Here is a 129,962-nt window from a genome sequence, read left to right as displayed (position 1 = left end):
TTTCTCTCTCTTGTTTCTTGTCGATTGTCTATAATGTGACGAACCACAAGAAATTTTTATTTTGATTGATCTTAACATGGAAAAGAACATATAACTTTTAAAAGGTTTTTGTTTGTCTAATTTTTTTCCTGATATATTTGCAGTTCCAATCAGGGGCGGCATTTCAGCATCTCATTTGGGGGGTCGAGTTTCTTAAATATGTATTACTACAGTGCGGTACAAAACACACATTAGCTAACAGGGAGTGGTCATAAAATCGGTTTACTATGAATAAAAAGTTGTGTTTGGAAACAATTAAAATTTTGATTCATTTTCTAATAAGTTATCATACAAAACATCTCGATACTAAAGTTTTTATACCCCTTGGAAAAATTTTAATGCATGATTTTTGGAATTCGGAAGAGCAGGGAATCGTGTTACTAATCTGTCAGTGCCCAGTGTCTTGCTGTCTTGCCAATACAACTAAAATAGAATTTTTTTTTTTCCATTGTGTTACGGAAATAATTCTCTAACCTCCTGAGACAAAAAATATCTTTCTCTACTAGCTAAGCTGATTGGAATATTTAAAAAATAATTGAAGTAAGTAATAAAGTTATGTATGAAACACTTTTTATATCTTGCTCTTCAAAATCACCCAGGCAACTTCAAAAATTGTGAGGGGCTTAAGTTTTCTTTATTGAATAATCTAGTCTCGTCAGCGCTCTCAGCTTCAATGAGATGTCATCTGCATCCAGCTCTGTTATTCACTATTCCAGACTGATGAGTCCATAACAAGGACGAAACTGCAGTCTCTAGATGAGATAAACGGTCTGTCGGTATATTGCTTTTAATTTTTCTTGCCTAATGCTAAAAAATTTTACTCATAATTGAAACACTTTATTTTTCGTTTTCAACATCCAATCCAGATAACATAGAGCCAACCACACAGAAAAATAATTATCATCAAATCTTGTGTTATTCATTCGAAACTGAATCGATTACTTCATACAAAACATTGAAAAAACAATGTTTGACTTTACATCATGTGGGTTTTCGTCACTTTTTTTTTTTTTCGCTTTTTTAAAATTGGCTTGGAGGAAGAATTTTTTTGAAAAGTTTCACGATTGCCTGAAATATGCATCTATATAAAATCTAGTTTCAGTTTCAATTGTAGATTGAATATTGTAGTATGCTGCACAGATCAATTGTAGACTGAACTGTGGTTTGAATAGTGAATTCTTATGTAAAATGACAATCTGAATCCAAATATGACCACGTTTCCACCCCCCTCACCTCCCACTTTTTGGAAATTGCAACCCCGTTTTTTTTTTTTTTTTTTCTTTTCCAGTTTTTGACAGTTTTATAGATATTTTCATTTGGAGAGGAAAAAAGCATTATATTAACTATTAACGTTCTTTTGAGGGGCAAGAAAGGTGCAAAGCTCACAACTGGGCAAGTTGGGAGACTTATGGGTGTCTACCCCTCCCTGAAGTATTAAAGAAATGATCAAATCGATTTTTTTTCCCATGAAATTTATTCACAATATTTTAAGTTAATTTTTTTTTAGCATAAAACCTGTGTATAGGAATTACTGTTATAAGCCCAATGTCGGAAATATATTTCTCGTTGTAAAAAAACTTGGGGGAAAAATACATATATATACATATATTGTCGGCCCCGCTTAGTCGAATATCGTCGGTTCCAAGAAATATTATTCGATTAAGCGAGGTATTTGATTAAGCGGGGAAATTTTATTTACCTCTCTAAATTGACAACATTTGTCTTAAAACGAATTAATAAGAAATCAATAGCTACACATGTATAAAGGAAATAATTAATGTTATTTCTGAAAAGTTTTTGAAACAAGCTAAATAAACAACAAAATATTTTAATAATTAGTATATATGTATTACAAGTAGGTATGAATATTGTTACAAATTCTGTAAATAGTAATTATTGTAGTAACGTAACCTGTAAATAGTTTCCCGTAATGAATATACAACCCCTTTTTCATTCGGCTAAAGTATACGACCCCTATTTTCTTTCTTTTCATCGATAACGGTCTACTACTTTACAGAAGCGTGTGGAATATTTGAGAAAGTTCTTTTCGGTGTATTTAAGCCGTTAGCGATGGATAAACAGTTTAGTTTCGATTGAGAATTTGTGCTGAGTGTGTATTAGCTCTGTTTATAGCGAGGCATTTCGCTGTGTTGTTTTCGTATTTGGAAGTAAATACGTGTGTAAACGTTGAGTTTACGGTGTTGTGTGATAATTGCTTAATTGCTGATGAATAATTCAGCAGTTGTTGACGATCTTTCCTGTACATAGTGTAAATAAATTTCCTGTGTTTTTATCAAGAACTGTGTTTTCATTACAAGAAAGTGGAAGTCGCACCGAATCCGTTACAATTTGGCGCCCAACGTGGGGCTACTTCAGGACTTTCTTGCAGTAAGTGTGACTTTGGACATTTTTTTCATAAAGACTTTTTACATTTTGACTTTATTTTTATGGTGATTACTCGCGCAATGGATGAACAATTAAAACAACTGCTTGATGCAATCAACTCTGTGAAGAGTGATATGGCGGCTAATCAAGACCAATTAAAAAGTGATTTGACTGCAAGTTTTACTGCAAATCAAGAACAATTAAAAAATGAATTAACGACTAACCAAGAACTGTTAAATAGTGATTTAACTGCTAAAATTACTACAAGTCACGATGAAATGAAAAGTGACCTAACGTCGATGAAAACCATGATGGAGAATCAACTAACCGCCATGGGAGATAAAGTCGATGCTCTGGAAGAAAAATTTGATACTGTGGAAGAGCGCATCGCCAATATGGAAAATAAGTTGGAAGAAGAAGACAAGAAATTGACTTCATTTAAGGAAGAAATAATTAAGGACGTGGAAAGGAGATTGGCGACCGCGGAAAGCAGCTCTGTACAGTTTGGCGCTCCCACATCTGTTGCTCGACCGTCCATTAAACTGGCCACATTTGATGGGAAAAGTTCGTGGCAGGTGTACAAGACCCAATTCATGATAGTGGCGGAAGCGAACGGATGGGACTCTGCTACCAAGGCCTGCCATCTTGCAGCATCCCTGAGAGGTGACGCAGCGGACATTCTCCAGACCCTTCCGGACAGCCAGCGCCTGGATTTCGCCGCCCTCACAGCTGCGTTGGAGCTTCGCTTCGGTGAGAAGTGCCAGAAAGATTTCAGCCGACTCCAGTTGAAGTCCCGTTTCCAGAAAACTGGGGAAACCCTGCAAGAGCTTGCGGCGGACATCGAGAGACTGTCTCATCTTGCTTTTTACGACTGCCCTGCGGATGTTCGAGACAACCTGGCACTCAACTACTACATCGACGGGGTTCGAGATCCGGAAATCCAGAAAGCTCTACGGATGGCGGATGTCAAAGACCTGAATTCTGCCGTTGTGTATGCGATGAGATACGAGGCCGCCCAAGAAGCAACCCGTGTGGATCGCCATCTAATCCGGACTCAGGAAGCTGATGAGTCTGATTCCAGGTCGTCCCACCTCGCTGAACTTGAGAGACAACTCGGTGACTTGACAAGACATTTGAGCAGCATAACAGCCCAAAAGAAACGAGAGCAGAAGTGCTGGAAATGCGGTAGTGAAGGACACCTGCGAAGGAGTTGTCCGGCTCGCCAAGCTACGCGAGGGCAGGAAATCATCACCACTAAAGCTCTGCAGATTTCCTCTTCTAGTAGTGGCAGTGATGGACTTTTCATTTACGCACATGTAAATGGGAACCCCTGCAGACTGATTGTTGACACTGGAGCCAATGTGACAATCATTAGGACAGATGTGGCTCGTGAATTGGGATTGAAACTGCTGTGGACATCGCCACGCGTAAGTCTCCAGACTGTGACAGGTGACAAAATTGAGATTGACGGTAAAGTGGACTTGGAAATAGTGTTTGGGAATGCCACCTACCATCATACGGCATTCGTCGCTAATATCACGGACCCCTTCATTCTCGGATTGGACTTTTTGAAGAAATATGACTTCACTCTCGACTTCAAGACTAATGAGCTGCACTCGATGAGAGAAGACATAGCCGTTTTCCCTGCAGAAAGTGATGTAAAATCCGCTCATCAAATAATAGCTCAAACAGATTTATCGATTCCCTCAAGGTCAGAATCATTAATACCTGGCTCCCTTGAAGAAAGCAATAGTTTTCGATTTGGACTCATTGAATACCCTAACCCAGAGGTTCCCAACCGGTGGTTCGCGAACCCCCAGGGGTTCGCAAGGTGCAGGAAGGGGGTTCGCGAAAATTTCGGTGCAATGGCGGATTTTTCCTAGTTTGGTAAAAAATTATAAAATATTCAATTTGCACACATAGTTACTAATTTTTTTTTAATTTGAAAACGCGCCAGACTCTTGTATTAAGCTCAAAAAAAAAAAAAAAAAAATCTTTCAGCGGTTTTATAATCTTGGTTAAAAAGAAATTTTCTCATTTTTTTTTTCGATAGACAACAAAAAGAGATATCCTTCCTTCTTTATTGCGAGGCGCCATGCAGAAACGTTGTATTAAGCTGCGGCGGGGATCACGATGACCTTAAAAAGGCGCCATCGCGTGGAGTCAATCAAACAATATACATAATATACATATGTCGAAAAAAATAAAGAATTCTCAAACAATGCATCATAGGGGTATTATTTCTAATCTGGTTGAAATATAACTCGGGAATTTCCGTCGAATTCAGTCATCGAATACAGCAAAAGGCTCCAAACTTAAAATTTATTACTGGATTTTACCCATCTGTTCGTTTTCAAAAATATATAATATCAGCATGCTCATAGTTCTGGGGAAATGGTTGTTAACAGACGTATTTAGAGATACTTTAGAGATGCTTGAAAACAAGTGATTTTGTTTGCAATTGGTTTTGCTACGTGAACTTGCTACTCTGTGAAGTTATAATCGTGTTGGTAATTTTTATGATTTAATAACTTTCTGCTGTTATGGATCGAAGGTTGAAAACTGGTAGTTTGATTGAGCGACAAATGGACAAGCAGTCAATCGATCAACCCTCAACATCAGCAGTAACTTTCGAATCAACACAGGATATTGAAATAGAATGAACTGCCGCATCCCCCGACTAAACAGAAAAGTGAACTAGGGGAGAAAAAAGGAAAAAAGGGAAAAATATGACAGTGACTATTTACAAATGGGCTTTTATTTTACTGGAGAAGAGTCTGAACATAGACCGCTTTGTCTTCTCTGCAACGAAGTTCTAGCTAACAGCAGTTTGAAACCGTCACTTCTGAGAAGACACCTCGAAACAAAGCATCCGACACACAAGGACAAACCTATCGAATATTTTAAAAGAAAATTGGAATATAATAAAAAGTGTAGCGTCTCTACGTTCCTGTTAGAATCCAACGAAGATAGTAAAATGGCCCTTGAAGCTTCATATCGAGTCAGTTATAGAATTGCAAGATCTGGACAGCCACATACAATTGCAGAAAATTTAATTGGACCGTGTGCTAAAGATATTGCTAAGTGTATGCTGGGAGAAAAGTCAGCAAAAAAAATTGACCTGGTTCCGCTATCAAACAACACAGTATCACGCAGAATTACTGATTTGGCAAGTAATGTGGAGAAAGAACTTGTGAATAGAATAAAAGAGAATAATTTTGCGATCCAGCTTGATGAGTCGACTGATGTAAGCAAACGCTGCAATATTACTTGTCTATGTTAGGTATATTTTTAACGATACAATTAAAGAAGATGTACTATTTGCAAAACCTTTGAAAACCAACACAACTGGAGAAGCAATTTTCGAACTGGTCAGCAGTTACTTTGAAGAAAATGGAATAGATTGGTCTTTGTGTGAGGGTGTGTGCACGGATGGTGCAAAATCAATGACAGAAAAATTTGTTGGCTTTGTGGTGCGAGTAAAGAAGATCAACGAGAAAATTGAATGGACTCATTGCTACATTCATAGACAAGCATTAGCATGTAAGCGTATTCCCGCAGAATTATCCGCTACTTTGAATGATGCGGTAAAAATTGTAAATTTCATAAAATCACGTGCTACAAACTGCCGTCTATTTCACGCGCTTTGTGAGGAATTGGGAAGCCTTCATGTTACTTTACTTCTTCACACAGAAGTTAGATGGCTTTCCCGTGGCAAAATTTTGACACGCTTATTTGAATTGAAGTCAGAAGTCCAAGCATTTTTTGTTGATCATCCATTTCACTTGTCCACTTGCATATTCGATCCTCTTTGGATGTAAAGGCTTGCATATTTAGCTGACATCTTTTCAAAATTAAATGAATTAAATCTATCCTTGCAAGGTGCAGTTGTTAATATTTTCGTAGTATGTGATAAAATTGAAGTTATGGTAAAAAAATTGAATTTCTGGATCCAATGCCTGGAAATGGGTGAGTTTTCTTGTTTCACTTCTCTTAGTAGTTTTTTATCAGAAAACTCAATGAAACTTGATGAAAGCGTTAAAAGAAATGTATGTGAACATCTGCAACATCTTGAACTAACTTTTGACGAGTATTTTCCTAATAGGCGTAACGTCCCTCTCTCAAACAACTGGATACGCAATCCTTTTGAAGGAAATCCATACTTAGAGAACACCCTGACATTACCTGAAAAGGAAATGCTCATCGAGTTATCCTGTGATAATTCATTGAAAGCTACCTTTAAAGAGCTCTCGTTAATTGACTTCTGGCTCACTGTAAGAAATGACTATACCGTTTTGTCCAAAAAAGCAATTCGAATTTTATTACCATTTTGTATAACATATCTGTGCGAGAAAGGATTTTCCTCCTATACTTATCTCAAAGATAAATACCGAAGCAGATTGAATGCAGAGCCTGATTTAAGACTCAAACTGTCAGACATTGAACCAAACTTTCAGTTTCTTTGTTCCGTCAAACAGCCACAAATATCGCATTAAGGATTTTTTCCCCAATTTAAAGTATGCTTAAAAAAATAGTTGGTTTATAAAACTTCTTGTTTATAATTTTTCTTGTAGATGTAGTTTTAACTTTTTATTAATGTTTGCACTTAATGATATTTTACAATTATATTTTTGTTTATTGCAATCAAATGCTGCAAAAAATGGAAAGCAAACATGCTGTTTTTTTTATTGTTTCTTACATGTTACTAATTTCAACATCAGGGGGTTCGCGAACTTTTTTGCCTGTTCCAAGGGGTTCGCAAAGAGAAAAAGGTTGGGAACCGCTGCCCTAACCTAAGCAATAACCTAAAAGGAGTGCTGGTAGCATCTACGCTTGTGGACCTTTCTAAGGATGTAATTCCTGTGAGAGTCGCCAACGTGAGTGAAAGGCCAAGGAATATCCGGAAAGGTGAAGTGTTAGCAACTTGTACTACAGTAAACTGCATCATTAGAAGAATCAATTCCCCCGAGACTGTGTCTTCTGAGTCCTTGACATCGAAGTTAATTGGGAGTGCACCATTAACGAAAGACCAAAGAACTGCTGCGGAACAATTGGTGGATGACTTCAAGCATCTGTTTTCATCTACATCGGAGGATGTTGGCCGTACGAATTTAACGCAGCATAGGATCTACACTGGAGAACACCCCCCTATTAAACAGCATCCAAGACGACTACCGTTCGCCAAGAAGGAAGAGGTTGAGACCCTCCTGAAAGAGATGAAGGATAATGATGTAATCGAACCCTCATCCAGTCCTTGGGCCTCTCCCATCGTCTTGGTCCGAAAGAAAGATGGCTCCACCAGATTTTGTGTCGATTACCGACGACTGAATGAAATCACCAAGAAAGACAGTTACCCTCTTCCACGGATAGACGACACCTTAGACACTCTTTCCGGACACAAGTGGTTTTCGACCCTGGACTTGAAGAGCGGCTACTGGCAGGTTGAGATACACCCTGATGACCGAGAGAAGACAGCGTTTACAACTGGACAAGGCTTATGGCAGTTTAAAGTGATGCCCTTCGGCCTCTGCAATGCACCTGCTACTTTCGAGCGTCTTATGGAGACAGTGTTAAGAGGACTTTCCTACGAATCCTGTCTGGTCTACTTAGACGATATCATCATCGTGGGACGCAGTTTCGAAGAACATCTGGCAAATCTTAGGAAGGTGCTGCAAAAGCTTAAGGAAGCCAATCTGAAGTTAAGCCCGTCCAAATGTAATTTGTTCCGCCGGGAAGTGAACTACCTTGGTCACATCATCTCTTCTGAAGGTGTACAAACCGATCCAGAAAAGGTGTCTGCTGTCAAGAGTTGGAGTCGTCCCGAAAACATCCATCAGCTGCGAAGTTTCCTGGGGCTCTGCACGTACTACAGGAAGTTTGTGAGGGGTTTTTCCAACATTGCACGACCTTTGCATAAGCTGACGGAGAGCAAGCAAAAGTTTGAATGGTCCAAAGAATGCGAAGGTGCATTTCTACGACTGAAGGAGGCTTTAACATCAACGCCTATCCTCGCCTATCCTCAGCCTGAAAAATCCTTCATCCTGGACACTGATGCGAGCAACGAGGGCATCGGAGCTGTTTTATCCCAAGAAATTGACGGAAATGAACATGTCATCGCTTATTGGAGCAAATGCTTATCAAAGTCGGAGCGAAATTACTGCGTCACCAGAAAGGAGTTACTGGCCATATTGAAAGCTGTAGAACACTTCCATCATTACCTCTACGGCCGAAAATTTCTGCTTCGGACAGATCATGCCTCATTAACTTGGCTTTTGAACTTCAAGAATCCAGAAGGCCAGATAGCCAGATGGATACAGCGGCTCCAGGAATATGACATGGAGATCAAGCATCGAAAAGGGTTATCTCACGGTAATGCTGACGCTTTATCAAGGAGACCCTGTCCTGAGAACTGCCACTATTGTTCCCGAATCGAGAAACAGTATGGAACGACTAGCCCTACCGCCTATCAGGTGACAGTGACTCCAACATCATCAGAACCTGATCCATGGAGTGATGACCAAGTTCGAAAAGATCAACTTGAAGACTCCGACATAAAACCAATTTTGGAATTTATGGAAAGGGACAGTCGGCGACCTAGCTGGCAGGACGTTTCCATCTTCAGTCCTGCAACAAAAAGATACTGGGCTTTATGGAACTCGCTCCATTTACGGAACGGCGTGCTACACCGAAAATGGGAATCTGACGACGGCAAAACATCTAGGTGGCAGTTACTACTTCCCCGATCAAGGATTTCAGATGTTCTGAAAGAAATACATAGTAGTGCGACTGGAGGACATTTTGGTGTCTTGAAAACCCTCAATAAAGTTCGGGAACGCTTCTTCTGGAGCAAGGCGAAGGATGACGTAGAGAAGTGGTGCCATTCTTGTGACGCCTGTGCTGCTCGTAAAGGACCGAAGAAAAGAAGCAGAGGGAAGCTACATCTGTACAACGTTGGAGCTCCTTTCGAACGAATTGGGATCGACATCCTGGGTCTTCTACCAAGAACTGCTGATGGGAACAAATACATTCTTGTTTCCATCGACTACTTCACCAAATGGCCGGAAGTATATCCCATTCCAGATCAAGAGGCTACCACCGTAGCAGAGACTCTAGTCCAACATTGGATCTCGAGATACGGAACACCTTTGCAGATTCATTCCGATCAAGGGAGGAATTTTATCTCTGCTGTGTTTAAGGGCCTATGTCAAATTTTCGGAATTGAGAAAACTAGGACAACACCACTACACCCACAATCGGACGGCATGGTGGAGAGATTTAACCGCACAATCCTGAATAATCTCTCGCTTATGGTATCCAGAAATCAACAGGATTGGGACAAGAAGCTACCTTTGTTCCTGCTGGCCTACCGCAGTGCTGTCCACGAGACTACCGGATACGCCCCATCTCAGATGCTCTTCGGACGAGAGCTTCGGCTACCTTGTGATCTCGTCTTCGGTCGTCCTCCGGATGCGCCTTCATCGCCTGAGGAGTACATCCAGGATCTCCAGGCCCGGTTGGAAGGCGTTCATAACTTCGCACGAGAGCGAATCAACATCGCGGCGGAGAAGATGAAGACCCGATACGACACAAGGTCTACTGGACATGAATTCAACGAAGGCGACAAGGTTTGGTTATGGAATCCCATCCGACGGAAAGATCTTTCACCCAAGTTGCAATCGCATTGGGATGGACCCTACAAAGTCCTTAACCGACTAAATGACGTCGTAGTGAGGATCCAAAAATCACCTAATGCAAAACCTAGGGTTGTACATTATGATCGGTTAGCCCCATACTATGGCCATAGTTCATGAGTATTACGTAAACAACCATGGTTGATAACATAAAAGTTGTAGATAATTTTTTTGCTCTTAATGTTTGGTAATATTTCTTGTTATTATTGTGTTTCCTATGCATTATTGGTTATTATTTAATGTGTGTATTTGTGAACTTGTGATAGAAGTTTGGCACTCTTTCTGGGGATTGTACTGCCCGGGACGTGCAGTCCTTAGGAAGGGGGCAATGTTACAAATTCTGTAAATAGTAATTATTGTAGTAACGTAACCTGTAAATAGTTTCCCGTAATGAATATACAACCCCTTTTTCATTCGGCTAAAGTATACGACCCCTATTTTCTTTCTTTTCATCGATAACGGTCTACTACTTTACAGAAGCGTGTGGAATATTTGAGAAAGTTCTTTTCGGTGTATTTAAGCCGTTAGCGATGGATAAACAGTTTAGTTTCGATTGAGAATTTGTGCTGAGTGTGTATTAGCTCTGTTTATAGCGAGGCATTTCGCTGTGTTGTTTTCGTATTTGGAAGTAAATACGTGTGTAAACGTTGAGTTTACGGTGTTGTGTGATAATTGCTTAATTGCTGATGAATAATTTAGCAGTTGTTGACGATCTTTCCTGTACATAGTGTAAATAAATTTCCTGTGTTTTTATCAAGAACTGTGTTTTCATTACAAGAAAGTGGAAGTCGCACCGAATCCGTTACAATATTATAAAAAGTAACTTATGACTTGAGCTATAAAATCTTTGTTTTAGCACCTTTTTTAAATTTTTTTTGAAAAATTCCACATTATGGGATTGCTTGCTCAAGATCTTTTGCGAATACTTTTCTGACTCTCTTTTTCCACTTCTCGTCTACCGTATCATACATTTAACATTTGTCAATTTATCCTCGTCTAAAATGTGTACATTTATTTGTGTATTGTAATTTAATTATCGACTACACATTTTTTTTTTTTTTTTGTAATGACGAAATAAAAGGAGTTTGATAGAATAGTGGTAACTACGTTTTGATGGATTATGAATGTTGTTTTTCTCGCCCATTGTCGGCGATAAATATTACTTTATATTTTAGCATCACAATTTCTTACTTTTTTCTTTCTAATTTAGTCAAAATTTTTCCTCAGCAAAGATATTTGAGAAAGCTGATTAATATTATTCGATTATTCGGGGAAATTATTCGATTAAGCGGGGATATTAACATTGCGTCTATGAGGAAATATTTGGTTCCGGATGATTTTATTCGTATAAGCGGGATATTCGTTTATCCGTTACCCGATTAAGCGGGGCTGACAGTATATATTGGAAATATTGCGTGTTGCACAGTTAAAATCGCATCACAAAGGTCTTTTTTGTTGCATAGTATCATTAGTGAAAAAAAAATTTTTTTTTTTTTCAACCTACAGAATGATATTGGGATCCCAAATCAGCTTCCAAAAAGTCATAATAGCATTTAATTATAATTATTATTTTACCTCTTTGTTTTCTCTCAAGACAAGCAGTTAAGATTTAAAAGAAAAAAGAAAAAAAGTTGAAGCTCTGAAATATGTTTTACATTTTAAAATGTAAATTTACAAAATTAGTAATTACTGTTTAAATCGATTGAACGCCAGAATAGTATGGTATCCCGATATATAGCTTTCATTTTATTGAAATAAATAAATAATTACATGATTTAAACATGATGCAACATTTAAAATAGTACTGAAAATTTGCCATAGAATATTCATAACACATATAAATGCGCCGTTTCAAGAGAGAGCGCGGTCGCCGTTTGATGTTGCCGCTTAAATCGCCAGAGAAGTTCACACTGGAACTTGTCTGATGATTTGGGTACCTCCGCATCTAATGAGGTTTAATGAAGTGGGTGCTAATCGGTCGCGTCGTGTGTTTACGCCAAGTGTACAAAGACCCAACGATCTTTGATGACTTTTTTTGTATAAGTTACTGCCCTAAAGCCAGGGCTAAGGCAGAAATACTTAAAATACACCACCAGCTCAGTTATTCCATACCGAGGATTACCGATGGAATAACTGAGCTGGTGGTGTATTTTAAGGATCTTTGATGACGTTAGAGAAAGAAGAGATTAGAGGGCCCATCTAAAGAAATTTTTGTAATCTTAGAAATGCATTTTAACTGTCTTTTGCAATATTAAGGGCTCGGGTGCGACCCCGGTCATTATTCGAAATTGAAACCTTAAAAACGCAAACATTATCTCCAATAATGTTAAGAAGAGGGAGATTCCGGGTTTCTCCGGCGGATTTTTTTGCCATTGTAGAGACAAAAACACAGTTTAATACGATATTTTTGTGTTGATATGTGGAGGAGAAATTTGAGGGCCCACACGAAGAATTTTTTCTAATTTGCAGTCTTAAAGATGCATTCTAATTATCTTTGGTAATGGCAGGGGAGAAGAGGTTTGGAACGTTCCCCCTGAAATTGTAGCTCTAAAAAGGCTGTTTTAGACGATTTTTGGTGGTGTTAAGGGGAGGAGATATCAAAAGGAAATTTTACTAATTTCTAGACTTAAAAACGCATTCTAGACTACCTTAGGTAAGGTTAGAGGTTGAAGAGATTCTGAGGTCCACTCCCAAAATTTTTTCAAAATTGAACTCTTTAAATTGCAAATGTAGGCAATCCATGATTCAAATGAGTAACTTTTTGAGGACCAGCGATTTTTCGAAATTGAAGCTCCAGAAACTTAATTCTTGAAGACTCTCAATGATGTTAGGGAGAGAGGAGTTCTCCCCCGGAAACATTTTGAAACTTAAGCGCTAAAATAAAATGTAGGCCGATCTTGAACGATGTTGATGAAAATGAAAGGTGGGAAACCCTCCCCTGGAAACTTTTACAAGTTATTTTTTAAAACATGGTTTGTAGACAATCTTTGGTAATATTAACAAGAGGAGTGGTTTGGAGGGTCCCATACTGAAAAGGGAATGACGAATAATTACATAGCACTGCATAAAGTCTGGTTAAAATTTAAATCTAACTTTAACTTAATGCACGACCATTAAACGTATAACTTTTTATCGGACACTTACTAACACCCCTTTTCTTTCTTCCATGGGGGAAGTAAACACATCTAACAAGACGAGCCCATTATGCTAAATGAACCCAAATATTTGGTATACACTTGATATTTTTTTAATTTCCGTGGGGTGGTCATACCCTACCTCTGGCATTGTTTCCATTATTCTTGTTAGACTTCACATGAATTACAATGTTTTTTTTTTTTTTTTTCCAATTTAAGCAAGGAAAGAGGGTTTAAAAAATTATACTTGAAACTTCCTCAGTGTGTTTTTATGCTCCCCGGCGTTGTTTTTATATTCTTCTTAGACTTCGAGGAATAAAAGGATTTTCTTATATTTAGCTCTAAAAAAGGTTTTTAACTATTTTTAAAACTTTATCAGTGTAGCCATGGCCCCCTTCTCATTGTTTTCCTTATTGTTAGAGTTAGTATATTATAAGGGAATTTTTTTGCATTTTTGCTCAAAAAAGGGAATTTTAACTATTCTTGAAATTTTCTTCCAGGGAATCTGGCGATGTGAGATAAAGCCAGGCCCGGCTCCTAGGGTAGGCGAGCTAGGCGGCCGCCTAGAGCGGCAAACACTATTATTATTATTATTATTATTTTTTTTTTTTGCAGTATGAATATCTTTCAGCGCCATAAGATTCACTGCTTCAATGCTGGGAAAAAAAAAAAAAAAAAAAGAGTATGTACCAGTGCTTCGCGGCAAATTGCGTGATTTAAAAGTCTTTTGAAAATATCAATATCTGTTTCTCTGCCAAGAGATCGATGTACTACTTTAATAGTTAAAAAGATAATTTAATGCACCATAGTGCTTGGATATGCAAAACCCAGTTTGGAATTTAACTAGAAACTCACTTTAATTTAAAGCAATTTATTATTATTTTTATTTTATTAATATATTATATTATATTATTATTTTTATTATTATTCGATGGGGGGGGGGGAGGGCGGCACTCTTAATATCGCCTAGGGCGGCAGAACTACTAGAACCGGCCCTGATGGATAAAGCAGAAAAGTATCGGAATGAAATTCGCTAATTTATCATGGATTTTATTAACATCATTCTGGGAACTGTAAAAAAATAATGTACGCTTTCAGTGAGGTGGGTAGACGCTGGTCAAAATAAGAACACTGCAGGAAACTTTTTCTAGGTATAACATTGAAGAAATTTAACAAGATTGCTCTGAGACGACATTCGTTTGTCCTTTGCAACCGGGAATTTAAGACAGAAAAACGAATGTTAAACAGATATGACAGATTATTACTATGTGAAATCCAATCTCTTATACGGTGTGGAATTCTGAAATTACATCAAGATTCACCGTCATTTCTGTTGAAAACAATGAAATCTGTAACTGCTAAAACAGGTCCTCTTCATTTTTTTTAGAAGACTTATCCCTCAAATTGAGATTTTGGAAAAGGATTCTACTGGGCGACAAATGTTTTCAATGATCAACATTCCTGATGCTTAAATATTCGATAGAACATCAAGAGAATGGTTTCAGGCCAGCTATTTTATAGACGGTTTTCATGAGCATACTGCAAAGTAACACTTGTCGGCCTACATTGGCCAATTGAGTACATTCGTGCAACATAAAGGTATATTCGGGCATTTAAAAATCTCATTGAAATTTGCCAAATTGTCAGATAAAATTTGCCGAAAAAAGAAATTTTTGGGGAGGTCATAGTGACTAAACATCGGGGCGCCCCTGACTGTTATGCGTCATGTAGAATAACCGACAAAATAAATTTCTTTCTGCTCTCACTGTTTCTGCTAAAACGAAAGCGAATTTGTAAACATAAGCTGCGTTACGGTTAAAGTTTTAGCTATCGCAATGCAATTAATTTGCAACTAAAATTCTTTTTTAAAAATTACACTAAAAAAAAGTCTAAACCAAAACATTCTGGGAAACAAAATTGAATTATTTATACCTCTTATGTAAAATTTGACAAAAATATATGTGTAATAAAATATTAATTTGTGTTAGGACAATGCAAACGTAAAAATGTTGTTTCTGTTACTGATTACTTCCATTTCAAATTGCATTTTCTCTTTCATTGTGCGAAAATTAGTGGTAAAAATAGATGTGCGACTTCTTTATGTAAATAATGTTAAAAGTTGTAACTTAACAATATGGCAACAAAAGATTTTAGTTATTGAAATTATTGATAGGAGGTCAGCAGGGCTCTGAGGATTGTGTGAGTGTGTGTGTGATATGTTGCTTTCTTCTTTGATTTTATGATTCATCCTTTTTATACTTTTCTCAACCCCTTCGAGTTTCTCTGTGACTCGAATGCACCCGATAAATTTCGGACGTTCGAATCGATGTACGGAAGCACTGAGTTAAAGTCGTCTGTGTCACTCCCTGCAGGAAACAATCCATTATCTGTACGGACTGTGAAAAACACTATCTGAGGTATTTATGGCTTAGTGAAGAATTATTTACTCCAATGCTTGCATAATTATTGTATGCATTCGAGTAATTTGTTTACATTATTTAGTGAAAGTGTCTTTACGAGAAATTCATTTAGGGGAGTGGTCACCCCCTTGTTCATTGTTCCCGTTATCTAAAGAGGGTCTTTCTCACGTGTTCTTCGTTAGTGACTCATTTCACAGCTAAAACTTTGACCCTGAACTAAAACTTGTGAAAATTACATTGGATTGCCTTTTATTTACCACGATATTTTCATGATGGCGATGTTTTTAGCATATCTAATAGGTTCAAGTTGAGTATAATGTGGTCAGAAATAATTTGAAGATGCATCTTTTAGTATAGGACGTGAAATAATCGACATCAATGCAAAATTTTCTTCAAACTAAACTGTAACGAAGTGTAAAAATTTCTATATTTATTTGGAAATCATTTTCTAATGTTTTTTTTTTTTTTTTGCATGAACAGTATTAACAATTTAAGATGTAATATTTTAGTTTAATTTTCAAGTCTTGTTTCTAATCATTTCTTTCTGCTGATTTAAACAGGTTTTTAGACAATATTAGCCCAAATTAGTGGAAAAATGGTGCATTTAGCATATATGAATTCTAATCTATCAATATTTAAATAATAGTAAATCAATTAGTTTTCAGCGTCAAACAGTTAATATTTTTCCTTCTCTGTGGGTCCTTTCCACTTTTTTATGTACATATGCAAAAATAAAGATTCCAAAATTTCGGCCAGCAACTAATGCTGTCGGGAAATTTGAATGTTTAAACAAGACTTGATCATACATACTTTATTTTCCCTGATCGTTTGATGCCTTTTGAGAGGCATGAAAAAACTCAAGAAAATTCGAAGAAAAATTTACAAAATTCCAAAGGGAATTTCTTTTGCAGTTTAGAAACCTGTCAAATAGTATACAATAAATGGTGCTTGCTCTCTGAGCAAGCACCCTTCTGTTCTGTGAAAATTTGGCTGCTCTTAAGGGTTTTGATTATTGAACTCAAACTGTGCTAATGATATGTAATGCAACACTTTAAAATGATTTAAGAACATGAAGACAAGAAAATGTCCTATTCTATAATTTCTACTTTTCTAGGGAAAAAGATACAATTTGTGTATTTTTTTTCAGATTTTCAGTTTAACAGAACCTCTGTCTTTTTTTTTGATTAATCACGATTGCTTATTGTTCTCACTTTACTGTTTTTGACGTTCCTTTGATTTTTCATACCGCCACCCTCCTCACCATCACCGTCGATGGGCTACTCAGGATGCTGCTCCTATAGCGAAAGCAGTCTCCAGGTTGCATCCATGTCCTACACATACGTGCATACATACACAACTACACACACATACACCCACATACACAAACACTAGGGTGTCCCAAAAAAATGAAAGTCGTTTTTTTTAAACGCATACCCTCTTATTTTTTTCCTTTTACATCAAAACCGTTGTAAAAAAAGTTTCATGCAATTTGAAGCACGGTAACCCGTGCCGACTTGCGCCTAAAGGCCTAAACGTGCAAATAGCACATGTATTCATAAGCAAGCGAACGCTGCGGCGACGCGATACTTTGCGAAGCTTAAAACAGCTGTAATTAGTACATAGAAAACAAATGAAAACAGAAAAAAACATATGTTGGGGAGGGGGGGGGGAGGGCTTATCCGTGGCAATTTTCAGCAATTTTCAAACCGTCAAACGTGTCAGTACGAATACATTCCGGTCAGCGAGCGCAATATAGTCGTTCCATAGGGAACGAAACATGGCACTGGAGTTGCAAAGTTAAAAAAAAAGAGATTTTTAATAGGAGTCGTAAAACACCAAATTACGGGCTTGAAACTTCCCTCTAACGGACAAGTTCTGTCAGTTTTGTTTTATAGCATCCGAGAAGTAAATTTAACCATCAGTGAAAGCGCAAACCTCACTATTCGGGAATGCATCATCTTTTGGGAAAATGCACGCATTCCCACCAAATCTTTGCCAAATTGTGTGAATAAGCTTAAAAACCTGTATCAAACTTGGAGAGACTTACGAAAAAAATGCAAACAAACTGCAAGAAGTATTCAGGCAGCGCCAACAAGAATTTGAGAGTAATTTAAACAATTTATTCAATATTGCACATGCTGATGCACTTCGGTTAATCAAAATGGCAGAAGATGGGATTTTCTTGCAATTCCAAAGAGAGAACGGCCGATGTGATCACTTTTAATAAGGTGGATAAAAAACTGGCCGACAAAGAGGAAAGGGTTCGACTTTGAGCTGTCAAAGAAGAAAACAGGCGCATTAAATACGATTCCGCTTCAACATCCTCGGAATTGTATGAACCTGTACAAGAAAATGCCTCTTCGAGCTGTAGTGAAAATATTAATTTGGAAGATTTCCCTGAAACATATAAAGGAGTACCTGGAACAAGTTTATCAGAACCTGGAACAAGTTTATCAGAACCTGGAACAAGTTTATCAGAACCTGGAACAAGTATTCCAGAACCTGGAACAAGTATATCAGAACCTGGAACAAGTATTCCAGAACCTGGAACAAGTATATCAGAACCTGGAACAAGTATTCCAGAACCTGGAACAAGAATTATCAGAACCTGGAACAAGTAAATATGTAATGAGGAGCGATTTTATTACTCCGAAGTCAGTTGATGCATTGGACAGGTGTCCAAGTATACGAGATTATGTGTTTATTCTTGAAGCTACTATTGACGCACTTGGGTGTAACATTGATGAATTTCCCATAGGTATCTTCAATTCAAAGAATTCGAACCGAAAAGCGGAAGGAGCTCGAGGAAAGAATAAAATTGGTTTTCAGTACGAGGTACCACATGTAGTGAATTTACCTTGGGATATGAAAATGTTGCCTGCTTTGAGCGCTCAAATATCAAAAGAATATCGCTTATCTATAGTTATTTCATAAGGATGTGACAAACAACTCATTGCTGAGTCTAAACTGGATAATTCTACAGGAAAAGAACAAAAACAGGCTGTTTGAAAGGCAGTTTTAGATTAAAATCTCGAAGACAAAGTTCAAAACTCTTTTGTTGTGATACTACAGTTTCCAAAACAGGTCCTTTAAGTGGTTCTTGCGCTATTCTTGAGCAAATATTTGATAGAGAAATGCTTTCCTTTGCTTGCCGCCATCATATATATGAACTGATCTATCCCAATAAAATACAGTGCTATGGAGGAGCTGCGAAGTTGTTCCGAATTGTACCCTAACTTGGAAAATTTACTTGACTTTTACCGTGCTGAACTTGCTAATATTACGGTCAGGGATGACTATAAAGAGTTGATAGAACTGCCTCTCATACTTTTAGGTGGAGATACCGAAAATGAATTTAAAATAAGACCACCGGGAGCCATGCACCAAGCTCGATGGACGGCTCGAGCGATTTACTTCCTAAAACTATTACTATTTAGTTCACAACTAAAATTAGATATGAAGGAAAATTAAACATTATTTGATGTCTGCTTGTTTGTAGTAACAATATACGTGAAACCATGGCTTCAATGCATTTTGGCAGTCAAAGCACCCAACAAACATTTGTGCTTTTTGAAAAAGTGTACGAAAATGTGGACGCAATTATCTCAAAAGCTGCTCTACGAAAACTCATCCAGCTTTTATGGTATGGTCAATAATATTTCATTCTTTGATGTGAAAAAGACTGTCTCAATGTTTAGAGCAGTAAACGATGCAGCTGAAAAAAAGGTAGAAAGGATACAGGCATTGAGCTGTATAGTAACCCTGGAGAGCGGATGGGGTCAAATCGGATTGGGGTAGAGTGTAACCTTCGAATCTCGCCAATGTTCCCCTCGTTAGGCTTAGGAGATGGTCTTAGCATTGGAGTCTACGAGGAAGCTCGCAAGCTTTAAAAAATATTTAAAAATAACCCATTTGCTTTTTGTTATCAAATGACCGGTTTTTAACCACATCACGCTGTCGGTCTGATGAATATATACATCATTAAACAAAACAATTCTTTACTTTTATTTAGAAAAAGAATAAAAATTTGGCTCCTTTTCGGCAACCATTATTGCCAAGACTCTGGGTGACGTGAGATGACGTAGAAGGAGAGGGAGGGAACTTCCATCGCTCGGAGATATGTTTTTCTTTTCCTTCGTTTATTGTTTGTTTCGCTTAATAAGAGTAAGAATTAACAGATAATTTGTTAATTCAAATTTTAATTGTACAATTAAAAATTTTAGTATTTTTCATCGAGAATGTAGGATTATTTAACACAGTACTTTTTAAACAAATGCAGATTTATTTCAATTTATTAACCATTTACCTTCTGTAAAAACAGTTACACGAGTCGTAATTTTTGCGAAAATGAATGTATCGGTGACTTTGCGAGATAAAAAATTTAGTGAATTGTATGTGAATAGAACAGAAAGTTTAAATATTTCGCGTGGCTTAAATTTTCGCGATAATGATGAGCTAGCGGAAATTAAAGTAAAACGAAAACAAGGGTTTTCACATTCACAATATTGTTTTTGTATGTTTATCTCTTTTCTGCAGGGAAGTTTTAGGTTTTCTTTCTCAAATATTCAGCAGATATTTTGTAAGTATTGTGTTGTCTTCATAATATTTATTAAAAAAAATTTTTTTTTTCAAAAACATTAAAAAAAAAACCCTCTTAATTTGGCTTTTAGCTATAATTATGAGGTACATACTAACATACTAATTTTTGAATCACAGATTTTTTTTTTTTTTTTTTTTTTTTTTTTTGATCGTTAGAAAAGAATTTATTGAAGAAAAGAACTTATCAATTTTCCTTTTACACAATTCCCAGTTTTTTTTACAGATCTGTGACGTATCGCATTATATTTTCATCCTTTTGAGAACTATTTCTTTTGAAAATGTAAAGAAATAGTTGGAAAAAAAAATATGTCTAAATTCCCAACTTTATTATTAATTATTTTAAATCGTTTATTCATTCATTCTTCGTTGATAGAAAAAAGTACAAATTATGTATTAATATCCTCTTGGTTTAATCATTATGAAAATGTTTCTAAGTAATACCGTGTATTTTTATACAATTATGGTGAAATTATATAAGGTTAAACAGTTTATAGGTATAAAATTTCAAAAAAAAAAAAAGAAAGAAAAAGAAAAGATTTTGCGACCACATTGGAAGAAATTAATATTGACTTTCTCTTTGAACACTCCGTAATGTGAACACCCCCGATATTCTGAACACGTTTTGATGGCGAATCCATATAGTAAGATATCCTGCTGTTGCTTTTGTGGCGACAATGTTTTATCCAATCCCCCTTTATGGTGCACCCCCCCCCCCCAATCAGAATATTTTTGTTCCATTCCATAAGTGTCCAGGTTAGAAATAATTTACTGTACAATATTTCTGCTCTTTAAAGAAGATTTATTGGCTTAAGGGCTTTTTGAAAACATTATTAAAAAAACCCATGATATTGTTTATTTTATTTTTTAATTGTATCGGGGGGGGGGGGGGGTTACCTTTCGGTGCCCCTCCCAAAAATTATTTCTGTGTCCGCCCTTGCACGTATGGGGGATTTTTGTTTGTGAAATATTTTTTTATATTTCTAAAATAGGTTTGTGACTGAATTGAAACTTATTATTTCAATCAAGTCCATGTTCTTGTATGCTATGTATAATAGTACAATTACTTCCAATTGTTCCTAAAAATGAAGATGAAAAAAAGAATAAAATTTCAACTCAATACACTTGTAAAAAAAAAATATGTATTTCAGTTCCTGTTCGTACTATAAATAAAACAAGTGTAATAAATCAACAAATTCAAAAATCGAAATATAAAATTCATGAAACCATTTCTTGTATACACAAAACAATACAAATGATAATAATGAAATGATACAAGTTTTCTATAGTAAGTCAAATATACACTTCTTGTTGACTTTGATTGCATGAGAAAATATGTAGAAAGATAAATTTTTGAATTTTTAAAAACTGCGGAAAATGAAACAAAGAAGATATGATTTTAAAGCAAAGAAATGTATTTTGTAGGGCAGAAAATAATGTTTGAGTAGTAAAATTTCCGCATTGGAGTAACAAGAAATTATTTTGGAGTGAGAAATGCTAAATTTAGGAGTGAAGGGAAGGAAAAAAAAGCAGTTATAATTCAGTTTCGCGTTATTTTGGTTTTACTAAAAAATTTCAAAGTGTTTGGGAGCCACTGTAAGTAGGAAACAGAGTGATTTCAGTTACTTTTAAATTTTCATTTTGAAGTTTAAACGACCATTTAATAGGTATTTAAACTATAGCTAAGCTTTTAAGTTAAAAAGAATATACAGATAATTATTTGACAGTTTCTGGTTCAAATGTTCATTACACACAAACTTTTCAATTAAATCTAATTTTCCGCAATGCTTACATGGTGCAATTGTGCATAGCTTAAAAGAAAACATTTTATGTAATTATAACTGAAAAATGAATAGTAACAACACAAATTATTACAGGCAAAAAAAAGCGGAATCGCACTTAATGATTCAGCCAGAATTAAGATTCGGCTTGGCCACTTCGTCTTCTCTCTAATTTAAAAGTATTTTCATTGCATTTGTTTACTTCTGATAAATTATCTGAAGGAGGTAATAGCTAATAATTAATATTATTAATAATAAGCGGTTTGTTGATGGTACCTGAGCCATAATAATCAAATAGTTGTTGGAATAGACTGGATATGGATATGTTGTGAGAAAGTGGAAGCTTTGAATCAATCGTGAGAAAGTGTTTTTCTGCGATGACCAATGCTTGTTTTTCTTCTGCTTTTTATCGAAAGCATCACTTTGCTGAGGGTGTGTGTTCTTCGAATGAAACCCCCCTCCCCCGCTTGAAGATAGTAGTACAAAGAAGACAACACTTAAAAGGTCCTCTTTTCCCCTAAAACCGTAATAAAACTGTCCTCTTCCTCCTTGCGTTGACGAATTGTTTTCCGCCCATTTCCGTGGGAAAAGTACGAAAATGGTTAAAATTAAAGGCACATTTTTGAGCCTATATCCCAATCCTTTATTTTATTATATAAAGTTGAAGGAATAAGTTAATGAAAATGTGTACGCAAACGTAAAATGAAAAATACAAAATGAAATAAAAAATGCACTTTTGTAGCTGTATGAACTAAGAAGTAAAAAATAAATATCAGTAGCGAGATCCTCAGTAAGGAACCTTCTTGTATTATAATTAATGTATTGTTATATTTCTGGGGTAATGCATCGCCCTCATAGTTTATCAAATTTTGCTGTAGTACCCCCCATGAGTGAGTACGGAATGGGGGAAGGGGGTACTCCCCCATGGGGGGAGGGATAAAGAGGGGTCCTTGCCACAAATGTTCATGCTTTTGAACGTTTACCTCTCCTGCACCTCAGATGAATGTTCTCTTCCCCTCCAAATAAAATAATGAATATTTAACTGTCTAAATACTGGAAACTAATTATGGGGGATGCGACTTCGAAAAAGTTTTAAGTGAGGGGAGGGGGACAGTGGTCATATTTAGATTCAGGGGCTCATTTTGCCACAAAAAAATAGTTACTGCAAATCAGCAAGTTGTGGCAATCGTAAAATAATTATGAACATAAAAATAATTCGCTTAGAATTAGAAAATACGTGATAAAAGAAATGTATTTGAAATTCAGAGTGATGTTTCAGAATTAATATTTCAGAATCATTCCCCCATTGTATACATTAGTGAAGGGATGACAATGAGGGACTTGCTGCAATTTGATTTCAATAGCCAGGACCCAGGCGTAATAAATTTCTGACTTTAAGCACACAAATAATCTTAAACAAGGAAGTAACGATGATTATTCACTTTTCATGCATTGTTTTATTATACTTTTTTTATGAAAACAGCGTGGGGGAATGACAAATGTTAAAAAAACGTTACCTGATTTGGTGAACTCGGATCTCTACTTTTTTCAGCTGTTAACTACACTAAAGGTGAATTCCAAGAAAAAGGAAACATGACACTTGAGTTTTAAAAATTAATAATCTGCCACTTGCCATATACCATTCTCTTCAGCAATAATTGAAATTCTTGAATCTTAACCTGTTTTCCCCAAATAGTTTGATGACTTTCAGAAAATCAAGTGCAAAATCAATTATTCTGTTTAGGTTTTTACGCAGCAAAAAATCTCTGCTTTGTTACATACTGTAATTTAAATAAACTTATTATCAGCATATAATATTTAGAGTAACTTTTATCCTTTGAAGTCTAGTTAAACTTTTTGTAGCTGCAAAACAGGGGTGTACAATTTTTTTTCTTTCTTTTCAAATGTGCACTTTAATAAAATTCCTGTTACATCTTTGGAGTGCAAAATTGAACATTTCATACGCAATCAATCGTTTGTCCCCTCCAACTGGAAAAATTTGAAATGACGGGCCTGATAATCGTTTTTTTTTTTTTTAAATTTTCTTACACATTCTTTTTTAGAAAGAAAACATGCCAATATCATTTATGTGAGTCAACACATTATCTAAAAGTGCCTTTGAAACCATTTTTTTAAAACATAGTAAAAGGTGACTTATTATAGCACGAAAATATACCACATTGATAAATCTAACAGTTTTTCAAAACCATGACATAAGATAAATGAATGTCTTTGTGCTGAAAGGTAAAGTAAGAAGTAAGAACGTCAGAAAGCACAAATTGCAGATTATTGCAGGCACGTGTTTCAGCGTTACAAAGAAAACCTTCATCAATGCAAAAGAAATGAGCTTGTGGATGAAAAGACATCCGACAAAAGCTTTTGTTGGATATCTTTTCATCCATAAGCATTATCATCCATTTTAATCCTAAGCTTTTATTCATGCATGCGATTAGTGACGAGGGAAAGATCACTGATTTAAAAATTTTATCAGTTGCCAGTTTCTGTTAAATAAACAAAATACTTCTAATTTCAGCAAGAAAAGCTTTGAAAAAGATTTAAATTTTTCCCTTGATCCTACTTTTGGGGGTAGTAACACGTGAAACTTTAGTTACGTTTTCTTTTCCGTGCTGTCCTCTGTTATTTAGAGAGAAAAAAATCATTTAAATTTTGATATCTTGACGTTTCCGCAAACACGAATTGCGATAGGACCCTACTCGTTGAAGTTCATATTTCTACAGATGGAATGGAAATGGTAAAGAAATCTGCACCCGTCCTATTATGACTCATGATTTTCCAGAATAGATAATACGAGGCATATCCATGAAAAATAAAATAGTGATATGGATGCAGTAATTAAGATTGTGATTTTATGGCCGATATTCACCAGTATTATTAGCAGCGTATTATTTACAGCGTATTACATTATGTATTTTTATTTCTTATCAGTGTTAACTGATGGGAATGAGTAATCGGGAAATTTTGAATTTAGATAAAGTTTTATTGTTTAAATTCATCCATACAGGTGTTTTCGCCTGAAAAAACGCAATTTTACCCAAAAAACCTTCTTTTTTAAATGTTAAGTCTGCTTGAGTTAGGCCCTGAAAAAAAAAAAATAATAATTATAATAATAAAACCAATCCGCCGACGATTTGTAACTATGATGACGAAAATTTCGCTCTCTAAATAAATACTAAAAACAACCATCGTCATGGTAGTCTGTTAAAGGAGAGTAACATCCTTTTTGGTGAAGCGAGGATCGTATATAATTCGTTATTACTAAAAAAAACAGCCTTGAAAAAAATATAAATAAAATCAAACCGCACATGGTTTGTAAGTATGAAGGCGAAATTTTCCCTCCTAAATAAGTACTAAAAACAACCATTGTCATGGAAATCTGAAAAATCAGAGCAACATCAATCTTGGGAAAGTGAGAATAGTACGCAATTCGTGATTGCTCAAAAAAAAAAAAAAAAACTATTTTATTTTATGTGTTTGGACTGACCCGTTGATAGCAATCGAAAGAACACATTTTTCCCGCTTATGAAAGCATTCGTTTGGGACTTTAGATTCATATTGAACTGAAGTTATAAATAACCTTTCTCAAGTAAGTTTCAAGAACAATTCTAAAACCTTTATTTACGCAATTGGTAACGATTTCATTATTGGCACACAATAGTAGAAAGCTTAATCATTTAAAATTCTTATCTACTGTCAATTCTTATGAGTTAACAAACAAAACACTTGTAATTGGTTTTAGTAAGGGATTTTCAATTTTCTCTCATGATTCTGCTTTTACGACTAGCAAAACTCAGTAGTTGTGATTATCTTTCTTTTTTGCTTGTTTTTTCATTTCTTATAAAAAAAATTTTGAATTTAATGCGCGCTTTTTCCCGCGAGATTCACCTGAAAATGAGCTAAGGCAATCGAGGTCGCGATTATTTTAATTTTTTAATTTAATATAAGTTCTTGTACTACTAACTACTGTAATATATTTCACGTAAAATATAAGTGTCAAGTCCACCCTTTATGGTTTTACAACAGGATACGGTACACAACACAACAATACTTCATTTAAGTTTCATTTGCATCAATTATTTCCTTTCAAGAGAAAAGCAAAACTGCCAGTCTTCCCAAAAAGCGCAGCTATTACATAACTGGTTGCATCCAATGAGATCAGCGATCGCATCCTCGTTAACACGCCCTGCAGTGCATCAGCAAAAATCGTAACGCCAGCGAAACAGCGATAATCTTACAAATCTAGTCTTCCACTCTACCCCGTTCTCCCGCCAAGCGAGCTCAAGTTTCCACTATTGTAGGTTTTCTCCATTTTATAGAGCTCACTGGATACAGGACTTTCATGGTTTGCTTACAGCTGATGAGGAACAAAAACAATTTGTGTTACGTTGCGTTCAAGAGCACCAGAAGCTCTATCCTGACTGCAAAAAGCAAACATTGAAATAAAAATATGTACAGTAATGTTTCTTGTAGTCTAAAATTGTTGTAAATATCTGCTTTAAATAAATTGATGTCACGTTTAGTAAAGAATTATACAGTTAGCAATATTTTCACTGTAGTCGCCGTACAGGATTTCAGGTCCAACTTTGACCTCAAGTCGGCACGGGTTCCCGTTATTTTATTGCAATAAAACTTTTTTCTCATGTTTCTGAGGTGAAATGGAAAAAATTTGGAGGGTATGCGTATTCGATTTCACAATTTTTTTTTTCGCCATTATATCTTGGGACACCCTAACAAACACATACTCCCACACATACATACAACTACCCACACATTCATGCCTGCACACAGACACAAACACATATGCCTACACACACATACACATACCCCCTACAGCCTACACACAAATACATACCCCCACACACAAACACATACGCCTACATACACACATTCGTGATTGCAAAAAACATAGTTTGAATTCAAGATGTTAAAATTCAAATTAATTTTTTTTTTCAAGTTTGTTTTTACCTTGTACAAGCATATCTCTAATTTAGTCATCAGTTATGCCTTCAGAGTTAGCAATGATGTCATCAATTTTTTCCAGAAAAAAAGTTTGCTGTGTTAAACTTCACTGTTTGTTTATCACAAATAACATTAGACTTCGACCATCCATTAAGGAGCCATTCATTAATTATGTAAGGATGATTTTGGCTATTTTGGATCCCCTCCCCCTACCCTCATGTAAGGGTACGTAAGATTTTTCAAACCCTTTTCTCCCTATTCTTACGTAACATTCCTAAGAGCTCTCTGTGACATAAATATAAATCTCCTTGCTGAACCAGCAAGGAAAAATAATCACGAGTTTCAGAAATTCATTACAACCTCCTTTTATGTTTAGATTTTTTTTTCAAGGTTTTTGTTTGCACCATTTATTTTCTTTATCCTTATTTACCTTCTAATAGCTTTGCAATAAGCTTCAATGAAGTTCTTGGTCCACTATTTCAATAAAAGTCCTAACATTCTTGAAAACTTTTAAAAAACGCCATTTTCGGAAGAGGATGTAATTCCCATGCATTTTTCAAAATCTGAATTAATTATCTAAGTCTATTATTTACAGGGTTGGCAAAAACCCGGGTTTTTTAAAAAAAGCCCATGGACCCAGGGTTTTTTGGGTTTTTTTAAATAAAACCCAAAAAAACCCAACTAAAGTTGGGTTTTTAAAAGAAATGTGGGTTTTTTTGTCTTTTTTTAGGGAAAATGTGGGATACTTATAGCATATTGTAGCGCAAGTATATGGACAAAGTGTAAAAACTGTCTTCGGGTAAAAAAAGCTGGGAAACTAGTTTAAATTAAGCGTTTTCACAAGAAAAGTATAAAAGACGAAAAAACCCACGAATGGTGAAGTTTCTGATTTTTTAATTTTCATTATTACCAACAGTTAGGGCAAAGTTACTTCTCGAGTGATAAAATCTATTGTTCGTTTTTAATTACTACATTTTTTTTTTTTTTTTTTTTGCATTTTACTTTATTGTATTTCATTTTGTTATGCAAAACTACTGTAGAACCTCAAGTAGTTTAAATCCCTTTTTACTGAATTCCAGCTTAATCAAAACATTTCTTTGAATTTTATGTTGGTTGTTTTTCTATTTTTGTGTACAGAGTGAGAAATATTAAACTTTTTTGGTAAGATAATGAAAATACTGTACATGTTCTGTTTTCTATCAACCATTTGAAAAATCTGTTTATTTCTAAAAGATATACCTTGTGTTTATTCGCGATTTGTGACTTGTTGGTTAGCAGAAAATAATTCAAATGAAAGCCTTTTAACTAGATTAGTTTCCTCTGTACAATCTACATATATTGAGAAAATCAGACGTGACGGGACTTGGTCAAGATAATTTGAGTTATTTTTTGACCAGTTAAAGAAAAAAAGTTAAATACATTTATTTAAAATCTTTGATGTATTTTTTTAATTCCGTTAAGAGTTAAGAAATACTATTAAAGTTCAAAATTCATTTTTTATATTCATTGTCTGTGGTGAAGAACAAATAAAAAAGAAGTTTAAATTGTAAAAGTATTTAAATTAATTTTTTAAAAAACTTCTCAGAAAATTTAAAAAACCCAAAAGTGGGCTAAATAATGGGTTTTTTTAAATGGGTTTTTTCAAAAAAACCCATTGGGTCCAACCCAATTGGGTCCAATTCGGCCAACCCTGATTATTTATTGTTTTCTTGCATATGGTAGAAGTTTATTTAGTATGCTGGGACTAGTATTTGGACTGGTGTTATCAAAACTGATTGCACAAATACTGCCATGTCTGCATTGTCAGTCTTGGAATAGCTTCAACCTGAACTCTTTCTGTAGGAACTGTCTAAAATTAAGAAATTCCTTTTCCAGCAACTTGGTAAATGTTCAAGTTTACCTTTTTCAGTAAGATTATTCACCACAATTACAATTTATTAAATTTGCAATATTTTTTACTCAATTAAGTGCTAGAATCTAATAATTATATTATCTGAAACCAGTAAGAACTAAGTCCAGCCTTAATTAATGAAAAAAAAAAAGCAAAAAACCGTTAAAAAGTATTCCAAAATATGCATAATTTCTAAAAACTAAATTTAAAGAAATATATATTTCGAAAATTTTATTAAAATACAGTTGATTTTGACACAAATTGGCCGATTTGTATTTTTTAAATTGTAGGTACTATTTATGGTTTTACATAGTCTAGTAATGCTTTATGACTTAAAATGAGAAACTAAAGTAATAGTAAATGTATATTTATAATGTTGTGATGTAATTAAATTCTCATGTGCCACATACATAAATATGTGCCACATTAAAAACTTCCCCATCGTTAGGCTACCTCTAAATATTGTTAGATCATGCTAAAATTTTGCCTAAATTTTATTTTTCATAAAAGGGAACCAAATTAGGGGGTGAAAGGATTTTCATACTTCAAAAATAAGCTCCATCCTAATATGTATGATTGACTGACAGATTGAGCTTGAGGGCCCAAAAGCCAAATTGTGTTAGCTAGTATAGTTTTTAAAATAATCTAAAAATTCAGTTGTTTATTTTCTTAGTTCAATTCAGTATTGCAGACAAAATTCACTTTCTGAATGGGTTTTTATTGTCTTTGCCTGTCCTTATATGTATATAAATAACCCATTAGGATTGGCAACAGGGGTGCCCCCCCCCAAGTTCAGTGGCACAAATTCCCCCCCCCCTCCAAATTTTTCTCAACCCTCTTTCCTCCCTTTTTTATTTTCTAGCTCCCTTTTTTTATTTTCTAGAGGTTTTTTTGTAAAAAACCACGTACACTCACTTTAATTATCACGAAAACATCAATATATTTAACTTTTGAAACAGCTCATTTTCCTGGAGGTAAGGGCGGAGTAGTTACAATAATATTGATATCTTATTTTGACTTCTATAGCAGGTAATTCAAATTAAATGCAACAAACTATTTTAAGTGATATTTAGAAAAAAAACCTAATTATTATTCTTTCATCCTTCAAATAGAACTCATTTTGGTGTCATTTAAAATGGCCTCTTATCAGACCTTGCAATTATTTTGGTCTGAAGTATTTTTTTTTGTCACCTTGCATGTTCTGAATTATGTGTTGACTAAGTTCATGTTTACTTCTAGGTGCCATGAGAGAGCTGAAGGTGGTGGTGCTAGGTAGTGGAGGTGTTGGCAAAAGTGCACTCACAGTACAGTTTGTTTCGGGTGCCTTCATGGAAAAATACGACCCTACTATAGAAGACTTTTACCGTAAAGAAATTGAAGTGAGTGCCACATGACGCTTTAATCTCTTCATTTCGACATTTTGCAGAGGCAAAGGGAGTGAGTGTACTCTGTGCAAATTTTGTCGGAAAACAATAAAACTGCTCCTACTTTTAGTAAAAACATATATATTTTGCAATTTTTGAAGTGGGGAGAGGGGGGTCAATTGACAACCCTTTATCCGCTTAAATGATGGGCCCACTTGCAATAACGTCATTTGTTAATATATATTTCATACCGCAGGGTTTTCCCCTCAGACAGAAAATATGGTAGGCAAGGGCACTTTTTCAAAATAATTTTGTTGTAAAAATGGTTCTTTTTTTTTTGTAAAATATCTTCCCGCACCATGTTAGTAAATATTAAGGGAAATTAAGCTTAGAGGCCAGGCTTCCATGAATTTTCAACTTTCAAGAAAGATTAGCTTTTGTTATCAAGTATTGATGAACTTTAAAGGAAAAGAAAGGTTCATTGAGAGATGCAAAAAAGAGTTTAGGGTGTATCAAATCAAAGGTGGCCTTAAATGCTGCAAGGAGCAGCATTCTCTTCAAAATGCTCGAGGAAAGCATTTACACAGTAACGTTCAGACTTCAAACTTAACTATATGCCGTTAAAACGATATATTGTTGAAAATACCTACGGTTACTCAGTTTTTGCGCGCGTATGCAAAATTTTAAGGGGTACAGGGCCTCGGATATTTTTCCCATGGAAGCCCATTTCAGTACAAATTAGAGCTATTAAAATGTAACCTTTTAAAATAACTTATTCATTAATGGTTGGAAAATAAATGTTTTAACATTTTTTGTGAAGAAAAAAGTACTAAAAGCAAGAAAGTTCTAATTTCTAGAGGAGGGGGGGGGGTTGACTGGAGCCCCACATGCTGCCCCATATGGGCCACCCTTGGTTACTCACAAACTAGATGTTCTAATTGGAGACTTACTCGGTAACTACTCGGTTCTCGGCCAATTCCGAGTAGTTGTAAAAAATTTAATATTTCTCAAGACAGATTTTCCAATTGATAAAAAGTGCAAACATATAATATACTGCAATAATTTGCAATTGCTATATTCAAAAAATAAGACTGTATTATATGTATAATGTGGCGGCACAAAATGCCATGTAAATGAGCAAACCTGTGAGTCGTGAAATCAAGTGAAGTGAATAGTCTTTCCACAGGAAGTCAAGGTGAAGGGGACAAAGTGGAGATCCTCACTTTTAACTGAAGCAATGGATGTGTGAGCATCTTGTATCGGTTTTTTACTTTTTTATGTTCTTTACAAAGTTTTAACCTTTTTAGTGTGCTGACAAATAAATGTTTGAATGTGTATGATTGTACTGTAATGCAATGTAGAACAAGTATCGGCACTATTGCTACAGAGTTATTGCTACAGCGTGGCAAAAGAACGTACACGACATATAAGGTTAAAAAAAAAAAAAAAAAAACTTATAAAATCTAATCAGAGTAAAAGTTAAGTATGGATATGTATTTGGGTGCAACTACTTTTTTGTATCACATATTACTGTAGGACAACTTACTTTTGGTGAGGAACATTCTAAGTGATCCTTAAGATGAATATTCATAGACTCATAACAAAAAACGCTTTCAATCATATCGCAATGTATTCCTAATCATTTGAAAACTTAGATTGCAAATTTTTAAAACCTTGGTTTTGAAAATTCAAATTTTTGGCATAATGATAACAATACAGAGAAGTAAAATTAAGTCATTTTTTAAGAGTAAGAAAAAGGTTGTGACTTTGGGTAAAGAAATACTTATAGGAAGAAATGCTATTAAAATATTTTAGTAATCGAAATTATTGCACATAATGCAAGATTAAGGATTTAAAGACATCCAACAAAAGTCGAATTTTTTTGTTGGATGTCTTTACATTAATGAGCTCAGATTTTATGCACTGAAAAAGACGGTTCCTTGTAATGCAGAAATGCTGACCGGCAGTGTTCCCGCACATTCAGGGCCGGATTTGGAAGTGTGGAGGCCCCGGGGCAACGAAGGAGTGGAGGCCCCTAATCAGTGTTCAAAAAGATAATCATATTTCCGAAAATATCCAATACTTTGATATATATCCGAATATTTTGATATATATGTATATATCTGATATTTTCGACGCCTGAAAGTTAGAATATTTTGTAAAAATTTTATTGTGTTAGGGACCCTTTGTTGTGGAGGCCCCGGGGCAGTTGCCCCGCCTTGCTCTCCCCTAAATCCGACCGTGCGCACATTTGTGCTTTTAATGTTTTATTTGCTTTAAAAATTATTTACGTTTATCGGACTAGAACTATAATAGATTGATATAATTTGTTTTAATTCTAACCTGATTAATCATACCTTTTATTTATTTGTTTATTGTTAATTTTTAAAATAACTTTTTGTAAAAATTTTGACACATTAAATTTTTAAATAATGCGCAATAAAATTTCACCTGGAATTTTCTTTGAAATCTATATGGCCATGGAGGTCTATGCTACTACTCCAATGAGTTCAAACTCGGCCAAAGTGCTACTCGGTACGTCTCTAGTTGTAATGACACAAAAATGTGTAACCTTCCATAGTTCTGTATGCGTAATGGGCATATGATGATTCAAAATGTTATTTAAGTGCATTGGTTAAATGTTGGGGGGTCTGCACTGTTGGGGGTCTCTGTTAATGGTTGGAGAGTCTGCAATCAAAAGCCTGCAAGCTTTAATTTTGTTGGCAAATGTTTCTCATTTTTTGTGTTGGTATTATTTTCAGTGGAGATTATTTCCCTAAATGCATTGTAGGGGCCAATGTGTGTGTTATTAAATAATACCGTGTTGAAAAAAGCACATACAGTAATCCCTTCTTTCTATTACGCTTTTCGGGGGACAAAGATAAAGCGTGATATATCTGAAAGCGCAATGTAACCAAGGTCATTAAAAATAGTTATCCATCCAACACATACAAGTAATTAGCATTCACTCTTTTTGGCATGATTTTCAAATCGTTTCAATATAATTCACGAATTTACTATCACACGTATCCTGTACAAGATTTAAATTTAAGTAAATTTCAGTATCAATATGAAATGCATAGCTGCGAACTTGTAAGATTTAGCCTTACATTGTAAGATTTTTAGAGGTATTGTAAGTTTGTAAGATCTTATGACATAATTGTAAGATAATTAGGTTTTAGATCGCTAGTATTGCTTTTTTTTAAATGAGTTTCCTGTTATGTTGCTTCAGAAGAATAGAGAAACTGCAGATGAAGAGCCTAAGATAAGCTCCAAAAGTGAATTTCACTCTGTACAAATAGACGATTTGCCCAATGTTGTGCTAAAATGGGAGAGGATGGATAAAAAAATAGACTGCTTTGAAGAAATTAGTCAATGGTTCATTGAAGTATGAAAGGCTCTCCTTTTCTATGCTTTCCACTCTAGCCATACCTCGCAGCAATGCAGAGTGCAAAAGGATATTCAGTAGTGTCAGAAAGGCGAGGACAGAGCTGTGCCGTTCTGTCTGATAAACCTGGATAACATTTTAGTCATTTAGAACTTACAAAAAAAAAAAAAAAACTTGTTTTGAATAAGTTATGGAAATTGAATTTTTGAATATGGCTAAGTCAGCAACTTAGCTTAAGTTCCAGTTAAAGTAATTTCAGCAAAAGCAGCTGACTGCATTGATTTACAAAAGAAAAAGTAAGATAATACAGCAAGTTATTAGTTTTTTCCAAAAGAATATTTTAAAAGTGCACACTTGTATTCTTAAATTTTTAAATGCACATGCCTGCCTTTTTGAAACTAACTGCTTGTTATAATCTCGTGTTTCTCTTTTGTGAATCCAGTTTTTTTTTTCTGTGTTGATTAATTACAAGTAAAGATTTGAAAATATAATGCTTTTAGTTTTAACGGTTTGTTGTGTGTTGGTTAAAGTGTAAATACACTCACGGCATGCATTGTAAGATTTTTAAAGTTGATATGTTGGCAACTATGGAAATGGAGAATAAATATGATCTTCATTAGCTACAGCGTGATAAGAGTGAGCGCTTATATATAATATTAAAAAATAGGCTAAACATGTTCAATCTTTCTTAAATAAATTTATAAATTTATATTTGAACAATAAACTTAAATTTTACTTTAAATTTTACTTTTTTTTTTGTGGATGGTTTTTTTCTAGGTAGATTTTACTCATTTTTACGGAAGTGGAATAATTTAAAAAAGGGGGAGAAAACTTTTACGGATAACTAAAAATGGAAAAAATACAAACGCAACGCAAAATTTTGGATATAAATGAATGCAATGAAAGGATTTTAGCATGTGTAAAAATATACAAGCAAATATAATTTCGAAAATAGTTCGTTTGTACAACTGCGCGCGCTGGGTGCAAGCATCGACCACGTCATTAGTTACTACATATTGGTTTCTTGATGGTTCTTCATCCTTTTAGTATCACTGAAAGCAGAAGTTTCCACACCGTACTACTCAAAACATTGCTTTGTTTCAGTGCAACTATTCCGCATTTTTCATTAATTTCTTTCATTCTTCGTTTTAATGTTCATGAGATATAATGGCACCAAAGCATGCATTATTAAATTATTAATACACTAACTATATTATTGTTTTATTTACATGTCTCTCTCCCATTGACCATTAATTTTATACATCGTAACAGAGTTTTATGTTAAATAATACAGCTTTTTTATACAAGAAACGGTAATATAGTTAAGAAATGGTTCAAAATAGTGTGAGAGGTGTTTACAAATGCCTAAAATTTTTTAGTGTGTTTTTAAAAATCCGAATTCATACATTTTTCTACTACTCTAAATTTCAACTTACGCGAGAGGAGTAGTGGAATGCATTCCTCCCGCAAGTCGGAACTTGACTGTATTTTAATTTTCAACATGGCCGCTCCTCCAACTTCAAGGGCTTTGATATGAACCATTTCAAGGTCGACTTTTCACTTCAGCGTGATAAAGCAGAGAGAGTGAGAGAGGGAGGGAGAAATTATTGGCAACATACCGTCAGCAGATTCGCGAAGGAGATGGGGGGGGGGACGCGGGGGAATGCCAGAAGCTAGATTTGAAGAGGAATGGTCGTTTTTGAAGCAGCAATTAAAAGAGAAAGCATAATCGAAAAGTTTATGAAACAGTGAAAGCTTTAACTGGAATTTTGCAAAAGTAAATTCAAAATTAAACCCTCATTTCGTACCGGATAATCCCACATCAACCCCCAATATCTCTCACATTTTTACCGGATAACTGCCCGGATATCCTGCAAAAACTGTCGGATATCCGGATTCGAGTGGCTTGTCGGATCTGATACCTCATAGTTCCGGATAGTTAAAAAAATCAGCCGGATAGGCCGGATACCGGATAGTTACCAGATATCCGGTGCATCCCTACTTTTTTTAAATGAATAATATCATCAAAGAGTTAGGTTCACACATACAGAGTATAATTTAATAAAAAATATTCACACAAATTTTTCAGAACAATTGGTCGAAAATTCTTTGAGCTAGAATGCACACCAGTTGAAAAAAAGTTGTTTTGAGAAAAACGCAATTGGGGGAAAAAATTGCAATGAACGTTTTTGAATCTCCATTGTCACTTTAAGTGCTCATAGCATTGGAACTAATTGTAATTTTTCACTGAAATTTTAGCAACATATTATTGAATAGTTTTACTAACATTTTATAACATTAAAAAAGATTTGACTGGTCTAAACTGGTTTCCCCTTTAAGGGGCCCCTCTGGATCTGCGCCTGTTTACACCACATTATGAAAACTGTTTGTTTAAGTAATATTTGAAATATAATAATTTATGTTTTTAAAATTATCAATTTCAAGCTTAGTTATATTTAGAAGTAAGTTAATGAAAAAAAATGTTTTTATTCAATATTTTTACTTTTTTTCTCAAAAAGATAACGATTTTTTTTACACCCTCGAAATATGCATCAAAGACAAACTGTTGCAAAAATAGAGGTTAGACGGGAACACGCTGCATGCTTCAATGTTAAAAAAATGCAAAATTAGAAACGAATTGCAGATGAGATTCAAGGTTACAAGGAATCCTTTTTTCAATTCAACAAAAAGTTATAAAATCCAACGAAAGGTCTAAAATACTTATGCAAATTTGTGCTGCGTTCATTTTGTTGTATATATTTTTGCTTTTTAGCACAAAGGTATTTCTTATGCATGAGGTTATTAAAAAGTTCAATTGTTGAAATATTTCGCACATGTGTTATAATTGTCAGGTTGAGATATTTTATGCTTTCGTGTGAATTGCAGGTTATAATTGCAACAAGTTGAGAAAGAAAACTATGCAATCTGAAATTTTAGTTTTTTTTTTTTTGCTCACAGGTTTTGAAAATCTGAACATAAAAACTAGCATTTCCTAATACCATGTTATTTCCAACAATTTTACTGATTTGTTTTTTATACAGGTATTATAATCAACATTTTTTTGATATAGGTCGACTGTGCACCCTGTGTTTTGGAAATTCTAGATACTGCAGGAACAGAACAGTTTGCTTCAATGAGAGACCTTTATATAAAAAATGGGCAGGGATTTGTCGTTGTATACAGGTAATGATACTCCTTTTTGAACAGCATCTGTAATTTCATGTCATATCTGCTGCACAATGCCTGCTTAATATGCAGATAAACATTTTGAATTGTCAAATTTGTGTTCTCAGTCTTCATTATTACACAAAGTATTTTTTCTCAAAAAAAAAAAAAAAAAAAAGTAGCGACTGTTTCCTCAGAGTTATTCCTATGAAAGGAGAATGTAATTTGGTGAAACTTATAAGCAATTTAGAATTTTTTCTATTTTTACCTTTTAACTCAAGCTATTTTGATGATTTGGGTTTTAAACTCTTTTTTAAATTACAAAAATTAAATGTTTAACAATATAAAATACACTTAGTAGTTAAAAATTGTTATTTTAAAATACATGCATGGAAATTTTAAGATTTTGTAGCACTACATATTTACTTGAGGCGGCTGCGCACTTAAAATAAAACGCTGTGCACTTCAAATATAAAATTCTATCTTTTGAAACTTTCAATATCACCTTTTTGCAGCTCTTTCTAATAGACGCGTAACATGCCTGAAAGATTCTTCGCATGTTCGTACTATTAATTAACATATCAATGTTTTAGTCATTTTGAAATCCAAATACGTCTGTTGCTGTCTTATTCTCTTTTTAAGTGCTGCATAGTAATGCTGTAAAAATTGAAAGCTTACTTTTCAATGGGTCTATCCTTCTGCATCCTGCCAAAGAATCAGATTTTTTTGTTTCAATGATTTTTAAAGTTTTGTTACAAAGTAAACAGTTTAAAGTACTTTTCAATTTTCTTAAATTTTCTATTTGAGAAAAGAAGATGCCCTATGTGTTTCATTAAAAACTAGTAAATTATTTATACAGCCAGTAGTAAAAATAAACCAAGAGGAAACAGTTCCTTAAAAGTAATCTTGTGATAAAAAAACTGACTTTCTCTTAAGATTTATGTATTTCTAAAGAGTTGAAAAATTAATAAAATAGAAACATTTTCTGGTAATTTGCATAATTTCACAATTTTCAATAAAAAGACACTTTTTTTTTTTTTGAGCTATCACAGGTATAATAGTGTAAATTGATCTATAAATCCTAAATTTTGCCCACATCTGAGACCCTTGGGGTCATGCCCTTTGCTAGTTAGTTTGAATATTGCAAAATGAGATTCAGCAATACATAAATAAACAAATGTGCATTATGTTGTAGCGTTACCAGTCATCAGACGTTCCAAGACATCAAAGGCATGCGGGAGCAGATTTCTCGTGTCAAGGGCCAGGATAGAGTGCCTCTGCTGTTGGTGGGCAACAAAAGAGACCTAGACCACCAGAGGGAGGTGGCCAGAGCCGAAGGAGAAGGACTCGCCAGGCTCTGGGGGTGTCCTTTCTTGGAGTCCTCGGCCCGCTCCCGGCAAGATGTCGACGAGCTCTTTGCAGAGATTGTGCGAGAGATGGACCTCTCGGCTGTCACACAGGGAAAGGGAAATGTCTGCTGTTGTTGCTGCATTCTCTGATGATGGCATTTGGGGGTGAGTAACATTAATATACTTCTGTGGATGGTAAAGGGCAGGCAGTATCTGCAGAAATGAGTTTTTGAGATATTTGGCAAAGCAAGTTTTGGATTCTGTACTAACAATTGTGAAATGTTGGAATTTGACGGTTCTTTTAGGCCTTATCTTCAGTGGAAATCAAATAATTAAGATAGTGCAATATTTGAGAAAAATGAAAAAAAAAAAAAAGTGTACAGATACTGCCCTTTACCTTTCGAAGGCAGCATAGCTGTCAACTCTCCAAATTTTGATGCCTTCTCCAAAGTCCGTGATAAAGTAAATATCTTCCAAATTTTCACTGAAGCTACGAAATTCCCTATAAAAGGGATTTTTTTGGCGATTAGAATTTCAGGGAGCTCCCAACAGTTAAACCCGTAATCAAAACTTATTATACATGAGTATAGAAAGGTTAGTTTTGATACATTCGTTTCATTTTCCACCTTTATAAATTTTTATTCCCTAAAGAAAGCTCTAAAACAATCCTGAGTTTTTTTTTTTTCTGATTTTCCTAAAAGCTTTATCTGCTGCAAGGGATGAAAATTGTCACTGATAAGAGAACCAAATAAGCAAGCTTGTACAATAAAGCTCAAGTACAATGACAAAACTGCAAAATGAAAAATTTGCAGGTACTGCGCATTATCTTTCCATATCGGTAATGTCTGGCATATCCTCAAATTTCTCCACATCTAATTATTGAAAATCAACAATTTTGCAAGAACTGGCTGTCAAATTTTTTAAATAAAATATAGAACATTTGATGCCATTACAAACATAATAGAGTAAATCATGAGTATTAATTCCTCATACAAAATTATAAATTTTCCCTGAGATTCTTTCATTTTTTATAAAACTTGGAAATTGTCATCTTGAGTATATCAAGCTCACTATAAAATGTCTTTTCCTATGAAAGGAAAAAAAAGACAAATTATTATTTTTTTTCATTTCTAGCACTGTGTGAAGAATGAACAGTTCTGCCTTAAAGTACTGACCTCCCAAAGAAACTGACATTGTGCCCCCGTCTCTTTATGAGAGGCACTGGATACGCCAGCACAGTGTGTATGTAAGAACTGGTTCTGCTAATGTTTCCATACAAGGCTTGTTACATGAAAACATTTACTATTTGGATTGGAGATTTTATTTTTCCGTTTTGTACCCCACCTTCATATTTCCTTATTTGTTAGAAAAATTCCAATCTGTAAACTTTCATGTAGTCAAATACTTGTAAGATCATGTTTGTATCTTGTATATATCTACGTTTATATATGTATAATTTATGTGTGCGTATGTGTGTTTGTGACATAGATATATATATATCATTTAACTTAACACGGACTATTAACCCTTTCAGAGACTCACCGTTGCCTTATAATTCAATAGTTTCTATTTTTACAATGTTTGTCTGACTAAGGATTTTTTTTTTCTCTCAGAGAACGGTTTGGTTTGTTTTTTGAAGAATACACTGGAAAAAAATTAGGAATTATCTTCAAAATTAAATTTATACAATTCTGTTTGTACTATTTATTATAATAAGATGGATTTTGTGTGAGTGCATGGTATATTTTTTTTGTAAAATCAACTGCTTTTTTTTGTGCGAATTAACCTTCGAAGCTACTACTTCATGAGGATTGTTGCAAATAAAACTCATAATTTGTGATTAGTGTGGGGGAAAAAATGTCCTTAACCTGCTCATGTGTGCCAACCAAGAGAAAAAGAATTATTGCTCAAATATGTGTTAATCAAACTGTAATAATTTACATATATGCCCATCAGGAGAAAAGCAATAATTTATGCAGATTTGTATGGCAATGAGAGAGAGAGAGAAAAAAATGAATTACATGTATCTATGCCCATATGAAAGGGTTAATAGCAAGAATTGAATATTGTTAGCATCTGAAACATAATGAATTCTGAAATAGCTCCTATGAAGAGGGACCATTATCAATCTCAAATAGATTATTATGCTTATTTATATTTTATGTGTACCCTGCTAATATGAGCCTTGTATGCATTGGCATATCCATTTATATGTATATAAATAATAATTATGTGCATAAATTTCATGCAATATGCTTATATGCAATGAACTGTGCTGGTGAGTGAGGACTTTACTTTCTAGATTTCCAAACGGTTTAGATTTGATGGAAGATATGGACACATGTACAAATATACATATAAATGTGCAAGTTTATGCACTTACTCCAAAGAGCAGATCTGAATATGCAGAAAATATTTTTTGTTGAACTTCAGTAGACAAACTTAACAACATTATGGCATTCATTTCAAAGTGCAATGTGTGGAAAATGTTTTATATAAGATAAACATTTTTAAATTTTAAATGGAATCAAGATAATGCATCAAAATATATATATTGTATAAAATATTTTAAAGCAATGACCATAATGTATTTTTAAATTTCTGTTTATAACTTTGGAATTTGTGATGTGCTTAAAAGCCAGGGGGCAATATTGAAAGAAATTAACTCGCATGTGTATTTTAAGCTGTAATAGCAGCAACCATTGTATTTTTACAAATTAATTTTCTGCATATATAGTATACTGTCATGGATAGGTGGATGGCAAAGTAATTGCAAAAATGAGTTTTTGAAGTATTTGAAGAAACTAATTTTGGATTCAGTACTAACTATAGGGAAATGTTGGAATTAGAGGTTTTTCCATGCTTTTATTTGGCAGAGAAAACCAAATAAGCAAGCTTCTACAGTAAAGCTAACATACAATCAGTAACAAAAATGGGGAGGGGGGGGGGGAAGAACTTGCGAACTGCCCTTTACCCACCTATGGCAGTATCAAATAATTGAAATGTTGATTTAGATTTTAATTTTAACATTTCTTGTGCAGATAAGATTATATTTTACAAAATCAATTATTTAATTACTTTGCTGTGAGTGTAATAAAATGATTCTGTAATGTGAAACTTCCCAGAAAGGTATGCACTGAAAATTTTACTTTTTATTCTACAAAATCATTCATAAGTTTGAGATCAGTTATATAACGTTCTAAAATTAAAAACTATATACTACTTGTATTCAATTTTGCTACAAAAGTAATTTTTAACTTCACCATTCAGAATAAAACATCAAATTTTAATCAAGCATTCTTGTGCAAAGGTTATTTACAGAATTGATTTTTCTCGTGCAATATCTTGAACAATCATCATTGCCTTTTACTTACATTTTTAAAACAAATTCTCCATTTTTTTTCTTGAAAAGAAAAAGTAACTTCATAGACATAGCTTTTATGCAAATTTTTTTTAAATAACATCTAAGTATGTCATTTAAAAAAGTAAAGTCATCTTTCAAATATACTTTTTGGAATTCTATCTGCAATACCCTTCTAAGATTAAGTATTAGTTTTTTTTGGTTGATGCAAATGGATGCACAAAAAAAAAAAAAAAAAAGCTGCATTTACATGCTGAGATATGACTGGTGTATTATATTTCATACAGCAAAAATTTAACTACATATAACATAAGAAAAAAGCATAAAACTTTTCCTTTGTGGTATGCTCAACTATCATTTTCAAAATAAGTTACTTGGTGCTGTTCTTGCTTCATATTGTATGTCAAACCGTATATCAAACAAGGTATGCGTACATGAAGCACTTGCTGATCAAAATTTGACACGTGTGCATAAAATCGTTCCATGCTCAATGGCTATATTTCAATAGTTGTATGTCAACAATGGTTTTATGTATATCAGTGTGTATATGTACATAACCAACTTCCATAGAAAAAGTTGGTAAAGAAGGGAAGAGAGCGGAATCTAAAATTTGGAAAGATGTACTCAGCTGCAATGTATCTTCAATTTTGTATCTGTACAGTCAAGATGAATAAATTTTTAAGAATATTTCATCAATGTCAAGTTTTTCTTTCAAAACTGCTATGAAACTAGAAAAAGTTTTAAATATTTTTTAAATCGAGGAAAATTTAATCATTTCAGTGATGAAGTAAGCAAAAACAATCCTCACTAGTTGATCACATACTACAGAGGTATCCATTCTTCCGAAAGGATAGAAATCCCTCCTTCCATCGCAGTGAAAAAAATAAAGTTTTAAATAACATAGATCAAAACATGAATTAATAAGAAATATATTTTTAAAAAATTAACAAAAAGAAGTCTGCATTTTTAAAAAGTTGTATATTAACCTCATTTTCAGACTAGTATTTGTTTAATACCGAAGTGCATACAAAGAATCTTTAAAACCTTTCAATCTTTTGTAATGCTGTCGATCCCCTACTCAAAAAGTAATATCCCTTAACAAGAATAAAAACTCGCTGTATTTAATAAGAATAAGTTCCCCCATATACACATGTTAAAAGTTTCTCTGCATAATAGAATCAAGTTTAGTGTACATTTTTTTAAAAATTTTGAGCAAAGCAGATTAAAAAGAATTTGGAAATAAAATCTTGGGGGTCTAGTGCTTAAAATAAATCAGTCAATGTATAGTTGGGGCAAACCTAACCTGGCAGCATTGTAATGCTGCATTTAGGATCTGTGTGGCCTTCACAATGCTGCCAGGTTAGGTTTAACTGAACTATAGTCTATTGTGGTTCACCAAAATGGATGAATTTCTTGTAATGTGCAATTTATTTTATTGCTCATTCAAGTTCAGAGAAATTACATTTTTTTACAACCAACAATTTTTACTTATGATTGCTATTATGTGAAATTATGCATTGTTTCTCAGCATAATCTAATGTTAGAAATTGGAATCTCTCATATTTAAGTGGGCTCACAATATTTGAATGGGTCCCTAGAATAAGGTAAGGGCAGATCTAGAATTAAGGAGAGGGCGATTGTATATTTTACCTTACCTTTTACTATGTAACTGATATACTTACTGGGGGGGATTCCATATCATTTTTATTTAAAACTAAAGTATAGGGAATTAGCCCTGGAGGTCCCTGAACCTTTCTTTTTTTCCCCCGTAGAGTTATTCTAAAATTCTGTTTTAGAAATTTGATTTCGTAACATTTCTGGAGGAATGATTCGATACCCCTCTCTTTTTAACATCATTAAAAAGTCGTCTAAAATTGAGTTTCAAAAAAGTACTGAGTCACTAAACCCATTCTTTTCCTAAACTACCTGAGGTGTCTTCAATAGCATCTCTAAGACTTTTTTGAAAAAGGTCCGGGAGAGACCTCCAAACTCCCTCTGCTAACATCACCAAAGATTGTCTAAAATTGCCTTAACTTTCCAAAAAGTTTCCGGGAGAGAGATTTAAACACCATTCAGTTCCTTAATGTTGTATCAAGGATGGCCTACACTTTCATTTTAGAGCCTCAATTCGGAAGGGGGGGGGGGGGCATTACGCCAGCTGACACCCGAAACGCATTACGGAGTTTCTGAAAAATATATAAATGGTACTGAAATTCTGATGTATTAAGTATATTAAAGGCAAGAAAAGGGTTAAAATATAGCCAATGCTAGGGCACAAGCTTGAGAAAGCTTGATACAGGATTCGTACGCCTCCTGAAAATTAATTTTTCTTCTAAGGGCCCTTAAAACTCCTAAATTTTTGTTTTAACCTCCTGAAAATAATTTTCAACTACAATCGCTAATTTTAGTTCCATGTCATCTCTGTTTAGGCAGCCATATTGAATCGCTGGGAACCAATGAAAATTCTATTATACAGATCACCTAATGCTTTTCGCAAAGACATGGGGTGTGTTCAAACATGCCCATTACGGTTACCGATTGTAACTGCCACTAGAGAACGAACCAAGAGCATGTGCTAGTTTTTGTGTTAACAGCTATTAAGCATATTTTATATATTGCTAATTAGTAGTGCTATTGCTATTTTGTAGTATATTTAGTACTGATAAAATGCCGATAGATCTAATATTTTGTTTTCCTGTTATTTTCAAAGATTTTGAATCCAATTTTTAATTTTTTTTTTTTGATTTGAATAGTGTGTGAAAAGAAAAAATTACTAATCTATTAAAAATTTGACAGCAAAGTAGATTTAATGTTACTGAAACTAATTTTCTTGTAAAAATTGCTCGTGTTATTACTCCTGAAAATTTTGCTTTTGACTCCTGAAATTCATTTTGTCTGGAAGAGTATGAACTTGTTGATATTAAAGAAATCAACTATTTATGAAGTTAGTGATGAAATTTGTGGGAAAATATTGAAGTTATGTAACTTACATTTCTGATTCAGTTATTGAGCAATGGCTTTAAAACTAGATTCAGATTAGTCGTTATTTGTTAAATAATTTTTTTGTAATGGCTTTCTAAGAAGTAGTTTTAATAGCATTTTTAGAGCTTCTATTTTCAGAAATTGTTGGTCAAAAAATGGCCTACATAGGTGTTTTCAAGAGTGCAATATCGAAAATTTCCAGCGGTTGGGCTCCCGAACCTCTTCAACCCCTAACATTTTCTAAACCACAGATAGTCTGGAATGCCTTTTTAAGACTAGAAAAATTTCCCGAGAGTGAACCCTGTAACATCAAAGTTTGTCTAAAACTGCGTTTAAAGATCTGCAATTTCGGAAACCTTCCTATCTTAACATACTTGGAAATGACATTTACGTCTTTTAACGTTTCAATTTCGAAAAATCAACGTGGGAGCGCTCTTAAACCTCTTCTCCCCAGACATTATCAAAGCTCATTTGAAATCTATTTTAAAACTACAAATTTAAAAAATTTCCGCCGCAATCCCCCCCCTCCCATCATACTGTACTCAAGATCAGTTTCATATTGTCAATACTTAGACCTAGTAGTGACTTACTCTTAAACCAAGAAACTAAACCTCATTCCCTGGTTTGAAATAACTAATGGGCCATCAATTTCGTACACCTCACATTTTTGACCTCGCGACGACCCTGCACATGAGCTTTGTGCAAGTTACATAAAAAGCGTTCATAGTTTTTTTTTTCTCTTGTACACTATATAGCCAACTTAAATTTAATTGTAACACAAATGCAGCTGTTCCCGAATATTGTATGATGTCATGTTTACATAGAACATTCTTTTTTTGTGTTTGTAAAGGGGGGGGGGGGTGTGACAGTACAAATTACTGCCCCGGATGTCACCCATGCTAGGTACACCACTGATTATATTTTCTTCAATTTCTATAAATAAATGATAAAATTTCGAAGTTCGCCCCCCCTTGCTTTCAAAGACACATGACTGGAAGAAAACAGCATTAAAAATTATCTACCCACTACATACTGGTTTTCATACCTATAAAGCAAAATTTATAAAAAAAAAAAATCTTGTTTTGAGGGTACAAAGAAACCACTTTTCAATACCAAAGGATGTGAACTTATGCATGCAAAGACAGACCAAAGAAATTTAAAACAAAGCTCACAGATATCACCATCTTTTCACACTGAAAAAGAGGCTCTTTGTAACCCAGAAAGACATGTCTATAATTATTTGTACCACATATACTAGCATGTAAGTAGAGTCCAAACTAGCTGATATGTGCATCACTACTTCCTTTTATGCCACTTTAATGATAATAGTGCCTTGGAGTAAGCAAAGAAACCACTTTAATTATTTTCACCCCAAGTTTGTTGGGAACCTAACCAAAGCAAAAAAAAAAAAATTAGATTAATTTTCCCAATATTGGCAATTTTAATGTGATTCAATGGTTATCTAAAAATCGTCAACAGTGACCAAAATAAAACCAGAAAAAACCCCAGCCAAATTTGTTGCCAAGTTGGTGCTAAACTTAGGCGACTTGCCAATATATCACCATGTGTTTGCTAAATTATAACACCACTAGAGTTTGTATTGAAATTTACAATGACTTTGATCCAAGAAGGTGCAAAAGACCCCTTTTGGAACATCCGAATGCAACCAAAAGGGGAGGTGCACAACTAGACCCCACTAGGAGTCTACGTACCAAATTTCAACTCTCTTGGACACACCGTTTGAGTTATGCGAGATACATACGCGCGCACACTAATACATACGTAAATCATGAAAAAACTTTGTAATTAACTCGGGTGGCTCTACGTTCTTAGGCCCTTATCCACATGTCGTGTTGAAGAAAAACTATGTATTCATCGGGGAAGAGCAAAATGGAAATTATGGCAGATTTGAGTATTTTTTTTGCGAATACAGTACTTCCTTTACTACATCAAAAGTAAAAATTAGGGTAAAAGTTTATGCAATCTTATACGCGGGGCAGAATTTCCAAAACTTTGTGTTGGAGCTGAATGTAGAAATCTTTAATGCAATGATATTCTGTATAAGAATTTATATTAATAGCATTTCAAATTATAGGGAGGAAGACTGTCTTTAAAAAGTTCGCCAACCAAATTAAAGAGGGAACAACTCTAAGGAGCTTTACAACATTTCAAATTAGGAACACTTATAGAATGTTATTTTAGAAATAGATTTTTTGAAAAAGTATTAAATGAAATAACAAAACTCCGACTACACTTGCTCAAAAATAAATTTTATTTAACAAATATATAAATATCACATTTTTTGTAAAGAGATATCAAATATAAGGAGTTCAACTGCCAATCAATACCTACTCTTGCTTCTCAGCATTGATTAACTTAGACTAGAGATGGAACTTTGGTAAAGAAATAAATGCATACAGTTCAGGAATTTAACCATGTAACATTAGGTATTTTATACATTTTAAAATCGGTTTGAAATATCCGATATTGCCAAGTCAATATCTTAACAGGACTCCGGCCCGGAGTCCCGGAAAAGGACCTCTGTACAATTTTGCTGGTACAGGACGGAACAACCGAAATCCACTCCAAAATACGGAGTACCAAATAGAATTTTAAAACAAAACATTTACACATAAATAGTTCTATACAGGTAAAACAAAGCATAGCTCAATGATACAAATAATGCACAAAACCAGTAAAATAATGGCAAGTTATAAATTAAAACACCAGACAACCCAACTTAGGTATCATCTGTTTAGGATTGAAGGCATCAATTCCAAGCTTCTGTTTTTTCCTCAGATACAGGCCAATCTTTCTCTTTTTCTACAACAACCTCAATGATGGGTGGCATATCTGCAGGCTCTGAACTTTGTGTTTCAAGGACATCTACTTCCTTTATCGATGGAGTTTCATCGAAAGTCACTACAGACAAGGGGGTAGAGAAAATGCTTTAAATTCTGAAACATTACAGTTCTACTAATTAACTTTAGGTTTTTGCTTTTTCGCGTAAGATATGTTAAGCGAAAAGATGAATAATGAAAAATTATAGAAAACTTTCATATTAGAGTTACTGGAAACAGTTTTATTCTCAATAATTTGTTTCAAGCTTTTAGATCTTGCTTAAAACCAAATTTATGTTTAGTACTAGCTTTTACATGCGGCTTCGCTCACGTTAATATTGATTATTTTAATGATTCAGGTTAATGTTCAACACAGGCAGATGTAAAATCGTTATCAAAAAATGGTTTGTCCCGTTTCTCCGACATTTCGAATTTCCTTCCCCTTTAATATATCAAAAAGGATGATTAAAACTGAAAACTGGGAGGGGGGGGGGAAGAAATGTTGGCAAATTCAGGCAGACACCCAAAAAATCACAGTATAAATCGGGAGAACATTTAAGAGTATTAAGGAATTTAGTACAGGTAACTTTTAAAAACTTCAATTCGAGTGAGATCAACAATTCTTAAAGTCAAACATTTCCCTCATCTCCTGATCCCCGTCAAATGGTGTCCAGCGCTACGCCGTCCACGGTCCTGTTTAAAATATCAGAAAGCTCAGAGTAAGCACAACAGTTTTTAAAGTTACCATTTAAATGAGGACAATAGTACAATAAATCTAATTTGAATTCTGAAACTTTGAATTCAAATTACGTTTTTCGCAATCACGAGTTGCGACAAGACCCTACTCATTAGAGTTATTGGTTCTAGAAATGGCTCCCCCCCCAAGCATGTCCCTCCTCCTGGGTGGTTATGTGTGTATAGTTGTGTGTGTGCAGGCTTAAGTGTGTGCACTTAGGCCTGTGTATGTGTGTAAAGGCGCTCACGCGTTGGCGAGTGTGTATGAGCATGCGTGTGAAGGACATGGACGCCACCACCCAGCAGAAGTGGATTCCGGGGGACAGTGCTCAGGAATAGAGCAGCCGCGCCGCCGCCGCGCCAGTGGTGCTGCTGGTCCAAGCTGAAAAATAATCCCAACGTCAAGGACTGTCAAAATGAGAACAATAAGCAATCGTGATTGCTCAAAAAACTTCACATTTCGGAAAGAAAAATGTTCCCTAAAGTCTATTAGAATGGTGATATCAGCGCTTTCAAATAACATCAACACTCCCTCTGAACATCTCTGTGATGATCAATTCCGAAAATCTTCATGAGTATAGGTCCGATAATATAAAAAACAAAGCAAAAAAAAAAAAATCTCCATTGTCTTCATTAAATAAGGACATTAATTCCACAAAATCTAATTAGCATCAATTCATAAAAACACAAAAAGAAATTTAACGTTTCATAAAAATTTAAAATAGTTCCCCAATGCTCTTCCATAGTCGCCTGGCGAGACTGGAGATAAAAATGGATTTGGCGGGTGAATTTACATTTTAAAATGTTTAATTATAAAACAATACTTATAAAAGTACCACTAAAATGTAAAATGATAAATCCAAATCTATTGTTTATTGCCAAAGGACTATACAAGGGCATGCTTATAATGCGTACATCTAAAAGGGGGAGGTTTTATCAGTCTTTCTTTTAGGACTTTCTTATTACACTGCGATGCAAAAGTTTAGACAATGACGTTATTCAGCTGTAGAATTTAGAATTGCAATAGTAGAAATACAAGTCTGCAAACATATTCAAAAACTCTTTTGAAATACTACAACCAAAATACAATTGTTTGATACGCTTTAACAATACTGTTTTGGATAAAAATAGAAATTTGCTTGTTGCAAAAGTTTAGACACTATTACGAGTTTCTGGGAATTTTTTTATATATGCAAATTTAAAAGAGATGACATCACAGACCTCTTGTACATAAGGTCTGCCAACGATAACACTTGGTAGTCGAGATGCCGCGAGCTGAGCAGATTAAAGCGGATGAGGTAACTAAGATTTGGCAGTTGAAAGTTGAAGGTAAGCTTGTTCCTGAAATTTCGGCTAATTAATAGATTAAAGAAATCTATTTATCGAGTTGTATCAAGTCACTGCAATTATAAAGCAAAACACAGATCTGGGAGACCGCATGTGACGAATAAACGGGATGATCGTTAGATCCAAAGATTAGCAAGTACCGAACAAATGACTGTTCGTGAAGTTCAAAGCTCCTTGGGGCTTTCGGTATCAAGGGTTACGATTTGTAGACCAATTTTGGAAACAGGGACAATGGTTCACTGCAAAATAAAAAAGAAACCAGCTCTAAAGCCACATCATAAATCACAACGAATGTTGTGGGCTCGAAATCATATGGATCGAAATGGATATCAGTAATATTTAGCAACTAAAAAAAGTGGAATCTGGATGGTCCAGATGGCTGGACATCGTACTGGCATGACTTATGGAAGGAACCCAGATGTTTTTTTTAGTTGCCGACAAGGTGGTGGCTCTGTGATGGTTTGGGCAGCGTTTTGCTACAATGGACAAGTGTCTTTGACCTTTACCAGTGGTCGCCAAACATCACAGCATTACACTAAGACACAAGAGGATAATCTCCTACCATTTGCTGAGCTTATAGGGGCCCTCAGTGGGAATTTCAGCAAGACAATGCTTCGATTCACACTGCAGGAAACAAAATCTTGGTCAAATTCAAATATAAAAGTTCTCAATTGGCCAGCATGTAGCCCAGACCTCAACGCTATAAAGAATCTTTGGGGATTCATGTGTCACAAAGTTTACAGCAATGGTAGACAAGACACTTCTGTATCGGAACTTAAGAGATCTCTTGAGGAAGTATGGTACAAAATTGAGCCCCAAACCATGCAAGATTTAATTTCTTCGATGGAAACTCGTATTTATGAGCTAATAAAGAATGGATGCACAAGCAGGTTTTAAAACCGTTTTATTTAATTTTTATTTCATTTGTGTCTAAACTTTTGAGACAATGTTAATTTTTTGTTACAAGGTAAAAACTTGTAAAATGCACAAGTCAACTTTTCATTGCTATAAATATTATATAGTATGCATAGCACCTTAGACTAAAGTAGTCTTAGGAAAACTGAATAAATAGACTTCGAAATCTGTGTGAATTTGCTCATTGTCTAAACTTTTGCGCCGCACTGTAATCGTTACTTGTATATTGTTAGTCGCAGCTTCTTCAACTCAAAAATCTTAAATCAAAATAAACAGTAATAATATTTTCTTCTGTTGCCAAATACAAAAAAAAAAAAAAGGAAACTGAACTTACTTAAAAGAGTTAAAATTAAACTGGAGTTCAAACAATAAATCTAAGGATCAACATAAGCCTCGTTTTAAAAAACACTTTTTTTCTGGATAAAAGGTACCCTATGTTTTATTCTGCACCCGACAATATCTATAAAGAATTTCATGATGATCGATTGAACTGTTAGGGCGTGAAAGAATTACAAACAAACAAATATAAAAACAAAGTCACTCATAATATAAGTAAGGATTTTCCTCCCTTTGAACATAGTCTAAAACCTTCTCTGTATGGCTATTGAAGTACAAACTGTTTTAAAAAATGTAGCCGCCCGTAATCCACCTATACTTGCTTTAGTAATTTTGGGAAATTTCAAATAGTGCAGGTTCTTTCTGCGATTTAAAATGTTACCAAAATTTCCTAAAAATAGTTTTGAGATACCTTGGATAAGGTTTCCCTCTACTTCCAAAACTGTGTGTTACTAATTTTCGTTGAAAAAATATTGTCACTATCAAATACTGAGATACTTCTAGTGATTATAAAACGATGCTATACATTTTCAGCCGAAATGTTTCTAAAATAAATAGTAAAATTGGGCAATTGTTTGCAAAAGTGCAAAAAGACAAATTAATGGAAGTTTTTGTGGTTTATATGGATTTCCTTAATTTAGTTAGTGGATTATTTTACATGTTGACAAAAGATTTAAAAATTGATTAAAAATTGACAAATGCCTAGGCTATTGAAGTCTTTCCCCAAAAAAAGTTTGGCGAGATTCCTGCTGGTCAATTGGATAATGAGTAAATGTCCAGTCAACACAAATAAATTAAGAAAAAAAAAACATTTATTGCATCAAAGTTACATTAAAATGGAAAATAATTAGCCAAATCCGCTTATTATTATTAGCCAATCTTGTGAAAAAATGTTACATCAAGATTTAAATTGTGAAAAGCCTGGAACAGTCAGACGAAAAAAAAAAAAAATCACCACTACAGCAATTGTAGCTTCCACCAGGGAGTTGAGATGATACACTAAATACTGTATTGAGTCGAGGAAAGCCTTCGAACATGGAACTAAAAAGCTTATAACTCTTTTTTATTCTACTTAGAAATTTTGAACCGGCGCCGTCTTCAGCAGAAAAATCAAAGCTTTCGATGGACACATAATGTTAATATGTGCAAGTATTTTTTCACCCTTAAATTAGAGAATTAGTATGAAAATTGTATCAAGTGACGTATATTCAACAACCAGGCTTAAATAATAACATGCAAAATTTCCTACCCAAACAATGACGACAGATATTAAAACACTTTTAAGAAATTAAGTCGAGAAAGATGGATTCAAAAAGCATAACCATGGAAACAAAAAATAAAGTTTAGGGACTTAAAATGCAAAAGAAAATGGTTAACAATTTGAATCGAAATGAGATTTTTGAAATTGATATAAAAAGGCTTGTAACTTTTTTTTCTTTTGAGATAGAAGCTTAGTTTTTCGACCATAGGTTGAGATGGATCTGGAGTATAAAAAATATCGCCTTTTCCAATGGTGTGAAAAAGAAAACTGTGGGACAATTCCTCCACTTTTTATTGATAGATTTAATGAAGAAAGTAGTGCCTAAGTTTCAGCTAAGCCTAAAAAAGTTAGAGCTAAAACAGAAATAACTCCCACCGTAATTAAGTTAGAGCATTGAAACAAATTGTGTAAAACGCGGAAAATTCTACCCTTTCCAACGATATGCAATAATATCTGCAAGTAATATTTCATCCTTATACTTGGGAATTTGTGAAAATTGGGCTTTAATTGGAATGAAAAACGAACTATACTCTAATTTTTTCCGAACCGTTCTGCAAACCTTTTTGGTGTAAAAAGATACTGTGAAAATTTCAGTGAAATCTGCCGGGTTGTTTTCTAGGTTTGCACGTTAAAGCAGACGCTTTTGGAGACTTCATTTTATACTACGTAGGGATAAATTTACACTAATAACTTTAATATAGACCTAACGTAAGAGCTTTACACAAATTAAAAGAAAGCATATGATGCAGGAAGGACTTTAAAAAGCAGACATTGGAGACTAATCTAATTAATATGATCCCAAAACATAAATGAAAGATATTTTTTTAACTATTACTCTTTAAATTACCTGTTTTTTGTATTTGTTCAGTTGAGTTTCGGGTAGCACTACCCCTACCCCTAAAACCGCGTCTAAAGCCTCCTCGCATGCGTCGACGACGGAACCATGCATTCTGTGCAGCGACGCCAAACGTTTCCAAATTTAGTTTGCGCTCGTTACGCCAATCAAATCGAGCCAGCCTACAAAGGATAACCCTTCGAGTGAGAACAGTGTGTGACTCATATCATAGTTAAAACAAAGCAATTCAAATCATTTTTATAGTCTAATTATATTTAAATAAAATCAAATAAAAATTGCATAAATTTACATACTATTTCAATTAAACATCTAGAATAATTAAAAAATTTTAAACCATAAAACTTAAAATGACAAATTATATATATATTTCTTTTTGGAATGGATATTTAAAACACAGATGTACAGAATTATGGAAATCTGTGGTTGTGTAGTTTTTAGATCAAACCTGTTTTAGTGCAGTCATTTTTTGTGCGGTACATGAAAATTTCAATCAGATTTGGACTCTTTTAACGAGATTTATAAAACAAGTGCGAGGTAGTATCTTCAAGTGAACCACAGGGGCACCCCAATAAGAAATCACCGTGACCCCAAAAAATTTCCTTATTCAGGAAATTTTGCCCCATGATTCGGCAAAATTATCATTGCTTGGATTATTTTTACTACCTTCAAAAGAAGAAATTCCTAGTTATTTCATAAGTTTAAGTTATTTTTTTAAGTGAGATTTTTTTAATGCTGTCCCTATCCACCGCATACGAAACATTTTTAAACTGTGTTGCGAAAACTATTTTTTATAGCTACTGGTGAAGTTTCGAACCATTTTTTTATAGTGTACCTATCCACTGCACAAAAGCAGGTTTGGGTGTTGTTTAAAAACTTAAAAAAAAATCCTATCTTACAAGTGTTAGCAAACTCTAAACAGTTTATTTCTTCACCACAAATGAAGAACTAAGCCATCTTTACAAAAATTGAAGTAGCAGGTGAAGATTGTTAGTCCTATCTAAAGGAAACTGTGGAAAAGGTTTTTCTTTCTATGGGCCGATAGTCAATACCTACTTATATCGAAATAGTTACATAAGCTATATGCTTTTGTTTGAGATATTTTTCATACAAAAGACAATAACAGTTGAACTCTTAACACAAAATTCCGAAAATTAGTTTGTATTAGCCATTATTCATATTAACTATGAAAAAATAGCAAGTAATGTAATCTGGCGCAGTATTTCATAAAATATTTGCATTTATAATGAGGAAAATATGTGCAAGAATAACAGAAAAAAGTTACCCTTTGTTTCGATGTGTTGCTTCACAACTAATATCATCAAAAAATGATTTCTTTTTATTATAAGAACCAGTTAAATCATCAACTGCTTGAACAGTATCGGAAACAGCATCATCTAAAAGTAAATGTCAATAGCTTTGAAACAAGTCAAGGTAGAACATAATCAATAAAAGTTCCACAAAAGTTTCATTTAAATTTATAAAATGCAACATTTTAATGAAGTTTAAGATTAGCATAAGAATTTTCATTGCAAACATTAAAAGATGTTTTAGGAGACTTCACAATTATAATCCTCAACTAGGTTTTGTAATTGTCAACATGCTTCAAGCATTTAGGACAGTCAAGAATTATTTTATACGCAACAGATGACAAAAAACGTTTGAATCCATTGGGAGACATGGAATCTTATTTTTTCAAATATAAACCTTGAAGTGGCCACTACTCAGGGTTGCAGCTACAGTCGCCTTTTTTTCAAAATGCGAAAATACTATCGAAAATACGAAAATGAAGCAAGTAATTTTTGCTTTTGTTTAAGTAAAAAACTAAATAAAGAAACAATACACTATTTTAAAGAGGAAGCTAGCATGGTCATATTCAGGTTAATCTCGTCAGAAACCTTAGCTTAAGTGTTTAAATTACTAGTAAGTTCAATAACTATTAGCTTAATGAGCATTTTGTCCCCTCAGTACTGCATGTATTGGGGGGAGGGGGGGAGTCGACCAGTTAACTTTTAAAAATAAAACTTATGTTTTCACAATGGTAAGAGTACAATTCTATTTTTTTTAAATTTCAAATGAAAATAGCTACTGCATATTTCTTTAAAAGATGTCATAGCTGAACTTTTAATTTAGTTTCCAAGTGTAGTTGAAACACATTGAGACAGTTAGAAAGATATTTGAACATTAACCATCGACATTTTAGCATTTTGCTACAGCTTTTTTTTTTGCCATTTTAGCTTTTTTTGCTAAATATTTTTTGAACTCTGCTTAAACCCTGCTACTATTGGTATGTTTACATTATATATGGTGAGATAGTAAATTTCTAGCTTATCAAATCTTGAAGATCAATAGAACTGTTGAAAGGGGCTGGAGATATGTTTATTATAAATTTAGAATATAGTTTTTAAAGTTTAGGACAATAAATGTCAAGTACCAAAGAAACTAGATTACTTAAAGCATACTTCGTTTTTAACAACTTGATTGTGAACTGCACCTCTAAATGTTTATCAAGGAAATAAATGGAAGTTTACATGCAAAATTTAATGTGTATGCTGTTTTTGTATGTAATCGATGAATGCATATCCCTAGTGAAAAGAAAAATATTACTTTGTTCAGAGAATTTTCCTCAAAAGCTATTTTGGGAGGAGGAGGGGGTGACATGCTTCATATCTGCTTCAACAGAAAGTAGTTAGAAATTTTATTAAGTAACTTGTTTTATTTCTTTTATTTATGTATTTTGTTTCAAACTTTTATCCAAAGATTTATTTGTACAAGATAATAAATGAATTTTTTTTAACAACAGGAAAGCAAGCTCCTAAAAGGAAGTAGCTGCCTAATTTTAAGCTGCCCTTTCCCCACCATTCTACATTTTGATTTAGTCGATTTAAATCTAACACAGGAATTTCCAATAAGTCAGAATAATGAGTTCCTACAAATCAATTTCAACAGTACATCATTTAATCAAGAGAAAGACAGAACACAATAGTTTTTAAAAAACCCTTCGCTGTTTATTCTGTCAAGAAAGAAAAAAAAAGCTTTAAATCTACACAGTATTAGCATAAGATTTAAGTAACAGCAAATTAAAACTTAAAAAGGCAAATTTTAACAGGATTTGCTGCCTGAAGATAGCTTTTATGTTTAAATTTTTTTTTTCTGCAACTTTCTATGCAAAAAGGTATTTATTCAATTTGTAAGATTTAACGTTTGCTACCAAATAAGAGTTAAACACTTATATTTTTGCTTTAAGGGTTCTAAGGACCTTTATCCTTCAAAATTCGACTTTCTGAGAAAAATATTTGTTATGCATACTTTAATTCTGAACCATTTGATATCCGATTTATTACCATAAGCAAAAAACTTTCCAAGTTATCAGAAAAATGCGTAAACTTTCCCCATAGAGATTTATGTTAACAGCAGCTGTTTAACCTTGTTTTTTGCAGGTGCCGTCCGTGCCGGTTTCTCGTTTTGCGTGCGTGATATCTCAAATTTTTATATATTTCAGTAAACCTTTTCATGCATATTTGTATAGTTTATTTTTATAACCTGTACCTAAATTTACTTTTTTAAAAACTTATAAAATTTCAAAAAAAAAAAAAAAAAAAATTAATATCAAAATTTTAGTTTAAAAAAAATATTTTTGACCAACTTTTATTTTTAGTTAAAATTTAGGTTCAGGTCATAAAAATAAACCAGGAAAACATGCATAAAAAGTTTTACAGAAATATATAGGAAACTTTCCGAAATATCATTCACGCAAAACGATAAATCGGCACCTGAGAAAAAGAGACAAACAGCTGCTGTTAACGTGAATCTCTATGGAGAAAGTTTACGCATTTATGATAACTTGAAGTTTTTTGTGTATGGTAATAAATAAGGTATCAAATTGTTCAGAACTAAATTATGCATAACATTTTTTCCAGAAAGATTAAAATTTTGAAGGTTAAGGGTCTATAGACCCTTTAAGGAAATCTTATAATCGGTACCATTTTATTTCACAAATTTTTCAAAGCATCCAGATTTAAATTATATTAGAATATAAAACAATACCCAAGTCATATTGACAGATTATTATTTCAATACCTGGAGCAATTAAAAAAAAAGGGGTGGGGGGCAATGCAAAAGATAAATTAAACACTTGTAGTTGAAAATAGTTCACCAATTTTGGCTTCAGCAAGTTTGTTTTCCAGTTCACGAAACTCTGCATTAGCAGATTCAAAATCATATTCTCCCTCAAACTGTAGAGTATCAACTGTGCTAATATTCGAAGTGCTTCTAGCTCGTCCTCTTCTAGACATATCTGTAAAATTGGAAACTACAAAATCTAAAGAAAAATAAATAATAAACCTTAATAGTTAAGTAAACTTAATATCAAATCACATATTTCATATATATTTAATCAGACATCTTTAAGGTGTCAACTCATTTCAAACTGTATTTTTTCATCAGATAAAAGATTTAAATACTGTCAAAAGTTCAAATTTTTAAATTGATAGATTTACATAATGTTTCTAACTTACTTGTGTTTTTTAAGCACCTTGTTCTCACACAGTTCTAATTTAATATTACAGTTTATCATGAAGAAAAAAACGATTCAGTAAAATATATTTTACAATTCCTCAAATCATGATTGGATGATGCTAAAAAACTTATTTGAATGATTATTTTTGATTGATTGAATTTACAACATTTTCCGATATGCAATCATGAATGTACGTCTGAGCAAGCTACTCAGTTTCAGTTTGGAACATGCATCTGACTGGCTCACAGTCGGGTTAAAAACTTGCGACGTAACGAACTTGCGACTCTACGTAATCCAATTTTTGCGAGTAAATGCCACTATGGAATGATATTCACAAGAAGTTGTTTAAGCATCATAAAACCTTGGTAGAGCAACACAAAATACAGTCGAATCTCTATATATCGAAGTAGCAAATTACCAGAAAAAATTTTGATGTATAGAAATTTCGATATATAGAAACTATCTTAGTTTATCATAAAAATCTCCTAAAACATTAAAATCAAAGCTCATTTTTGTTAACTGCAATGCTATTTCATATTTTTGAGCAAGCTTTATATGAGTTTAGTACTAATGTAAGTTTAATACAGGAATTCTGCTTGTGGAAAGATTAAATTTACCAGAAATGACATTTTTGCGCCTTTGTACATCTTCATTCTTTGGCAATTCAACTTTATCCGCAATATCAGGGGATTTTCGTTTTGACAAAGTAATCCAGAGAAAAGCAAAAAATCAATCCACTTACCTTGAATGATTTTTACTGAAGCTAAAAAGATTAGGAATAGTAATCAACAGATAATAGGGATAACTTAAAACTGAATTTAACTGTATTACCGGTTACAACCAAGATTTGAAATAAACTTGATGGAATTTAAGAACTTCAGGGCAAAGACCTATCTACACACCCCTCAAACCTAAGCTCCTTCCGAGTTTCGTAGCAACTTTTAGTGAACATCAGGGCTGGATTTAAGGGAGGGCAGGCGGGGCTACTGCCCTGGGGCCTCCACAATAAAATTTTTACAAAATATTCTAACTTTCATGGGTCAGGGGTTGTATTTACTATTAAAGTGCTGATCGAGAATATCAGATATATACATATACAGTCGAACCTTGATATCTCGAATTTGAAGGGAGCATCAAAAAAATTCGAGTAAACAAAAATCCTTGGGTAGCTGGGGGGGGGGGATAAATGCAAAAAAATACATGGCTCTTTGAAAATAAATGCATATATTATTCACAAAACACTTACTGATATATTTTATCATTTAAAAAAGAATGGATGCAGTTTTGCTTCAAATTCAAGTCTTTTTTCTCGTTCCACTACAATTTCTAAATGAGAAAGCACTCGAAAAGTCTGTCATATGTGGACGGGATTCGAATCTTCGTAGCACTTCAGTAGTGGATAGGTCTTCTTTGTAGGTTTTTGGCGAGGACTGCAGATCTCTTCTTCATCCTCTTCGGAAATTGGATCGCCAGCGGTTATTCGAGAAAGAATTTTGTGGTCTTCCCATCAACCACACACTGCAACTTCTTCAAAGTTTACGAAGTCTCGGAATTGCACTTCATTCAAATCCAAACGTTCGGAAAGTTGTCCCCAATCTGTCCTTGACACTCATTTCAGTTTCATCATTTATGTCGCATACTGGGACATCCTCTTCATTCTTTACGAATACAGCTTTCTTAAAGCAATTTCTGATGGTTGAGGAAGTTACACTATTCCAAGCTTTATCAGTCATTGGCATGGCTTCTAATATGATCACTCCAGAAGGCTTGACTCTTTCAATTTCAGCCAAAAGTTTTTTCACAACTTGATGGCAATATTTGATCTTAAAGCTGTGAATGATCCCTTGATCAAGGGGTTGTAATTTCGATGTCGTGTTTGGGGGAAGAAACTCAACCTTTATGTAATTCAATTTCGGAATTATGTTGTGGGCTTTGCAGTTATCAATGAACAGTATGATTTTACTTCCTCTTTTCATTTTCTTTTCTAATTCTTTTAGCCAATTTTCAAAAATTTTGGAAGTCATTCAAGCTTTACAGTTAGAATCTTAAGCGAAAGAAAAGGATTTCATGCCTGAAAAACCACCTTGGTTTAGCCGATTTTCCAATCATTAGAGGCAGTAGTTTTTCAGTCCCATCCATATTGGCACAAAGCAGCAAAGTCAATCTTTCTTTACTTTTCTTGCCTCCTTTGTAGGCTTCTCCTTTTATAGCCATGGTTTTATCCGGAGTGCATTCAAAAAAAAGTCCGGTTTCGTCAGCATTAAACTTTTTTTTTATCATAATTTTGCAGGATTAAATGTAGTTTTTCTTTAAATTTCACACAGACTTCCTCATCAACACTTGCACTTTCGCCGCATACCTTAAGAAATGTCATGTTTCTGTTTTTAAAATTCTCGAACCATCCATTGCTTCCTTTGAAACTTAAATGGCCCAATTCCTTAGCATTTGCTAAGGCTTTCTCTTTTATTTAATTTCCATTCAGAGGGATGTTTTGTGCTCTGCATTATTCAAATCATTAGACATTTTTCCATATCATGAAACTCGCTAACTCGAATTATCTTTCGTTTCTCAAAGTCATCAGCACACTTTTCCAGAATAGCCTCTTTGTTTTTCAATATGGTCGATAAGGTACTGCGTGGAATTCCAAACTCTTTTGCGATTTTATTTTTCTTTTTGGAACCTTTTCCCACTTCTTCAATAAGTCGTTTCTTTTCCTGAATGGAAAGCGTATTTAATTTTCGTTTGGTTGCCATAGCTAACTATGCTTAAATGGACTGTTTTGAAAGTTATCTGAAATGATTCCTTTTTACATCTGTACGTGATGTGAAGATGGAACAGAATGAGGGTCCAGCAGAACTGTAACAAGAAGCAGCTATCCCCCCCCCCTACTGTCCTCCTGCCAGCATTTCACAGCTCCTCTCCTGCAGGTGTGCGACTTTGAAAAGTCAGAAGAAGGAGGGAGGGACGGACGGAAGAGGGTGAAATGACAAAAGGAGAGGAATGTTGAAAATTTGGAATGCCATAGAATAAAATCAGGTTTGCACGCATTTTGGAACAAGAAAAAAGGAAATGGAATTCGAGTGAAATAGCAAAATATTTCGAGTTATTGAGGGCTTAAAACTGAAAATTTCGACTAAACAAGGTAATTTTAACATTGATAGTATAGGAAGTACGAAGGGGGATAAAAAAAATTAGAGATATCAAAAATTTAGAGTTATCAAGGCTTGAGTTATCGAGGGTTGACTATATATAAAAATATTTGGATATATATCAAAGTATCTGATATTTTCGAAAATATGATGTTCTTTTTGAATCCCGATTAGGGGCCTCCTTCGTTGCCCCGGGGCCTCCACACTTCCAAATCCGGCCCTGGTGAACATAATTTTCTTCCTAACCTTTGTTTCATGAGACAAACAGTCTTAAGTAGAAAAAAAAATCTATGTCTCTAAAAAGTTTCGAAATAGATTTTTTCGATATAGAAGTTAACAGAATGTTTGGATAACATTAATGTTTAACCCATTGAAAAAGTGATTCTAAGTTAAATTCCCTTGTAAAAGAACTACAAGATATTTTAGTTTGCATGAAAGAACATCAAACCTACTTCTTCTGTTATCAGATTTTCTAGCAAGGTTCGAAGCAGAGCCTCTGTTCGGTAACTGAGGTGGCTGAGAAAGTCTTCCTTTAGCACGAGAAGAATCTTGAAATTTATCTAACATATTAACTGAAACTTGTACTCCAGCATCCATTGTTGGACTTTTCCTCTGAGATAACTGAGGTGCTGAGGAACAGCCTATATTGAGAAAAGCTATATTACGTAAAAGAAAATCCAACTGTAAAAAATATATACCAGTGACATAACCAGAGTGAGGGGGAGAGCACAGGGCCTGTGCCCCTTACTAGATATAAGGCAAGGTTTAATTTTTTTTTCAAAAATATTCTTTATGGTGGAAAAGGAGAAAAGAACACGTCTTGAGAAAAAGTGATTCAATAAGAAAAAAATGATTTAGAGAAAAACTTCCTCTAAGAAAATTTATTGGTCAGCTAACAATAAGTTTTTATAAGTTTTGTTTTCCAATAAACTATGATAAAGACTATTCAAACAATTGAAGGCAGGGTTGGCAAGCTTTTGGACACTACGGTAAAATTTGGTTTTTAAAGTCCTGTTCAAAACTATTTTTAGAGAAACTATTTTGTGAAAAAATATTGAAAACAGAACAAAATGTGTCAAAATTATATTTTATATTGAATATTTATTCAATGTGAACAGTCAAGTATGAAAAACATATGTAACTTATTTATACAGCCAAATCTGTTCAAAATATAGTGACTGCTGCCATGAATCACAATTTTTTGTACTTACAGAATGTACTATACAGTCTATGCTCGTATAACGACCCATGCTGTCCAAACAAAATCGGTTGCTTTAATGAGAGGTCTGCTATAACCAGAGGTTGTTATAAGGTATTATATGTTATTTAGTCATTTTTAGCCTACTTTCCCAGCAAAAGTCAAAAAAAGCCTAATGCATCTTTAAAATATTATAAAAAAATAAATAAAATAAAAAAATTAAATAAGTATTGAAAAATAAAAAATTGGAAAGTAGGGTATTGAGATGGGGAAAATGTGTCGTTCTGTCCCCCGTAATAACTTTTGAATGAATAGTCCGATTCGACCACATTTTTATTTTGTTCGAAAGATCTCTGCGAGGACATCGCATTCCTATATTTCATTTTTTGATTTGAACAACTTTTCACTTCATTTTGAACAGTTAAAAAACTTAACATTAGCACCTATGGGGAAATTCAAGGTAAATATAAATGAACTAAGAGGCAAGCTTCAAGCAAACTTCGTAAGAAAATGCTTTTAATGTAGAACATGTATAGAACTTGTTGCTTTTATTTGGAATTAATATCAATAAAACTGTTCTAACCATATTACATAATTAAAAAAAAAAATGAGAATTGAGGGTCGGGAAAATTCGCAAATACGGCAATTCCTGCACTTTTCGTATAGTCTGTCTTTTACTGTAATTACTTAGCCTTTATTTTGCAGACACACCATATAAAATTAAAGCAAGATGTGCAAGAATTAACTTCTTTCACATCTGTTTAAAAGAGTTGGACAAAAATTCTAAAATATTTAGGCTTCAGTCTCCCTCTTCAAGGATTGTTGGGGGAAACTTTCGGAAATTCTCCATTGCCTATATATCTATCCCTAAATTATAGCCTCTTTTGTGCGAAATTTCTCGAAATTTCTCGACGCGAGTATATACAGTATTAATTTTTCCACACTGCTCCTTGTTCCAAAGCTAATTTTTTTAAAATTCTGAATTAAAAAATAAAGATTGTAACAGATTAATTTAATTAACTGTTTGGTTTTTCCATACATCATTTTTTCCAAATGTGATGTTTTACTAAAGAAATATCAAATTATGTCTCTACCCACAGATTTCAGTCATTACCATCCCTTAAGAATGTTGGTTTAACTCTAGAATAAACCCGAAACAAAATTTTAGCTATATATTTTTTAAATCCAAATATATTTATTGAAACCTTATAAAATATCAAGTTTGTTTTTAACTATAGTTAATTCTGCACTAAGCCGAACAATTTCGACGAAAAGAAAAAAGTAATTTTCTTTAATCAGGGGTGATTGTACCTGAAAAAATAACTGAAAGTTTCAAAGTGAGAACGGAGGGCGGGGGTTCACCTTTGCCATAGTTTTAAATAGTTCTGAGTCAAAATATTGTGTGTACATTTAATTAAATTTTTTATGGATTACAAAGTTACTTTTGAGCTGGTGTTATACAAATTATCTTCACATTTGTCCATCTTAAGAGATAGGTGTCCATCTCAATATATTTATAATTATATTCCGGTATTTTTGGACATGAAAATACCGGAAATTCAGTAAAATACCGGAACCCAATCACCCTTGTTTAAAGTTCGATATTGATAATCTAACACTTTTTCCCAATAGACTTCTTCGAAATTTGCAAGTAAAATATAATTGAAAAATTTATCCTAATGTTTAATGTATTTTTGTAAAAAGAAAAGATTAAAAAAGAATTTAGAGCTTTTATAGTTTCAAAAAATTATAAATACTAATTTTGGAATGAAATCATTAGCAGACTGCCTATGCCAGCTTCGCTCTCCATACAGCCCCTTCCCCCCTACAGCGAGTTATCAAAATAAAGATAGAACATAAAAAAAATTAAGACGAAATACTTACCTCCATAATGAGAGGACGATGAAAAAACTGAAGATAAATGTGGATATTGAGAAGATGCATAGTACGGCTGAAATTGGGGCAGACTGCAGATATTGTTATATGGTTGGTTAAAAGTAAGACTTCCGGAATGGGAAATAGGTGGAGAGTGCTATAATATAGTAAATAGTTGAATAAAATTTATTGTACTAATAACAATACTCAACATTAAAATAAAGAAAATCTAACAATGACTAAGAACACTGTGATTGAGTACATTGAAAATGCAAAAAGATCACAAAATGAATATAAAGCATTACCTATTCAGATTTAAAGTCTATTCTGTAGAGGTTTATTATAGTACTTTAAAAAAGTATTTTAACAAGTTGAGACAGATTTAACAACAGAATTATTAATTGATTATTTTTCAAAATTGAGTATCACTAATAGTAACATTAATACAGTGCAGAACCTTTTATACGAGAAACCTGAAAACCAGCAACCTTTGGCCGATTTTCCCGCAATTTTTTTAAAATACGCATTTTCGGCAATTGTTGAAAAATTAAGCTTTTTTTTTTGAAATACCTAAAAGAAAATGAGCAGTTTCTTAATAAATACCATATTACTCATCTATAACTCTGTAAAAAAGAAAACAAAAATGAACTTCAAAGGGTTGCCTTTAACGCAGGGAAAAATTTCCGGAATATTTTCTTGAACTAAAAAGTACACACGTAAGTCTGAAAATTTTGTGTTTTATTCCAACTGAAAACTAAAGAAATGAATATTGTCACATTATAATGCAATATTTTATTGAATGGCTTTTAATTAAAACTGTTGACAGAGGAAATGACGTTGCAAAAGCATCTGAAACGCCGCGATTCTCGAGCATGGGCGCCCATATGCAAAGTGTCAAAGGGGGGGGGGGGGGGGGGGGGGGCTCAAATATTTTCCGTGGTTTAACTGGATATTTTCCCTGTGGAAACTGATTTCAGAACAGATTAGAGTCATTAAAATTTGCCAATTTTAATTACTTATTCACTAATGGCTGGAGAAGAAATATTTTTACATTTTTGCAAAGAAAAAAGTACTAAAAGCAAAGAAGTTCTAATTTCAAAGGAGGGGCTCGAGCCCCCCTGTATGGGTGTCCTTGTTCTCAAGTTTTCTGGATAGTTGATGGTGGAGTCTAGAAATCGTTCAACGCAAGACTGTAATAAGGCTGCAGGAACTTATAAATTAACTTTTGATTGGTATTAACTTAATAGGCAAAAGCAATAGTTATCAATAATCTCCAATGCCAAACTTTTACAAAGTGAAAAAAAAAAAAACAGGTTCATGAAAAGAAATTCTCTCATACACTATAGTAGAAGAATCTCACATTTACATTCAAAAACTTGTTTCTTGCCCTTCCCTTCATTCTTTTATTTTAAAACATCGAAAATTTGCGTTTTTCTTTCCTTTTCAAAATGAATATGAGAGTCTCTGGTCTTATTAAATAACTTTAGGTTTTTGGTGTTTAAATTATTTTCTCACTAGTAGTTTTTAATGTTTTGATATTGATAATCATTTCTAAACTGTTTTGTTCTTATTTTAATACGTATTACTATTTATATTATACATATTACTATATATATTTAATTACTATAGTAATTAAAGCTTCATAAACAATCGGCTAAAAGCTCTTTTTAGCGATCCAGAAAACAGGGAAATTTAGATATCTGGGATAGCTATGGTCCCGAACTTCCCGGATAGTTGGTTTTCTACTGTATATGTTTTGTTTTAAATTAAATTGTTCGAACAAAACTTTACTGTAACACAGGATTTCATACTTTTGAATTTTCTGTTCATGTTTTATGATAAAAAATTAATATGCATTTTTAAATGACATATTTTTTTTAATAAATGAGACACTGAATTTAGAATTATTTTTTCAATTACACATCTTTATTTTGATGAAAAAAAGTTAAGCTGAGGTAAATCATTTATAAAACAAAACCAAAAAGTTTCAACCAGTGGCGTACATAGGACATGCATAATGCAAAAGGACAGGGGGGCAAGAGGTACGAGGGTGCACAATGTGGGAAAAAATACAACGTTAAAATGAAAACTTAAGGGGGAGGGGCACACTTTTAAATCTTACAGGGGGAGAGGCACCAAAGTCTATGTGTTCTATTGATTTCAACTCTGTAATTTTGTCTACTTGAATTTCATAATGTCTTAGAAGAAAATACTTAAATTGGAGAGATGCTTACAAGTACCTGGATGATAGCAGGATCAGGTGGGAGTCCATGCTGATTTCGTGGGGGTTCACACACATGCAAGTCTTTAATGTCACTGCCCCTAAATATTATATATTCATAGACCTCGTCTCTGGGAGCAATTGGACGGTCTGTGGGACGGCATTCAGTTCCAAAGGAACGAACTGCAAAATGAAATTGAAAGAACACACTAGAGTTACTTCACATCAAATCAACAAGGCACTAAATCAACTTTTTGCTAATTCATTAAAGAAAATTCAGTTGATGCTTGATTAAACACTTGATTTAGTTTACTAATTTCAAAACTTTTCTAGTCAGGGGCCCACTCCCTTAAGGATTATGATGCACCCTTTCAAAAGCTACAGAGCACTCTTCCCTCCCAAAAATGAGATAACGTCTCCTCCCCCAAATAATGGCACAGCCCCATACGCCTACCTTGTGGATAGCCATGTTTCAATGAAGCAATGTAGTGATTTCCTTCTATTTTACAAATCAAAACTTAAAATCTTCAACTTCATAGTTAGGTCAGAACAACTTGTGAAGAGTTCCAACAGCAGGAACTGAAGGATAAAAACAACATTTCATTTCTATAAAAACTTATTTTTGCAATTATTGCTGCATTTTCTCAGATTCTCATAAAAAGTCATTGGTTAGCCTTGAACTCGTTTTTTTTAATGTTTGAGCTAATTCTTTTCGCTTTTTTAAGGCACATAAAAAGTTAAGCATACTTATTAGTACTAATGAAATTGTATAAGATATCTCTAAAACAGTGTACAGACACTAAGATTACTGCTTTAATGCAAGATACTGAAATGAAGACAAGTCTAATACTGAATCGGTTTAGTTCGGATGGATGTAACTCAATCTTTTGAAAACATTTTTTTTGAAGCCTTACATAAAAATTTAGAAACAAATTTTAACATATTTTATGTTGAACTTTTATTAATAAAAAATATTTTAACTTTTTTAAAAAAATTCATATTGATATACCAATTATTCCGTAAGATAGAAATAGGTTTTACTTGATAAAGAAATAAAACAAAAACAATTACATCAGAAATTTATTGGAAACCTATAGCCATATATTTACTTTAACATAGATAAAAGCAGTGTTGAAGCGAGATAAAATTAAAAGCTTTCTGCTAACACAAATCCTAACTGGAAAATTTTCTGCAAATAATTTTTTTGCTCAAGTCATCCTTGAATAAAAAATTAAATTTGTATTCAAATATAAAAAAAATACTTTAAATCATTTAATTTTTTTACAATAACATATCCTTGTTTATTTTTCACCAACTGTAAAAAAACTGCCAAAACCATTATTTTCTCACACATGTGCTTTAAAAGGCTTTTGGAGAGAAGCTTAACATAAATAAAATCGGATTTTTTAAAAAATTCCCTTGAAAAAAAAATTAATTTACGTTAGCAGTTTGAAAATTTTTTCCTACAGAGCCAAATATTTTCTGCGAACACTGTTCGTGAGCGCATTTGTCTATATTATTCAAGACTAATACAGCAAACATACATTGAAAAAGAAAATCTGAAACACAAAATCAAAAAACAATGTCTGTTCAAAGTTAGCCGAAGGAGAACCATCATTTTATCTTTTGTAATTCAAACATGTATATGCACCAGGTCGATAAAAAAACCATCTTTTACACTATGATTTTTTTTTCTTCAATTGAAAGAATTAAACAGCAATCTTTTTCATTCAAATGTACTTATGGGTTAGTTGGGACTCTTACATCCACTTATCCCTAGTAAGGAAAATTTAGGAGGCAAGTGGAACCAGTTTTCTTCATGTCTAAAAATTCTAACTTTAGCATGCACTTGAGATTGAACTATACATTAAAAGTTTAATGAACATTAAAACGATAAAAACTAATTTATAAAAGTTACTTGAACTCCCTAAAAAATGTTTTTTAATTTGTCATAAGCTGTATGACCAGGAAAAAATTTACATGAAGGGAAGATACATCCAAAACTAATCATTGCGAGGAAATTTGACAATGAATATAAAAACCAGCATAAAAGCCAAACACATGTGAAGAGTTTTTCTTCTTGGGGAGGAAGGTGGGTCTTCCTTACTCCAACCAATCTCGGTTATTTTAAGTTAAGATGCATTCAAATTGTTAAAAACAAAGCTTTTTTTCAATACAGCTTTTCTTGAAAAGTCGACATTTCATACATGATACCTAGCTTTTAGTATTTTACAGTATTTAAGTTTTTGAGTCTGACTGTTTATAAAATTGAACAACTATTTTTCTTTCTTGTAAGTAAGGTGTAAACAATAATTAAAAAAGGAAAAGGAACCTACATACTTCTTACTATCAACTTATTTTAAGATTAAATTTGCAGAACGTTTTAAGACTTTCAATACTTGAGTCTAGTTGTATGCATTGGCATCAATTCAACAAATAAATTGCAAGAAGAACCTTGCTTCACTTACACAAATATCATTAAACTGGCAGCTAGGCACAAGGACTGATTTACATAAAATCAGTCAAAGCACTTGCAGGGGGGAATGGCCGGGAGAGAATTGATTAAAGAAAGCAACTAGATAAAATAATTACATTAGACTTAAAAAAGTTCAAGTTCTATAAAGCAGTAAGGACACATAACATCAAAAATTAATTCAAAAATTTAATACTAGCAATTAATTATACAAAATAACTGATCTCAAAAGGAAATGAGGCCACATTTCATTCAATTTGGAGGATTAAGAGGGCATAACATTAAAAAAACAAGATTTACTCATTATCTGAAGAGAATTTAAATATTACACTTATTTTTTGGCTTGCAAAAATTCGGAATTTTTTGAAAATTTTGATAAAAAAGTATTATAACAAGCCATTTTATTTGAATGACTGTCAAATTTTAAAATTTGAATTTATTTAGTTTTTAAACTACTGCATGTTATTCAATAATTTTTAAAAACTACGTTTGAAATTTTACTGCTTAAGTTCAAATATAAATTACATAAAAAAGTCCACTTAATTATACACGTTTTGACATTAAAAGAAACATTTTGACACCAAATCTTGGCAACAATGTTTTAACTCTCGTTTTTACAACCAAGTCCAGAATTTTGTTTGAACCAAAAAAAAAAAAAAAAAAAAAAAAAAAAAATATCTTTCCTTCATCCAATAAAACGTCGATAAATGAAAAAAACATTTATTTAGTTCCAATCTAAAAAGGATGAAATGATATCTCTGATGCACAATGACTTATCGTTGTCAACGAGTCTACAAAATTTTTACTTAGAAAGGAAATGGCGAAGAAACTCGCTGAAATAACATCCGGAATTAATGAATATTTTTCACTATATTTTTCGAAAACATTTTATATCACACAGAAACTTGAAAAATAAAAATACTATTGAACTATGTCTGAAACAATCTAAATGACTTCATTTAATGTGACATTTCCATTAGTATTACCCAGACTCCCTTTTAAAAACTTGCTATACATTTAAAAAAAAATTTAAAATAAGAATTACCTTTCGCTAATGCGACAGTAGATTCTTTAGGATCGACACTATATAATATCCCTTCATAACGAATCTCTGACTTAGATATTAAGCTTATTTTACTTCCTAAGTAAGGAACGCTTCCCATTATTTCAAAGTTATTGTACGTTCAACAATAGAAAATTCAACAGCACAAAAGAAAGCATTCGCAAAACAACTGCAGAAAACTGTTACTACGCTTTTACATTACATAAAAAGCACACAATGCTGACATATGTAAATTATTGTGCTCACAGCAAAAGAAATAAACATACAAGAAACAGTTTGTTTTGATAGCAGCAATCACTGTCAACATATAAAAATTATTTAAAAAAATTCTCAAAAATCATTTGATCTCTTTTGCAAAGATTTATGAAATAAAAAACACATAAATAAAATTTCGAATACGGAACCAAAATTACGTAAATTTGACGTGTTGCCATTCGATAAACCATGAAAAACTCCCTTTACTTATTATTAACTGAAATAAATATATTATATTGACTAATAGATAAAATCCTCTAAGATAATCAATATTTATCTAATACTTTATAAATTAGGTTGAACTAAAGCATAAGGTAATTTTAAAAGAAAAACAAATTCTAAGGGTCTGGTTTCCTTTTGTTAAATGTCACTCGTGCTTACTCCAGCTTTCCCTTATACCAAGCCTTCCCATGATGCTTTTCTTCAGAGCATGCGCATATTATTTTGTATTTCAGTGCTGTGGAAAATGGCGACGGTGAAGTCTTTGGAAGATATGCTGTCTTCCGAGGTGGACGAGTCTGCCGTGACTGCGCTTGTGGGCTCGTTGGAGTCACAGTTAGCCTCATCAAACATTCAGTTATCTAGTCAAGATGTAAATACAACCTCAGTAACTGTCAATCATGTCAATAACGCTGTTCTAGTCGATGGTAATGTCACACGATTGCTGGACGGTCAAAAACAAGGGGTTATTGCGGGGAGCCAGGCAGTCTCGCTCATCAATGTGAGTAAATCCGCGGTCACCGCTTCTTCGCTGAGCGATGCTAGTGCCCCTTGTTTACCTACAACAACGAGTTCGAGTGGAGTTATTGCGACTTTGCCTGGTGCATTACCTGCTAGTGGCTACATAACGCAAGTGACAGGGCCCTCTCAACAAACATTTTTCTCTCCGTGTGTTAGTGGAAATATTACTGTAAATAGATCGACGAACAATCAAGACATTAAAGCCGTGCATACTTCCCCGTCAACCGTCTCCCAAGGGAGTACTACTTGCACAATAAATACCCGTAGCAAAACTGCAGCTGCAGCTGCTGCTTCAATGCCAAATGGAAGCCCTAGTAATTCTTTAGGTCTGATTGGTGTGAGACCTAATCAAACTACCCCTATGAGTGCAATCTATGACTTAGCGACAGTTGCGTCTCAGCAAAGCCCTATAGTTACTTCCAATTCCTGTAACAGCACCACAACCACAACTGTTCCATCAACACAAGTCCAAGTTACAGTTGCAAATGGGAAACAATCACCAGCAACCAAGATATCCATTGTGGATACTAAAGTAACGGACAAATTAGTAAAACCTACAGTTCCAACCTCTGTTGTCCAGACTGCACTTTTGGGCACCAATGTTATTCAAGTGAATAATGCTACTGCTAAAGGAACAACTGGTCAGCCTGTGTCTGTTGTTTCTCAGGTAGTAACAAATCCAAGTCTTTTAACCCCTGGTGTACAGATTGTTAATGTTAATCAACGCTTGGGTCTGCCAGGTCTGGCAGGGCAAAAGACTCTTGCCCCCAGAGTCATGTTGGCAACCAATCCAGTCAGGATAGCTGCAGCACCTCAGATACTCACTGCAAGAGCAGGTGTTGCTGGCCAGGTAACATTCTTGTCTAAATTTTCTGAGAAGCATGTCATGAACATTTTTTTGTATTACAATTCAAACAGATAAACAAGCATAACATTCTATTCGTGCATTCTCAATCTCAGGCTGATTTTTTTTTCAGGAGGATTTCGGTACTTTATTTTTTTTCAATAAAAATTATTGCAAACAATTTTATACCATAAACATACCTGCCAACTCTACTGGTTTTTCCGGGAGATTCCAGGACTTTGATCATTTCTCGTGATTGTGTATGATGTAAGGAACATTTGGTTGCACTAAGAATGATAATAAGAAATTCCTGTTCCTTCCTAGATAATAATGAAAAATCTGCCAAAATCTTCCACTGGATTTTTTACATATTTACTGGATTTTTTCCCAGTAGATGTTGGCAGGTATGCATATAAATGAAAATAAAACAGGGTTAAAAGATACAAATTTACAGGAAACCACAGACATTTGTTTCAGTCAGAGTCATTCCTTAGTGGTTAAACCCCTCTTATTGGAAAATCAATAAGTAAATAAAAACAATATGTTAATAAAAACCAGTCAAAATTAATTTTTCATTATTGTATGAAAACTTCTCCCCGGTTTTTACTACCTTTTACGAAGTAAAGGAAGTATTGTATTCACAAAAATTCCCCCCCCCCCAAAAAAAGGCCTTAATTTCCATTTTGCTCACCCCCCAATGAATGTTGAGTTTTTTTTTCAACCCGACCACACGTGGATATATGTCTAAGAATGTATAGACACCCGAAATATCCATTTTGACGATCCCTAAATTGATTACAACAAGTTTTCTCGTGATGTCTGTATGTTCGTATGTATCTCACATAACTCAAAAATGAAATGTCCTAGAAAGTTGAAATTTGGTACATAGACTCTTAGTGGGGTCTAGTTGTGCACCTCTTTTTTGGTTGCATTTGGATGTTCCTAAAGGGTCTTTTACACCTTTTTGGAGGGAAATTATTGTTGATATCAATGCAAACTCAAGTGGTGTTATAGTTTGGCAAACACTTGGTAACCTATCGCCAAGCTTTTGCTTGGCAAGTTTTTTCGCCAACTTGGCAACAAAAAAAAATGTGGCATTTTTTTAAAATTTGGTTTTATTTTGGCCACTATTGGCAATATTTAAGAGAGTTAAGCATTGAATACATTAAAATGTCCAATATTGGGAAAATTAATCTGCATAAAAAGTTTTTTTTTGCTTCAGTTCGCAACAAACTTGGGGGCAAAAATATTTAAAATGTTTCTTTGCTTACTCCAAGGCACTACTATTATAATTAAATTAAATTGGCATAAAAAAAAGTCGCCTGATGTGCATAGGCGGATTTAGGACTGAGTTCCTGGGGGGGCAGGATTTTTTTTTTGGAGCAAAAATTTTAATTGCCCTTCCCCTCTCCGATGTTTTTGCCTGTTTTCTGTGATGCGTAAGGCCATTTTTTACTTTTTTATGTGTCGTTTTCACTAACTGTGTGTAATCATGCTGTCCTTTTTAAATTGACCTTAAAAGAAAGGGGGCTGGTATTAAGAGAGTGACGCAGTGCTCCCTTTTAACTGGGATATAGAATATCTCCAGTTTTAGGGGAGCCCGGGGGTTACTCCCCCGGAGGAAATTATCTAAAATGGATATAAAATTCTGCATTTTGAAGTCTTATAAGGGTTAATTGGAAATAATAGGCAAATATTTTTTTTTTAAGTTTTACGCTTTAAAAGTGCTTTGTGATGCAAGTTAATACTTTAAAAGAAATGGTGCACAGATTTAGAGAATAGGTATCAAAAGAGTAACATACTACCCATTTGAACAATTCTTAATTTATAAACTTGATAAGAAATGAAATTAAAGCACACTTTGCTCAGGAGTTTCAAAGACTTGTCTAATTATTTTCAAGGTTTGGTTGATTAGGTTGGGTTTTTGGCTCAAGAGCCCTTGTAGGCTATACTGCGCCAATTCTTTTCAAGGATTTTAGAACCTATCAATAATTTGCACTTTCCAGTTTCTGAAATGGAGTAGTAGATTATACAGTTGTACAGTTCAAACTTTGTAAGAAATGGCTATTTTAAGTTTAAAAGAAAAAATAAACTTTAATTTCCTATTTAAAAAAGAAAAAATCATGATTTCTTTTTGTTACAAGGTTTTGGAAGATAATTTGTTACTATATAAACTCCTCGCAAAATTGAGGGCCATTGTCCCCTTTGCCCCCTCCTCCTATAAATCCACCCATGCTCTTCTGAACTATTCAAAAACGAAAAAATAATGATTTTTTTTTTTAAATTTTTGAAGATGTGTTGTTACTACATAAAGTCCTCCCAAACCTGGGGGGGGCATTGCCCCCCTCTGACCCCCCATAAATCCGCCCATGGTGATGTGCCCATCAGCTCGTTTTAAAAACATTTTCGACTGAACAATTTTTCCAAAACTAGACAATATTGCTCTGTTGTGTCTTCTCTTCAGGATTAGTAAAATATATTGTATGTAGCCAGAATAAACTAATATTTTAAATAGTGACAGAAGTTAGGCGAGTTTGTGGTAGAGTATAAACATGTAATAGTTTATTGTGACCTCATATATTTAATTGGCAGAATTATAATATTTTGATGTTACTTTTGGAAGTGCCTGTGGTGGCAAGTTTTTTAGTCTCGCTCACCACCGCATTGCTGTTACCTACTTTGCCTCAGTTTCCTAATGTGTCACAGAAAAACTTCTTCGTTTGTATTTTCAAAATATTTAAACTTTATATTCCAATTTGTGTTTTGATAGTTGAGATTAATGGCTCAATCACCATATTTTAGGGAATAATTGTTCTGTTACATCAGCAAAGGTGAAAAACCAGGGCTGCGTAGTCGGATGAAATGATCGATTCGGACTCCTGGAATTTTAGAGCTTCCGATTCTTGACTCTTTTATCCTAAAATTAGTCTGACTCAGACTCTTGAAATTTTAAACCTTTGACTCCTGACTCAGACTTCTTTACCCGAAAATCAGTTTGATTTCAATTCCACAGCAAAACACATTTACTGCTGTTCATTTTGTTTCTAGGAAAGCAAGTTACAAAATGTAGAAACAGAACAATTTGCAGCAGTTATATTTTTGCATATTGTCCATAGAGGCAAGTTAATTATGGGTCATTCTCCAGAAAATGTAACTTTTGAATGCAAATATTTTAAATTTTGAAACCTTTTGTTTTCTTTTGTCTTTATTCTCACATGAAAGTGTTACCTACTAGAAGTAATTATAAACAACGGCCCTGCTGAGTTCCAATTATTTTACTCATAAAAAAAAAAATGATGCCTTATTCAGGGAAATAATAAGAAAGAAAAAACACTTTATTAAATTGGACTCAATTTTTTAACAGCAAAAGTAGTAATTTAGTTAATTGCATAAACAATGAGCTATTTCAATGATTAGTGGGAATCTAATATAAGGCTCTCCTAATTAAAGTAAAGCTTAGTAGTTATCCTTTTAGTTCAAATATGTGTTAAAGTATATAGTATTTAGTAAATTTGAGAATATACTGGTAATTTATAATGTTGGTAAAATGCCTAAGATGGATGTATCAGGGTTGTTTGGTTTAAACCAATTGGTTTTTTTCAAAAAAAGCCAAAAAAAAAAAAAAATCCATTTTACAAGTTTACATTGATTTCCCTACACATATTGAAAAATGTAAAATTCCACTTATGCTAAGTTCCTAGCTAAGTTGCAGAGATAAATACTAAAATTGCAAAGTTGCTTCTTCAAAATGTATTACAAGCTTTAATCGAAAAAAAATATTAATATATTTTTTATTTCATATATGTGCCATAAAACAGATCTCAGTCAACTTCCATCATTATGCTTAATTTGCAAGATTAGTTAAGATTTACTAAGGATTGAATCTTTTATTGTAGATGCAATCCATTATATTGCTCACTCCTGTTGCAGGGGTGTGACATTTTTGCCCATTTATTTGCACTTTCCTGGAATTTTAACTTTGACTTGTAAGGTAATCAACAGTCTAACTTAATTGTTTGCACCCAAAAATTATGATTTGTTCTGCAGGTAAACACAAATAATATTTTTTGAATCAAATTAAAAAAAAAGTTCATACTTCATATTATGATACATAATAGTTCCTTATATTATAATGTAGGAAGATTAAAAGATAGATTTTTAAATTCCCAGAACAAAATGCAAATGTATGTGTAAAAATTGATTGAGAAATATATAAATCTTCACATATAAACTACACTCTCCATTGGTGTTTTTTTTTTTTGGATTCTGTGTACTCAAAAGATTTTGATTGGCTATACACATATGCTGCTTTATGACTATTGGGTGCAGATAATTCTTAGTCCCCCCCCCTTTTTATTCATTGGAATTGGGATTTTGGTATTTGCTTTGCCTTAGCTAACCTGTGCAGTTTACAAGAGTTACTTACTCATATTGTTTTAAAAAGAATGTCGAATTCTTGTAGAAAAAAAGACCTAATCTGGCTTTCATTTGATGAAATCAAAAATGAAACCAGTATTTCGTATCATAAAGGGTCTATATATACATGCATACTAATTAGACCTCAAGGTTCAGAAAATTTTCAAGTGGCCAATGGCCACTAGGCTCAAAAAGCTTGGTGGCCACCAATTTTACCGGGTTTCGAAAACAGCGCTGTAGTACAAGAATGGGGGTGGGGGAAGGGGGGATTTCAACTTGTATTTTTTGAAACAAATATTATGAAAGTGATGCTAAAGGAATGCTAACAAGAAATATAAATTATATTAATCATGGAAACATAAGAGACATAGGGTGAAGGTTGGGAGCTCCTGAAGCAAATGGTTCATTCCACCCATTTTAAAGTTTCATAAGAAAAAAAAACATTAAGCCAAAAATAAAGTAGTGTACACAGTACCATGGTCCCACAGTGAAAAAAAAATTTTTTTTGCCATAAAAATATTTAACTACAGACCTCCTCCAGTAATATACAATTTGGCATTTACCAAGAATATATTTCCAAAAAAAAAAAAAAAAAAATCATTCTTTTTGCATTATTTGAACTAAGAGTATGACCAAACATGGCGACTACGTTCAATACGCAGCGTCGCCATGTTAGGATGACTATGAAGGGAAAACAATCAAAGGACTGGCTATTTGGCTTATATTTTAATCTGATGCAATTGAAGATTAAAAAATTACAACTGTTATTCGAATAAATAGAAACTAGCCCCCGTTGTTTAAACGATTTTCAATGGAACGTATTCCTAATCGATCGCGAGTATTACTGTCCACATCACAGCAGAAATATAAGATATAGTTTATAGAAATATATTTTTTTATTTCTTTTTTTTAATGATGTTGGATTTATAATGAAATACAGGATTTATAGGAAAACATGGCAAAGGAATGATAAAACGGGGTGCGGGGGGGGGGGGGCTTTGTGCAGTCAAAAACAAGTTGCCTTTTTAAGTTTTAAATTAATTAATTTTTTTTCCTATTTTGACGATTTTCAGAATAAAGACTGTTTCAATTAATTGGGAATCAAATAGGATCGGAACGACCTTCGAGGATTTATGTAAAAAAACATACTTAATGGTGTGTTTTTTTAAAGAGCCAAAATTTGCATAGTATTTTCATACTTTCAGAACAAGATTTAAAGCAAAACATAAAACTGTTTTAGAAAAAGAATTTGAAAAAAGTACAGGGTTCATACACTTTTGGTTAAAAAAAATTCCCTTACTTTTCCAGGTTATTTTTTTAGAAAATTACAGGTTACTCGCTTCACTCAAAATTAAATTTAAGTAACAATATTTTCAAAATAGTCAAAATTGTTCAAAGTAGCAATGTGTAAGAACTGAAACTTTTCCACTTGTAAAAAAAAACTTGGTTTTTAAAAAAAAAATTTCTGTCACAAGTTTTTTTTTTTTTAAACATTTCGTTAAAAATTGTTTTCATTTGTTAACTTTTTGTTAAAAACAATGTACTTTCAACTTATTTTAACGTTTCTCTGATGCCACATGTCATGCATATTAGCGTTTTGCTGTAATCAGCAGCAATCTTTCTCCGCTTTTGGTTTACGATTCTTTTTATTTTCCTATTAGTATGTAACACAAAACATATTGAGCAAAGTACAAAGCTATTTTTCAGTATAAATATGATTAACTTGTTGCATCGATGGGCATACCATACAATGCATTCTATCAAAAGTCAGCATCCGTCAATCATAAGCCAATGCCAATAATCAGTTTTTTTTTCCTTTTGCATATAAAGGATGCTTGCATTAAAATTCAAAATTTTCTTTTTTGCACATTTACTTTTAATAAACATTGCTTTCAATAGACATTGAGATAAACATCTAATTATGTTTTTGTAAATTTTTATCTATTTCCATCTCGCAAATGACCAAATATGGCGACTAAGTAAAAAATTTAAGAGACTAATGAGTAGATTTTTGAATTTGTAGCATAAAAGTAGTTACAAATAATAATTTATCCTTAAAAAACTACAATTATAAGACAAAATAGTCAGTTTTTAGCACATAAGCGTCTAAATCAATTAGAATAAAAAAAAATTCTGGAGATAAAATTTTGCATTTTTCCAGAAAATAATTACGAATTACCCGGAAAAAAGGGCACATTTTGCGTTGTTATCAATAGTTTGCATTGCAATAAATATCCAATGCTATTTTCGGAAACTTAGGCACTTAAAAGGTTTTGTGTACTGCCATCTTTGGAATGACCAAATATGGCGGCTACGACAAAAATTAAGAAATAATTTTTTGAATTTGTAGCATGAAAACAATTTAAAAATAATAAATCTTCATGAAACTACACTTCAGTTGAAAAGTTTTTAGCACATTTGCGTCCAAGGCAATGAGGATAAGATTAAGTTTTAAGAACAAAAATTTTCATTTCTCAAGAAAATTACATATTTAAAATAAAAAATAAATAAAAAAAAAAACAACTTGCAGAACATTTTGCGTTCTTTTCATTAGTTTACAGTTAATGAAAACATCCAATTCTGCTTTGTTTTTGGAATCTTAGGCATTTAAGCATCGTGTCTACTTCCATCTTATGAATGACCGAACATGGCGACTACGTTTCATTCGTAGCTGAAAAGACTTTTCGATTAAAAAATGATTTTCTCAATTGACCCTACCGTCCGCAGGCTTGTGCTTTAGAAGAAGGAAAATGTTCTTCTCCCGTTAAATTTGTGCATAATTCCTGTTCACCCTAGGAAATTTTTTCTTTGGAACTATTGAGGGGCAAAAATGGCGTCCGCGGAAGTTTTTTTTTTTGGTTCGCCTTTTTTATTTTATTGCCAGCGTCATTTTGCCTCAAAACTTTTTACATTTTTTTTTCAGGAAACATCGATAAAAACGAAGATTAGAACTCAAGGTTCAAAATTCCCTGGAAAAAATTTTTTTGGGGGCAAAATTTGAAATTTTCCTGATTTTTCCCAGACAATTTCAGGTTTTCCTGGAGCGTACGAACCCTGTAATTTAATAACCATATTTTCCTGTGTATTATCGGCGGGAGGCCTATAATATGCAGGTTCTAAAATGGGCCTGAAGAAAAAAAAAGCTTCGTATAATCCCAGGTGTATAATACGATGTAAAAAAATAAAGTTTGAATTTAATATACCATTTGAGCAACTAAACTAAAAACGTGAAAAGGTAATTACTTTGAAGGCATAATCAAAATTTATCTAAAATATAATCTAAAATATAATGATTTCTTCTTGAAATCATGATTATAGTACGCTAATTACGTACGTATGTTACGCTAGAGTCCAGACAAAGGAGCAAACGCTCTGATCTTGTGCAAATGGCTTCCTAATTCACTGTATTTTTGCTTATTTTACATTGCCTGAATCGCGTAAGAGGAACATTCAAGCAACGTAAAATAACCAACATTCAGGCAGGCAGTGAGAAAGGACATGCAAGCTTTGTAAAATAAACAACATTCAGTCGGAGTACGGTCTCTATCGGTGAATGCTTATTGTACTGAGGCATCTGTGGTGTGGAATTCTTTTCTTAGGATCCAGTGCTCGATTTCAGGCGGAACGGCGTTCCGGAACCTCTCTCTGTAAAAAAACTAAATTATTTGAAAACAGTTAAAATTCTTTGTCAGTGAGTAGACTCATCCGCCGCGGCGCATGTGCAGTATAGCTTCCTCCCCTCCAGGTTAGAGATAGACTCGTCCGTCTGGCGTCTATTCCCCATTTCGTTCATCACTAGATGCTCAGTTGCTCAGTCGTAGTCCCGTAGTCAGGAGTCCGTGTTGTCCTGTACTGTACTCTACTACGCGCTACCCACTTGCACACACGGTCGTCTTTTATTTATCTCTGTTACGTTACTTAGGTTAGTTGTGTTGAAGTTTATCAATGTATACGAGTGTGATTGTTGTGAAATAAGATGAACAAAAAGTTAACCGATTTTTTTTTACCCTCGGGTGATACTAAGAGACTTAAGCGAACCATTGATTGTGAAGACAACCTCACGCAACCATCTTCAACGACCTTACAACTGTCAACTAGCACTGAAAAGGTAACCAGTTCAGATTCTGACGAACATCACTCTAAAGAACAAGGACAAAAGGTTGAGTGTAACGACAATGCCTTGCCAGATTGTTGGACTAATTTTCAAAAAACTGATTTTTGCGAAAAATATGACTGGTTGTTAATTAAAAATGGAAAGTTAGGATGCAGTACTTGTAAAGAAGTAGGGATCTTATCTGTTAAGGAAAAAACAGGTATGAAAATTTCAAAAGAATGGGCAAATGTTGAAATAGACAGTTATGGTGACACTAAAGAGAAAAAGCAAACGTCTTTAAGGAAAAAGATTTTTGACCACAAAGAGAGTGCTGGTCATAAGGCAGCTGCTGAAATCCTAATCGAAAGTAAAGACGGAAAACTGGAGAAAACTATTTTGAGACAGAACTCTCATGAAAAAGAAATAACGGGGAAAATTTTCCGAACGGCGTACAAGGTTGTTAAAGAAAATCAGTCTTTTAACAATTTTGAAACGGAAGTTGATTTGCAAGAATTAAATGGGATTAACATGGGTCGCATTTTACACTCAGTCAAAGCCTGTGCTAAAATTGCTTTGCATATCAGTAAGGAAATGAAGAAAACCTTTGTAGATGAAATCATTAAGAATGATACAAAACTTGGTTTGATAATTGATGAATCCACGTCCTTAAGTAATAAGTCAAGTTTAATAGTATACGTTCGGTGTTCTTTGCCTAAAACCGGTATGAGTGGCTCCACTAACGTCTTTTTGGATCTAATAGAACTAGATGGCGTTACTGCTAGAGCTGTTTTTGACTCTTTGATGAACTGTCTTCGGTCTAATGGACTATCTGACGTATTTTTAAGTAATAATTTAACAAGCTTAACTTGTGATGGTGCTGCTACTATGATCGGTAAGCACAAAGGCGTTGCAACATTATTTCGTGAGAAATTTCCTTCTGTTATTGTTTGGCACTGTGCAAACCATAGACTTGAGCTGTCAGTGTCAGACGTTATTAAATCTGTTTCAGAAGTTAATAGGTTTAAATCTTTTATTGACAAACTCTATGTTGTCTATCATGCTTCACCAAAGAACAGCAGGGAACTTCGAAGCTGTGCAACTCTTTTGGATACAGAAATGTTAAAAATTGGAAGAGTCTTGAGCACCCGTTGGGTGGCATCTAGTTTTAGATCTGTGTCAGCTGTTTGGACGTCATATGAAGCATTAGTCGAACACTTTAAAGAAGCTTCAAATGACCCATCTAGAGACAGCAAAGATAAAAGTACTTTTTCCGGACTTCTTAACAAAATCACAGAAACTAATTTCATTCTAGACCTGGGATTGATGGCAGATGCTTTGCAAGAACTTTCAGAACTAAGTGAAGCTTTACAACATCGTAATGCAGATTTGAACTATGCGAACAGAAAATTGCTAATCACAGTTGGTTTATTTGAAGAAAGAAAAACAGTTCCAGGGTCCTACTCAACAATGGCTCAAGAAGCAGTAAACAACTTGTCTTTTTTCGGAGTTCCTCTCCACACAAAAGAAGGGAGATCAGACAATCAGCCGTTGAACCCCAAAATATTTTACGAGGCCCTTAAAACTTCTATTGAAACGAGACTACTTGATGACAAAGATGTTGAGTTAGCTACAACTCTTGAAGTTATGGATACCAAAACCTGGCCGACGAAACTCCCAATAACTTTTGGGGAAAATGAAATGAGGAAACTTGCTTCCAGGTTCAAACTTAACGAAAGACAGTTAATTACAGGTTTACGCGAATATATCTACTCCAGAGAGTTACCAGAAAGCCTCAATCCTGTAAAACAATCAATTGACTCGGTTGCCATTTCATCAAGTGAATGTGAAAGAGGATTCTCTCAGATGAACTTAATAATTACACCGCTGCGATCTTCACTCAACATAAGAACGGTTTCTGGCCTGATGTTTTTGAAAATTAATGGACCTCCTCTTAGACTGTTTGATCCAGAGAAGTATGTTAACTCTTGGCTGGTTTCTGGACACCACTCGGCGCTAGCTGTCAAGAGTAAGGAAAGATCAAGAGAAGGCAAATACGAAGAAAACATGATGAAGTTTTGGAGTATATTTTAAGAACAATTTTTGAAACAGTTATGTTGTATTGTTTTACTGCTTTTCATTATGTTTATTAAAAAGTTTGAGTTCAATAAAATATTTCTTTCTTTTTAACCGAATACTCCCTTTCTTACGTGGTTGGCAGTTTGACTTGTTGATTGACTGTGTTAAAGTGTTGATGTTGCTGACTGAAATTTCTTCTTACTTGATTAGTCAAAATATTTGTTTCAAGCCTTACTTTTTGAACACTAAACTATTGTTGATTGAGAAGTAAAAACAGCCTAAAAATGCGTAATTTTAAACTGAAATTTTGAAAATTTTCCGAGAGCCCCCGGACCCCCCTTTAGCTGGGGGGGGGGGGGTATGGATACCCCTCAGACCCCCCGGTGTGTCCGCCCTTAACAGAGTTCCGGTACCTCAATTTTTAGAAATCGAGCACTGTTAGGATCTAAAATAAAAATAACCCCCCAAAAAAGTTGGCGACTGTAGAGATTTTTTGGGGTCGCCAATTTTGAAAACTGAGTCACCACGTGGCGAGTGGCGACCGTAAATCTTGACCTTTAATACTAATATGTTAATCAAGTCAAACATTTCAATCAATATTTCCCCGCAGAAAGCTATTTTAATTATTTAATTTAGTTACAAGATTTTGTTGTGATCTCTTTAATTAATCAAGAAATTAGGTATAATGTGACTATTGAATAACTGTTAATTACATGGAACCTTAATTACCTTCCAAAAATTAATTGTTTTTCTCGCAAATAGTATTTAAACCAAAAAAACCCGGTTTAAACCAAAAAACCTGGTTTAAACAAAAAAAAAAACAGGTTTTTTGGTTTTTTAAAAAAAAAAACCATTTTTTTTACCAGGGTTGGCAAGTTTTTGCCGGGGGCGGAAAAAACCATAGAAAAAACCACAGTTTTTACCGCCCGGCAAAAATAGGATTTTGCCAGTTTTTGCCAAAGTGGCAAAAATAGATTTTGTGTTAACAACTTATGGACAGTTTTTTCCTTTTTATATAAAAGTAAAAAGCATGAAAAGATTTTGATAAAATTTTAATTCAACTATTTTTATAGTTTAAAAAAATGTAAGGTTTAACTTACTTTTAGAGTTATGGAGCATTTTTACTTTTAAATTTTTAAACATTAACATTAAATTTCAGTTAGTAACATCTAAGACAAATATTTAACTTACAATGAAAATGTAATTAGATTGTTTATTATAGCATTTTTTACAGAACACTAAATATCTATATAAAGTATACTTAATCAAGATGCAACTATAAAATAAAAGACGTAAAAGTTGGCTCATTCTGAAAAAAAATGTTTTAGCAAACATTTAAAATCTTAAGTTTTGCAATCCCAACATTTGTTTTTAATTTATTTTTCACCTTATAAATTAGAAGTAACATGGAGAGACATAACTAAAACATTAAAGTGCATTATTTATATTATATTGTCACTGTTTCTTGATTAACAATATAAAGGTACTTTATATGAAATTAGTTTTTGCCGTTTTTTCCATTTTTGGGGTTTTTTCCATTTTTGCAAAGGTTTTTTCCACTGTCCCGGCAAAAATACCTTTTTGCCGGCAAAAATCCCAACCCTGTTTTTTACCAACCCTGGGATGTATTTCCCCTACATCAGTTATTTTCACCTCAGAAATAATGACATTGATAAGATCTGTCACTGATGTGAGAAATTTTCCATTAATATAAGCCTAATGGATACATTTTTCGGGGGAAATATTTTTTTTTCTTCGTTGCTTCAATCTGCACATGTAATCTGCATATGCAAACAACAAACATGTTCACTTGTTTTTTTCCATTAATTTACATCCCTGAAATTCAAGTTCACAGAGGTGAGAAGTCAGAATAACCACTTAGGTTTTAAAGCAAAATCCATCTCTGGTTTTCGACAAAAATCCCAAAATTTCTTTATGATTGAAAATAAACAAGGGGGCTCCCTTGTATCATGGAAAATAAAATTTGATGTCATTACTGTCACATATTAATGATGAATGGCGTTTTGTGTTTAGGTAATGGAGGTGAGAATTTATTGTGTGACATGACTCCAGTCCTTATCCTACTAAAATAAACTAATACTGAACATTAAAAATTAAATTTGCTTGAGGGACATTTTATAGTCAATATTCATGATAAGTGCAATTAGGAAAGTTAAACTTTTTGTAAATGTATGGTCCTATGTGTACTTTATACCTTTGAAAAATGTTAAACCTTTGAAAAAGTTTAGATTTATCTTGAATTTCTAAGATTATAGGAAGATATATAGCATATTACAAACCCTACACTCAAAAGACATGGAAATTTTTGTTTAATCTTCAATTTTTCTGTGAAAGTAATAACCATTCTTACTTAATGAAGGTTTTTTTACTGTGTCTCGGTTTATCTTTTATACATTTACACATGAAAATAATTTTTAAAAAAGTAAAAAATATTTTTTATGGATTTATTTACTGAAGAACTTTACATTTATGATCATGTTTCGGACTCTACATATTTGTCACATTTGAGTATTGTTTGAATTATTGTTTATGGAGTCTAAACAACAACAATACTACCTCCTTGTTCAATAGTTACAATGATAGAATCAACTGTTATGGCTATTTCTTCATATAACTGGTGTGCAAAAATTAAGGACGAGATGGTTTTTTCAATATAACTTTGTACAAAAGCTTTCCAAATCAACACATTTAATACCGTAAGATCCCCAATATGTAAGGACATCTGTAATGTAAGCAACACTTACTAAAAAAGAAATCAGAGGGATAAAAAGAAGCTTTATTGAAAAAGTAGCATGGAGCGCAATGCGACTGAAGGCCGAAACATCCCTGTAATGGGTGTCCAGCAAGAAACATCCGGTCTTTAGTAGGGGATATGATCTCCCCCGACTGCTAGGCAGGTTTCACAGCGTCTGCCCATGCTGAGAATGAGGGTGTCAATGAGTTGTTGAGTCATTGCTGCCCATTCGTCTTGCAGCGCCAATCGAAGCTCCCAAATCGTTACTGGTGGTAAGGTACGAGCTGCCAAGCGTCTGCCTAGAAAATCCCATACATGCTCGATGGGATTGAGATCCGGAGATCGTGCCGGCCAATCCATACGTTCATTAGCCTCACCCTCTAAGAGCTGTTTGGCAGCTACTGTGCGATGACATGGTGCATTGTCGTCCATGGAAAGGAACTGCGGACCCATAGCGCCTCTAAAAAGACGCACATATGGAAGAAGAATCTCGTTACAATAACGGGTTCCGTTGACTGAACCTGCGTCGAAGATGCGAAGGTCTGTACAACTACCAAGCATGATGCCTCCCCAAACGAGAACACCGCAACCTCCATACCTGTCCCTTTCAATGATGTTCGAGGGATGATTGCGGCTTCCCTGCTCTCTCCAGATGAGTATGCGACGAGAATCGCTACTCAGACTGAATCTGCTCTCATCAGTGAAGAGTACTCGCCCCCATTCATTGTCTCTTCAATTCCGGTGTTCCCGGCACCACAGAGAACGCCTTCTCCGATGGGCAGGCGTTAGAGGTACACACCGTATAGAGCGTTGTGCAAACAGACCACCACCGTGCAGTCTTCTGGCCACGGTAAAATGTGATATCGGTCGTCCAGTCGCCTGTGTCGTGTGTCTAGCGATTTCTCCTGCTGTCTGGCGCCTGTTTCTTCTGGCCTGTAAGACAATATACCGGTCATCTGCGGGTGTGGTTCCTCGTGGACGACCACTACTGAACCCCCAGATAGCTGTTCCTGTAGTTTGAAATTGTCTCCAAAGTTGTGAAACGATGCTGTGAGCACAATTCCGAACTCTGCAGCCACACTTGTCACACTGCAGCTTTCCTCCATCTTTCCAATGATTCCACCTCGTGTAAAAGCATCCAGATGTCGTCTAACAGATTGATTATTCGACATTTCTTGCTGAGGCAGCAACTCTGTGTGATTTTAATCGCTATATGGCGTGCAGTCTCTTTGCCAGAAATACTGATCTTACACCGACAACATGCTTTATACTACTCAGACACTCCCCCATTACGTCTGCCTGCATATCCGCTCATGTGCTACTGTAATCTCCTGATTGGTCTTTCTGTCCGTTCTGCCTCTTCGTTCAGCTGATATGCTAATTTTTCGACTTCGTCCTTAATTTTTGCACACCAGTGTATGTAAGTGGGTGCCTACCTGGGGGGGGGGGGGAAGAGGGTTCATAGCACAGGCTGTGCCATTGAAGTTTTTAGGAGGGATTGTTTTAAGGGATATTTTTCTCATTTTTTGGGATGGGGGTTCTTTGGGGTATTTAGGGAGTTGCGCCCTTGCTCTTAGCGGGGGGGGGGGGGGGGGGTTTACCCTGTATATGTAAAAAACCAGATTGAAGGTGGCTCTCCTGTTGGAATGGACCAAGTTATATGTTGATTTCTTCAGTCTACTTTTTGCATTGTCTTGAATTTGTTATTAGAAATGATAGGTTTTAATTCAAATTTAACTTTTACAGTAGAACCTTGATTACTTGAACTGATCAAAACCGGACCATCTTCGAAATTTCTGGATAAAAATTAAGGGGGACAGGATATGTTTGGGAAAAGATGTTTTTAAGCCAAAACTTTTAAAATTGTATTTTTAAAGGAAATTTAAATTCTCTGTTGATTCAATTAAAAAAGGCAATAGTTTTTTGCTTCAGAAATCACATTTCTTCTTAAGCACTAAAATTTTGTTCATTTCCTGTTTAAATAATTGCATTTAATTAATAAAATGTATGACTGGTCATGCAGTACAAAAGATGTTTTTTTTTTTTTGTTTAAAGGCCGTAATATTAATGTACTAAATGACATGCTTTTACTTTGTTTTATTTTGTTGTAAAAGCGATTTTTTTTCCTTTTTTTTTGTGTGTGATATAATACTGGAAATTTTAAAAATGTCACACTGGAAATATATTGAAATTCCGTACCGCCTAATCAGTCAACACTAGGGCTGAGCGATATTAGAATTTTAATACTGTGATATATCGCTCTCCAAATATCGATACATTTAGGTCAATAAATTCAACATTTTACGCTGGGGGGGGGGGTGGAGGCATATAAATGTAATACCTATTTCATAGGTATCTGCAAACAAAAAAAAAGCAATCGGCCCTCTTGGTGAGTAAATATTTCAGCAATTTATGCTACTAATAGCGATAGCAAGGATTCTCATATGTGGGGGTGAGGGGAGTGGGTCGTGAGGCAGATTATACCGCAGAAACTTTTGGAGAAATTACTTTAGAGGAATTTAAGTCTTTTTATTAGTGGCTCACAATTCCTTAGGGAAGAGGTGGGTTTGGTAAAATTGACGGGTGCTATCGCAGTTGGGGGAAGGGGATGAAACCCCTAGTTACATCATCTGCATATTAAGATCTGCAACAGAGAAACGCCATTGAACATCTTGATAAGTAAATATTCCATGGATTTATTCAAATGATAATAGCTAAAAGAGGCTTGCCCATTTGGGGGGGGGGAAGAAGGGGGATCATGACACCGAGTATACCATTGAAATTATCAGAGAAGTAATTTTAAAAGATGTTTAGTCCCTTCAATAAAAGGTCTGAACAATAGAAGAATCCCCAAAAAGAATGCTTTTTGGGGAAGTGTGATAAATTTGAGGGTGCCTTCCCACTTGGGGGGGGGGAGCAATTCTATCTATATTGTCTGTTTATCAACATCTACAACAGAAAAAAGCCATCGAACATCTTGAAAGGTAAATATTTCAGCAGTTTATGTGATTAATAACAGCAAAAGCAGGAGGCCCCTTGTAGGGAAAGGTAGGGGGCCGTGAGGCAGACAATGCCATTGAAATTTTTTCAGAAGTTTTTATAAGGATTTTAATCTCTATAATGGATTGTGTCATTTTTCTTTTAAGGGGGGGGGGGTTATCAAATTGAAAGGAACTGCCGCACTTGGGGAGGGAAATGGGCACCCCTAGCTACATATACATAAGATCTGAAAAATCATCAAACATCTTGATAAGCAAATATTCCAGCAATTGAGTCGAATAATAATAGCTAGAGCAGGGTGCCCATTCGGTGTGTGTGTGTGTGGGGGGGGGGTCCTTGAAGTTGATTATACCATTGAAATTATCAGAGAAATTTTTTTAAAAGGATTTTAGTCTCTTAAGTCGGGAGTCTTGGTTTTTGTCGGGAGGGGGGGGGGGCTTGGTAAAATAGGGGGGCGACGCACTTGGGGAGAATAGACACCCTAGCTATAACAGTCATTGGAAATCTTGATCAGTAAATATTTCAGTAATTTATTCTCATAATAATTGCTAAATTTCTAATTCGTAGCAATACTTTCAAAAACAGCTGTAGAATTCAGTGAAAAAAAAAGTATATGATATCAAAATCCGTAAATTAGTACAAATTTAAAAAAGGGAAAAACACACACACGCTCTTTATAGTTCCCATGTTTTATTTTCTGTTACTTATTAATTGCATAATATTAATAGCATGGTATAATACGGTACATGGTATGTACTTGTACATTAAAACAATCCATCAATATTTACTGATGAAGTTGTTGGTTATTAAAAATAAGTCTCTCTTCTAACATACTTCAAGCTTTAAATTCTGTCTGTATACCTTAAACGGATGTTAAATACTGACAAACTTTCTCCAGAAATTAGGTTTTGTCTGTTTTGCTGGGAGGAGTTTGATTCATATTCTGGACACTAGGCAGAGTCACAGCAAGAAGTATGCTTTGAATGACCAGAAGCAAGGAGTGAAATTTCAAGGAAAAAGGGCTATCACACAGCATTTCAACCAAGTCCGACAATATTTCCTAAGATCCGATAAGAAAAGAGAACTTTAGAAAAAAATTTCTGAGTGACTAGTTAAATAGGGTGAAAAAAAATAGTGACCAGTAAAGGGAGAGTCATTTTACATTACTGTGAATACCCTTGTTGGGACCAAAGGAAAACAATGACTTAAACGGAGTGACCACTTATCCTGTTGACTGCTTTTTGAGGTTTTACTGTGTTAATAAAAATATTTTTTTTAATTTGAGAAATGTGAAAAAAAAATGGTAGAAAAACGTGACAGTGTAATCAAACACCTCAAAAACAGGCAATTTTCAACTTTTTCCAATAACAATTAGGTTGATATTCTTAGGAAATATGTTGTTTGGGAGTAAGAAAAATTGTAATCATTACTGATAAAAATTGTGGCTTCATTAATGCCCACCAGCAACAAGCTCTGATGGCGACGCCCATGGAAAGCAGCTTCTAACTTGACTATTTCTGCTGGAAATGACTTGAAAAAATTACAAGGTGTACTTCAAAAGATGAATAAAATATCTTCCAAGTTAGAACAAGCTCTGATTATTTCTTACCTGTTAAAAAAATTCACGAAAAACACTAAAATTTCGGCCTCTTAAATTGGGGTCACCCTTAACAGGTTTTAGAGGCATTTGAAAAAATGAGAAGTTTTGAGGAACTTATATGTAAAGGGAGACTTGAAAAACTCAAACTGTTATTCAGCAGCAAGTGGCCTTAAAACAATTTTAATTTAGTTACTTAGCAAAATTTTCATTTTTAGTTGCTATTTCATCCAGGAATTTTATTTTTTATGAAAACAGGAATGCAGTCGCCAGTTGATTTGCTGTAACATAACCTTTTTCAACATACAACTTTTAGCATAGTGCCAAAAGATTCTTTTAGAGCTGTGCCATCATGTTCAAGCTAAAATCAATATTCTGGACTTAGTGGTGACTCAAAATGAAAGTCTCACTAAGCAACTAAATTAAAAGTGTTTTCTGGCCACTTGCTGCTAAATAAAATTTTGGATTTTCAAATCTATCTAAACATATAGATTTCCTGAAAAACCCTCATTTTTTCAAATGTCTCTAAATCCTGTAAAATGAAAAAGTGGAAGCTGTCCTTTTCAGGGAATGTAGTGTTCAATAATACTAATCAAGAGTAAAAGAATGGAAAAAAAATTAATAAAAGCCAAAATATACCATGATCTTATTTTTTCATGAGTTTTAACATATGTTACTTTCAAAAAATTTCAAGACTATCAAGATAAGACCCTGGTTGAATTGACGTAGATTCCACCCTATAAATTTATTTTACGTGTTAGATAGTCAAGATTTGTAGTAACCACTTTTTTTTCCATGCATTAGTAAATAACCCCTTAAAAATGGAAATGTACTGTAGTATAAAAAGACTTCATTTAAAAGACCCATTAAACATGATAAATATAAATAAGATTTTATAAAACTTGTGTAAAAATAAAAAATACTTTTTGTACAGTATTCGGCCTCAGCCGAATATTCGTTGCATTACTGCTTTTTAAAAATTGTTTTTGTCCAAAGTTGATTCTACATTTTTAGAGTGTTGTGTGAACATTTTGTTTAGTTTTGTTGATTGTTCATAGGGCACAATCACTCTTAGTCCAGGGATGGTGCGGGGTGCCGTGTTGCTGAAGGCTGAAAATGGGCAACTACAAGTGGTGAATATTGCTGGACACCCGTCCTCATCTCCCCTACATTCTACGCATTCTACGTATCGTTTGCAATCTCTAACAGTAAGAAAACCTATTTTTAACAGAACTTGGAAGATATAATTAATTGCTATGTTTAATGACTAATAAAAATAAAATATTTGGTCAAATTTTAAGTTCATATGAGGCAGTGAGAAGCAAAGGGATGCAAGTGGACTATTTTAAGTTTGGAGTAAAACACATTTAAAGATAACATCCTAGGTAAGCTTTCATTGATATTTTTTTCTAAATCATGCTGCATAGCAGCAACTACCAGGACTACTAGTACAATCTCTTGCCCCAAGACAGAGGTGAGGTTCACCTACCATGTGTACTGGTTATCTCCAAATTTTTAATTTTGCCACTTGTATCCCTTTTTTTCTCACTACCTCATTTGTGTGTATGAGACACGATCGTCCATACACACCTCAGTATTTATTATCGTTTAGATGTACTTTTTTTAAAAAAAAACTTACATTGCATGTTTCTCATACATCATTATCTTTTCAAACATACAGTAAATTAATAATTACTAATGGTGGAAAATTAACTATTATCTTTAATAATGAGTAGCAGTTGATTATGGAAATATTTTTTATATCGTTGTTAATAATTTAGTCTATTTTTGTTTTGAGCTTAATCAATTTTTTACATTCGTGCCCTGTCCACTGTCCACTGGATAAAACTGTTTCTCAAGCCAGTTTTAACTGGTTTTATCCAGCACAGACAAAACTCATACAACTTTGTTTTTAAAGCAGCATATTTAAAAGGAATGTTTTTTGGCAATTTAAAATTGTTGATAGCACAGTTGGGGGGCAGAGAAAGTGACGGTCAATTGGCAAATGATATTATTTTTTGTGGGCAATAATTTTTTTCAGTCGCCTCACTACATGGTGTGTGGTGACCACTACTCTCATACAATCACTTAGTCAAGTGTCAGAAAAGAGATGATTTTGGAATGTCTTTAATTGTATATGTGTTTGATGATTATATTGCAAAAACTACTTCCCTAACTTGTGCTGTCGGTAATATAACAGAAACATGACTTTGTTTTGTTGAAGTTACCCAGTCAAGCCAAAATTTATATACCTAAGCCTGTAAAACCTGTCATATGATTCCATTGCTTTAATTTGAGTTATTTAATAATATGTTTTTAAATTTATGTACCGTATATTTTTATTTCAGACTGGTGCTACCAGTGTTCGAGCTGTTGCTCCACAACAAATTGTCACAGTACCTGTTAGTGCTGGAAGCCTGAAAACTAGCCAGGTAAAATTGCAGATTTGCCAACTCTCCTGTTTTTCACGGGAGACTTCAGTTTTTTGCCCCTTTTTTCCGGTTTTAGATTTGAGTATCAATTTCTCCTGGTTTTCTTCAGATTTTTTATTTTATCATTTTTTTAATGTGGTTTATTGAAATTTTTGTTTGTAAAAGGAAAATTGTTTTTCTAATCTCTCTTCTCTACCCTTCCAAGATCCAATGGCACCACGGTTCTGTACAGTATATTGTAATGCACGTGGGAAAAAGACAGCTATTTTCAGTGCCAATCACCTGCCCATTGCAGGTGATCGTGCAGCAATCTTTTAGCATCTGTTTCTGGTTTGTCCTTTTTCTGGTAATTTCCTAAATTGTACACTATGCAATGCCTAGTGAGCTTAAATTCAAAAATAATACAGCATCCCTTGCTTTTTAGTCCCCCCCCCCATTCCCGAAAAATTGCGTTTGAAATAAAAGCTTCTTGTTCTTCTTGAAGTGTACTGCCGTTTAAAACTCTTGGATGACTTTTTTTCGGTACATATATTTTATTTTGCAACCTGTTTTACATAGTTTGTCCAACTTATTAACATAATCAAAGCAGTTGCTTTTAGTAAATTAATGTTTGATAAAGCTTCTGTCATTTGCATTCTGTTTCCAGGAAATCTGTTAGAACTCTGAGATGTTATTATATTATTTTCTATTTTAAATTGGTATAAAATTCAAATATCAGTTATAACCAAATATTCAGCATATGGCCGAATATTTGGTTCAAATTTTAACTGTATTCAGTATGGTATTCAATGTGTCTCTAGCGAAAATGGTTTGGTCTAAAATTGAAATTATAAATGAAATGTGAACTTTAAGCAAATGGTGAGTATTTGTTTAAGCACCAAAATACAAGTATACCTTGAGTGAGTATACTGTCAACTTAAACAGCTGAAAATGATGTTTTATTTCTGTGTACTATCCAAATGGATAGCTAATGATTTTTTGAAATTCTGTATTTTAATTTTTCTATTTTTTTTAAAAGTCTGTTATCTTTTGCAGGTGTCAGTTACAGCTCCCCAAACACTTGTAGGCACCCTTCTTCAGCAAGGCACAACTGGCTTAAGTGTTGTCAATTCTCGTCTTTCTACCCCAAATGCACAAAAAAGTGGTGGTGTGGTTAAGGTTAGTTGCCAAAAAAAGGGTAAAATATACTAAATTACATAGCATAACCTAAATGCCTCAATTTGAAGAATTTTGGGGGAAAAAATCAATTGTTTGCTATTAAAATTCATTATCTGCCAATTATTCACTATTTAGTTCATGTACACTCAGTTAATCTACACTTCGGTTTTCAAACCATGACAACATCTTAGTTGATTGCAGGGTTGTGCATGTGCATGATATGAATTAGTAGATAATACAAATATTTTCAATAATAACAATTGCATTTTGGTAGCAGTTCTAAGTGATGATTTCGAAAGCTATGAACAGTTTAGGATGAAATTAAGACATGCGGGACAATCACTCTATATTTTCACCAGCATTTTGTTATAGATCTTAATATTCAAATTCAACAGGAATAAGCGCATGTTTTGAATCTTAACATTTGATACAGAGATACTTTTTACATAGCTGTATTTTTATTAAATTTTGTTATTTAAAATTTAGTTTATTTGCATGTGTCACACACAGGACATTCAAAGTCAACCTCTTGCAATTTGCTGTATGAATGACTTAATATTTTTGCTACATAAATGTAGCAATGACGAAACAAATTGTAGATCTGTAAAGTTAAGATTCCAATGTAAAGGAATCAGATCTCATTTGTTGTGAAATAGTTTAAACCATTGGGGGAAAAATAGGTTTAGAAAAATTCTACAAAAAAAAAAAATTCACTATATTGTCCGGCATGTGACAGTTCATATATTTCATTAAAATGTAAAAATTTTAAAAGCTAATGAGCAGTTTTTTTTACTTAAGAAATTAAATGTGTTTGTGATTTCTTAAACTAGCAAAATTTTTTCATTACTCTTTTAAATCACTATGTTTAATGAGTTGCCAGGTGTAGGTTTTGTTGAGTGGCTCATAAATTAATTGAAATGCATTTACTTTTTTTTCTCAATTTTTTGCTCATAAGTGTGTGTTGTGAATATGGTGAAAAAATATTTTTTTATCAAACTTTCCTTGTCCTAAAAAAAAGGATTAACGTAAAAATGCTAGATAATAATTAGATTAATAATTACATATATTTGTTGATAGATTGGGGATATATATTCTTCAGATTGAATTTAAAAAAAATTTAAGCTTCTCCCATAAACTTATATGGACCTTTGTGTAAGAGCTTTTTCTTCCTTTTAGGCTGGCATAAATGGAAACCTAGCTGTGCCTCTTAGTGTTCAAACAACCACTGCCAACAGCCAACCCAGTACGCCCACTCAAGTAAGTTCCTTTTTAATTTTGATATTAACATAAAATCATTAAATTACAGAAGTCGACAAAAAAAAAGCTTTTTTTTTTTCTGTGTTTCTATTTTAATGCATGAATTCTGACACTATACATAGAAAAACACTAAAATATACCACCATAACTTTTAAAGCTTGTTTTTGTCTGTTTTACGTCTAAAAGTATGTTTTGGAGTTTTAACTGATTAGCATAAGGAAAAAAATCTTAATTTATTTTTGAATCTGCTTCTTGCAAAGTTATCGTCTGTTCAGGAACGTAACTAGGCCATTTCCGAGCAGGAGCAGGACCTCGTTTTGGCGCCCCCTCTCTCTCTTAAAATAAAAGAAAATATTCTTGGAGAAATTTGATAGTGTCAACACTAGGATCCCACTCATCAACTCAACAGAGTTCAATGAGTTTTTATACTAGAAATGAACCTGCCCAAGAATAAAGCAGACTCTAGGTTCCCGATTAAAACAGTGGAACTTGCTTGAAAATGACGTGAAAATAACTGATCAAAGAGGTTGTCATAAATTCTTTTTGTGTGGTTTTTTTTTTTTACCAAAGAAAATGGATTTTGTTACTGTAGTAACATGACGGATTTGTTCCAGCATTATTATCCGTTGCATATATTCTAACTGGCGACTTTTCATCAATAGCTCTGCAAAAAGCTTAATATCAGTCCCCTTCTTCACAATGGAAACCAATTACCCAGTCTCTTCCCTTACCACTTTCTGTGATGTACAAGGAAATTTACGATAGGGTGAAAATGGTACTGGAGAAATTAAAATATACAGAATATGATTGGCCAGTAATAAGAGATTTCAAGATGTTTAGTTTTCTGGTGAGAATCCAAGGCGGATATACTAAGTATCTCTTGTCATCTTTGCTTATGGGATAGCAGAGCAAATTCAGTACATTACCAACAGCCTATGCAGGGCTGTTTGATGTTAGCCAGGCCAAAAAAGACTGGCCGGCTTTTTTTGGTTAAAACTGCTTTAAAAACGCCGGCTTTTATTAGAAAAAGTCGGCTTTTTTAAGAATAAAATTTTTTTTTTAGGTATTTTTATTGTAATTTAATTAAAATGGAAATTATCTTATTATCCTTAATGCAATTACTACTGTATGAAATCAAATTTCATGAAAGAAGAATAAAAATCTGGTCGTTGTTAAATAACGTCGTTCAGTACAAAAAAAAAAAAGGAAAAAAAAACTTGCTTTTTTTAGAAGTTAGTGTAGTTCAATGGAATTTAAATGATTACAAATAAATTTTAGTTAAATTCAATAGATCACATGACACTGTTGCTGTCATACCACAGTTATTTGGTTCAGACTTTAAATGAGAGTGCTCTTATACCTTTTGTTTTAATCACCAAAACCATTTCTTATTTTCTGAAGAAAAGTGAAAAACATTTTTAGAAAAAAAAGTTTCCTAAATAAGAATAAAAACAAGAGTATATAAGAAAACCAACAAGACCAATTGGTGAATTCATTTAAATTCTGCCGGAATGAGATCTACAATTGTTAATAAGTCCTACATAACATAAATAGTTGCTTCTGTGCTAAAATCTGAGCCAACTGATCACTGCGATAAGTCTTTTAAATTTTTTACATCAGGCACTATAGTAGCAGTAACTGGTGGTTAATATTTTTAGGTATTGGAAGTACTTGTGTATGGGAAGAAGGAAGTACTTGAAACAGGTCTGTCTGATTTTAACCTGGAGGGGAAAAAAAGACTGATTTTTTTTTTTTGGTTTAAACCACTTGTTATGTCATTTAGTTTTTGTTTTCACTTACATTAGTGTGCTAATTTAAAGCAGCAGAAATCTAAAATATAATGCTTAATGAATGCAGAATTTAGTTTAGTTTTAGAAATATGCATCAAAATTGTTAAAAAAAGCATTAATAAGGCATGAAAAGTGGCAAATTATAGCATACAAGTGTTTTAAGATTACAAGAAGCTATTTTCAGTGTTAAAGACATCAGCTTAGGTGGGGGATCATCCAACAAAAGCATAAGGGTTTTGTCAGAAATGATTTACAGTTTTTGTGTAGATATTACTCTTATCATTTTACTTTCAGCAAACGGATTTTTTATTACTTAATTTGGCATTTGTTAGCTTATCAAAATGTCTTGAGATCATTTTCATGAAGAATATAGTACATGATTTATAAAAGCCAAAGAAGACCAGCTTGTTTTCAGAAAAGGCCAAAAAAGACCGTCTTTTTTTTAATAGAAGCTGGCCGACCTGGACTTTTTCAAAAATGGCCGGCTTTTTTGCAGCCCTATGGTCTAATCTAGTCGAATTTCAGATATGGAAACATAATGTCAAATTGGAACCAAGTGTAGACACTAAGAATATATTGATGCCACCATTACATATAAAATCAAGCATAATAAAGCTTTTGAATATTTAAAGAGTCTTAAGGCAGTAGTGAATGGTTTTCTCGAAAACAACAGAGCTAACAACTATCAAGAATTGATTGAAAACATGCTGGAAAGCTTTAAAATTAGGGACTATAGAAGTGTCTCAAAAACTAAATATGCTACACGCTCACTTAAACCAGTTTAACTATAATATGGGTGCTTACTCAGAGGAGCCAGGAAAGCGTTTTCATTAAGATTTGATGGACTTTGAAAAACGTCATCAAGGGCAGAATAATGAGAATATGATAGATTATATTTAGGGTTTAATACAAGATAGTTCATAAAAACATAACAAAATCACCAAAACTATTCATTTTTGAGCTAGAATTTTATTATTTTATGTTTATGCGCTATTATTTATTATATTATTTTTAAATTAAAAGCCTTTATTAGAAACATAAAACAAACCACAATTTAATACTCAGAAGCAGGGCTGTGGAGTCGGAGTCGGAGTCGAAGAGTCGGAGTCGGACTGATTTTGGCGTAAAGGAGTTGGAGTCGGAGTCGGTAGAAAGTATGCCGACTCCGACTCCGACTCCGGTCTACTTTTTTTTCTTTAATTTTCGCTGACTCTCCTGGCATTTTTTGAAAAACTGACTACCAGTTGATTCGATTACATGTATAAAAGCCGACTAATAAGAAAACAACTGTCATTAATAACCAGCTGGCTTGATTGTTCATCGAATTTTCTGTAATAGCCACCTACGCTGTTCCCTAGTTTGCTTGTTTTTCAACATTCTTGAAATAATAGCAACTGTGAGCACGGTTTTCTTACCTAACATTTTATATTTTTTTAATCACTTTAAAACAACAATAATAAAATTTTTAAAAATCACTTTAAAACAATAATAATAACATTTTTTTTACTTCGACCTCAGTTATAAAATTGTAAAAGGAATGTACCCCTTGAGCAAGTTGGAGCCCGTAGTTCGAGAGGTATCTTACGGTGTTCTGTAATTCAACTTAGTGTTGGCGTGCAAAGGCGCAAATCTAAAAGACATGATAAAATATATCTGTCTTTTCAATTTAAGGACAACATCTACAAGCTTGATTCTCAACAAAAGTATGAAATAGAACAAATATCTTGGTTACAACACTCAAATAATTGCAGTTAATCTTAAAATCTTCATTTCAAGATTAATTCTAAAGCAGCAAGTAAAATTAAAATTAAAAATTGAGGGAATAATTATAGGAAAAAGAAAAGCTATTTGTACAAAGCTGTATATTGCCGCATTTTCTATAAAATTTTCTCCAAGCGTACATGTACCCCATATTTTCCCTCAATACAAGTATAGTGCCTTATTTTCGTTGAAATTTTATAGATGAAATATAATTTCAAATTTATTGGGGATTTTTTTTTTCTTCAGAATTAAAGTATGTGTATTGTTTTTATCAACTCTGAAATATACTTGAGGTGTCACCCACCAGATGGATCTCGGCCGGAGCGGACCGCCCTCGCTCTAGAAAGGTTTTTTGACTTAGCAAAAAAAGCGTTTTTGAAAATCACACGATTTGATCAACATCTATTCGTTAAACATTAATGGGGAGCAAGTTAAACCTTTTCATTTTTTTAACAATAGGATGATTATGTGATTTCAATTTTAAAATCGTAATTATTGGAACAATTTGATTTTCAAATTCAATTTCTGACGTTGTATGCTTCTTAATTTTACAAAAAAAATACAGTGCTTAAATTTCATAAGAAACAAATTAATATTTCAATCTCTGTATAGAGGTTTTCCTCCCTCTCATGAGGGGGATAGGGGTTGAATTGAAAAATAAATAAATAAAAAAGCCGGAGTCGGAGTCGGAGTCGGGTGTTTCGAAACCCCGGAGTCGGAGTCGGGGTCGGAGTCGGCTATTTTCCTTCCGACTCCGCAGCCCTGCTCAGAAGGCAGAAACAAAAATCATGTTGACCTGTGTTATGTGTGTTTTTAACTATGTGTAAGGAATTATAATGCTTAGTGTTCTTTACAGTTTCATTATAAATTGTACCTGTGAGGTATTCAAAGTTGACCAAACTTAAAATACATTAAAGGTATACAATAGTAAATTTTCCTTTATATTTTCAGATGTCTCCAAATACAGCCAAAAAGAAATGTAAAAATTTCTTGTCAACACTCATACGACTAGCAGATGAACAACCTGCTGCGGTGGCCAAAAGTGTACGCAATCTTATCCAAGGAATCATTGTAAGTACCTCCCTCTTTTTGCTTATCATACTTTCTAGCTAACATTTCGGTCTCATATGTAGAAATGTTTGTCTTACATTCCATTCGATACATTTGTTTGAAAAACCAAATGATTTATAAACTGAAGCTGTTTCAGAAATAATATCAGGGTTCTCAAGGTTCCTTGAAAATTTTGAGATGAAATCGTACTTTTGAAAGTCCATGAAAAAGATGATTTTCTGAACATTTGTTCAGCCTGTCACCACCAGAATATAATTATAACTCTAACAGCTGTTCAACTTCATCAATTTAATTTCACAGCTGATAGCATGTTTAATCTTTTATAAAAATAAATATAGAATTTGTGAAGAATAACTTGTATCATATGAAGTTGTTTACAGGGGTGTGCACCGGGGGGGGGGGGAGAAGGGAACTGTTGGCCCAAGCTTGTAGGCCCGAGATTTTTAAAATGAGGGGTGAAACACATGTAAGGACATAGTTGTAAACAATAAGGAAGGGGGCCCATAAAAGTCATTTGTGTGGTAGTTTAATGTAAAAACTTAGTCCTATAGTTCTATCACTGATATTTTGTATCAAAGAAGTGATCAATAAATTATGTTTTAAGTAGAAATAATTTGTACTTTGAACATAGGAAAATAGCTTAACTATAAAAAATGCCAAATATCTTCAAAATTATGGATGCATTTATCAAAAAAAAAAAAAAAAAAAAAAAGATAAAATCCTCAAGAAAACATTAAAAGTAAGAATAACTTAGTATAGCTCTGTATAGTGAAAAAAGACTAAGACATTGAATGATACAACAAGAAGTTCTGTCTAGAACTAGATGAGCCTACTTTCCCGTATACCCATACTACTTTCTAGTACCTGATCAATATTCTCAAAAATAGCTAAAATCGCAAATGTTTTCAAACATATTTTCAAAATGCTTTAAGCTGATTTCTAGGAATAAAATATTCCTCACTCCTCTTTAAAAAAAAAAAAAAAGCAGCAACTTTTAAACAAAGCAGCTAATACACTTTTTTCCATTAAAAATATCTTTAACAGCTTTCAAAAGGAAAAAACAATAATTAAAATCAATAAGCTCATTAAAATAAATACATCATACCAAAAAAAAAAATCGTTTCTTTTTCCCCTGTTGCCAAAAACAATTTTTAAAATGAATTAATGCACTTACCAAAATAAATTTAAAAAAATGTCAACTTAAAGAAATAATTTTCATTGTAAAAAAAAATCGTCTGTCCATATCTTTATGTAGAAACATAAATGACTTCGAGTTTATTCGCCGAAAACTGAATACCTAAATTTAAACTTTAGCGTAAAAATAAAAACAAGTCAGATCAACAATAATTATTTCACAGTCAAAACCATAGCTGCGGAGTCAGAATCAATCTCACTTTCAGGTAAAGGAGTCGGAGTCGAATATCTAAGAATCGGAGTCAGTCATATGTCCTCCATGTATAAATTTTTGCCAAAGTTACGAAGTCAGAGTCGAAGTCGGGGAGTCGGAGTCCGATTAATTATCGGGCACAGGAGTCGGAGTCAAGTGCCCCTAAATTCTCGGAGTCGATGTCTGGAGTTTGGCGTCAAGAGCTATTTCCAACAAAATTTGTTTGAAATAAATCCGCCTTCAAGTACGGAATCTACATCGACTTTCAGTTTCCCCGTAGGCGCTAATGTTAAGGGATTTGAACTGTTCAAAATTGAACGGAAAATTGTTCAAATCACAAAGATATTTTATATACAAGTTTTTCATCAAAAGATTTTTCCTACAAAGTTTGTTTGAAGCAAATTCGCCTCACAGTTCGGAATTGCCTTGAATTTCCCCGTAGGCGCTAATGTTAAGTTTTTTTGAACTGTTCAAAATTGAACAAAAAATAGTTCAAATCGAAAAGTGAAATATGGGAATGAGGTGTCCTTGCCGAGATCTTTCGAACAAAAAATTTTCTTTTGAATCGGACTATTCATTCAAAAGTTATTAGGGGTGGACAGACAGACAGACCGACAGACAGACATTTTCCCCCATCTGAATACCCTACTTTCCAATTTTTCAATATTTATTTAATTATTTTATTTATTTTTGACTTTTTTTTTGTTTTTCGCGATATTTTTAAGATGCATTAAGCCTTTTTTCATGCTTTTTTCTTCTTTTTCTGACTTTTACTGGGAAAGTAGGCTAAAAAACCATGCTGTTTACAAATCTTATAAGTCTATCTACAAGTTGAGAAATGAACTAAAACCCTGAATAATTGAGTGAGTTTTTGAAAATTATCTGTGACAGCTGGACAAAAAAAGCTCCATAAAAAGAAGATAATTTTATTTATCAACCAATGTATGGTAAAATATCCGCATGGGTCCTTTTCTGTTACATTATTGATAGTAAAATAAATTTATATCTAAGTCTGAGATATCTTAACATGTTATGTAAATTATAAGTACATATATTTCCTGTATTTTGCAAAATATAATGGTTTTAATTAATTTTTATATGTTTTACTAATAGGACGGCACCATGCAAGCAGAAGAATTCACAGCAAAACTTCAAAAAGAGCTCAATTCAGCACCTCAGCCATATCTAGTTCCTTTTTTAAAGGTGAGTAGTTTGCTTGTTTGTGTTTGACAAAAAGAAATCTGTATGATTATATAGAAAGTGATAATTTAAACATTTTTGAAGAAATAGTGAATTATAAAAGAAAATTGCTAAATATTTCTGCTTTTGTTTCAGATATCATGAACTACAGTTATTTCAGTTTGCAAAGTAAAATAGTTAATTAATTTCAGAGATATCTTTCATATCAAGTTAATTGATGTATCTCGATCACTGGATTTCTCCTCTGTAGAAATTAAGCTTTAATTAGTTGTGAAACTTGGTATTTACATGTAACAATCTGATATCAACATTTTCTGATAAAAAATATAATGCCTGTTAAGTTATATTTTACTAAAGCTTGCACATTAGGGTGGTTCAAAAAGAACTTTTTTTCAACTAGAGTCCAGGACATCCCCTATTTTTTTAGACTTACTGATAGCATTATGCTGTGAAAGTTTCAGCTTCTTGCTCAAATTTTAAGAGGGTGCTCAGTGACCCCTCAATTTAACATTAGTCGTAGCATAGAAAATCACAAATTTAGAAACATTTTATTTCCCCAGCTGTTTTTTGTAAATAATTATTTTATTGCAATGTGTATGCATATTACTCATGTTATTATGCTGTAGTACTATGTAACATTGTTTTTTTAGTTCAATGTATTTTTTTAACCTCCCCCCCTCCCCATATGTATGAAGTTTGGGGGAGGGGGTTGAGCACCCACGTTCAGTTGAAATAAGAAGCTAAAATTCTTCTTGTATATTACTATCCACAAGTCTAAAAATATTGAAGGGTGTCTTGTAATTGTTTTACAAGTATTTTTGAACCACCTTATTGCACATGTTGCTAGTCCAAAATTAGCTAGTCCAGTATTGGGCTAAGAAACTCTGTTCCGTGTAAATGGTTGTATAATAATATTATAAAAAATTATTTTAAGAATTGTGTTAAATATTTTCTAGAAAAATCTACCATACCTTCGTCATTCTTTGATTACAAAGGAATTGACCATAGAGGGGGTGAGGCCCCCACCTCCAGAGGCTGTCTCACTTCCACATCCTGCCTCAGCTAATCTGCAGCAAAATATTCAGGTGGGACATTTTGTTTCATTTTTTTCCTTTCAGAATATGTTATTCAAAAAAAAAAAAAAAGTTATAAAATTAGAAGTTGTTACAATCATTCAGTGCTCTAGTTATACTTTACACTTGCCAGATATAATTTTTAGCAGATGCATTTGAAAGATCATTATGTATCTGCTAAATAATTCTTTTATTTTTAACAAAGTCATTATATGCCAAAAGTATTTTTTTACTACATGTATGAAAATTTACTGCATTGATGCAAGTTGAATGCATTCTTGTAAATAAAAATTTCTCCTAATTTTCACTCCTTATATTTGCAAGAATCCATCAAAACAACTAAATATTATGATGCCATTTCTGTAAAAATACAATATACAGGAAGTGAAACATGATGCAAAAATTATTGACACTATTAAATAAAAAGATTGGGTGCTCTAAATAAATAAAAAGATACATAGATAGATATTAGAGCAATCAAGAAGATTGCTTATTGTTATCACCTTGACCTCTTATGTCGGATGGGGGCCAACTTTTTTTCTTTCTAATTGGCTCAGCCAGGCACATAACTTTCCCCATCTACTCAAAAAAAAAAAAAAAAAAAAAACCTCGTTAACAAAAAAAAAAAAAAAAATGTTGCAATTCATCAGAAATTTACACAATTTTTACTTTAAAAAATTAAAATTTTGTCAAGAATTTCAATGATTTTGTAAAATTAACCAATTGACTTTGACACAAGAAAATACTTCTGCAATGCCTTTGAATCAAAAAAGTAAACTTTCATCTAATATCTTTCACATTAAAACCATCCAAGAATATATGATAACTCAAACAGCTTACAAATTTTTGATCTATTGATAAATTAATGAGTTTAAAGAAAAAATGTCAATTTGCACTGTAATTGTATAAAGAATTTTGGGTATATCAATTACGCCCTTTTTCCTTGAGCGTTGGTTGAAAAACTTGGCAACAAATGAAATCCGAAAGTTTAATCACACTGTAAAAATTTAACAAATTAAATAAATTATGCCATTGATTGTCATTAAAAGTTTAAGGGAATTATCAAGAGTTTAAAAAAGATTTTGTCAAATATTCTATGACAAAAAGGCTATCTGATTTTTAAAATTTATTTTAAATAAAAAAAATTTGAATGTTAATGTGGCTTTGGTTTTTATTTTAAATTTATCATAAATTATAACTTTTTAGGCAATACTTGTTTGCAAAAATTTGTCTGAAACGAATTCATGTTTTTTATTTATTTCAATTTTAATGATATACACTAAATGCACTGAAGATTATTTTGAAAAATAAATATACAAATGTTGGTTCTCTACACTGGTTCTCTGTTGTTACTAAGTATTTTTTTTTTACTTCTATGAAATATTTCATTCCAAAAAGGAGTAGTTTTAGTATTTTTCTTTTCAGTTAAAGTTCAATAGTTTTTACTTGTAAATATATGCATTACAAGTAAGTTTATTTTATGATAATTGTAATTTTAGTTTAAGTTAAATACTAATTGTTCATTTGCGAGATTTTGTAACTTTTGATTTGTTTCTGCGAATTTTTGCTCGTAATGTAAGTAACATTTTGTGCAAATTTTATTTGAAATATTGATTGGCTCCATGTCCGTCTGTCCAGTTAGGTCCGAAACGACCCCAGCTGGGTCCTCCTGTCACACAAGTTCGACTCTTGGCTTCCAGTACTCCCACTCACTGTTTACTGCAACAAAACAACCGATTTACTCAAGTAAGTCTTATAATGAAGTGCTAAAAGCAAATGTTAAAAACCACAAACTATTTGATAAGATAGCAATTTTTTATACATATGTAAATGTGTAAACAGTATATAAATGTATATTTTTCAAGGGAAAAGTAAAGAGTCAAATAATATTGAATATGTGCCAAGTATGTAGTTATTTACTGTTTCATTTAAACTGAGCTAAAATCTGAAAATTATTCAAATAAAAAATCTCAAGCTCAAAACTCTGATGTAAAAGGCACTAAAGAAGTTATTTACTCTGGTATCATATTCCATACATGCAATATTCTGCACTTTTCATATGGATGCAGTTGGAAATGCTTACTAATATTATGAATGCAAAAGTGAATGTTTATTTATATTGTTGTTATGATTTCATCCCTTAACTACTCAAGTGATCATCATGAAATTGTGCATACGCGTAGGCTACCTATCATTTGAAGAAAAGGTATTCCAAGATTTGTACTTCAATTTTAAAGGACATCTCATCAAATAAATATCATATGTGTTCAATTTTTGCAGCAAAGTAAAGCCCTTAAAAAGCTGTTCAAGATGAGCCTCTCCCATAGTTTATAGAGTAATTAGAACCTTATAGAGTAATTAAATCCATCGAAGGATAAATATATATGATAACTCAAAAAATTTGCGAAATTTCGATCTATTGATAAACATGAGTTTAAAGAAAAGATGTCCCTATGAAATGAAAAAGAGGGGAGCTCAACTGTGCCAAGCACTGAGAACCAAAGGTTTGTTGTGGCAATCCTCAAACATAAGTCTTAAAACTGATTAATAGCCAAAGCAGGATTCAGCAAACACCTAATGGGAATGAAATGGATCTTCAAACGTTTGAACAAATGATGACCAAGGTGGTTGGTTCAAACTTATAGGTAGAAAACACTTTGTAATCAAACAGGATGTGAGTTAGTTTCCTCATGAAGGAGGCAGCCCTTGATAGAACACCCCCCAACTTTCATCTGAAGCCGTTTTCATGTTCTAAAATAATCCTCATCTTGATGTTTAAACACTTAAATTGAGTCACGTTTTTGCCAAGCTAGGCAGTTAATTTGTCACCAAAAGGTTATATTTAGCAGAAAAGAAATGCATGAATATTCTTTCTGAATTAAATCTAAAAGTCTGGTACAAGCTGTTGTAAGCCTTTAGGTTCTAAAAAGATAAACTCATTGAGCTGCAAGCAGTAGATAAATATCATTCGGAATCTAATCACAGCAATTTTGGTAACTATATACTGTCAAAAAAAAAAAAAAAAAAACTATTGTACATCAGCTAAATAATTACTGATTAAAACTTCTTTAATAGACCAGAACAAAACTTATCCAGCCATGTTAAAATATATTAGCATATGTTAGCAGGAATTGTATTTAACATTGTGTGGAGTGTAAAAGAAAGCTTGAAACTTTCTTTTTTGAAATTAGATGTGGGTGCAAGCACTACTTAAAAGTTACTATAAACTAACTTGACTCTATTTTTTTAAACTCCTGAACTTCTTGATTTGACTGTTTAACCTCTAAAAACCTCCTTATTTTTAATTCATTTTCTCTCACAATTCTTAAAATATCTTGGTACTTCTTGAGAATAAGTACTAACAGGTGGTGTTGCCCCCTCCCCCCCATCGCATCTCCCTTAAATCCATGCTTGGGGGGAGGCACAAGTTTGATCTGAAATCTTTAAAATTACCAGACAAGTAACTTAAATTATTTTTGTAACATTCATGACTTTTGGGTGAGAAATTAAGGTAAAAGATAATTTAGCCAAAACAAGGTCAGGGATTTAATTATAAATAGGATGTGTTTAAAGATTGAATTTCATTCATGCAATTGTTTGAAATTCAGATTGCACCAACTGATTTTCTTCATAGCCTCGAGTGCCTCAAGTATCCGGTGCAAAGAGTCTGCTTGTGGGAGTAAAGAGTGTTGCAGCTGCCTCACCTGCAACTGTGACCGCACTTCAAGCAAAGGGGCCATCCATTACCTCCTCCTTGTCTACTGCTTCCTTAAAAGAGCAAGTCAAAAGAAATTTCTCCTCACTCAGGTGAGGCTTCCCTTGTGAATTAAAATGCAGCTGGATGTTATTCGTAAGCAGATATATTTTAATATTTGGTCCCATAGGGTGTCTATTGTGTATCTTTTCTTTTCCAACTGAACATAGTTGTAAAGTTCGCTGCTCAAAAATTTGTCTTTGCAAAGGGCTGATAGTGTTAAGATTGCTCCTTTAAAAACATTTCAGTACGCAGTGAGCTTTAATTTCTTATTTCATTATTCATTTTGAAATTATTGAATTTTAACTCAATAATTCAGATTTGCATTTTGCTTTTATTTCAATTTGGAAAGGTCACATTTTTAAATAAAAACGAACTGATGTGTGCATCGCATGCCTTCCTTTTACACCAATTTAATGTTATTTCCTCATTATTGCAATTTTAATGTGATTTAATATTTAACTCTCTAAATATCACCAACAGTGGCCACAATCGAAACCAGATTTATTAAAAAAAAACAAATCACCAAATTTGTCGCCAAGTTGGCAACAAAACTTGGCGACCAAAAGACTGGCGATACATCGTCAAGTGTACGCCAATTATAACACCACTTGAGTTTGCATCGAAATTAACAATGATTTCCCCCAAAAAGGTGCAAAAGACCCCTTTAGAAACACTCAAATGCAACCAAAAGGGGAGGGTGCACAACTAGACCCCACCAGGAGTCTATGTACCAAATTTCAACTTTCTAAGACATACCATTCTTAAGTTATGCAACATACATACGTGCATACAGACGTCACGAGATAGCTTGTTGTAATTAACTCGTTAATCGTGAAAGTGGATATTTTGGGCATCTATACGTTCTTAGATATTTATGCACGTGTGGTCGGGTCGAAAAAAACTCATCATTCATTCAGGGGTGATCAAAATGAAAATTAAGGTTGATTTTTGAGTAAAAATTTTTTCGTGAATACAGTACTTCTTTTTTGTAAAATGAAGTAATAAATTGGTATTCTCAAAATAGGAAAGGAGAGAGTTACCGTCCTTTCACATTCAGAATAATTTGGTAGACTTTTTGGAACATTAAATTTTAAATATGTTTACTTTAATTTTATACTTTTGTTAAACAAAAAAAAATTTTTTTTTTAATTGAAAGCAATTTAAAATAACAGAATAAATGTTTAAAATGTTGTGAGAATTTATATCCACAGCAGATATGTCTTGTACAATGTCACAATTTTTAGGCATTAAAACTGTATTTAAGATTAGAAAAACTCATTCTTCATTTAAATCTGTTAAAAATTATTTTATCAATAATTTCATTTTCATGAAAAAAATTATAAGGCTGAACGAAATAATTAAAATTTCTTTCCCATATTTTGTTTTTAAAGCAAATACAGAGCAAAATTCCGTCACTACTAATCCAAATACAATCATGCATGAAATATTTGTTTCAACAAATATATTGTCAGCCCCGTTTTAACTTCCATTTCTTTGTCACGGGATTTAACTGCATACACTTTAACAACTAGTTATCAATCAGTATTCCATTTTTACTAACAACAAACAGGTGAAAAAAGAAAAAACTTATCGTAAACAACTGGTAGCCATTTTAGATTAGTGTATAAATAGAGGCTTCTGCTATGTTTTGAGAATGAAAGTTAAATATCAGATGAGTACATCAGTTCTGTGTCATTAGAATTGATGATAATTTCAATAATAAATGATTTTATTCTTTCTAAGTTTCTTTTTTTTTAGAACAACCCAAAACTTAATTATTCTTCTAATGTTGTGTCAAGGAAATTCTCCTTGTATTGCTATAAAAGTAACTAAAATGTTAGCTCAGTGTTTTTATAAGAATTTTAATTTATCTGACTTAAATACTATGAAGATTGGTGATCAATAGCTTGTGGAGAAAATTCTGATTATTGTTTGATTTCTTGATGATGAAGACTATGTAATACACAATTTTTTTACTGAGGAAAGGGGAGTATTTTTGCTGTCCCACTGAAAATTAGTGATATACCATCCTTGACGGGCAGACACCGGTCTTTGCGAATCTGATGTTATAAGACTTAAAAACCAATTTATGCCCATTTGTCAATTACTAAGTATATTGCATATAAAAAGTTTCTTCTTTGTAAAGTTTAATATGTTCAAAAATATCTGTTTTTTGTTTTTTAAGTTATAATTTACCAATTACAGTTAATGAAATCAATTCAAAATTTTTGTATAGCAATAAAATTGGGACATCTTACCAAGACGCATTTTTGTAAATAATATAGAAATATTTAGCATTAAGTTATCACCTCTAAGTCCTTAAGGCAGAACTATTTGCAATTTACCAGACAGTGCAGTTACCACCTCCTGAGACATCCAGGGTTTGAAATAGGGTTCAATTTCTAGGGGGGAATGTCCCCCTTTACTCCAGATTCCAGGGGGATTTTTTGAATTTGAGGGAGAATTTTTATTAGTTCTGAAAATTTGTTTAGAATTTTTTTATAATATATTTTTATTTAATTTTTAAATTATAATTTTTTTAGCGTAATATCAACCCCACACACACATTTTCAAATAATTATTCAGTAATTTTGCAATTTTATTTTATTATTTCATTTTTAATAAAATATTTTACAACAAAGTAACATACACTCAATTATTTTTTTAAATAGACCATTTTCTGGATCTAATTATCCGAATGGGGTTCGGTCCCCATTGTTTAGAATAATATTTCTACTGCACAACTTTTTTTTCTCACGATCAAAAAGTCAAAGTAAAAAATTGCCTATACCTTTCGAAAACAGACTGTCGTTTCCAGCAGCTTTCGGATTGCATTTCGACTGGCGGATCGGAATCAGTTGATGTCGGCGGATCGGAACATTATCGGAATCAGTTGATGTCGGTCGATCGGAATTGGTTGATGTCGGCGGATCAGAATTCGTTGATGCCAGCAAATCGGAATTCGTCGATGTAACTTGAATTGCTTTGAATTGACGGACGCTTTATTAAATTTTTCCCATCTTTCCAAACTGAAAATGGATTTTGAAATTTTTTTTTTATCTTCTCCGCTTTCCCGGTGTGGGGTTCGTTATCGAGTTTAAGGATTTACGGGGAGAAATCCCGCAAGGACCTTTGGATTGCGCGGGATTTACTGATTTTGTGCGCGTTTCGCGCAATCCCGCGCTCTATTTCAAACCCTGGACATCAGTTTCATTTCTATTAATGACATCTGCCGCTGCCTCAGTTATTCACTATTCCTGACTGAGGAGTTCTAATAACAGGGTTCGTACGGGTCATGGAAATCCTGGAAAGTCATGGAAAAAAAATAACAGAATTTCAGACCTGGAAAAGTCATGGAAAATTGAAATTTTCATTGAAAGTCATGGAAATTTATTTCAAGTCATGGAAAAATGTCCTGGACAAAGAAAAAGGAACAGTAGCTAAAGGAGCATTAGAAATCTTCAGTGATTTTACAGTATAGCACATAAAAGCTATTAAAAGTGGAAAATTGAACGATCCAAAAATCAAATCTGAATTTTGAAATCTCATTCCATCCACTTCTGTAGCAGCCGCTTGCCATTTTTTGAGATGTGATTTTACTGCCTGGACATCACTTATTTTGAACTTTCTGTTATTTTCAACACTTCTTATGTTTCATATTCTGTAGTAGCAAAATTTAACGTTCTTAGTTTTGCCACGCCCACTCAAAAAAAAAAAAAGCAATTCAATTGCATGCAAGTTCGATTCCATCACTCGTAAGGACTTTATTATAAAATTTATCATAGTTTATCTTAATTGTTCACCAGCGTCACCCAATACGGAGCCGAAATGGCACTTCTAACTAGGGTGAAAAACAGGTACCTTTTAAAAAGTAGGCAGCCGGGGTGAAAAGAATGAACCTTCGGAGAGAGAAATGGCACCCTTACTGTAGATCCCCCTCCCCCTCCCCGTATTGTGTGCGTTTTTGAATACAGTTGTGTATTTTTTTTAATAGTGTTGTTTTGATTCATGATAGTCTACGTTTTGCACACGTTTCACATTGCATGAATTCAGTACTGGAAATGATTAAAACTTGTAATTACAGCATTTGATCATATTTCAGAGTTTTCAACATAGTTAAGAAGTGCTCATTGCTTTAATTCATCTGATCGTGCTCTAACTCAGTGTTTCTCAACTTCTTTTGACCCACGGGTCGGTAAAAGCAAATAAAAAAGATTGCGGACCAATGAAAATTTTATCCTTTTCTAAAAAATAAATAAAAATAATTATAACTCTCAGGCCGTTAAAAACTTATGAAAAAATTCTGCGTACTGATGAGTTTTTTTTTTTTTTACAAAATAATACTAAAAATTAATAAAACAATAAATATCTACTCACTTCACTTGATATCAAAGAGTTGTCACAAATATATTTAAAGTTAAAGACGAATAATTATTTCAATAATCATACAGTTAATAATCATTTGTGAGAAATAACCGCACCGAAAGTAAAGTGTAGAGGTACTTATGGATTATTTACATGAAGAGCCAAAAATATTCTGGGATATTAAAGTTACCGAAAAAAAATCGTTTCTCGAACGTTCAAAATTTCAATCAAGAGTAACAATAAAATAAAATGCATATGAAATTTTTCGACAGTTTAAAAACCAAAAGAAATAAGAAATTCCTAACGCTATCGAAGTATTAACCGCTAACAGGAAATGATTCTAACACTTGAATGAAAAAGCAAGAAAAAGAAAAAAGCTAGACGGAGAGAGATTTCTTTTTTATATTTTGCGCTTGCTGTTTTGTAGTAATCTACGAAGCGCAAGAATCATTTTTATTTAGGTACTCACTTGTTGGTTATTGATAATCTTATTGCGGTTATTATTTTGGTGATTAAATATTGCTTATTGAGTAATCAAGAAAATAATGATAGATATATTTAGTAGCGTTTTGAACGATGGAAATTTCACAATAGTAACGGTAAACTGAAACTAAACAACTAACGGTACTACGGTACCGTAACGGACTAACTGTAACTGAAAAGCAGTGAACGTACTTTTAACTATGTTTGAGAGCCCTAAAAGCTACAAAGTGATCAAAAGCTGTACTTACTTGTTATTTTAAAGAATTATCCTAAAAAAGTTGAGATTTAATCCAATAGTGTACTTCATTCAATGTGAAAGACATAGAGGGCCACGCATAGATGCAACCTATCATTCGTCCGCCATATTGAAGTGGTTGAATGGTGAATGTATGCCGGAAGCACAAGCGCCAGCGAGTCATTTAGCCATTGCTTGTTGTTTTGGCACCCGTGTCTAAATTGTCTGCTGTTTTCGCACCCCTGCTGTATTTCCTGGCCAGCATGGCACCCTTGGGCACCATGCTTTCACCTTAGGGGGAATATATTCACTCGTCTGGAACCCCTGGTTATAACAGTGTACGGCACACACACAAAAATAATTCATGGGACCCACTGCTACTTTCAATGTCGGGAACTAAACGTGTTCTGAAATTTCTGAACCTATTAATTTATATGCATTTGAAAATATGCAAATTTGTAAACAAAACAAATATACTTTTGAATCAGAAGATTGATTCATTACTGAATGGTTTTTTCAAAAAAGATCTGGTTTAGAAACATAAAGAACTAAACTATGTGACTTTACTTTAAAGAACCAAAATACTGTCAAGCTACGTAGATGATTAAAGGCACTGTTGACACTAAAAGGAAACTTTTGAAGCAAATTTATTGAAACTTAGTGATGACTCATTCAACCTTTGTCCCATTCAATATCATTCTGCCTGTTTAAAAAAATATATAAGACATTTAAGCATCATCATATTCGCTTCACTGCATTTTTACTTTACTTAAATTTATATGATGAAGACAAATAAGAATAGTTTAGTTTTTTATGTGTGCACTTATATTTTTTCCATTATGAGTAAGTGCTTCAATGAGGCTGTGGCATTCATATAGACGTTTTGCTAATGCTCATTTCCAAATATTACCAAGTTTGAGATTAAATAGTGCTATTATCTTCGTGTAACGAGGTCATGAAAATTTTCATTGAAGTCATGAAAAAGTCTTGGAAAAGTCATGGAATTTTTTCATCCAAATAGAGTATGAACCCTGTAATAAGAATGAAACTGCAGTCTCAGGGTGTGATAACCCGGCTGTCCTAGTAAATTGCAAGTAATATAGAAATATGTTGTAAAAGTTTTTTGAAATATCAAAAAAGCATTAAATCATAATGACATTTGTGCTTAAAACTAGCTCATTACAGCCCCACTTCACCCCCCATGTATACTGAAGATTTATATTTTTTATTTTGTGGTAATCCAGAGAGGATGATGACCTGAATGATGTTGCTGCTATGGGTGGTGTCAATTTGGTGGAGGAGAGCCAACGCATTCTGGCCTCAAATGCAGAAATGGTAGGCACCCAAATCCGTTCATGCTCAGATGAGAGCCTTCTTTTCTTCCCAGCAGCATTACAAGCAAAAGTCCAGCAATGTGGTGAGTTTTTCTTTTGAAACATAGATGATTTTAAATGTCAGTAATAGCCAAAACCTGGGATCAAGTAATGCTCTGATGTCACCAACAATGTAATTCACTCCATAGCTGGCCCCTGACCGAGAAATCTGTTCCTGCATGCCTTTGATGTTTTGAAATGTCTGTTAACTAGTATTGCTACGGCATATTGCATATTTTCCTTTATTCATGTATTTTTAAATCTTAACGTACATAAACTAGTTTGTTGTGGCCATCACAAAACTTTCTTCTATATCTTTTTAATGAATTCTGATCCCTCCCCATTCTTGTCGAGGAAGCAGTATTCCCAACAAAACAAAATTACACATACAGGTGGACACATACACACACACACTGAGGCATGTTCCAAAAATGGTGTCTAAATGGACTCAGCACACCTCAAAACTTTCGAATCCTTCGAAATTTGGAAATATGTATGAAACCAATACTTTTTTCTATGTATTAGATGTAGAAGAAAGTCAAGTCAAGATCTGATTAGGTAATGCTCTGACGTCACCAACAATGCACCTAAATTTCCGTAATTTTACTTATAATTTAATATTTTTTGGAAAGTTTTGACAAGCTGAGAAGTATTTTCTCATGTTAAGGCTGAACTATATCCAATAAGTGAACTATTTTGCTGGTTAGGCATTGAGAAGAGATAACTTGACGATCTGTTTTCATCTCAATCTAGTATGACAAAACAAGACAGTGCATGTTTAATTCTGATAAGTGTTTCGTAAAAGCCAACTTTAACTATTATAAATAAATTGCATAGTACAAGTTAAGTAAATTGCAATCTAACAAGTCAATCTAACCGGGATTTAAAAAAGAAGTAGTCATGCAACTTGATATGAATGAAATATTTCACACCCTTCATGTCATCATTGGTGATTTTCTAGATCAGGTAATGCTGGGTACACTCATTAAAAAACAAAAAATTCTACTGTGGATTTGTCTGATCAGAAGTTGTTCTAAATTACAGATCTTTCTTTAAGTGAAATTCCCTTGTTCTTGATCCCTTTAAAAATGAAAGGCAAGTTAGATCTTTTTTCTTACAGCTGCAAAACATGGCTTGGAAGAGGTAAATCCTGAAGTGATTAGACTCATATCACATGCTTCTCAAGAACGCCTCAAAACACTCATTGAGAAATTGAGCCTCATTGCGGAACATCGTATGGACAATCCAAAGGTGTGTTATTTAAAAGTTTCTTTCTTATTTGATTATGAATTTCTCCATTTCTTTTATTTATTTTTAATTTAATGCGTTCATTAGTTGATAGATTGAATTATTTTTTTAATAAATGCTAATTGATTAATTAAAATTTTGATTGAGTGTTTAGAATATTTCATGTTTTAAAGTCGACATAAAATTGCATAAATCTGAAAGAACAATTTAAATCTTTTATACTGAAATGAATTGCCTACATAACTAGCACAGCCAGAATTTACCCGCTTCTTGTGCTTGTGCCCCTGGCGCAAACTGGAGTATGTTTCACTTTTTGCCAATGCTATTTGTTAATTTCTTGCTCTTTTTCTAATTTCAGACAGACTCTCGGTATGAAATGAGCCAGGATGTGCGTGGGCAAATCAAGTTCCTTGAAGAGCTAGACCGGCTGGAGCGGAGAAGGCATGAGGAACACGAGAGGGAGATTCTACTCAGAGCAGCTAAGGTCGAAGCTCTTAGAATAAACAAATTAAATTTGAACATCCTTAATTTTTGGAAGTTTGAATGTTTGTTTTTTTCTTCTTTAGAGTCGATCCAAACTTGAAGATCCCGAACAACTTAAACTCAAGCAAAAAGCGAAGGAAGTAAGTCAAAATTTATTGCCTGTAAGGAACTGAATTAATTGTATTATAGAAAAAGCTTGATTGTCTGTAAAGCAAAGTTAAGGCTGAATTTTGCGCGTACAAATTACTGGTTTAGTAGTGGCATGTGAAAATTTGAACTCCTTTTTAAACGAAAAAGTAAATTTGAGTTTTGCTGTTTGAGTATTGAAACATTAATCATTGAAAATAACAGTTGCAAAAACCAACTGTCCAAAAGTGTCCGAAACTATCTTAAGCTGTCCAAAACTATGCTAAAGCTAAAAAGGTGAAATCTAATCAATTCGTATTTGCTACAATATTCGTAATGCATAAATATAGATATTAATGAGGTTTAATCAATGAGTATTTGTTAATATTTTTCTCAAATGTTAATTTAAAAAATATTTTGCTTAAAAAAGTTGCTGATAACTATCACATAAAAACTTCCAAATGTAACAGTTGGTAGAGTTATGAAAGGAAATTCACAACACAACCAAGACAACTAATTTTAGTTCCATTTTTAACTCAAAGGAATGTTACTAAATGTGCAATATTTAGGAGCAAAAAAAAAAAAAAAAAACTTTTTTTTTTGGTTAAATTGATGTTTTAACCAAAATTATTTTTTAAATCATAGATTAAACAACAAGAAATTGATGATTAAACACTTACGTTATAAAACTTGTGCTATTCTTTTTTTAGTTCATATTTTTAATGTAATGCATTCTGTAACTATAAAAAAAATTAATTTATTGCATCTAAGTCAATTATTGCACTATATTTTGAACATTTTCTTTTGCATAAATGTTGAAAAATTTGGTATGTAGAAAAAAAAAAACCTCCTGCATGCAAATTGAAATTTTTAATGAAGAATTTAATTTCTATGTAGCTAGATTAAAATCAGCTGCATAAATAAGTTACATATATATTTATACTCGAATGTTCACATTAAATAAATATTTTAAATAGTCAAAAATATAATTTTGACACATTTTATTCTGCTTTTGATATTTTCTCACAAAATATAATACCTCATAAATTAGTTTTGGACACAATGGTTTTGAACAGGATGATAAAAACCCTGCTTTCATTTGCCCACATGCATAAACATAGGGAAATTTAGTTACTAATATCAAAAAAAAAAAATAATATAATAATAAATAGATAAATAAACTCATGCATACAAATTGAAATTTCAATCAAGAATTCAACTTCTATGTAACTAGATTAAAACCAGTTGCATAAATAAGTTGAATGTTCTCATTGAATAAATGTTCAATATAAAATATTACTTTGATATATTTTATTCTGCTTTTGATGTTTTCTCACAGAATACATTTTTTCTAAAAATATAGTTTTGGACACTTTCAGACAGTTTTGGACAAGACGGTAAAAACCAGGGTTTTTACCTTAGTGTCCAAAACCTTGCCAACGCTGATCACTTAACTTAATTTTTATGGCATAGCTCCAATTCTTTATGCAGGAAATGCTCTTGTAAAGTTGTTAATATCTCTGCATAGAGGTACATATTTTCTTTTTTATTGGGAGGAGGGGGGATTAAGTAATTATATTTTTTTGTGTATTTTAAATACCTAGTGTAAAATTTGTTAAAATAGTTCCTTTTTTTTCATTTTGAAAATTATGTTACTGCTGTTTATGATTAGTTCAACTAAAGTAACTTGACTATAATTTAGTTATAGCTCAAATTAATTACATTATTTTTTTACACATTTCTTATACTTATCCATCCTTAGATGCAAAGAGCTGAGCAAGAGGAATTGCGTCAAAGAGAAGCTAACACAACAGCATTGTTAGCAATTGGCCCACGGAAAAAAGCACCACGATTAGATTCTAACCTTATGGCTGCAAATCAGGTAAGGTTGTTTATTCAGAATATTATCTAACTGTTGAATTTTTTTGCTGTTGTTTGAATAACAAGTATCCAAAATTCTATTTGTACAACTTAATTGATTGTTCATCCATGTATTTAATGTAGTATATTTTAAAATGTAAACAAATTTACATGTAATTTTTTTTTGAAATTTTGTGCTGTTCAACTTCCTTATAACAAGCCCTGTTTTAACAAAAACCTGAATTCAACAGCAAAATCAGAAATGCTTGGTTGATGCTATGTTATGGCAACAAAACTTGCTTTTGACAAGCAAACCTCGGATATAGCGAGCAATATTTTTGGAATTTAGATCTTTTAATTATCCTTCACCTTTCTAATTCTGTTTATCTTTTCGTGTGGAAATTTGTTTTGCATTTTGATGCCAACTAAAGCTTAGGGACTTTTCAAAGTCAGACCAAAGGTGCAAATGACAGTTTCTTGAGACATGAGTAATCACTGAAGAAGAATGACAAGAGAAAGTGATAGTGAGAAAGTTGAAAGCAAATTAACTAACTTCTCCTGAACCTTGTGAACTAATTATATTGGAATTTTTAATGAATTTTTTCCTCGGACACATTTTTTACAAACACTAGGACATAACGAGAAAGTATCAAAGTCCCTTCATGCATGTTAAAAGCAAGCTTGACCGTATCGTATCAAAGTTTAATTAATCACTAACTTTAAAGTAAAAAGAAACAACATCAAAAAAAGCAAATTGCTAATTACAGCAGACACGTATTTCGGCATTACATCGAACGCCTTTTTCAATGCAAAAGTAATGAGCTTATGGATGAAAAGACATCCGACAAAAGCTAACTTTAGTTTCTGTAAAACCAATGAAAATGTATCAAATCTAATAGAATTTGCAGCAATAATTATTTGGTAGTTTATTTTTCCAAATGGATTTCTAGAATGACAGACATGTAATATTTTCCTAATTTAATGGCATACCATGTTTTTAAAATAAATGCTTTATGTTTTATTAATTGCTCTGTTATTTTCCAAATCAAGACATTATATGGTAGTTCAGCAAAAGCAGTATTAAATTAATGTGGAGAAAGTAAAATTCTTGTATTTGTTTAAATATATTTGCAAAATTGTTGCTAGAAGTGAACACTCACTTTTTTACAACGGTTTTCCTAGCCATAAACTCTATTACTTCAGTAATTTTGATGTATAAGTTAATAGTTTGTGTAAAATAATCAAAATGGAATAAGTAGCATTAAGAAGAAGAAAATCATAAATGTTAATTGGATATACAGTGCTGTACTATGTGCAGGCATTGCCAGCATTATTGAATAACCATAGATTTGATTACTTGTTGTAACTTTATTGCCTCATTAAAAATAACAAAATGTTTTAGGCGGCTGGTAATTCCCCTTCAGTTTCTGGGTCTGGTACACCTGGGGCTTCCAGAATGCAGGTAAATTCTCTCAATAAAGACTAAGATTATTGTTGTTATCTATAATATGTATACAATCAAAAGTTATGTTTTGGTTGTTTGAAGTAAGAACTAATTTTTTGAGGAAGCGATAGGGGTAGCACTTTGTGGTATCCTCGCCTTAAAACAACAGTACAATATATAAACCTCAGAACAACAGTACGATATCTTAACATTGCTCTGTGATGAGCATGTGTAGATTTTTTTGAAATTTGCGGCATTATAAATGCAAAAATACTCATTCCTGCACCTCATGAACAAGAAGATTGTTTGTTGTTGATTAATTGGTCTTGGTGCCAACTTTGCTGGCAATTTCGGGCAATTGCTTCACTTTTTCAACTGCAACGTAATTTCGTATGAAGTCCGACTTCCACAGTACACAACTGGCATAAGGGCCCGTTTATAGGGTAAACAACCATTCACAGCATAACAACACATTCATACAAAGAAATTACAAGAACAGGAGAGAGAAAATACATTTTAGTCTGAATGAACAGTATTATTTCATGTTTCTCTATGCCCAAAGAAAATACTGTTGTTTAGTCTCAGAATATTGATAATGATCATTGCAATCATAAGTACATTTGAGTTTCATGTAATTTGTGAAATATAATAAAACTGCAACATATTTTGCTTTTTAAGTGTAGTTTCCTAATAAATTGTCCATGGTGATTTTTTCAGTTATTTCTGTTTCCTTTACTTAGGCTCGTCCTCGTGTGAAACGTGTGAATTTACGAGACCTGTTGTACCTCATGGAGCAGGAGAGAGAGACGGTGAGGCGACCGCTGCTGTACAAGTCCTACCTCAAATGAGCCTCCCAGAAGATCTGCTTGGGAGTCTGCTAATCCTCGGTAGCTTGGTGGCCTCGCTCTTCCAAATCCATCCATTTGTCATGAGCTGAACATACGTTAAGCATTAGCGGCCCTTCTTTGGTGGAGACTGTGCCGTTGCTGTATATGCTCTTGAGAAGCATAAGCTTTGTGATGTGAATGAAGATTATATGCAATTGAGTTTACTGCCCAAGGAATGTGAAGAAGTTACAGAATGAAAGCAGGTTGAAGCATTCCTGCCACTAGGATAAAGGGTTCTTATGCAACTGCCAGTATGCGCGCATGTCAGCAAGAAGTGTGACATTGTTGTGAATGCATTTCCTGTGCAATGAATTATTAATTTTGCCCAAACAGTCTTTTTTATGCATGAGTACTTATTCAAAAATTTTGTGCAAAAGTATATCTCATCAGTAACTTCCTTATTCAAAAGGTAGTCTTCCCTTAGTTCACTTTTATAAGAAAGATTAGTTTCAACTTATGGATCACATTTTTTTTTATGCATTGTTTGAACAGTGAAACCCCTTTCGACTAGTTTATAACTATTTATTCTCGTTTCTTTTGTGCGTTGCTGTAAAATAGGAATTTGTAATAACTGAATTATCTGGTCTAAAAATGATGTACTTCAAGAAATTTTTGAAATCTTTGCTTTTTGAAAAGTAGGTATTTGGCTTAATTAATATAAAATATCCTTTGTCATTCTAAATTACATAAAAAGCCTGAACTGTATTAAAATTTTAGTGCTCACTATTCCATAAAAAATGGAACTACTTTACAAAAATTGGTAAAATTTCTAAAAATTTAGATAAATATTTTCTTTTTTTTAACGATACTTATTAGTTTTTGAAGATGAAGATAAGGTGAAAAAACATACTTACAAAGATAATATTTATCTTTGTTTGTTATTATATATATTTTAAAATGTGTGTATAATTCCATTAAGAATTCAATATTCCAGATTCCTATTTTAAAGCTTGCAGACAATGGATCCCTAGTTTAAGTCTCTTTGACCAAACTTTTTCATTTAAGAGGTAAATTGTTAACTTTATTTGCGCAACATAATTTCATAGCCAAATGAGTTTTTTCACCTCACAAGTTATGTAGTTTTCATTTTACGTAAACTCATCATTGTTTTTACCAATTTAAAGCTTTAGAATATTTTTGACTTGAGGTAGTTTTCATTTACTTGCAAAATGTAAGTTATGAACATCATCTTGACCTGCTTCCTAACTGGTGCTGCAAAACATTTAGGCTATATCTTCCATATAGTACTAATTTTTTAGGGAAAAAAATTGTTCTCAATATGTGAATCGCGGAGTGATAATGTGATGTAGTATCTTTATCCGAATAAATAAGTGAATGAATATTTAAAGTTTTTGTGGCAAAGGTTAAATTTCTGTTTAATGTGAATATTTGAACTGACTTAATTTTTCCAAGTCAGGATATTTTTATTAAAATGACTGTTTAACAAAATATCTGTCACTTGTTATTGAATTGTTTTTTAAATTAATTAATTTATTTTTATTGCATAGCATTGTCAGTTATTTTGAAATGTTACCAGGGTGGCTGCAGAACTTGGAAATCAGGAACTTCTCTAAATTGAGATGAGTTGGAATTATTAAAGAGGAAAAAAAATTAGAGAGAAAGAGAACACTGCCATTTGCACACAGCTTTTGAATGAAACCTAATGTATAGGATCTTATACTTTATAAGTATAATTATTATATTTTGAGACTTTTTAATAAATTATGAGTAAAACTGTTGTGAACAAGGAATGCAAGGCTCTTAATATTTTTTTTTTACTGGCAACTGTTGGCCCTTTGATGATTACAATCAATTTTTTACCTTATTAGCTCTTACTAGAAATGTAGCTATTCTGACTTATGTTTTTATTTTGTGCAATATTAAAAATAAGAGTAAAAGAAATACAAATATTATACAAGGTAAAGCAAATAGTAGACTATTCGAGACAAATTACTGTTATATAAAATGATTATTTTGAATAATGTTTTAGACCAATAAATCTTTAGCCATAACATTAAATTTTGTTGAATTGAATTTTAAAAATCCATAAATTCAATTATTTAAGCTTTTTACCAGAAATATTGTTCACAATTGTTAAAAGTCCACATTTTTTGTAGGAGTTATCTTCAGTGCCAAATATTTTTAATACGTTTTTCGTGTTTTACAATTGTGCTTGTTAGATGCTTTAGAATATTGGTGATAACCACTTAATAAGTTAAAGTTATTGGTGTTGGAACTCCAATAACAGTAACTAAATTAAACATATCTTTAACCTGAAAGAGTAATACAATTTTGTATTCATCAGGGTTTCTAGTACTTTGAAGAAGTGCTTAATTTTTATAATCATCAAAAATTGCTTTTAAAAGTTCATGTTATATTTATTTTAAGAAATGTCTGTTTTGTCGAAGAAAAAAATGTGCTCAATTTTGTTGTATTTTGTAAGTCCTTTTGTAGATCGAGCTTTTATTTTAGACAATTAAACTGCCAGTACTATTAAGAAGAACAATGATAGGAATTAGGTAAATGAAAAATTTTTTTTTATCAGCAACTCTTTATCATTTTTTAAAGGAATGCCAATTAACTATTAATTTATAATGGTTTGGAAATCCTACTTATTTTTTTGAACAATCAAGTATATTAACTTTTCCACTTTTTTTTTTTACTGTATTAGAGTCAGTCAATAAATAACGAAACAGAGGATATAAAACAGATTTTATTCGACATTCTTCAAAAATTCTGACTGAAATTGTTTAAACACTTATCCCACTGGGAAATTAGTCGCATAATTCCTTGCTCATAAAAGTCCTTTGGCTGCTGCTGGCATCAATTACGCATGCACTCCTTTACTTCATTGTCCAAATGAAATCGTTGTCCCCAAAGTGCCTTCGTTCCCCAAAGATGTGGGATCACATGGGGATGGATCTGGACTATAAGAGGCGTGGTTCAAGACTTCCCACTTAAATTTTGCCAAAAGTTCTCCTTCTGCATTGGCTGTCTGTGATCTTGTGTTTTCGTGCAACAGGAAGGCAGCATGTGAAAGTTTACCGGGACTACAGACAGCCAATGCAAAAACAGAACTTTACAGAAAAAGAACTTTAACTTTTAAGTGGGAAATCTTGAACCACCCCCCTTATAGACCAGATGCATCCCCATGTGATCCCACATCTTTGGGGAACTCAAGAAGGCACTTCGGGGGACTTGACACTTATACATTGCTGTTGTACGTGTAACATTAAGCTTCGAGTTACAGATTGTTTCAGGCAATAACCAACATGTGAGTACTTAGTGGTGTTTACACTGTCCGGGGTGCTCCCAACAGTAGTGCAAGGGATTAATGATTAAAACTAACTATAACCCATTTTTCAAGCATAATTTTGGAGAGGTGAAGAATCACTATGTTGAAAAATTTTGATACAGTTTTTCCTACATTAAAACTAGAGTTTCCTGTTTTTAACAGAAATTTTATTATTCCATCTTGTATTTCTTGAAAGTTTTATGATGTTATAATGGGTTATTTTGAAAGTTAACACCCAATTAGAACACTGATAAGTAAAAAATTTTAGCCCCTCTTTTTTTCAAAGCATTTTCATGTCTTGTATTACTTTTCTGCACCCTCCCCTTGTTAATTTAAGTGATTGTCACATCTCTTGATAAGGTTTAAACTACCAATGCCACTCTCGTCTGCCAGCCTGCTATCTCAGCAGCAACAATATCTTTAAGCTCCTCATTGTTTTTATAATGTTAATAATCCAGAAACCCTTCAATTTTTGTGAGTGAAGTCACAAAAGCTTATTATAAGCCATTGGGTCTAGTACCAAGATCAATTTTCTTAAAGGATAGTACAATAGACTCGTTTTAAGCGGGGCTTACGTTCCACGGAAATCAAAACTGCATAAATTAAGACTTAATAATAGTGTTAAAATAGGGGTTAGGTTCCATAAATGAAAAAAATACTGCTTTCTAGTGATAGAAAAATATATATAATAAGATTAATGTGTACTTATTCCGGAACATGTGCACAACATGCATAAAGAAAACATGAATTAACTAAGTGTTTATAAAGAAAGAGCTGGTTATGGTATTCTTTTGACAGTTATTAAATGTTTTTCTCCGTAGTTCTTTGCCGTTAACGCTTCCGGAATCACTCATGTCCCATCCATGGCAAGATCTTTCTTGACTAACAAATCAGAAAGATCATTTGCCATTGCCAAGGAATGGCTCAAAATTTTCGCGGTGAAAGCTTTTGGTTGTGTGTCATAGCATTCCAAAAAGCAGTTTATTACGGATTATCTGCAATCTCTAGAATTTGGATTTTGAAAAGGGGGGAAAATTTTATCTGGTTTGCAATGCTGCATCTGCGTAAAAACAAAATTCATCTGCTTAAAATAAAATAAAGATGTCAAATCTTAAATCGTGTATATTTACATCTGCGTAAAAAAACCCCTGCATAAAATGAGGGTCTACTGTATTAGAAACTTGCTTTCAAATTTCATTTAAGGTCACATATTGTTCTACATACTTCACAAGCTCATTCATTATGACATTTGGCCAGTTACCCACTCAGCACATGATGAATGCTCTGTCTTTTGCTATTGATGTTTTGGAATTGTCAATGCAGTTATGATTCATCCAGTGCATCACCAGCTCTGCTTTTCAACATATTTTACTTTGTCTTTTCTTTTTCTGATTTAAAAATTTGACTACGGATCTATCTCACTTCACAGCTTCTGCATGCTCAGTCATACTTGCCAACTCTTACGTTTTAGGCATAAAATTTACACATTTTGGTTGTTTTTAATGCCTCAGTCCTAATTTTTTACCCATTTCAAAATCCACTGCACTCACCTCCGTAAAACGCGCCAAATTTTATGTACTGTGATTTTCCTTCTTGGAAATCACTAATTTGATATCTACCATTATTTTTTGCTCTTTATACATTTTATATTCCATAATAAGGACATTTTGATGCGCTCACTCGTAAATTTCAACCTAGTAGCATCCGAAAAATTTCAATTCAGTATTAACAGTTCATATTTCCTAAAACCTTTATGTTTCTAGCATGTTTTGTAATCTTGATTTAACCTAGAATGTTAGATTTTAAATGAAATTGGTTCAAAAAAAAAAAAAAAAGACTCAAAATTCAAACTTTTTATTTCATTATTATTAATTTTTCTGTAAATTAGGGGGTTTATACAAGTTGATTGAATAAGCTAACATTAAATATTATTAACTCCTTTTCATTTGTCTTTATACATATTTCTTGTTGTTGTGGACTTCTAATTAAGTTTGAGAACCTCCAATCAGTTGAGATAGTGGTGTGCGCATAAAATTTTACACATATGCCTGTTTTCAAAAGTTGGCAAATGTGCTCGATTTTTCTTGGGTGTTTTGTTCGCTTACCAAAACAACAATCACCATTAGATGGTGATGTAATACAGTAAATATCTTCACCAAGTATTCTGATAATTCTTATTATTAAACCCTTTATGCTTATTATTAAGTTTGATTGTATGAAAAAAAAATTTTGTACAATTTAAAATTTTGGATTTATACCCTCTCAAATCATTTATGCTTGACTTTTTTAAGTCGAAAAAGTAAAGTTCTGGGAAGCAGCTATTTATAAAAGAAACTCATTTTAAAATGATTGATGGTAAATTTATCTTTGAAATATCAACAGCAAAATAAGTTTAAGTTTTAGAGAAATTTTTTTTGTCTGACACTCTATATTTTACATAAACCTGTTCATTTGTAGAAAAAAGAAAAAAACTCATTGAATTTTTTTTTTTTTTTTTTTTTTTTTAACTAGAAATGCGGTAGGAAATTAGGTATGCTGAAACTTTGTACAGTAAAAATTGAATTTGTTCAGTTGATAATATAGCCACCATGGTAACATAGAGCTGTTGTTTGTAATAACGTAACTTTTACTCAATTTTAATTTATTTAAAAACTTTAGCTGAGAATATGTGATAGTTCTTAAATTTTTAAGTAAGCTACTAAAGTTGATATTTTAAAGCCAATCTTATTAATTTTGTGATATATTTTTAAAAAAATTAACCCTAAGTAGAATGTTATTTTGACAAGAATGTAGGGAAAAAAAATCTTACAATGATCTCAACTGTATAAAGCTCTTTTCTACTTGGCGAAATCAAATTTGGCTCTAATCACGCATCTTTGTTACTTGGTGGATAGTTGTATAATAATCTATAAGAAATTAAACTTTAATATGGATTTAAATGACAAGTTTTCAGTCTCACTTTTAACAATTCATTACTGTAAGATGCCAAAAAAAAAGCAAAATGTTTTGTTGTAAAATGATTTAAAATGTATCTGCAATTATTCAGTACTCGGTACAGTTTTCACTTATTAATGAAGGCTTCCAGCATGAAATATTTGTTGTTATTTTTCAAGAATCTCAAAAACTACTGATCCATAATGTAAAAAAAAGCTATTCCGTGGAAGAAATCTCTTGATAACCCATCTTCCTCGTCGTACAAAACGAGGGGGAGGGGGGGTATATAAAGCTTCCATCTATACACAAATTTTCCCTAATTTATTATTTTGTTTGTCTTTCTGATTAGGACATACTCTTTAAGATATTTCTGTTTGTTTTGCATATCTCAAATTATGACTGATGAATTAAATGCACACAAATGTGTCACTCTACATACAATTTAATAGTTCTTTATTTCCAACTACACCTGGGATAATAATGCATTTTAGCGCACTTTTTGACTTAATACAGCAAATCGCTATTTTTAGAAGAGAACTGAAATTTTGAAAGCTTTTTTTTTCATCCAATCATGCATGAAAAAAATTTAATGAAACGTTTAGAGTAAATATTATATTTTCCTTTGCTGTAGTACATTCTAATTCCGAATGAAGTCAAAAAATTAATAATTAATGGTTTTTTTTACTGTATGTTTCTAATTTTCAAAGTAGCTAACATTGAATAGCTTTCGTAATTATTTTTTTTCTACAAAGGTTTTCCATGTTATCTTTTTAGTTTTGTTAAAAAATTTTAGAAAGAACTTTTTAAGTTATTTTTTTTGTCCAAAAAAGAGGGAGAGAAATTTTTTTTGAAAGTACTCTGCTTTTTTTTGAAAAATCATTTATTTTTTATTAAATTTTTAATTTTATTCTTTTATGACTGGTAGACTGAAACAGAATATTTGCAGTGCATTTATTTCATACATTTAGTGCAAGTTTTTAGTAGTTTGTATTTTCTTGTTCTTATTCTGTTACTTTTTTGACTGTAAAATGTAATATTTATTTATTTTAAGCTAAAAGGTGCTGATTCAGGGGGGGGGGGGAGCGTTGCCATTTTCTTAACTTTTGACTGAAGGAATGTTTTGCATGATGTATTTTTGTGTGAGAAGAGAATGATCTAAATACTTTCCATTGTGACATGAAACTTGCATGTCACAATGGAACCATTATTTTTAAAATGAAGTTTGATTGATAAGCTTTTTGAAATGTTAATGAAGAATCTTAGTTATACGTTTTGGAAAGCTTCTGCTGCCCTTTTCACACAAATGATCTAATAAACCAATAAACGCTGCTCAATGATTGTATTTCATTTTCTAAACTGAAGATATTGATGAGAAGCATGAAATCATTAAATGAGGAGGGGGAGATGAAATAGCTTAAGGAACCAAAATGAATGATTTTTCGCTCTATAACCAATAATGGATTACAAAATGGCATGTTTCTTGTGTTCCATGTTTCTTTTAAGATCTGAACAGCCCTCTGTATTTTAATATTTTAAGCGCATGAAGTTTTGAAACTAATAATTTTTATGGTATTTTTAGGGCTTTCACTTTTTAAAAATTTTGTTTTAATGTTGCAAATAAAAGAATTGCATTAATTTTCATGTGTTTGCAAAAGTTTTGAAAATTGAAATATGAAACTTCAAATCTCAGTGAATGTACCCAATACCAACTCTGGCAAGTACAGAATCTAAAAATTGAAAAAAAAAAAAAAGGAAGGGACTATGTATTTTCTACTCTTTTTAATGTTGTCAATACTCTAAAACTGACTCTGGATTGCCTCAATAATATCAAAATTTGTAATAGCCTTTTTGCGTTTTAAAAATAGCTTTTTGTTTAGAATTTCCTTGACAAGTAATTCATGTTTTGCCTATTTATACCAATCAGTTTCAAATAGGTTAAGAGGATGAAAATTAGTAATGTTACATTGTTTTTTATATTTAAAAACAATTCCTCCTTCCCTATGTGCCAAATTTGATGTTTCTTCATAATCATTTAATATTGCAATTCACCTTTGTAATTCAGTATATGTTGGTAAAATGGCTTGATTTTTTTTTTAATTTGTTGTTCTCAAAAAGTTATAGAAAGATTGTAATATATATTACAAGTTTATAATACCTATGACTACTCATAGTGTGCTTTTTGTTTTAACATTGTAAAATATGTAATGTTAAAATAGCTAGTGTGTTTTTCATTTTGATTTCATGATTTTCCAAAAGAATTCCCAGTTGTGTGAACTAACTCGCATAACGCTGAAAATTATAAAAAGAGCCCATCTTAGTTTATGAAATGTCAGCAGCTTTAAAGCTTTCAAGAGTTTCCTTCCCCCCATATTTAAAATTTTGTTAAGTTAGTAAATTTTGTTTTCAGTTACCTATTTACCCTATATAGCCAATATGTAAAGGTCTACCTGCTATGGAAATAATGGGAAATAACATCCATTCCTAAAAAGACTAATAGTTGTTACGTACTTCTTAATAATATCATGAGAGTACATTGACATTAGCATTTTATCTTAAATGTGGTCCTGTGAGTTATAAATATGTTGAACAGTTTTCGATATCAGATTTCATGGTCTTTTTTTCATTTCAAAAAGTTAAGCTTTCTATTAAGCCTTTTATTTTTGAGAAACATATATTCTTAGTGAATAGTCTTATCAGATTAATCTCATACAGCTATGTTCATTCAATTCTTCCTTATGCAAACATGATACAGGAAATCCAAATATTCTTTTCTTAGGACATATACTAAAATAAGAAAGAGAAAGAAAAGTAAAATATTAATTTCAAGTTGTAGTTTAATTACTAGTGTTCCACTTGATTTTAATATCAAATTGAATAATAAAAAGCATTTTTACTATTCAAATGTTGTCATACACACACACAAAAACGTAATACAGAAAAATCTCCCTTCAACAATATCCAGTACACAGTACTCTATGTATTACTTTAGCATCCCTATGAATTTGAAGACTATATAACAGGTGCCCTCAAGGTAGGTTCATGTAGTACATAGCACAATTAAATTTTCAAAAGATGGGATAATTTTAAAGCCTTTTGCATCGCATTCTGGTTAAGTCATTGCAAGGGGGGTAATATAAATAACTTTTAAATTTAATAATATGTTGTATAGTTTTTACCTCCTGTTAAAACTTTTTTTTTTTTTTGAAGAACAGTTTTCATTACCTATCTGTTCACAAGAATTATTCTCTTTCAAATACAGTCAACTTTATAACCAACAGTCTGAAAAGACCAGTTAAAACCATTGAATTATTGGTTTTTTGAGTTACGGAATGTTTCCACAGCCTTCTCAAGAGTTGATAACGTTAAGGGAAAGGAATATTCAGGTTATAACGTTTCCAGTTATGAGTTGCTTGTATCAACAAAAGGAACAAAACCTTTCAATTTTTTCCAACTGGACATATAAAAGTTGACAATTTTATTTCGAATTTTGAGCTATTGAAAAATGAGTGATTAGCTGTTCTGTAGTTTCCTCCCTAATAGTTTGATTACTTTTTAAATATTTTATCTTAAACATATCAGTGAGTCCTAAGTTTTGTTTTAAATTTAACTCTTCAAAACTAGAAATGAGATCTGTCCTTGATTGGTAAAATATATATATGTATAATTCATAATTCATAAGACAAAGTCATAATTTATATAATTATGAATTTTTCTACCTGAGAAAATTTTTAGGTGCCACAACTTAGAAAAGTTTGAAAATCCCGATGAAATTATCGAAAACTACAAAAAAGGATAGCTCATTTTGGTATAGTGATCTATCCCTGTAAAGAAATAACTGTATTGGAACCCTGGCTATTGTTGTATTGAGATTTTACTGTATATTTAATTCAATTCTTTAACTGCATTTAATACTAGACTTTGTTCCATTAAACACGTGCCAAATGTACAATTTTCTTCACTTGTGTGTTTCATGTATTTGTTTATGTTTGTAGCATTTTTTTTTACATTTGAATTTTCAAAAATGTTTCTTTTTTTTTTTTTTTTTGAATTTCTGGACTTAAAAAATATTTTTCAATGTGCAGAGTGATTTTATCCTCTGCTATCTAAAACTGACGCTGAAGCTAGGTGTAAAAATGCACTTTTTAGCCGAAATCGACTTTGGTTATGGTATATTTTTTACTATTAGGAAACTTGCCATGCCTGTTTTGAGGAAAAACATTCAAATTTGGTAACCCACAAAAGCTTTTTGACTGGCTCCATCTGGCAACCTTTTTATGACAATGAAGTCAAAATTAGTATATTATCTAGAAAAAAAAAACATCTCTGACCAGGAAACATCACGATCAAGGAAATTCAAATAAATTCCAAATTGATGGCATTCGAAAGAGCATTGGAAAACATGTTTATGGCACTGAAACTACGTGACCACGTTATCGAAATATGTCTTAAAAATTGCCGAAATTTTTAGTAAAGTTGCCAAATTTATCGAGTTTTATTCAGAAATGGAAGGTACGGCGCGAATTCAACATCTGCATCTGACAAGACATTTATTTCACTTCCATATTTGGTCACCACCAAAGCGCGTGAGAAATATCGCATTAATTCTTTACTCGGGGTGACTACCATGGTGCGGGGTGTCGTGGCACAGACTGCGGCATTGAAATTTTTAGGGGCTTGCGTTCCGGGATATTAACGTGCAACTGTATAGGGGAAAATGCCACAGCCCGAAATATTTGTTTTATTTTATTGTAAAAACAATGGATTTTTTTGTTATTCTTAAGACTGTCTGTTAAAAAACTGATGTTTTAAACTTTTATGCTTCTGCGGGTGAAATATTTCCACTGAAAGAGTTTATTCGATGATGAAACTGTTTTGAAAAAAATATGATAACCTTAGAGAAACGGTAAACACACTTTAAAGTCTTTTTTTTTTTGAAAAGTCGTAAATCTGAAGTCTTTAACAGTATCTAAATACGAAGAAAACGACATTTTTAAAGATTTCAAACCATGTTCGCAAATTTAAAAAAAACGATTTCTGTCAGTTATTTCCAGTGTGTTTTTCGTTATGTGTATCGTTTTCAAGTTATGTGTAAACCCTCTAACAATTCAAATAAAAAAAAAAACTGTATTAACTTTTATTTTGCTCGTATTTGAATTCCCTTTTAACGTGAAACATAAAGTGACTTCAGTATTTTTAAAAATGACTAAATAACATGCAATATGATGTGCATTTACGTTATAGCGACTTTCAGTTGCAGT

At 33.0% G+C, this 129,962-nt stretch overlaps 3 protein-coding genes across 5 annotated transcripts; 2 read left to right on the top strand and 1 right to left on the bottom strand.

The window, feature by feature from the left end:
• The first annotated feature begins 15,401 nt into the window (after positions 1 to 15,401).
• On the top strand, positions 15,402 to 42,233 carry LOC129228256 (ras-related protein Rap-2c-like). The gene is made up of 5 exons (XM_054862925.1): positions 15,402 to 15,666; positions 30,154 to 30,293; positions 36,737 to 36,849; positions 38,027 to 38,345; positions 39,315 to 42,233. The coding sequence occupies exons 2-4, from the start codon at positions 30,159 to 30,161 to the stop codon at positions 38,328 to 38,330; spliced, it is 552 nt and encodes a 183-aa protein (XP_054718900.1). The 5' UTR covers positions 15,402 to 15,666; positions 30,154 to 30,158; the 3' UTR covers positions 38,331 to 38,345; positions 39,315 to 42,233.
• A 4,553-nt stretch (positions 42,234 to 46,786) lies between these two features.
• Positions 46,787 to 69,993, bottom strand: LOC129227840 (protein LSM14 homolog B-like). Of its 3 annotated transcripts, none has more exons than XM_054862455.1 (8): positions 69,945 to 69,993; positions 65,786 to 65,955; positions 63,561 to 63,708; positions 60,931 to 61,119; positions 56,967 to 57,131; positions 54,096 to 54,207; positions 52,805 to 52,974; positions 46,787 to 47,445 (listed from the first exon to the last, which is right to left on the bottom strand). In XM_054862455.1, the coding sequence occupies exons 1-8, from the start codon at positions 69,973 to 69,975 to the stop codon at positions 47,294 to 47,296; spliced, it is 1,137 nt and encodes a 378-aa protein (XP_054718430.1). In that variant the 5' UTR covers positions 69,976 to 69,993; the 3' UTR covers positions 46,787 to 47,293. The 3 variants fall into 3 exon arrangements, with proteins under 3 accessions (XP_054718430.1, XP_054718428.1, XP_054718429.1); XM_054862453.1 differs by lacking the exon at positions 69,945 to 69,993 and adding an exon at positions 69,291 to 69,626; XM_054862454.1 differs by lacking the exon at positions 69,945 to 69,993 and adding an exon at positions 69,291 to 69,626 and having other exon boundaries at positions 65,792 to 65,955.
• Positions 69,994 to 70,029: 36 nt separating this feature from the next.
• On the top strand, positions 70,030 to 118,436 carry LOC129228470 (transcription initiation factor TFIID subunit 4-like). The gene is given in 16 exon segments (XM_054863150.1): positions 70,030 to 71,154; positions 90,144 to 90,293; positions 91,434 to 91,517; positions 92,553 to 92,679; positions 93,835 to 93,932; positions 98,435 to 98,554; positions 101,055 to 101,144; positions 102,098 to 102,226; positions 105,849 to 106,021; positions 112,299 to 112,471; positions 113,548 to 113,678; positions 114,034 to 114,159; positions 114,242 to 114,298; positions 116,047 to 116,166; positions 117,547 to 117,606; positions 118,329 to 118,436. Coding segments are annotated over 16 exon segments (2,871 nt in total).
• The last annotated feature ends 11,526 nt before the right edge of the window (positions 118,437 to 129,962 follow it).

This window comes from Uloborus diversus, chromosome 8, assembly GCF_026930045.1.
Source record: "Uloborus diversus isolate 005 chromosome 8, Udiv.v.3.1, whole genome shotgun sequence".
NCBI lineage: Eukaryota > Metazoa > Arthropoda > Arachnida > Araneae > Uloboridae > Uloborus > Uloborus diversus.
This window is presented reverse-complemented; position numbering and strand designations above follow the sequence as displayed.

Coding starts and splice junctions, on each gene's coding strand:
- LOC129227840 (XM_054862453.1), bottom strand. CDS start 69,408: ATGGGAAGCGTTCCTTACTTAGGAAGTAAAATAAGCTTAATATCTAAG. Junction 65,956..69,290: donor TACTGTCGCATTAGCGAAAG/GTAATTCTTATT, acceptor TTCATTTTGCAG/TTCGTTCCTTTGGAACTGAA. Junction 63,709..65,785: donor CTGCTATCATCCAGGTACTT/GTAAGCATCTCT, acceptor ACTATATTATAG/CACTCTCCACCTATTTCCCA.
- LOC129228256 (XM_054862925.1), top strand. CDS start 30,159: ATGAGAGAGCTGAAGGTGGTGGTGCTAGGTAGTGGAGGTGTTGGCAAA. Junction 30,294..36,736: donor TTTACCGTAAAGAAATTGAA/GTGAGTGCCACA, acceptor TTTTTGATATAG/GTCGACTGTGCACCCTGTGT. Junction 36,850..38,026: donor GGATTTGTCGTTGTATACAG/GTAATGATACTC, acceptor ATTATGTTGTAG/CGTTACCAGTCATCAGACGT.